This window comes from Argiope bruennichi, chromosome 3, assembly GCF_947563725.1.
Source record: "Argiope bruennichi chromosome 3, qqArgBrue1.1, whole genome shotgun sequence".
Lineage (NCBI taxonomy): Eukaryota > Metazoa > Arthropoda > Arachnida > Araneae > Araneidae > Argiope > Argiope bruennichi.
In genome coordinates, this window is record NC_079153.1 from 82,769,019 (window position 1) to 82,913,197 (window position 144,179).

Below are 144,179 nucleotides of genomic sequence, written 5' to 3' on the forward strand. Positions count from 1 at the left end.
TGTTATATGAATAGACTTTCAATTATTTGGTGGTTGATAATAAAAAGTTAAAAAAAATAATTTATACAGTGCCCCACAAAGTGAAATTTTTTACTGATAAATATTTTTCTTACACTTATACCGTGTTTACACTCGGACAGTTATAAGACGGCCAGTAGGCAGCGCATGCGTAGAAAGGCCGAACAATGCTGTTCGATCGATGGCAAGTAATTGTCCCGACGGGACAACTACATGCCGCTGTATTGTATTTATTTCTTATTACGCATACGTTTTAGAATTTGGCGGTGTTTTTCTGGCATGAAAAAATTTATCATTTATCACAGATTAAATACGACATTTTTTGCTCTTTTTTTCTTTCTGATGCGAGGTTTTTTTGATTTTTTTTCATTTTATTTGCCATTTCTTTTCTCTAATTTTCCAAATTTTGGTATTTTGACCTTTTTTTTCTTTTACCATACTTCTTTGAGTAAATATCCATCATTTTAATACGATACGCAGTGGAAAAGAAAAATTCAGAGACGCCAAAGCGGCAATTTATAACCAAGCATGGAATGCCTGAATCTATCTTATGAAATTGCGGCAAACATAAATCAGTCCCTTTCTGCACATGCACTGTCTACTGGCCGTCTTATAACTGGCTGAGTGTAAACCCGGCATCAGTTACGCACAAAATCTTACTTTTATATCAATAAAATTTGCAGTGATATGAAAAGGAAAATTTATTTAATTAGACTATATTTTCGAATTTCTAATTGTACTTGAATACACATATACAGGAATACAAATCTCAAGATAGATAATTAAAAGAGCAAAGTCAGAAAATGAAAATAATTCGCAGTAAAATTCAAAAACTGGTCAGTAATTTATACACTAAGCAAAATATTTATAAAACTTGCCCTTACAACTTCGGGACTTTTACTCAGTAGCAATATTCTAATAATTCTTGCCTTGATACTACCCATTACATCGTTGGTGACATCAAGGCAGGCTTCTTGAATTCGTCGACAAAGATCTGCTACGCCTTTAGGAAATGTGCTACATAAAAAAGAATATAAACGTGAAGAAATTTCCCATGAATAAGCGTGAAGAAGTTTCAAGTTGGATGATCTAGGAGAAATTCAACAAGTCTTTGTAAGTCAATGTAGTTGACCTATGGATTTTTGATTCGACCATCATTTTTCAGAGGGCATGTTGTGAGGAAGAGCAGTATCTAATTTCAAGCACACGGGTAGAAGAAAACCCACTAGAAAGTAATCTGTAATCAGACAATAGTTGCTTTAAATCACTTAGTATATTAGTCACCATTCAGCTTACTACTGTACAAAACGGGACCAACAAACGAGTTTTTGAAAATGTTACAGCACATTTACTGAAAACTGTCCCCGATGAAGAGCTTACACTGAATAGAGCTTATATAGAGCTTATAATTTTTGATATCGAATATTATCTCATTAAAATTGTTCATGAAATCTAGGAATGATGTATAGATACCAATTAATATGTTGAAGATTTTCCTGCAGTAATATTTATTGGAATATTGAATACTAAACTGACTATTCGTATACTTAAGATTGTGAGGATACAGCTGATTTATTTCAGCGCAATTGCGGGAAACTTTCTTGTATTTGGTACTTCTTCCAGGCATTCGGTTTAAATTTAGATTTAATGAATGAGACGAAGTTAATTCCGATTTAACCTAATATACAAAAAAAAAGTTATCAGCTGTTTTAATAATGGTAAAAGCAAATGACCAGATTACTAAAATGATGTTCATCATTTGCTTTTTATCATACTTACGGAGAATTGAATAATAATTTCTTGTTACCATACCCTATAATAGATTACCTCGCTAAATGAAGACAGCTTAGAATGCATTATTTGAATTATTTGATTGATATGATAATTCTGTTTAACCGATTTTTGAAGCACACATAAATATATCTTAATTAATATTTTCCTGATTATTAGTGACTATTCATTCTCAGATTCTAAAACCCTCTGAGCTTTTGCGCATGCGTCAGAATGTATTTATTTAGTCGAAAAACGGGGTGAGAGGAAAGATGAAAGGGTGAGATATTTGCATGTAACAATAAGAGGAACAATTATATGCTGACTTAGGAGGATTAAAAACTGCAGGTAACTAGCAATATTGTTGGAAAAAGATATCAATTCACGATATAGAACAATTTTGATTTATTGGGAGATGTTTAAATGCTAAATTATGATAAACAATTGGAAGAAACAATTGTTCTTCAATAAACAATTGTTCTTAAAATTTGGTAATACTTTTTTTTTTTTTTTTTTTGCAAAATAATATTTTTTTTAGGTTGAACACCTCTTTTTTTTGTTTGTTACTGAATTTTTAATAACATTTTAATATTAACAAGACACATATTCTCTTTTACATTTAATGATATTATACAAAATATTTTTTGTGCCAGATTGACATTTTCTTTTTTTGTACTTGAACTAGCCACATAAGCAATTAATGTACAATTTTGAGTTATAATGGAAACATAATGATCAGAAACGACACGATACTCACATACAAGTGAAAAAATAAATAGAACAAAAAAGTACCTAATAAGGAAGAAATCAAGGTCAAAGAATGAAGAATTCCGGAAATGAGCTCATCTTTCCCATGTCACCCTTGGTCAAAGAATGAAGAATTCCGGAAATGAGCTCAGCCTTCCCATGTCACCCTTGGTCAAAGAATGAAGAATTCCGGAAATGGGCTCATCCTTCCCATGCCACCCTTGGTCAAAGAATGAAGAATTCCGGAAATGAGCTCATCCTTCCCATGTCACCCTTGGTCAAAGAATGAAGAATTCCGGAAATGAGCTCATCCTTCCCATGTCACCCTTGATCAAAGAATGAAGGATTCCGGAAATGAGCTCATCCTTCCCATGTCACCCTTGGTCAAAGAATGAAGAATTCCGGAAATGAGCTCATCCTTCCCATGTCACCCTTTAGTGAAGCAGTATCGTCGAAAATTTGTAGTTTCTGGATATTTAACAGTAACTGATTTTTTTTGGGGGCATTTAAAGATTAAAAAGTGTAATTCTTGGAGTCAAGCCGAGAATAAAACTAGATTTTTTTAGAATGGAACCAGATATTCTTCTTCTCATTTTCATCACTTATTTATAAGAATTGGAGCTAAGAAAGTGAAGAGGATTGAAAGGAATATAAAAGCTGAGAAGTATAGAACAAGGCATCTTAAACTAACTTAAAAATTAAATGCAATTAATGGTTGAAAATATACAACCCTACTTTATAAGAAAAGGGGTTTTATAAGAACTCTCTAATTATTTAATACCGCATTTTTTTAAGAAAAATTACCGAATTTATTTTCATAAACAAAAAGTTTTCAGTACTAAAGTTGTTTGTATTCATGAGGCGGAAATTATCTAATTTAGATTATCCATCTATTTCAAAAAGTAAGGGACAATATAGGTGTATTGAAAATTTCTAATATTATCATTTCTACCATTCTCTCACAATTGAGCTGTGCTGTCTATCTAAGAATACAAAATTGACTTTAATTCTCCTTACAATAACAGTCCCTCCTGTTCAAAGCCTTTTAAAACGACTTGTCATCCTGTTCAAGACAAGATAACAAGGAGAAGGAAACACGCACGCACACACACATTTACATAAGATTTCTATAAGAAATCTAAAAATACTAAGGGTTTAATAAAAACCAATCAACAAAATACAGAGTTTAAGACTCACAAAGGGAATTTTTGTTTTCTAAATTTAAGTTTAAAATTCTTCTTTCTATATGCTTGGTATTATAGATGATACGACTATTCATTTTATTATAATGCATTAGCACTTAAATAAATAAACTAAAAAAATTATTAGTCTATATAATATTTCAAACAAAGACTGCGAACATTTTAAAGGTGAAAATATGGTGATGTCTTAATTTTATAATAAATGAGTTTGCACTTTCTCGTATACAGAATATAGAGATACTCGTATAAGGAGTATAAAGATACTCGTATAAGGAGTATAGAGATACTCGTATAAGAAGTATAGAGATACTTGTATAAGGATTGTACAGAAAGTATTGTAATCGTCAAAAAGTTCAAATTTGAGATTTTGTGAAATCTTTACATTTTTTCACCTCCATGAGTTCGAAAAACACATTTTTGGAAAATGCCCGTCTGTCTGTCTGTGACAAAGATAACTCCAATATACTTTGAGTTAGAGGGTTGAAACTTAATATACGTTCTATAAAATTTTGATTTAAATCTATTCAGTTGAAGTCCGTTAGTCTGGCTGTTCGAATATAAGTTAACACCATAATTGCAAAACGAGGTGAGCTAGATAGAGAAAATTTGGTACACAGATTTAGCATCTATAATTTGAACATCTATCAAACTTTCAGACAAATCCAACTAAGGGCTTATTGTCTATCAGTTTGTACTTTCGGAAACATGCTCAAAATTCAGTAACTCAAAAACACAGTGGCTTAACCCTTTCTAAGGTCGTGGGAAGTATGCTTCCCACCAAATTTATCAATCTTTGTATGAAATTATGTAGGTTGGCATAAGTTCTGACAAATATTTTTAGAAAGACAGAAACTTAAATGCTTCAGTTCTTTATCCACACAAAATGATGTGACTTGATTTGTTACTTAATTATTAATTAACCAAATTAATTAATTAATCAAATTAAATTTATCTAATAAGCTAAATGAATCCCTTTTCTTATTCTAATTCCAAATTAATTAATTAATCAAATTAAATTTATCTAATAAGCTAAATGAATCCCTTTTCTTATTCTAATTCCAAACTTAAAATATTTAAACATAATATGACTAGAAAAAATTGGCCCTTTAAAAGGTTAAACATATTAATTATGGTATGCTATTTCGTGACTTTAATTGTAGTTTTATGTGAAATTTTTGTTTCAGTTGATCGGGAAGAACGCGTTTATAACACAAATTTGATTTTCTAATACTTGTTACTGCCAGGAATTAATCATCAAAAAACTCGCCAAGTATCACATAATAAATGCTAAATTCATGCCAAAACTTAATATTTCGTAAATATTGTACGCCAATGCCTAGGGGTTCTCTAGCATGACAAGTTATTAGAGAGTATGTGAGAAAGATTTGGAGAGACCATTTCCACTGGCTTAAATTCAAATATTCATAGAAATAACAAATACATTAGAAAAATATTTACCTTGATCCGAAAGAATGGGTTATTACCAATTTCGAATATTTACTTTTCTTAATGCCACTGAAACATTTAATTGGAACGAATGTTTCAGTTTGAGAATAATTGATGTGTTTGAAAATGCTGGAGAATAAAGAGGCGATAATTATTCCCTAAAAAAAACGAAGAAATGTTTGTTGAATTTTTCTTCGAAATACAAGGGAAATATTAAATACAATTACAAATGGTAAACTTTTCTTCCTTTTTCGACTTTTAGTAAAAGTAAATATAGCAATTAAAGAAAGTTTTAGAATATACAAATGTATTGATCAATTAACATAAATTCTTAAAATATTTTCAGAATTATTCTAATGGTTTCCTAGAAAGAAACTAATTTTCTTTCTTTCAGGATGTGCATAGATTATTAATTTTTGTCTTATATTATTTTTGTTCATTTAAAAATGTGAAAGAATACGAATGGAAGCTTAAAAATGCCAATACTTATAAATACTTATTTCGGGATGATTTAATTTCTTTTATTCCAAAAATGTTAATAAAACAGGAAAAATAAACTGATTTGAAACATTTCTGAATTCTAATTGCAGCAATTAAAATTATATTAATTAAAACAAATTTTTAATGTTTAGTATCTTGAAGGCGAAGCGTTATTAGTTTCGATATTTGCGGAAAATAATAAAATTTTATATAAGTTCTGTATTCTTTTAAAATTTCTGATATCAACCATCCATTATCCTCTTAACGAAGGAAAGAAACGTATTGAAGCAATCATTATTTCATTGTTTCCATTTTCTTTTGTAAAAACCTAAGATGACAAACTAAAAGAGTTTATAATAAACATTATTGGGAGAAAAATGAGAAAATGCTTTCTCTTCTGTTATATTTTTCTATACAGACGGTATAGATGTTCTCGATAACTGACTACTACAACTTGCCCGTTGGCATTCGGATAAAATTTAATTACTGGACTGTCGCGACACAACACTGGCGGGAATTGCGGTATAGTTCTAAGTGTCTTCACCGGCCACTTCCCTAGGGAAGCACGTCTCGTCATCGATGGGAGGTAGCCAACTTCCCTCTTTATGTACCCACGAAGGAGGCGAGAACCAAACACCATACCAGAAGCTTCTCATTCCCATTTTTGAGGTGCCCCCAATGTGAGCGGTATAGATATTATACATGAAGAATTTTCTCTGCGGCACAAACTGTTGTAAATAATACCATAGACTATTAGAATTTTACATTATCTTTTAAAAAGAAATGAGTGTAAATCCATATTAGAGCTTCACTCATTAATTATTAATTATCCTAGAATCATTAATTATCCTAGAAATAGTATTGATCTGCTACCTTATTGTATAGTTTCATGTGTTATGGAAATATATATTATAAGTTGTTTCCTCTAAGAGACTCAAATGTACTCAATTCTCATAATTTAATGCTTGATATGAGGAGGAAAAAGTACTTTCAGAAAACATTTTTTTAAAAAATACCAATTGTTCATCAATTTTTCTTGGCCTTCGATTGGGTTGATGTATATAAAATAAAGATAAGACTTTGGAGCCGTGACTTTTACGTCGCATAAAAAACACAAGGAATTTAATGAACCAAAATAAAGAAAATAAATTTCGAGTTAATGCTGCATTTGTAAAATGAAGCTATGTTTTGAAACTTTTTGAACGACAAACAAAAGTGTTCCTGAAAACTTGCTCGGACATTTTATATCCGATCTCTTGTTTTTGACTGCGGTATTTGGAAGGATTTCTGTTCAGTAGAACTTGAAAATAATTTGACATTTTGACAAAAACAGATGCCAGAAAGTATTGCAATTCTAAAGTGTTTCCTTTTTTTTCTTTTTTTCGTAAATATTCCTCTTTTGTTGCCAACAAAACTATTTTCCGTGAGAATAACAATTCGGAAAGAAGGGACGAATTGTTTTGAAAAGAAGCAATTTCTTTTTTTCCAAGATATTTCGTTGTTACATTCTACGTGCAAATATAGCACATGTTTTGCATTCTGGATAAGTTACACAATTGTTTTCACCTTAAAAGAGTTTTCTCAGAATATTCAAAGCACAATTTTTTGGTTATTTTATCTTTAAGAAACTAATGTTAATTTGTAATTAAAATGCATAGCTCGTGATTTCGTTCAATTTCGTTCCAATATGTTCATATTTTAATTAAAATTTCACATAAATTAAATCTAAATGAAGTTAGATATAAAATAAATGAATATATTAAAAATATTTAAAATTATACTTCATTTTTTTTCATTTTCTAGTTTATTCATGCTTTATAAATAACGATTAAATTCCTGTTGTAGCAAAATTATTGCAAATATTATCTGTGTAATTTATTATCGAATTTTGCATTTAAGAATATTTATTGTGATGGTGATTCCAATCTTTTATAAATTCTATTGACAAAACCAGCCAATCCTATGAATAAAAAATTCCTATTAAAGAGGAAGTGGGGCATTTTCTACTTATAAGTACTCTTGCGCCACTAAGATAGTAAATCCAGTAGAAATTTATTTTAGATAAAATTTCTGATATGCATCTGCTTTCGGTTGCCTTCTGAAGAGAAGTATACTCTTTCCTAGATCGATTTAGAAGTTGCACTCCAAGATATGCAATGCCATGACTAAATGGAATATCTTTTATAATAGACTATCTTGATTATGTTTTTCAAGAGAATCATCTCTGAATTGTCCCATTTATCAATCTTTTATTCGTCTTATGTTGAATATACCAGTATATTCAACGTATATTGGTATATTTGAGTATATTAGGTAGATTTCTATTGTCTGCCACCATGTTTTAAAAACTCCAATACAACTTTATCACACATTTTCTTTTTTCAAACCTTAATATGCCCTGATATATTATTTCTCAACATTCATATCTACAATAAAAATCGATTCGGCATTTCACTAAGTGATAAAATATTTTTTTCTCGGAAATCCCAATAATTTATAACGTGTGTCATAAGGAAAATTATCCTCATGAAAATTCGTATTGTTATCAGCTTATTATTTAAATTCGATTTAAGAAATTGTACCAGCCAATATAAAGTAATCACAGAGAAAAATACATTCCATCAAGTCAAAAATATATTCCAAAATATACATTGCATGTATTAATATATTTACACTTTCCTGATACTTCGAATTCCATAGCCCTTATTTGATTGAAATAATGCTGTTGTGAAGCCCTTATTAGGAAGTAGTGAAAATGAAGAGTAATTATCAAACCGACATGTTGTGCAGAATGCCGAATAAACTACTTTCAATCCAAAATGCTGTTGTGAAGCCCTTATTAGGAAGTAGTGAAAATGAAGAGTAATTATCAAACTGACATGTTGTGCAGAATGCCGAATAAACTACTTTCAATCCAAAATGCTGTTGTGAAGCCCTTATTAGGAAGTAGTGAAAATGAAGAGTAATTATCAAACTGACATGTTGTGCAGAATGCCGAATAAACTACTTTCAATCCAATTCTTTATTTTCCCAGAAAGGTGTCATTGCAAGTGCAAGCCTCAACAGCGACACCTATATCACCATCTCGGTTCTCGCTTCTCTGATGAGTAAAAGGATAGTAGTGAAATTCATCCCTAAGATAAGGTTTATTTCCTTAAGGAAAAGTTGGTCATTTGTTAATTACAATCGTTGTCTTGCTTATTATAGAAGCCATGTGCTATCTTTATGTTCGATGCACCTATTCATTCAGATTCACTAAGCAACTCCTACAATACAGACCAATAAATCTGATTTTGCATTAGGATTTATATAATATTATAAACGTGGTCCTTTCATTTCTATGAAATTATTTTGAATTACTGAACTTTCTTTTGCATTTGCAACATCGAAAGAAAATGCATTCACAATGATGTAATATCGCAAGATTATATAACCTTGAATTTGATTAAAAATAATTTAAATGTCACATCTTTTCAATGCGCATCTTAATATTTTAAGTTCGGTACTTATTTTTTAAAGTTTTAAGAAATACTTCTGTTTCTACTAAACTTAAAGATTATTAAAGTGAATGTTATTCTTTAGCGAAAGAGTGAGTTCTGGCGATTTTCTTCTTCACATAGCTGTCAAAACTGTCAGTCATTGGTCTTCAGATATATCTTATTGTTCTGAAAATTTGTCGGGTTTTGATGCTTCTCTGGAAATGCCAATGGCTTTAAGAAATGCATAAGATAATTTAATAACGATTAAGTCAAAACTCTCTAGATAGCATAAAGTAAATAAATAGATTTTTGAAGCAATCGGGAAACAAGACTGTAATTCAGATTTATGATAAGCAGCTCTGAATCATTTTTTTACCAAAGGTAATATATTTAATAGCGTTTATTAATTGTTAGTTTTTAATAATAGTTATATTTAATAATATATTAATTATTAATTGTTAGTTTTTTTTTATGGAATCTGATTTGAAAAGTTAATTAAAAATTAGAAATATCAGTAAATGATTACACTTTTTTGTTTGCATAACTGAAATATAAGAAATCTTAATTAAAAGGGTTGAAACGATTTGGTAGGTTATCTAGTATTACGAATATTACAATACATGATAGAAGAAAATAAACTAAAAAAATATTTAAGAAACATAAGAAAATTAATTATTATTTTACGATGCTAAAACGCTAAAATATATGAAGAGCATTTCCAACAATTTCTTATAGAAATAAATAACAAACACAAGATTGATAATAGTGGATTATGAAAAAAAAAAAAAAAAAAAAAAAAAATTCGAATCAGGAAAGAAAAAAAAAAGAACTTTGAAACATCGACTGAATGTTTAAATTGTAATGCGAAAATTTTAAACTGTGACATAAGAATAGAAATATTTTAGGAACAAAATTATTATTTTTTTAACATTGAATTGTTTGTACTGTATTATTTCATATCAATCATTTCAAATTAAAAATTATAATTGGAGGACAGGGGGATAGGACAAAACTCAAAAAGAATTAAAGATGTGGAAAGTTGATAAATACAGATTTGGAAAGTTCTGTCCAGAAAAGAGAAAACACTTATGCGTATTGCGAACATGCAGAGCTAGCTCAGTGGTAGCGCTCTTGTTATCATATCTTCTTCATTTTTTCTTTTTATTAAAACCAGATAGAGAAATGTTTATTTTTGTTGTAGGAGTTTGTATTTCTAAAAGCTTACGCTCACCTCATCATTTAATCTGTCAATTCTGCTTTCACATTCAAGAAGAAAAAATATTCTTAATAAATGCATTTTGAAACTAACAGCTTCATTTTTCATTAAAAGCATCCCGGAGATATAAAATAGTCTTATATACATATATATACATAAATGATTATACCGACGTACGTGATTTCATATAATATTTATAATGAATATATGCAGAAGGCAATGTATTCTTAAAGGAAATCATTGTTTCCAGTCAAATTGTTATGATTAATTTTCAGAGAGGAATTCCCCTATGAAAATGTTGATTCGTTATTTCCATCTCAACTTTTTTCTATAATAAAAAAAAAAGATATTTTCTTTTATAATTAACAGTTTAAATTTTAGTTCTTATTAAGAAAACAACAAATAAGACTTTTTAAATAAATTATTTATCCATCACTTACTGAAATAATGTATAAAATCTTATCGTTATGTTTCATTTTCAGTGATTTTTAAGAGTACTATCTAATATATGTATCACTACAAACTACGTTTTCGATATAGCTTGCCGATATTCCAAATTCATGATTATTTTAGATACATGGCTTTCTGAAATAATAACTGTTTGCTTCTGCCCCCCCCCCAAAAAAAATCTTGCGATGCTTTTATGCATTTCTCAAGGTAAAATAGTAAAACATTATTTTATCAACAATTACAATAGTTTATTGTAGAATACTGTCATAGCTATATGCATTTAAAATCTTTAACATCTTGGATGGCTTCATTCTCCAAATACATTAATTTTTCTTTGTTTGAATCATAACATAAAAAACTACATCTTCAGAATATTTTTACCCAAAATATTTTTTAAATTCACCTTAAAATTTGTGTAATTACTTTCGGTTTTGAATATTCAGGTAAAAGATATCGGTAAATATTCATATAAAAACCATAATTCTCAAAGAAAAAAAAAATACAAATTTTGCAAGACTAAAATAATATTTTATCACAATGAGAACCATTCGGGTATTGACACCTAAACTTTTAACATTTTATCAATGAAATACTTTCTTTTTTATATCTAGTACCTGTTGCGAAATTGTAACACTTGCATTTAGTTTCACGTAAGAAAATGTAAGGACAGTGGGTTCGCTCATTATGCAAGCACTCTGCCATTTCTTATATCTAGTACCTGTTGCGAAACTATAACGCATTGCAATTATTTTCATTTAAGTAATTGTAAGGACTGTGGCTTCGCTGATTATGTAAGCATTCTGCCAATAGAATACAAGAACGGAATTACCTCCGCATAACAAAACAAAAAAAGGAGAAATTTGCATTTCCTGCTATGCCTTTGACTGATTACTCATCACCAAGGACTGCATCGTATTTTTCCATGGAAATTTCGTTATCAGAGCATCATTACTGTTAAATATATATGCAAGATATTATTAATTATGCTACTGTTGAGAAACTGAAAAACTAATACAAGGAAAAATAACATTGTGGGACATCTCTCCCAGTACTGCTCTCCAAAGGATGGCCCAGGGAGCTCGCCTTCCTTCGGCGAAGGCACGCTTTCTCCTGTCGCGTCCTCCGTGACAGACAGCATCCCGTCAGGTTGTAGGCAGGTAGGTAAGGGTCAGAGCGAGCGCCCACCCACCAACCACACTCTATAAGACACCAAGGAGCGAGATGGCCTCGGGGCCCGCACGGGGTTGGCCGGTTTTTAGGGTGTAACCATCTTAAGAGTGCTCGCTCTGGAACTCACTCGACGCTCATTCGGAGTAGTGGAATGCCTCTGCTCGACAACAAGTGGTCACCGGCTCGCAAGTTGCTCGGAAGGATCTTCTTGGATTACATCACGTGAATCGTTGCTAGGGATAAGTTACCCCTCGCCGACCGGAATCTGCCTTTGGGAAGAGTGGGTGAGTGGATGTCTTTGAGTGGAGAAAATTATTTTGTGTCGAAAGATCACCTTTCTTATTAGAGTGGATATCTTAGAATTATATTTTTCTTTTTGTAAACTTGTGTATCAGATTATCTTTAGATCTTTATTTGATGAGTATCTGTAATATCAATGATGCAATTGTATATGGCATAGATTTAAATTTATAATGTTACGAATCCTTATTATGTTAATCATTTTCTGTTTTTCCCCCTTGGGGTTGATTGGTGTTTAATGTGTTATTTCTAATCTTCATTTAAGTTGTTAGCTGTTTTATGGCGAAAAATTAGGTTGAAATATTTCGAATGAAAAATTTCAATCCTTAAAAAGTTTTTTGCTTAGAGAAGTCCTTAAGGTCTTTTGCTTTTTTTTGGTGCAGTTAACATCGGTATTTGAAATTCAGAACGATGTATGCCAACATTATCTCTTTCAATAAATAAATAGTGTATAGTTATATATTAGTAATAAATTCAATAACAAATAATATATGATATAGTATTAATAAATTCAACTGAGAATAAGCATTTTAACCAACATTTTTCTGCAAAAGATTAAAAGGTTTATTACAAATACAGATTTGCATTTATTGTATTTAAAACACAAATAGGATTAATTTCCTTCGCATCTTTATATTTTTATAGATTGTTCGTTCATTTCATTAATTTAATGATAATTTTTATAAAATAAGTCATAAAATTGTTTAATTCTTTTTCCGTCATCATCGAGATTATTAGTTCTAATTGCTTACTTAGATCTAATTATTTGTGCTAAAAATCGACAGAACTGATTATTGTTATATTGAATAAAAATTAAATGCAAAACGACATTAAAATTTCCTTCATTTCTAAATATTTAAAATTATACATTTAATATATTTTAAAATATCCATTGATTAAATTAGAAATATTCCCAACAAGATGATCAAAATCAAATTGAAATTTTGAAACATTAAAAATTCATTTCACTCAAATTTCAAAAGCTTTCAGAAAGATAAGAAATAAACGTTTGATCCTTTTTTGTATAATTTTAGAGAGATCCATTCTTTATACTATGAATTAAAGTGTAATATATATATGAAATATAAAATTTTATATTAATTGAACTAAAGGTATTTAATGAAATGAAATTTTATTGCACAATATATGCTTATTAATTCAATTGAAGTAAAAATTTTGTTTTATTTAAAATAAGTAATTACTTGATTAAGGTTTCATCGTTTTATAGGCTTTATTATGCATTTGGAAGATAATACTTTATGTGTCATTTAGCTTTTGAATCTCTTAATTTTATTCAAAACAATTAGAGAAACATTTATTAAAAAGTAGATTTTAATTTGGATTGAAAACTATACGATGAGCTCATTCCTAGTTTTATTTACTCCAGTATAGAAATGGCAAATGCATTTAACAACAAAATCGTGTGTATAAAATCTAATTCTAGATTATATATATATATATATTTTTTCATATTTTTATCTTCTATTCCTGATTCTATTCCTTCTGGACTAAAAATTCTCTGGAATTTTCCGCCGAATATTTTATTCTTATTATTTAGGAAATCATAAAATAAAAATAATTATTCGCTGTTATTAAAGATTAAATACCCATCTCATTTGTATTAGCTTCATCGCTTTTGCTGTAATTGTATCGTTGTAATTAATGTATTTTATTTGCTCCAGAGATTTCAGCAACTCATCTAATATAAGTTTAATCAACGTAAATGTATTAAAAAAGTAAATATCTCGCTTTTGATATTGCTTATTTAGAGTTTTATTAACTCATATTAATAAATCTTTATCGGAACAGAATCATTATCAGTCGATGTATAATCAGAAGAGTTTGTTTCTAGGAATAAGGAATTACTTTGTTTTCGTGAATATTAATTTTTCTCACATAGAAAGAGTTTAGCTTGAAATAAACTATTTTCAGTTTAGTATTCCTTTCTCTAATGTAGCTCATACATTGTAGAGAAAAGAAATTATTTTGGTATTTTTGTAAGGTGATGTAGATGAAGTATTATCCAAACGCTCGTTGCAGTTTTGTCGTGGTGACTTTAATTTGGAATAGTGGATAAGGAAGCAATGATTGTTCCACCTTAATGTCAATTCTGCTGAAAATGTTTTAATGGAATAATCACGCAATTTCTATATAACTGTTACACAAATTCTACATAGTTTTCAAAAAGAGAAAAAGAAGTATTATGACATTTTTTTTTTTTTTTTTGAATACATGATTTTTCCGCATATCCCATTTTAATCAACTCGCTCATTTCTCACATAGCTCTACCATTATAATTGCACTTTTTGCTTAGAAAAGTGGATTTTCCCTCTTTTTGTATAACTTGGCAGGAATTATTTGTGTTTTGAGAGGATTAGATGCATATTTGATAAAAAAAAAAATAACCAAAGTTTCAGTTTTACTATGACAGAATGCATGCTTGGGAAACATTTGAAAGCCAATATTATTGTAAAAAAATATTTGATTTCCTAATTAATCACATTACAAAGTTTTAGAAAGATAAATTGTAAGAAATAAGCGTAATTATCAGATCCAATATAATGAATATTTTATTAATAAGAACAAAATATTTCGCGTAGCATTAATATTACGTACTTTTTTCCTGTTACAGTCTTAAAACAAAATCTGGAATAGAAAACCATAATATCTAACTCTTAATTTCCCTTTTATAACCAACCAGACTATTTTCTAAAATAACTTTTCATTCTCAAATGTTATATCTCACATAAGAAGCAAATCTACTGAAATATTTTTAAAATTCAAAATATGCTTAGGTTCTATTTATTAAAAGAAAAAGAATACAGGGCTTTTTCGCTACATTTAAAGCTATCGACCATCAAAAATTAGTTCAAAATAATTTTTTTTCTCTGCTTACCTTTTTGCTTTTAAAGCATATTTATTTTAATGTCAATTGCTGAGTTTCAAATTCTATACTGAGCAGAATGATTGGGAAATTACAAATAATGCTATAACAGAAGCTAAAATTTCAATGTTTGTATATAAATCTAAGTATCGAATCCCAACACGATGATAATCAATTCTTGTTATTATAATAATATTTAACACTACTTTCGTTACATCAAATAGGTCAATTATACTAGCCAAGTTAAAAAGATTACCTTGTTTTGACGCTGTCCCATCCATTTTGTAATGTTAAACCTTGGACAAATAACGACGATGACTCCTGAGATGACAACCTTTTATAAATTTTCTTACCACACTATGATCTAAAAATGAGAAATGTGAAAAACATTTAATTTTTAGGACACTAATTATGTGTAGTAATTTAGAGCAAAAGTATTATCAGCGTTAATTTTTAAATAAATTCCAAAAACATTATGAAAAAAATCAATTAATCTATCTCCAATAAATAAATGTTGTCAATGAATTAAAGGAATCATTTCTGGCTTTTGGAATGGTCTGGTTATTTGTACTTTTTAGTTCAATTACTTTGATTTTAAAAGCTTATTATTGTTTGTTAATGAAAGAAAATTGAAAATGAAATATATGAAATGCGTAAGAATCTTTTCTCAGACGTTAACATGGGACGCAAACCACGTGTAATGAATTCGGGAAAAAGCAATTAGTTCGTAAGCCAAGGTAAAATCAAAAGTGTTAAATTTCAGAGGAACTTAGTTCAGGATTTTGCCTCTGTTTCTTAATACGAAGAAAATTAATATGCGTCTCTTTCAGAAAACTGGGAGTTATATTCTTAACCCTCACCGGAACATAAATAGTACATGTTCATTCGGAGGCAATTTATTTGCTGGAATCTATCAAGAGATTCATTATAAAATGACGAAAGAACTAAATTAGAAGCATTAGGAAGTAAACCAGTTGCTAGTTCTCAAAACTGTGAATTCAGATTGTCTAGATGAAAGTAGATGTATAGTTCGTCTAAAAGCTGGTGATTTGTAGTTTAGAAATTCTTTGGTTAATTACGAGTTGAAAGTTTATAAACTTGTCTTTGCCACGCTTGCTTTATTCAATTCCGTAGCTTTGTATGTTTTTGTATAGAAATTACGTGAACGTCATAATATATTTTATAACAAGTGAAGAATAATATATTTTATAACAAGTGAAGAATAATATATTTTATAACACGTGAAGAATAATATATTTTATAACAAGTGAAGAATAATATATTTTATAACAAGTGTGATTTGCTACATATATTATTATCCTGTTCGTCGAGGTACCTTAGGGAGTTATGGTTGGCGCACAGCTAGTTATAACAAAATTTCTTTATTTTTTTATTTACATTGTTAATTTGTATTCTTTTGTCGTTACATTAAACATAATTAGAATGAATTAATAAGCCATTTGCAGGAGCTTCGTTAGATATTTCATATCTGGCTTTCGTGTATAAGTAAGCATAATTTTTAAATTATTTCAGGAATTTTTATGTAATGTCTTTAAGTTCCTTTATGGCAGCTAAATTAATAAATTTTACTTCAGTTTTATCTGTCACATCAGTGTTAAATTTCACATCCCTAGTTTGCCAATTTTTCCGTAAAGCAACCTCTTTTGTCACACAAAAATCAGAAAAAAAAGTGATTAATTGCAATTAGATTAATTTTATGATATCAGAAAATGTGCAATTAATAAGAGCTTCAATAATAATTATTTAAAATCTATGTTTTAACTTTTCATAATTTGTTCACCATTTTACCAGAAATATTACGAATTTCACACAAGGCACCTTGGAAATTCTCGATTCGATAAGAAGCCAAAAATTTGAAAAAAAAATTTGAAATGATTGCTGTAATAGAAAAATGCAGCTTATTGCAAACAGCATCATTTCTGAAAATTTACTGAGTAATTTTAATCAGCCTAGTGATTGTTAGGCGTATTGCAAAGAAACGTTGTAAAATGATGAATGTAATAAACTGATTTTCAACAAATGAGATAAATCTATATCAATGATCTGACTGCAAAAAATGGCAAGCAAACATTTATTTTATTCAAAAATCTAATAAAAATTTCATTTTTTATTAATCTGATTTGAAACTTAGCTTTCTGGAGCTAAGATATATATGACTCTAAAAATTGATATTTTTATTTGCTGTCCCTCTGAACTAGTCCCCATACGATATACTCATACCATCGTTAACTCTGCTTCTTTTTCTGAAAATGTTGAATATGAATCCACCCTGCATTGTTTCTTATTCGGCACGAAGGGTTTACATGTTTAAAAAAAAATTATAAGTATCTTCCACTTTCAGAAGATTTATTTTATTAGAATTTATAATGATTGATTTCTTAATTTCGTTGTTGTGCAACAAAATTGGTTTTTGATAGAAATGACATGATGAATATAATCTTTGAATGTATGAGATTTTTTATGGTTCAATTTTGTTAATATGTTCTCTCAAAAATCTGATGCTTTATATATAATGTGACTGAACTACATATATTCTCAAAAATAATATATCTTGAAACAATATTAAGATTGTGCTCAAATGGTACTAGATTTTGTTTATGCTGTGCATAAGATAAATTAATAAAATTAATCTTTGGTCATTTTATTGTGTTTATATATTCAGTCATTTTACTAACATAGAAAAGCAAATAAGCTTAAAATTTAGAAGGAATTAAGGATGACCTTTATTGAAGGAAAAAAAAGTTGCATTAAAAGTTTAAAATCCCATAAAAGATCCTGCACATTAGATATTCCGTTTATTACATCTATTAAAACACTCTCTGAAATATTTATGATATAAAGCATAATATGAAGAAAGAAGAGCTTTTAAATCACGGAGCCTTCATTTTCAATTCATGAATTTCAAGAAACTAGACTAGCAAGTTCAAAGAGATTTCGCAGTACATCAGAGCTCGTTGCCGCTGATAGCTAATCAGCGTAAAAAAGAAAATAGTTGCCGTGGCAGTGCTTCCTCTCGTCGGCAAGAAATATATACCTGTTTTCGGGAAGAGCTCTTTTCAAGATTGGCTAAACTTAAAGAATGAAGCTTAAAAGCCTAATTGTGGATGAAAATATTATTTATTTTTCTGAAAATTATGGAAAGATTCTCTTTATTTATTACGGAAAAAGAGAAAAATTCAGAATTTCTCTTAAGCCTTAATTATGAATGAAATTGCTGGAAGTATATAGGTCAGATAGTAATTTCTTAGTTGACTGCCCAGAAGCGAAATCTTTTATATGCATGAACTGGCATATATTATCATATTTTATAATACTATAGATAATTGTAAATGCATTGTTTAAAGTAGCACTTGAAATTTCAAAACTAAAACTAATGTCGTAGGATTTTTCAATTTAGAAACATATTCCTAAAGTTTGTATAAAGTTTGAGTTCCGGCAAACAAAGATATGAATACAAAAGAGAGTACAAAATTAGCGGAATTTTGTTAGCGGAGTTTTGTATTACACAAAATTTTTATATATATATATGAATATAAAATTATCGGTGTATTTCTTGGGTATATCATTTTCTTGCAACTTTATACATATACTGAGCTTTCGATTTCATCATCTATAGCGATTTTCGTTATGATGAAAATTTGTTAAACAACCACAAAATCTTAAGATTTGAATTTATTTCAAAACTTTTCATTGTATGAACAGAAATGAAAATTAATGAGTATGTAAATAGGAATTTTAATATGATGTGATAAAAACTCTCATTATTTCATTTCTAAGGAAACTAAGAAAAAAAAGCTCGAATTTAAACATTATATGTTATTTTCTAAAAAAAAAGCCAATCAACATAATACTTCTGGTATTCATATATAGTGATGGAGATAAACAAAATTCAGATTTCCAGATAAAATTATTTTTTAAATGATCATTGCTTTTTACAGATGTTATGTATTTAATTTATGTATTTAATTTATTGAAAATCTGATTCGTTAACTATCATAGAAATCTTGCTCTTTTCAATAAGATGTTTGCATTGAAATTAAATCATTGTCAAAATTTAAAAAAAATAATAATGGCTACCTAACATTATAAATATTCCAAATTCTGATTTAATTTAAAATACGAATCAAGAAAATTACGAAAAGAACATTATAATAATCATAATTAATTATTTCCGGCATTTTTATTTTTGCGATATTTAATTTTTATATTTCTTTTAGCATTAAATCTACACTGAACTAAACAGAGATGCAGCAGTGTATAGAAGTATTTAAATGTTTCAATGGATAATATATTAAAAAAGTAGAGACAGTTAACGATTAACATCAAAAACAGTAATTAAAAATTAAGACACACAATTAATTTTGTATAACATCTAATGGCATTCTAATCAAAGTGCATTCATCAAATTTGATAGTAAAATTTTGAAATAGTTAAACTATGATTTACAAAATTTTAATTTCTTTCTTTTATTTGCTGATGTGTTTTAAAATAAGAAAAGTATCCATTGAAAAGATCGTTCAATATTTATATGAAACTAATTTAAACAGGGAAATGAAATTCTTCTCCAAATATAGAAGTCATTAATCTTTTACAGATAGTTATGAAACTTTTATGCTTATTTTTCCAATGAATTGTTTATTTGTCGATAAAACATATTTGTTTTCATATTCAGATAGATAGCAATATTATGCCTAAATCAGTAGGACAAAAAATTTAAACCCTGAGTTACTATTTTTCTGAAACTTGCTGAGGCTTTTGACATATAATGTCACCGAGAGCGAAATATTTAGGAATTCACATACGGAATGTATTTCAAAGATTCGGTATATCAACTGCCTTGTCAAATTCCTCTGTTTTTGGACAATATATCAAAATTTTTCAATTTTGCTTGACGCGTAGCCTCATAACAGTCCAAATATTTCCGATTCCATTCTGTATGGTGGTATAATAGAAGTGGACATTTTATGAATGATTTTGTTCGAACAGAGTGGCGAGAAATGGAATTTTCCCCTTCTTCAATTCGGTACATTTTCTATTTTAATACAAACATTTCAGCAGATGTTTATTCACTTATTTTTCTTATATTACCTTAATATATATAATTTTAAAATTGGAGTAAGGAAATACACATTTGAAAAGTTGTTTATGAAATATGCAAAATATGTCACTGCTAAAATGTTTTCACTATGCTTTCAGACTAGTTTTTTTTTTGCAAGTAAACAAAATGTGTTACTTTTTCACGACACTGCTCTTGTAAACATATGTTTCAACATTTTACATCAAAAATATATTTATTTACTTGTTTTGAAAGATTTTCTCGAGTAAGGGAAAATTTTACATGTGTTTGTAGACACTGTTTACGAATATAACTTATATTCGAATAGTTCTTCGAATTCTTAGCGAATATTAACTTCGTTTGATTTAGATTTCAATAAAACGGAAGCAGTATGATAATTCTGTCTATTTTCTAGAATACTAACAGAGAGAGTGTTTTGAAATACGAGTTTACATTAATGGAATAGTAGTTTAATATGATTCTATTTATCTGAAGTCCAATTATATAAAGCTACTTAGGGAAAAAAGTGAAAAATGCTGAATTCGGGAAAATAAGAGGGCATTTGCTTACTGAACAAGTTTATTTGAAATAAAATGCACAGTGTCTACTTTTTTTTATACTTGATAATAATAATTCTGTCAATTAAGTATTTTTAAGCCTCAATTTTTGATAACGATACGTTAGCCTATAGAACAGCCTTACACCTATTTTGTTGCACATGAACTCTCCTAATGTAGTCTTATAATATTTTCTTTATATTATATTATATATATATATATATATATATATATATATATATATATATATATATATATATATATATATATATATATCTTATTATATTTTCCATTTAAAAATGAAACGACTGTTTAATTTATTTAATTCACGTTATTTTTTTGCAGAAATGCAATTTCAGTATCTGATTCCTCATAAAAAAATGTGCAGATAATAAACAATATTTTTCTTGTTAAGCTTTTAACAAAGGTAGAATATCCCATGATTAAATTATGTTATAACGTTGGAAGCTGTTGAATTTCTTCTCGAAATTATATTCTATATGGGGGGAAATGAAAATTTCAAAACTTTAGTAAAAATTCGCCAAATTAAATTGGTAGCATTAAAAGATATTTTTCTAAATTTTAAAATTAATCTGTTCTAATATTTCGAGAAATTTTTTTAGAAAACCACGAAAAACTCTTTTTAAATTTAAACACTTAAAATTTTTTTTTTTAAATAAGATAGAAAAATATGCTGAAGCCTAATTTATCCCAAATTCGGCAGCACAGGGTCCGGAAACTAAGTTGATGAAATAGAGCATGTGGATTCGTCTCATTTTCAAAATAGTTTGGTGAGCATTCACGATATTTTTTCCAATAATTTTGGCAATTTCGAATTTTTAGCTAAACTTTAATTGTAGCACCTCTTTTTTCCCCTTGAACCGATAGCGCCTCCTTGTGGCGTTTTACAGAAGCCCCTTGTGGCGTTTACAGACAAGCAGTTGAACGGGAGACGTGCATCCTGAGGTCGGGTATTTTCTATGCGCAATCCATGCGCTAACACCTAATGCTTTCGGTTGGAAACGGTGGAATCCCTCCACCATACTAATTACTTTAACTTACTTTTTTTTTTTTTTTTGTAAATTTTGTAGTGTAGCTGTGTTTGTGCAGATTAAGAATATTGTATTTAAAAACCGGGCTGTTCAGTTGTAAATCCCAACACACTCATTATCTAATTAAATTTAATATCAAAGTGAGTATAAATACACAAAGAACATTTTCAAATCAAATTTTATTTTTAAAAGTTATTATTTTTAATTTTCGAAATTATAATTTAATTTTAATTTTTTAAATTTCATTTTTAATTAAATTCGCATTGAATTTTTGTTCATTTTATTCTCCACACGTAGAGTCTTATTTTCTTAGCATTTATTTTCTCTGGTTTTTCAAATCTAAAATATCGAAAATGCATTATTTACTTTAGTTTCAATGAAAAAGAATCACGCATCCTATTTAATATATGTAATATTTGGATACAAACGCAGATTTCTTCATCAATGATTTAACACACAAAGAAAGAGCATAATTACTGCATTAAAACAGTTTTCTACCTCAAAATTGAATGCAAGGTAAACATTTACAGTATATTCTTTTTTTTAATTTTATTTTTACGCTTTTGGTGCATTCTTTGAATTATTCCCGAATATTTATGATAAATTTCTATTTTTATCATGTAAGAGGCGAAAGGAAAACAACATTTCATAACGTGGTAGGTAATTTCGGCGGCGTAGAACGGAAATTAAAAAGAACATTCATCATTTTTTTTAATCTAAAAAAGATTGTTTGTTCACTAGTTCATTTTGCTAAACATCCAACATACGTAAAGATTATTTAATTTTCTTTTTTTTTAGCTTAATAAAAAGTGCATGCTTCTATTTTAGTGTGCAGACATTTTATTTCAATGCTTGATTTGGTGTTAAAGAGTTTTTATCAGAATCAAGGCTTTAAGAACAAAATTGCGGCTTCCATTCCAACAGAATGTTCACCAAAAATTGCTGTTCAGTTTGACCTGAGGAGCATTTAAGTCATTGAAATTATGTGATCTGATGAGTGATCTGCAAAAGTGGTTGCTTTCCAATTATACCTCTCGATATGTGACATTAACATAATTAAATTATACTGAATGAATACATTAATTTAATGCATTTTTTTCGAATCAGCATGAAATATATTAATTCTTAAAGCCAATATGATATATTATTAATTAATAAAATTTTCTAAAACATATCATAACTGAAACTGAATTGAGATCTATAAAATACATGTTGATGAATTGGACATTCAAATCTATATAGACGCTAAAAATTAAAGCGAGAAACATTGCAGTTTTTATTAATTTCTAAAATCAACCTAGAAAATACAAAAAAATTACATTAAAAATGAGCTTCTACTTTCCGCAGATTAGGAGAGGAAATTCAAAGTATGAAGACAAATAGTGTTTTTATAGCAGAAGGCTTGCAAGAGATTTCCCCATTTTTCAGGAAACACATTTCTTATCTCGAATCGGAAATTCGACGCAGCCAATTTATGTATGTACACGTATTGTGGGCATAATGTTTCATCAGTTTAATTTTTATTTAAATTAATTTTTTTGTTATTAAATTTGTTATAATACATAATAAATACAATATCAAATTATTTTAATTATTAATCTTTTCATAATCTAATATCCGGTTATGCCTGAATCTAATTTTTTTCTATTTACACAAGCCAGTTACTTTATTCACTCTATTAAATATATATAATATTAGCTGACAATTACCTCTTTATAAATAAAATAATTCAAACGATGTAATTTTCTAATGCGTTACCATTAGTTAGTTATATGGAGTATGGTAAAGAGTCAATAGTTTGGCGTTTTCATTATTTTGTATGCCACATTTCCTGAATAGGTTTCGATCTTTAAAGCAAGGAGGCCATATTTATAAATGAGTGAAGTCATGTTATCGGAAATTAACTATGATTATTATAGACAAGAGATTTACTTTAAAAAATATAGTGCCCATAAAACTATAGTATATGTCACAAAGCAAATCAATCGCAATCCATCGCATAGCAGACTTCTTATAATTTATCCAAGATTACGTTGAATGGAATTCTATGAAACCATTCACTTTCGTACTCGAATAAGTATTTATATCAAAAGGTCAATGACTGCAAACTCGTGAACAAAAGATGCATCAGCTTTCAAGGATGTCCGATAAGGAAAATTTTTGAGCATCTATTTCAAAAAATACGAACGAAAAAGTCTGTTTTTGAAGTCAAAGTATATGATAAGTGATTTAACTTTATGCACGTTTTCGTTTCCATAGCGCAGGAAAATCAGAATGCACTTCAGATTTCGGTTACGAAGCATTGACTTCAATCGAATTCCAATACATTTCACAATCCATTTACTCCGTCTTCTGTGCCCAAATGGACACTGAATCCCAAATAGCTATGCATTAATTTAATGGTGTCTTCAAACAGTAATGCAAAAAGGGCATTGCTTAGTTGTTTAGTATTTTTTTTTCCTTAGTTCGAGGCAATGTTTACTAAGATACAATTTTGGTATTACCACAATATTATTTTGTGGTTTTACCAGATTTAGATGATGGAACATAAATGATCTAAGTTCTCCCTTTTGTGGTATTAACAACAACAAAAAAAAAGACACAAAAAGAGGAATTTTATTTTTGTTTTATATTTGGAAAAATAAAAGTACTTCTTTTCTTTTGAGACTTCATTAGAAATACTGAGCTATTTCCTTCCATGTTCAAAATTAATGCAAGAAAATATAAAGGATAGACTTGAAGTTGTGCTTTAACCTGTTAACTGGATATGACGAAATATTCCAATGCCAAACGAATTGAATATTACGTCAATTCGTTACTGTTTACCCGGCTATCAGGTTAATATATGGAGGATATCTTTACTTTCCCTTTAGCAGTTGACACTTTTTTTTAAGAGAACAATAGATACAAGTTATACTACCAATAAGACAGGCAACAACATTTTTTTTTCTCTTTTTACGTTAAGACTAGTGACGTAAAATTAGGGCGGTATTTAGCAGTTTCAGGTTTCATCTATTTTTCTGTACATTTTGTGGGCACAAGTTTCTTGTTTAAGTTTTCGAGGCACATTTCCTTTCCTCGAGTTTAGTTTAGTTGAGTTGCATTAACACCCCGTTTTAAAGCAACACTAGGACTATTATGGGACGGACCTCATAATTCTGAACCACGGTCAGATGACAAGGACTACACCTGATCTGGCATCTCTCTCTCAAAACTTCCACACCACACTAGCGGAATGACATTTGACCCTGACTGATTTAATGTTCATCATACTGGCTTACACGACGGTTCCTCGGTGGAATCGGCTCTCGAATTTGGAACCCTTGGGTCCCGAAGACGAGACCTCACCATCAGTTTATCGCTGCCTTTCCATTCTTCGAAAACAACTTCTCGATTTCGAGGGGTATTTTAAGAGGCAGGACTCTTTAGCTGTTAATTTTGACACAATCAAATTAAATATCTCAACTCGGAGCTGCATTATAATATAGCCTATTTTGCAGATGACGTAAACTACTATTTTTGATATCAGTTATTGCAGTATTTTCCATATGTTCCCGAGCTAGTTTCGTTTCTCCGCATTTGAATTATATTCTAGATTGGCAATAAAAACGAATTATTATTAAAATGTTACTTATTAATTTGATTATGAAAGAGAATATTCAACTCAGATTGAAGAAATAACCATTTTATGAAAAGCATTCAGAAATTATGCGCCAACAGTTGAATTCAGCAAGTTATTGCAGCAAAAGAATTGATAAATTGTGCTGCAAAAAAGAAATATATATATATATATAATGCCAGAAGTGAAACATTTTGAACGGAAAAATAAATGCTTTATGAAGACGTTTAACAACAAACAAATAAAAGTCACTACTTACAAATTCAGTATTTATCTGTCTATATATAACACAAATTTATACAATTTGAATTTAAAAAAGTTACTAGAAATTCATTAAACCATATTCTTCTGAAACAAATTTCACAACATTCTCGGAAGATAAAAGTCCCATATTTTTCGATAAAATGTCAAGGAACTTGCATTCATAATTCGCTTCTACATAATATGCTAATTTTCTCACCCAAATCGTAAATATCCCCTTGTAAACAACAAGTAAATTTCTTCATTTGCAAGATTTAGTTCAAGGAAAAGTTTCAGTTAAATAAAGAGAAAGAAGTGACATAATCGTGAATTTCTAAGTAACTTGAAAAAGTCGACTCCATGATGGATGGTGTACAATCATCATTTCTTGAAAAGCGTGCCGAATTCAAATGATAATGACAAAATTTCGCAGAAATTCAGTCCATTCTTTGAATCGTTTCTGTTTGTACCGCAATTTAACTCTCTCATTACCATAAGCTATTCAAAATGTGTTTTACAGAACATTATGTTATCTTAATCATCAAATATTATACAGAAAGAATGGAATTTTCTAGAAAATGGCTGTGGAGATTTTGAAATGAATAAAATAGTGTTGTTTACTATTTTTGATTAGTGTCTTCCTGTATTTGTAGATGCTTGCATCACCAAAAGAAAATTCAGAGAAATCTAATTCTTTGATTGTTAAGAACTGTTTGTTTTAAGCACTTAATTACATACTTGTATATTTTTCATTTTATGATTAGAGAAACTATGTGATTTGTAAAAGTTCTCAAAAATGTAAATGAGTCATTTTTCCATTATTCAGTTAATTCTATAAAATAATTTTTCTCCCATTTTTCAAGATACTCACTTTCTAAAACTAACTTAATATCTTTTTTATTGCAAAATAAAGCCAAAGAAAAAAAACACTGATGAAGTGATTCCAACCGCTGCCATAAATTTCCTAGCTCATTTAAGAATCCTGTCCCGCTTTATCAATATTGACTTTTACCTTCTAGTTAAATATTGAAGATTCACTAAAAGAATTATTTAACATGTAAAATTCCATTACGCTTAGTTCAATTATATTTAAAGGGAACTTTAATCACATATTCTTCTTCGTAACCCTTTCTAAGCGGGAGAACACTTTACTTTCCAACCATTTGATTATTTTCATCCAAGAACATTATTCTGTCATTCGTAATTTTCTTTGGAAGGACTATCGACTGCATTCTTTCCGGCAAACATTTTCCAGCTGATATCCTACGAATAAAGGATTTCAGCCATTTCTGGATATTTGTCTTGTCCTCCAAATAAGTTGTAATCACGGATAAAGTTTAATATTGCGGATTTCGTTGTCTTCGCTTTCATCAAATTTATTTGAGAATGTACTTGGTGAAGATGGCGATGTTTTTCCGATATTTAATAAGTGGAACTTTTAAAGTACATGAGAATGAAAAATCGTTTGTTGGTATATTTCCAACCTAAATTTCAATCTGATTGCATCTTTATTTGATTTTACTGCTAGAGGTTTAAAAATTATTCTTTTATTTTGTTTATTTGTGTTTGCTTTCTTTTCCATTCTGATTGTGGAATTATTTAATAATCGTTGCTACTTGAAATTTCCAAAAGTATCAAGATATATCACATTTAACAATTTAATTCCTATATTTAGCTTCTTGCATACGACAGTTTCCTTAAAAGTGAGATGATGTCTCCAAAGGAATATTGAAGTGTTTAATGAATTCGTGTGTAATTTGATCTCTTCTCTCTAAACTAACTTAGCCTACATATTCCTCGATGACAAGGTGGGGAGGATGCAGCAATCGAAAATTCCTTTCGTTAACATATCTCCTTTCATATGGCCAACAGATGCCAAGTCACCAATATCAGAAAACAAGATGATATTAATGATTTGATTTTATTTGGCGATAGGAAGAGATATTTTTAAGTGGATTTCAATCAAAGGAAATTTTAATATACCTGTCTTGGTGTGCCATTTGGCAAACTTTAGAGTGAATTAGCGCAAATTATATTATGTTGGTCAAAACATTCTTCAAACACCAAGGTTGGATTTCACTATTTATAGATTTACATTCCCTTAATTACTGAAAAAATTACTGAAAAAATTAGAATAACAAATAAATATTTTAAATCACGGATCGACCTACTAATTTTAGAATAATGATGATTATTAATAATTTTCCTCTGATAAGTACACTATCACAAGACAAAATCTGTAACTTATTTTCTTCAATTGATTATTCCAACATGTCATGGTTTAGCTCACAAAGCCCATTGGTGAACAGAATTCTAAAATGTAAATTCCCGATGATTAGAACTGGAGACCTTATTTTCATCGAATCGCTTTATCAGATGCTTAGTGCTACTGAAGATACAGGAGGAAGTAAAAATTGGTTGCTCATGCTATTTAATTTCTAATATCATACTGAATTATTGAACTTTTCTTTAATCATTTATGAGTTTTCCCTGTATGACTACTTAATATTGATTTTCTTCATGCATGACGGGGATATAATTCTAATTTAAACTTCCGTTCTCTACAGGATCTCTGCAACATGAACATCAATCTACATAACATTGTTCTAAAACTTTTGCACATTCATGACAAATATAGCTTTGATTCGAGTCATGAAACAATCGATGTTTTGAAAATAGCAATTTTAAAACTATTGGTCAAATAAGCAAATAAAAGTGCTTTTTTTTCAGTAAATAATGTTTTATTGCTTTAAATGAAAAAAAAATCAACGTTACTTTAATATATGGAATGATCTTCCTTTGATTTATGTTTCAGAAATTCTCTCAAGCTTCAACAACATTATAAATACCACTGGTAAAATAGAAATTCAAATCAAAGAAAAATACATTTTTTGACAAATAAAATTTTATTTGCAAAATTATTGACTGAGAAGCCATTTTTTTTTCTTTTTAATAATCCTAATAGGTTGTTAATAGTTTTGAGACATATTCATTGTAGAGGGACATGACGAAATCTCGCAAGTGAGAATTTAAGTAAAAAAAGGATGGGAAAAGAAAAGAAAAATACAGAACAATTTTAATCACTCTATACGAAAAGTCCCGAGTTTTGAAGTGAAATTAAAATTAAATCTAAAAAAAAAATTGCTTTCAAAATAACTTAGGCAATTAAAGTTACATATATTATTTTTCGAGCACAGCAGGAAATCTTCACAAGACATATTGTAAAACTTCTTAAAACTGTCTTTTTTTAAAAATTTTTTATTTTCAGTGGTTAGAAAGAATTATTTAAAAAATAATAATAATTTGAATTTTCCAACAACATACACACACATTCTGCATAGATATTATCTAATATTAGGCTTCATCGTTAATTCTGTAACTAAAAATTCTTTGAATTTTAAATATTCCATTGAATATCCTTTTCAATTAAAATAATTAAGTATAAAAAACAATATCTCAAAATATTATAGTTATAGTTTTTACTACAAACATATCAAACATTTTTTTCTATGAAGCTGATAAATCATATTTATTACGTTTCACCTTTTCCTGCTGGGTAGAGGGCTATCAAAATGATCAATATTTTTGCTTCGGATTCCGACCATTTTATGGGAAAAACAGTTCTTCAGATAAGTGGTTAAGAAACCATAAAAAGACTTTATTTTTGTTCAGAAAAAGACAGCCAAGTTTGAACTATACTGATGCAAGATGTTTTATGGAGAACTCTTGCAATGTTTGTTTTTGTTCTCGTTTCAGTCGTCGCTTTGAGATTTGAGTCTTGTCTATTCCTTAGAGGATTATAGGACTTGGAAAGGTGAGAGGACCAAAGCATAACATCTTTTATTTACTAACACTGCACTTGAAGGATGATTTATTTTATGGAGAACACATTTCACGCGACAAATAATATTGCGTCAATTGTTATTTGAGTAAGATTGCTTTTCTTCTTCCCTATGGATGAAAAAACGATAGAGGTAAATATTATACCAAGAGTTTGTCGAGACACGATGTTTTTTTTTTTTTTGAGCAAAGTAACTGTAAGAATGTTCTCGAATTCAAATATACAAGGAATATTAAATATACAAACATCTACCGGTATAATAAAGATATTCCATGGTATGAAATTAAGCCTATTATGTTACTTAAAATATAAGGAATTTTATTTGAAGTTAAATGGATAAAATCATAGAAACATCATTTCACAAAAATGATGAAAATTCATCACGCTGACTAATGGATTAAATGTATGTAATTAGAAAAAAAAAGTTCGTATTCTTATACGTAAAATTTCGTGTATTTTACGAATTTTTTCAACTTAAAGTTCTACAATCAAATTATTTTTATTACATATCCGATATCTTTAATGTTTTTTCAGAGGAAAAAAATTGATGTGAAAATTTAAATGTGATGATTGAGTGAATGAGTTTCATCCTCGAAACAGTAGTTAGATATTTAGGACAGCATTTTTAATCAATCTCTTGATGTGAATCCATTTTTTTGGAAGATTTACCTTATATAAGTACTTTGAAATCCACGTTCAGCTAGGATTCAGAATTATGGAATTTGACCTAAAATGGTTCTCATAGTTTTAACTAAGGCTATTTTTAAATAGTGGAATTGTAATCCTCTAATTATGAGTTTACAACTTGAAACGTTCATTTCTGATCAATTAAAACCATTATGCTTAATCTATGCTTCAAGATGTTTAATCCATCTGTTTAACTAACTCTTTTTCCTGAGTTATCGCAATGATCAAAACATGTAAAGATAGAACTAGGAATTGGGAACCCATATCTTCCATGGATTTGGTTTACAGTCTAAAGCAGATTTACTGCTCTGGTTATAATACTGTTGCCAAATTTCATTTTCTGTCCATTTCTTTGGGTTTTTGAGAATACACTCTTAAAAACGGTTAGTTAGAAAGAATTTATGTAAATAGGTATTCAAAGTTTGGTGTTTATATATATATATATATATATATATATATATACAGAGAGAGAGAGACAGAGTTTTTAGATTTTTAGATTAAAAAATGTTTCATATAAACCTTTTGTCTCTAACTTGCCGCTTTTGGAGATGGTGGTGTTTTCATAGAAAAGTAGAATTTTTTTTAAAATGTTGCTTTTTTTGCTCAAGAAAGCCTAAAATGGGAAAATTAAGTCGAATTCCTTTATAAATACTACAACTTTGTTCATTTCACTTACAAGGAAGTAAAAATGGTTAGTCGCTGAACTAAGAAAATAAAACTCCGATGCTTTTTAATGGTATCATACAAAAAGATTCTAACTCAAACTTATTCCCTTTTTGAAATTCATATTGCTGTCACCAGCACCTTCAAGTATTACAAGAGGTTAAATATTGTTTGTGTTTTCTCTTTGGCCCCACACAGAAATGTATACAATTTTCATAAAACTGGGTTTTTAAATTACTAGTATTATTTCAATAAAAAACCCGCATAAAGGATGCTTGAGTCAAACGACTGCAGAAATGAAAATTTCCAAATGCTAATTCATCGATTTTTTCTGATATTTTAATGTCCATCAAGAAATTCATATGAAAGGTAAATGAAAAATTAACTTAAAATGAAAGTCCGAGTGTACCTTTATGCAGTTAATTTCATACCCAGATGTAATAATTATAGATAATAATATTAATAGATTTTAAAAATATAATTGATTTATAAGCAAGAATTTATTAAAAGATCAAATATTTATATAGTGTAAAACAATTAAAGTAGATTATACTAGAGGATGAATAAAGGCAGACCAAAGTTTATGAATAGAGTATTTCAAAGCAAGCATACATTTAGAGCTTAAATGTTAAATTTCCAACTGCATATCCTATCATTAACGAATTTTGAAAATTAATCTGTTTTAAGTATCTTTATATCTGCCGATTTCCAGAAGGTCTCTTTCTATTATTCTATTTAGTTTATAAAAAAAAAATCTTTTTTTCATTGTAAAGACTTAGCCTAATTTGCAAATAATACATCTAAGAAACGACTTTAAAAAATTACGTTTGGAAGGTTAAAGACATTAAGCATTATTTAAAGTATAATTTACTAGACGAAAAAGAACAGTGGTTTTCCAAACAAATAAAATTAATACTTTAGTTATGTATTACCATATTCAAATAACCTACGCAGACCTTGGACAGATCTCATTTACTTCAGGTCCGTGATTAAGACAAGCAACTAGTTTACAAAATTTTTCTAAAAATTAGCATTTTCCACAAACGAGGCAATTGAAATTCACTTCCCAGACACCTCCATCTACGTTAAGACACAACGCCTGAAGGCCTTCATGTGACAGAGAAATCCAACTCGAGCCCAATCTTTTACCCAAACCCAACGTGACTTTGAGACAAATTGGGCTAAAATGTTGTATTTTCTTCGTTTGAATGAGATTTTATTATAATCACGTCGGTATAAATGAAAAATGCACCGGAAATCAAGACCTAGTTCATCGCCTACTCAAATTGGGGAGGAAAATGTAAAAATAAATATAAAAATCGTGGCGGCGAAATGTCGTCCATGCCAGGCTACTTACCTCTTCTGAGATGTTTTTTTTTTTTTTTTTTTTTTTTTTTTGCTTCACAACTCGCTTAGAGTTATGAATGAGTCCTCGTAGTGAAGATTGCATGAATGAAGAAACAATGCGTGGGTTGTTTACGATAAGCCTGCATTGTTGAACCAAATGAGAGCTAAGAAATGTAACCTACTAAACTGTGCCCATACATGGGCAATAGAGTAACCGAAAAGTGTTACTGGATCGGAAATATAATTTTAGACTCTTACAGGAAAGTAACAAAGTTTAGAATGCAAAACGGTTTGCATCGTATTCGCGCACGAATTAAAATTACATTCTAGGAGATTCAAGTAAAGATAGTTTAAATGTATAAAAACGTAATTCGTTACAACGTTGAAAGAAATTATTTATGGAAACACAGGGAACTTATTAAAAGCCTGAGAATATTTGGTTAGAAATTAAATATACTTTCAAAATTTATCATTTTAGTTTCATTAATTCACATTTCTGTTTCTTTTTTATTAGAAATTTTATTTTTTCGTAGATCTAAAAGAATAATTACATATCTGTTTCATCAGACGAGTCATTTGAAAAATTTAAATGCTATGAAAGAAGTAAAATTTTATATTCCTAAATTAAAAAGAAAGAAAACAACAGTTTTATTCAAAAATTTAGTGGGTACCTAGTTTTGAAAAATTAATTTTGTAATGAACAAATTATAATTTTGCATTCATAAACTAAAAATAATTTTATTAAAAAGAAGCTTATTTCCAGATAACATGTTTCTTGATGAAAAAAAAAATTGAAGCAATTTTTATTTTTATGGAAAATAATGATTCTATAAAGAAATTATTATGAAGAATCCGATGGAACGATTTTTTTAACTGGACGAATTTTGATAAAGTCATGAAAAATATGAAAATGAAATATTTCCTTAGTTAGAGTAATAGTTAATTATAAAGAAGAAAGACTAAAAAGTTATTTGGTCCATAAAAAAATTCACTCGTATATCTTTAAGGGAAATTTGAGAGTATTTATGTTGAGAGTAGTGATTGCAATTCGGTAATTAGTTAAAATAATCCTTATAATTGATGAAGAATTAATAGAATCAATAAACTGAGCTCATTTTATACACAGTTCTAAAAATTTATAGGTAACAATTGTTCAGTATTTACAAGCAGAAACTCTTAGCTGCTAAATCATTCAATATTCATAAATAAAAACTTTTAATGTGCTAGATTGCTTATATTTGAAAGCAAAATGTTAGTGTGCTGGATTGCTTAACACTTGCAATCAAAAAATATTAAGAAAATTGTATAGAAAAAATGATTGAAATTCTATTAATAAATAATAAAAATTGAATATTTTTTACTTAAATTGGCTAAAATTAAATGTTTTTACCTTATTGGTATTTATATATATGAATTTTTGAGAGGCAATGAAATGTTTTGGGAATAAGTGTTTGGGACAGCAAAAACAATTTTAATAATAAAAATGTCTCGAAAAAGGAAAAGAAAAATGAAAGAAATTTAGTTTAAATTTACAATAGTTGTACCTGTTCGGTGTTTGAGCAGAAAAATTCTGAGGGCCCGGATTGCTTCATTAACCTGAATTCAATATTTAATGTCACAAAAATGTTTAAAGCAGTTATTAATTTGTAAAATTTTATATTATTATTCTCGCTCAGATTCACGATAAAATATTTAGCAAAAAAATGTAATAGGAAAACATTTTTCAGATGTACAAATATGGAAAAAAAAATCATGATTCACTGGTACAGTAGTTGTACCAGAGAAACTGTTTTGGTACAGCCTACATGTGGTATGTTCGAAAAAGTACTTAACAACAAGGAAATGTAAAATCTAAAGCCCCATTTCGTAGCCCGTGAATAATGATAATAGCTGTTGAATTATGGAAATCACATACTTTCCATTCATTTCCGCACTATCAATTATAAATTTTTACTCGAACAATATTTATCAGACTTGATTACATGATTATATAGTGACAAAAACAGTCGTCATGTTTACTTTAGTTAAGGTCATCAGCGACATGTGAAGAAATATAGTTAAAATAATTTTGAATTTCTTTTATTTCTTCTAATGCAAATAAGATTTACTAAGCACCGAGCGTAACCTCAATCGATGCAAAATGCTTTGAGGCATTAGCTGAAATACAAGCCTACGCAAATATAAAAAAGTGGAACTTCTTAACCTGATTCAACCACACCTCTGAGTTTCATTCATGAAACGAGAGTTTTTCATTGAGAAAGGGGATTGGGCAATAGATGAGTGTACTGGCCAACCTAGAAACATTTCTAGAATCATAAAAAAAAGAGAAAAAAAGAAAAAAGAAAAGAAGTTAAGAACTCTTCGAAGATAAAACTGCAGTTAGATTAAGCACGCATCACATATATTTCTGATAAATATATGTTTTATTTGTTCATTGTCATCACGTTTCGCGTATAAACATAAAAACACATTTGAAATAGCCATAGATGTTTTATATTTGTATTTCTTTCTGCACAAAAAGAAGAGAGAAAGCGGTTTTTTTTCACGTTACAAATGATATGAACGTGTCTAAAATGTGCGAAAAAGAATAATATTCATAATTTTGTTGGAAATGTGAATTATGCAAGCTATTAAGAAATTTAAATACTGCAAATTCAAACATTTTTTACGGGCAAAAAAGAAATATCATTATAATTTTAAAACTTGGATGGAAGTTAGAATGAGAATTTAACGCATAATGATATAAAATAAAAGAAATCACCAATGGCTTCTATGTCCAATTAGCATAACTGCTTTCTCTAATGTTTTTTTAGAATAAAAATGTTTATTTGAAAGAATAATTTTCGTTTCTTTTTCAAGCTTTATTTTGTTTGTTCTTGCAATAATTTATTGTTTACTGAATTTTACTTTAATTATATGGTTATACATTATTTCATTATATGGTCGTACTAAGCCAATTTCATAAGAAAAGCGAGAAGAAAATAAGAAGTGAGTCACGTGAATTCTAAAATGACATTTAAAATTCAAATGGACAAAAATATTTAAAAAAATGTCTTAAAACATATTTCTAAAATTAATTGTGTTCTTTAAATTATTTGAATCAATTTAAAATTGAGATTGTTGATTGAGAAGTATAAAACCGAGTCCACAGACAACTAAAAACATTTTTTTTTTAAATAAACGTTGTAGAAATAATTGCCATGTAGGCTTGCAAATAGAAATATTACTCATACTTCAAGCCTATTAACAAACTTACTTACATAACTCCATCCTCCACTATATCTGCAACTCGTTTTGAAATAGAAGAATATTAAATACAAGAGAAAAAAATGCTTGAACCAATGAACAGTAGCAAAGTTTGAATGAACTTTTATCAGTTGCACAGTTTGCACTCAAAAATAATTCATGTAAGTAATCGTAAAGAAAATCTGAAAATACGTGACACATCGACTTTGAATTATTACTGCGTAGTATTGACAGATCATCCAAGGAATAAGTTTCCCATTCTACCAACGATAAGAGACTATTCATTGCGAATGCCTCAGAACTTAAGAATGCGATTATGACTTGCGATATTTGAAATGTCCTGATGAATGAATTTATAATAATTGTGATGGATTTAAAATATTTCTTTTCTTTGCTTTGCTTTAACAGCTATTAGATATTTAATGAAGTCTATGAAAGCACTGAATATAACTCCACTGAATATTCTTATCAGTTAGGTCAAGTATTTTAATTATTCTTTAGTGGGTCAAGTATTTTGGTTTTTTTTATCAAGCACTTAATACAACTAATAATTAAAACTATTCTTGGTATTCAGCGTGTTAAGCAGCTGTTCCCTATTAACAGTCTAAATCCGAACGTGGTACATATACTGTGGGGTTATATTCAAATTCCCAGGTTCAGATTGTCTATGGTCAGGAGTTTAGTTTAGTTATATTAACGTCCCGTTGTAAAGCAACACTAGGGCTATTTTGGGACGGACCTCGTAATTTTGAACCGCGGTGAGATGACGAGGACGACACCTGAGCGACTCCACACTACACCACACCAGCGGGAGGACTTTTGGCATGACGGATTTAACGTGCAACAGACCCCCTTACACGACGGTTCTTCGGTGGAATCGGGTCTCGAACCTGAAACCCTACGGTTCACAAGCCGAAACCTTACCACCAGGCCACCGCGGCCTCTATATGGTCAGGAAGAGAGCATTGCAGGCAACCATCATTTGATGGTCACTAAATTTAACTGCCATTTAGCAAAGATAACACATTGGCCGAAACTGTCCTGACATTCATATCGTTTGCAAAAATGTTGTATCTGGGAGAGATCAAAGAATCCAACACTTGGAATTAGAGAAATTCTACATCAGCTTGTCATTTAAACCTGCTATATAATATACTTCTCAACTTCAGTCTTAAAGAAACTGGGAAATCGCCCAGTTTAATTTTTTCATAAAACTACATTTTATTTCCTTTTACGGTCCTGTAAATTTTTATTCTTTCTGAATAACCATCGCAATAAATATTAAGAATAGAAATTTAGTAATTAAACCAACGGGAGTGGTCTGCTTATAACTTTCCCGTTTATTCGTTAACAAAATTACAACCCCCCCCCCTTTCCATTTCCGTAAAAAAATTTAAAACATATTTACTGCCGTGAAAGCCGAGAATAATCAGATAATTATTTTTAGAGTTTTGTTGATGAAAATTATGCATTTCCCAGAATAATAACGAAATATTGGCACTAATGTATTATTAACTAGCATGTAACTAGTATTATTAACAATAATTAGCATGCGATCTTTGGTGATTTCCTTTAACGAGTTATCACTTAACTTAATACACAAATATCAGAAAATGGAATACATATTATGGACAACTTGTTTTTTCCCTAACATATTGAAATGAAAATTTGACAATTGTAGTCGCAAGTTAATATATTTTCGTTTATTTAAATCATTTTGTTTTTCAGCTGACACGTGTATGAAAATTCAAATGATGAATACATTGACTAATCTGATTCAAAATTTGATATGATTCTACACTTTATATGCTAAAACTGTGAATCGTATTTATTTGAACAACAGATAGTTAATCACTTAACGGATTTGGTTTCAAATTTGATACAACTCTGCATTTTAGATTCTAAATCAGTGTACCAATTTCTTGTATCTAACTCTTTCCGTTTTAGAATTTCCGTAAAAACTTATATTCGGACAAACGGGCGGAGAGATATTCCTAGAATGATATATATCAAAAGATTTAGTGTACAGACAATGTATCAAGTTTCTTCTGTCAAATTCAAAATGCTTTTAAGTTATTGTCTTCAAAGAACGACAGAGAGACAATTCTAAAATTGTATTTTTTTTTAACTCAAAGAAGTTTGAAGGTATAGATTCTTCAGATCCCGATTTTTTTTCGATGATTACAATAATTTCTCTTTATATACGAAAAAGTGAGAAAGAGAATATTGCATCACATATTTCGCTTAAATTGAACTTTAGTAATGAGCTTATATAAATATAGCTTAAATTAATGAAGACACTCATTAAAAAGATAGATTCCCCGAGAGAAAACTTAAATCAGCAAGTTTAATTAATGATTATTTAATACACGATTCAAAATACATTTCTATTGCATATTATATTTGCATGAACATAGGAAAGATATAATGTTCTGTGAGTAGTGCTAGAAAAAAGAGATATGTAGAAAATATTTATGAAATGGTTTTTAGTTTCAATAATTATCCGTATTAAATAAGAAAAAAAAATTAAAAAAGGAATGAAGTTTTTATTAAATCAAAGGCATATAAAGTTAAAAGTTAATAATTCTGTTAATCATTTTAGTCACTTTTCAGCCGATTGAGAAGTGTGGGAGTTATAATTACATGAAATATGAATATATTCAATGAAATATTTTTATCATACAAAATTATACAACAAACAGCCTGTTTATTAGCCTATTTAAGACTTAATTTAATCAAATGCATTTAAACATATTTATTAAGAATGTTTCTAATGCAAGAGGAATGTGCGAGAAAAAATTTCATTTTTTTGATTTTGTAGGTAAAAAGGTAAAGCCTTTTAAATTTTATTCGCTATCCTGATGCGTTAAATATGGAAGATAAGGTTAGTGTTTAGTTATTAAAGAAAGTACAAAAGTGTCTGCAAATATAATGTAATTTTCCTTTCGTTGCAATTATAAACGAAAATATGTTAAATTGTATTAAACCTATCTTGCTCTCATAATTAAAAGCGCTTTCCTAGCTCTTTTTGGAAAATGCTCAAAATTGGAGTAATCTCATTTAACTTAAGAACATAAATATTTGGAAAAAAATTTCAACAAAGATTAAACAGCAAAGTTCAGTTTTATTTCATTAGCGTTTTCTTTTATAAACAAAGAACTTTTCGCATTTTTGTGACAATGTACCTTTGTAATTAAATTACATGGGGCACTTTTTTTAATGTTCTAAAACAGCGAATTGTTTTGAAAACACGAAATTCTATCATTAAATAGCCAGAAGTCTTTCTTTAAAAACTTCCTAAATGGAAATGATATCTGGTCTGTACCATTCTGAAAGTAATTTAAAAAAACTGCTAAAAAATATCATAGAAAAAGAAATAAAAATTACTTGATTTTTCCAGATGAATTTAGAATTAAAGTACAACTTTCTTGAGTTGTTTTCTGAAAAATGATTGAGAGTTTTCATTTATTATAATATATTCTTTTATATATGATCAAAATGTTGTCTGCCACCTATTTGATCAAAAGTTTGAATGTTTAATTACCTCATAGAGAAAAAAAAAGCTAATAGTTTTTATCTGGAAAAATTTGAATTTCAAATATTCTTTAAAGCAAAAAGTAAAAAATTAAAAGTAAATTCAATGAATGAACTATGTATTCTGAAATTTGTAGAAGAGGGAATCAAAGTTCTTTAAATCCAAATGTATTTAATAAAATAAATATGGTTTGTTTTTTCTGGTTGCGATGAATTTATTGCAAATGAAAGGAATGTATGTTTAATATGTATCAAAAAGTTCTTTCATCAAAACACTCAGCAGCAAATGATTGATTATTAGGATTTTGAATGATGATGTTTAAAGGAAAAATACTTAACAATATTTTTCACATGCGGTTCTTACTTTATTTGGATTGCACGATAAAACATAGCTGATAATTAATGATAATTAAATGATTAATTTTAATTGTAATAGATTTGAATAAAATCATTCAGGCAATAGGAATACTTAAAATAATTGATTCATTATATTGAATTGATTAAAATATTTCTGTCTCTTTCATGCATAAGACAATAGAGTATTTTATTGAAATTCTTAATAACAAATTATATGTTGAATCATAATGATTTACTTCGAAATAAATTGGATCTGGTTTTAATTATGTCCAGCCACATATTTACTCAGCAATATTGTTGTTTTTCTTATGCACAGGATATAACGGCAAAGAGTCAAACTCGAATATTTGCCTATTTAAACTCAATCTTTTTAAATTTAGATGATCATCATAAAATGAAACTGGTGTGATTTCACTCTTGAGTGAGACCAATTTCACCCTTGAACAAATTTTTCAGTGATAAATAACTATTAAAGCCATCTTCTGTTAACAAGGTTTGAAGTAAATGAATTGCACACTTTCGGTTTTAATATATGTTGCGTCAGGAGAAGCTATAATGTCTTTTCAAAGAGTTCTTCAAGCGAAGAATCGTGCTTTTGAGAATTAGAAAGTTTAACTAAAGAAGTTTTACCTTTAAAAGGAATATTTAATTTTCATACTGGGAAGTCAGTTCGTAGAAAATTCCTTCTGATGAATTATTCATTCAAGCTGAAAACAACCATTGGCTAATATGACTGTTTGACGTTAAAAGGAGATTAAATTAATTGCTTTCTTTAGTGGTGTGGTAGTGGAATCGTTTCATTGTTCCTTGGCAACTTTTGGTTTATAATTAGATACTAATAATATAATCTTTAACCCCTAGATTTTTATAAAAATACAATGCATCATTCCAATTAATACAATTCGAATTTAAATCTCATCGTATACATTCATGCGTATGGCTTGCAAATCAAATTGCATAAACGTTAATGTAGGGAAATCAAAGTAGCAATTATTTTAAAAGACAAGCACCAGTTGAATACTGAATTTTAATTATTTCAGGTGCTTTACATTACTGCTTATGTAGGAGTTTTGAAGTTGCCACTGGGTTCTTTTGAGGAGAACCTTATAATTTTCCTCTTTAGCTACCTAATTTAAAATGTTAATAATATAATAATAAATGAATATTATTCTACAACAACAGAATAATATAATTATGCCGATTAAATATGAAACAAAATATTTACTGAACAAAAGATTTAATTGTAATAATTCCTTTGTTATAAAAACAAATTAATTAGACAATTCTTATGTTTACTCATTAATATAAAACTAGCTTATTTGACCGTTATTTGGATAATAAGGAATGGCGGATTATAAGGTGAAAATTTATGTGTCTTAAATTGCTATTGTATAGAGACCCTGATTTTATGTACAATAAGCAACGCAGCTAATATTTAATTAAAGCGTGTCCAGTCTCTCTGTCGCCTATAGCACGAAGGTAAAGAAATACAAGTAAATGTTATTAAAATGTATTTTGTTAATAACATTTGCGCACTTATGTCTCTCCCTTCTAAAACTTATTTCTCTCAATTATCCACAAAGAAAAGTGTTTGGCCAAATTAAATATCGAAATTTAGGTCACGGTCGAATCTTAGGATAGAAAAAGAAAATAAATAAAAGGTAAGGGAAAAAAAATCTCCCCGAGAGGTGTACAAGTGTTTAATTAATTGGTTGCAATGTTTGCTTTTTCCATGTTCTGGCTGCCATAGTAAATTACCTCATGAATAATAATGAAATCAATGCATTAGGGCCTAGATGCCATGTAAGAATATCAATCAATTCTTGAGCAATAATCAATTCAGCTCATCAATTATAAAATCAGTACTGAACTGAATTACACATAGCTGATATTGATTTTTTTTTCGTTTTAACTGTTCTCATTAGAGAGTAATTAATGCGTTTTTTTAATGTGTGTCATTCCGAATTGAATATGATTGCGGAACAGAATGATAATTAATCATAAGTAAGACATCTTTAAATTTATCTGCAAGATTTGTTTCCCAAGAAGAATTTGATTGAATATTTGAAAAAATAAAATAGAACTATCTATTGCCTTTTTTTAATACAAATAGAGATAGAAATATTACTTTTATAAATGAGTTGCTGGAAGTTGTTTTCATAGGTATTTACCGAAATTAGATAAGTTTACATTCTGCAAAGAAATTAAGACTTATCAAATTTCAAGGCAAATCACATAAAGACAAACCAAGTTTAAGAACAAGCAGAACAAAAGATAACACAATTTAAGCTAAAAATAGCAATGATATATTTTTGAATTAATCTATTTAATAATTAAGTTAGAAATAATTTTAATAAAGAGAAACAGAAATTTAAAATTCTTAATTTTTTTTAAATTAGTAACTTCAATAAATTAGACAGAAGCATTAATAAACAAGTAATATGCAATATTTTGAAAATATCAATCTTGAAATAAATCTTTTAAATAAATAGCACAATTAACATTTAATTCGTTCCGAAATTCATTTCTTTAAGCGAGAAATTGTTTTACTTTTTTTGGTACAAAATTAAAGTTTTCGAGTGATCGATAGGTCTTAAAGCCCTTTAATTTACATTTATGATGGTTATAGTATAGAGTTACATTTAAATGATAAAATTAATTCTGAACTGAGAATAATTTTTAATTTTTTTTTCTTTTAAATCCGAAAGAATAAAAATAAATCCATAATAAAAATTGTATTTCACATTGTATTAATAGAAAATTCAAAGATTTCTCAAAACAATTTTAATCTGAATTAAAATCTTACCAAATTTTCTTTTGCAGTAAATAATTAAGTTTCCAAAACTGTACTTCTAAAAAGTTAATACTTAGCAAACGCGAGAGCTTTATAATAAAAGGCTCAAGTAATATTTTTTTTTTTTTGTGAGATCAAACAATTCTATATTAAATATCCTAACGCTTATACAACTATGATTTATATGTGTTAATGATTTTATGATTGCATTTAAAGTTTTTGGGGCAATAAATCTTATCTTTATCTCTATGCCACGATTTTATTTATTTCCTGAAATGTGCTACAACAACATAAAGTCTTTTGATTTGAAAAAAAGGCACTTTACTTTTGTTGGAATATACGTAAAAGAAAATAAAACGTTATCAAGTTTTATTGAATTGTTTTATTTTTTATCATAGGTTGTTGAAACTGCATATGAAGTTTTTAGTTATATAAACCAAAAAAACCCCAAAACAACGATGGTGTTAAATAATTTTCTTTTACAGTTCAAAATTTAATTTCAGCCATTTTACAATATTTAATATTTAAGGCTTTAAATGAAAAATAATATGTAATATTTTATATTTAATGCACAGATATGAAAAATGTGTCCGATACTAAAAAAAGAGGCCATGTCATAATATCCACAATTTCATTTAATTAAGTAATATTTCTGAGTACCATTTATTTTAATTAATTAGTAATAAAATTCGCGAAAATAATTAATTGTTTCTTATAATTAATTTTTTCTGTTAATGACTGAGTATTATACTGTATAGCTGATATTATACTGTATCTAACAAATGTTTTATCTTCATTTGTTGATAATTGTATTATCTTTGAATTCATTTATAAGAGTACAAATTATTTAGTTAAGAGATTTTTATCAAGAAGTATTATTTCTTGACGGCTAATTTAATGCTAATTCTATCTTTCTGTTGTTATTTCATTGTTCTCATTAAATATAAAACTATTATATCTTTAGTTATTACTACTGACTGAATAAATTGTGATTAAAGGATAAAAAAAAATAGTAATAAATAATGATATTAAAAGCATGCATTATTACAAAAAAGTGGATTATTTATTTGTCCCGACTATCTTAGTTTTCGATTATTTTTTAGAATTTCAGTATTAATGATTAGTTAATTTATTGAACACTTTAATAGATAAGTTTTTCGATAGTTTCTCTTTTTTACTTGTCTGGAGATTTTTTGACATTTAAAATTGAATAATTTGTCCAATCACTGAATGAATTTTCGTATTTTTTTCAAAAATATTTGGAATAAATAGTTAAATTCAAATTAATTTTCTAATTTGAAATCTATGTACTTTTGATCTTTAAATCGACGAATTAAATTAGGTATTATTTTACTTCTCTGTTTTTGAAACGGATCCTAGTAAATTAAAAACCATATATTTACAGAAATCAAATAGGATTTCTTAATGTGAATTAATATTTTTTTTTCAAAAGAATTATTTGCAATAAGTAGTTCAATTCACACTTAATTTATAATTTCAAATGAAAGTGCTTTTGATCTTTGAATTAAAGAATTGAAATAGGTATTTTTTACTTCAGTATTTTTGAAACGTATCTTTTTTAATTTTAAAAAAGATTATTTATAAAAAACAGTTGATATTTTCTAACGTGAATTAATTTAATGAGTATTTTATTTTGAGTTTTGAAGAAAAATAATTTTAGTGAACGGAAATTTAAATTTAAAAAGTATAGACAGAAAAAAAAGAATATTTCGAATGCGATATTGATGCTTTTATTTGCAAAAACAATATCATACAAAAAATATAAAATATCTCAGTACATTTTCTAGATATAAGTATTGATAAATGAATCATTCTTTTTATATTGCAATTTTTGTAATTTATATTATTTTCATTATATGAATGTTTCATTTTGTGAAATATATAAAGCAATATAGGATAATAAGCAATAAGGAATGATATAAAGCAAAAAAATTATATAAAGAGAAAAATTATGTAAAGCAATATAGGATATAAAGCAATATTATGAATTCTATACTGATCCATCAAAATTATGAAATCTATATTCATCTGTTGATATTCAGGTTTACAGACTTTAATGAAAAGCTTTTTTTTTTCTTTGACGGAAGATAAATTTTTTATTTACTTCATTGTACAATAATTTCGCAGATAGCTTGGAATGAGAAATGGGATTTATTATTTCTCGTATCATTTCATTCGATAAAAATTGCATGTTTTATTGTTTTCGAAACAAAAAAAAAAGCAAAATTTTATTTTTCAGTAAAAACAAAAGACATATATGTAAAATAATTGCCTAAGAGATTTCAAAAGGCTCTCAATCTTTGAAACAAATGCTCATGAATTTCAAGAGTATGTTCAATACGCATTGTAGTTATAATTGTGTAAATATGCCTTCTAAATACTTGACACCAAAGTTTCAGGATTACATTAATAAAGTCCTTTCATTAACATATCTTTTAATCGTATCCTTAGCTACAAAGTTAAAAATGGGAAAATAAAAGAGGAAAACATGCATAGCATATCTTAGAGTATTAATTCTAATGAACTTTGTCAAACACTTTTCATATACTCTCTTTTTATCAGAGTGAAGTGAATCATTTTCAAAGCACTCGTCCGTTGACGATTACCATAAAGTTCAAAACGAGCATTCCTTTTACTTATCTATAACTGCTAAGTAAGGCCATTTAGGGATCCCATCACGATCAGAAACATGGAAAATGTTGCAATTTACGTTCTCATTACACGCTCTCCCAGCAGCGCCCTCCATGGCTAATTGGAGAACTCCGCCCATCCTTTACGGTAAACGGGAGTCGACATCTAATAGACCGATTCCTGCAGAGTCGACACTTTCGGAAAAAAAAGAGAACTGTTTGGGTGTCGGAACATCCCATTTTAGGTGGAGAAAGAGAGGCAGAACTAGAGAAAGTTCGAAATCTAAGGGAAGGAAAGCATAGAGTTAAAAATTAAAAAAAAAGGCCGGAAATGCTTTGTGAGTCGTCCTTGCACGCCCTCTGTTCGAACTGCATGAACTCCCAATTTGGGCTGGTGTCACCTCCAAGGGAAACCAAAGAGCGACAGAAGGAGGAGTCGGGCGTTATTCCCTTTTGTTGATGAGGGATTGTTGGAAACTAGCTGCCCTCCTTTGGGTCAAGTAATTCTCTCTGGAGGAAGAGGCCATTGGGTTCGAAGGTGTTTTGTTGAAATACTTTAGACCTCTCTTAACCTTTGATTAAAGGGGGAATAAAAATATTGTACCATAGAAATTTTCTCTTTGAGAGGGAACAGATACATATGCGGCCCTACTGAGTCACCAGGATTTCCTCTTCCCACAGAACAAATCTAACTTCTCGGAAATCAACCTATAAATAATTTGTTATATTGTGCGTTATTTGTGTTATTTGTTATAAATATTGTTATATTTGAATTGGGTTTCTCATTAATGAAATAAAAGAAGAATTTCTTAATTAATGTGGTGGAAATTATAGCAAATACAATAATTAGATAAGCACGGGGAGTATTTTCATCCCCCCTCCCTTTTTGTCCAAATTGGTATTTAGTCGGCGTTTCGATTTTTCTCTCGAATTCAAAGGGATAAACTGCATAAGAATTTAATGCAGTGTCCATTATATTTTGTTGTAAAGAACAATAATTTAATGACGGAAATTCAACATAATACTTTAAAAAAAACTTTTTTTTTTTTTTGGTTCCCTGAAAATGGATAGCTAGTAACTATAGTCTCTGTACTCACTCAGTAAGCCCTATTTAATCACTCGAATAAGGTTTCAGCAGTTAATTTCTAGTTGATGTATTGATTTTTATGGGCTGTTCATCTAAAACTGTTGTCGAAAACACAAAATGCAGCATACAGTTTATGATTAAACGGGACATAATTTAACTCAGAATTTCATTTGTAATATTATTGTTTTTAAAATCCCCAAACATTACTGACAGCTTCTTTTACATTAATTTCATAATTCGTTGTCTATTTTCCATTACTTAACATTTTTAAATCTAAAGACTGCAGAGTTTTTTTAATCATCTTGTAGACATTTTAATTATTTTGTAATAAATTGGTGTTTCAAACACTGACTTCTGATTTCGATCACTAAAATTTCCTTCACTATGACCTAAAGTATTTTGAAAAATAACAATCTATAAGGATTCATTTTTGTACTTCACGAATCACAAGAGCTTAATCTCCTACATGTATTTAAGAAATTAAAATTCCATTTATCTTATAACTTTAAATGAACAATCCTTTTATACAAATATGAATTTATTTCGTGTGCCTGGGAAACGGTTCTAACGGTTTGGATCAAATTTTATATTTATATAAAGTTTTGCTTTTTAAGTTTGTCTATATAGGCCTCTCTCTTGAAAAAAATGCGATTTTATGCATATAATTTTTTTGAATAACTAACTATTTGAACCTTTTTTCTATCTGTTCTCATGCTGTCAATGTTATATACCGTCATCTTATAAATTTTTCTGGTACTTCCATTGTTGCCATAATAGGATAACATACTGGCATCTCAAACTTTTGTGAGATGGCGCTACATGACATTATCGGAATACAAATGCATCCGGCTCACATCCAATAGCAACAATACAATTATTGCCTTAGAATTATTTATCGAAAAAATTTCCTCCGAAAAAATACGATTCTACAAAAAATTGCCGAGCGAAGTTTGATTTCCCAGGTACTTAAAATAATCATGACAATAAATTAAAATCCTTTGATTTTATATCCACTGATTGATTTTTTAAGAGATTTGTTTTAATTCTTTCCAGGGTAGCACATTAAGTTTACAATCAATCTTCCAATTGCATTATGTTAGTTTATAACTGATATATAAGAGAATAAATTTATATCTATTCTGAGCACTCTAAAGAAGAAAGCAATTATCGCAATTTCGACGGTTTCGGCAAAAGAAATTTCAGAACATGGTGAAATGAATGACGCTAATATAAACATCAATAAAAAATTCCGATAAAAATTGCCGTTTTCTGTGAAAGAGAGTTTTGTGTCATCTATCTTAATGTAATTGCCCTTCAAGCGTTTTTGTCAGTAATTGATATCTGTTGCATCATTTGCTATTCGGAAATAATATGCATTTCGAAAATAATGTATCGACAAATAAATTTTGTTTATATTCTATTAGAGATTTTTGATATGTCTACTTCGTTTATTTTTGGAATTTTCTCATTTTTTCCCTCTGTTGAAACATACGTCTATCATTCTTATGACAAACATTTTTAAAAACCTTGAATACGTAATTAATCATCAGCTGTTATTCTTTTCATAGCTATAAATTCATTTACCACAAGAACGTACAACTGTACATACAATTTTTACGTACCAGTACATACGTTTATTTTTGGAATTTTCTCATTTTTTTCCTTTTGTTGAAATTATTGTTATGACAAACATTTTTAAAAGCCTTGAATACGTAATTAATCACCAGCTGTTATTCTTTTCCCTGCATACCGTACAAAAATACATACAATTTTTAAAATATTTTTATTGCGCTTTCGATATTGCACGGCTCATAACTGCAATATCGCATAGAAACTTAATGCATTGTAGAAGTCCAAATAATAATATGGAGAATTAAGAATTAACAACGAATTAATACTAAGTCATTTTTTTGCTGAAATAATTGAAACAAACAATTATTCAGTAACATAAATTCTAATAATTATTATTGTAACACAAAAGGTACTTTTTGATTACTTAAATCATGCATAGTTTTTTAAAATATGAATACAGAAGAGATAATTCTTTAGCACTGAAATCTTATTCTTACAGCATAATAATTTTTCATAACTTATTCTACATTTCTGAGAATTATTTAATAAAAAAATTTCTGATTCTGCATAAAATTCAGTTTAATATATTTAAAAAGAATTTATTATTGGTAACTTCTAATAAGGGTGCCTTTATATAAAAAATTAAAAATCATTAGAATGTTTATTAACATTATTTTTATTATTATTTTCTAATATAACGGAATAAACATTATATTACAGGCATACACTTGCATTCTTTTTAAAATTCCTTATGTATTCTTTCATATTTAATACATAGGAGAAATTTGTAAAAACACGCAATGTTATACCACAAAATTTTGTACTGTTTGTTCATTATTTTAAATTGTTTTTATAATTATTTTTATTTGAGGAGCTGGACATTTGAAACTGAAGAATATTGCACCACACAAACATATAATTGTATTTTCTATTAAATTTAAATCAATATTTAAAAAATTGCGATCCTTTGAAGTTTCTGAATTTCTTATTTACAAAATTGCAAATTGCGAACAGCGTTGACGGAAGGTTGCTTGTCCCAGCTAATAGATTTAAGAACCTGATTTTATAATCATTATAGATGACAGCCATCAGTATATTAAAATCTCTGTTTGACAAGGTTTAATCGCGCAAAGCGTTTATACTGAACCCTTGACAACAAGAATGATTGATTGCATCTTAAAATAAATGATGGTTTGTGACCTTTTATCCAATAGCAAAAAAAACCATCAAACCAATTTCATCGATAAAAATCTAGGTTGATTTTCGTCATTGATCAATAAACTTTTATTTTAATTTAATCGATTTGTTCCGCTGCTGATAACTTGAATCTTAATTTTAATTGTGACCACTTGTGTTTTCGACAGTTGGTAGTAACATATTTTTAACTGGTAATATTTTGGGTGTGTTAGTACTTACTCGTCTTATTTATATGTCTTCTCTTCTTTGATAGATGTATAATTTATCCCGAACTAATTTTGCATCTGACCGTATAAATAAAATGTGAAAAAACGAATTATATACGATGCCACTTTCTCAAAGGAAAAATGTTAATTAGATTCAACAGACAGCTAGAGGCTAAACATGTAACAAATCAAATAAAATTCAGTCCTTAGTTTTATTATAATTTTAAAGCTATAGGTTGAGATAATGAATTCAATGAATTGATTCATTCACTTTTTATTTTTATTTTTTCGGTAAAGCAATTTGATTATTCAACAGGTATAAGATATGAACCAATTAAATTATTTTTTACAATTTATCATTTTATTTTAATATTCAAAATATTACATTTAAAAAATTCTTTATTTCTAGACCTCCATTTAATTATGTAATATTATTAAATTAATCCAACGAAGAATGACTATAGGCATTTGTTTATAAGAAGATATATAATAAAAAAAATATATAATAAAAAATATAATAAATGAGAATAAAATTTCATATTTTAATTTTTTTTTTTGAAAATATTTTTTTTGAAAATTTAAGAATTCTGAACTAAGTTCAAAAAATATACTGCTCAGTAATATTTATTTCTACAATTTATATTTTTTACTTATTGTCAATGCCAATTTTATATTTTAATTATCGATAAATGAAATGTTTATTGAACATTTGATTTTTTTAAAAAAAGTAACAACTAAACAATTAGTAATTTCAGCTAAAATATTATCTTTGAAATTAATTTTACAAAGTGTCTATCACTCAGTTTTTGATTTTCTTAGAAAAAATATGTCATGCAGTTTGATTTAAACTAACTGAAAATCAAGTTTTTTTAATATAATTAAAAAACATATTGGAATTAATTCACAATTTTTAATATATATTTACCATACAATTACATAATATGGCATAATTATATTTGCCATATAATTATATGACATAATTATATTTACTATATAATATATGCCATTTTAAAATATTTAATTCAAGTAAGTGGTTCTAAATCTAGCAAAGAAATATTTATTCTAAAAGTAATTACTTCTCAGAAATCACTGACTCTGTTGCAAAAATTTACTTTACTGGATAAACTTTTGAAAAATAAAATATACAATCTCACGTGTACAAATAGTAGATTATTTAGAAAACAAATTTTATAGCTAAAATAAATATTTTCTTTATACGACGTTCAATTCTTACAGTATGTCCTAAAATATCGTATGAACATGCTTCTTTGTAAATAACTATGTAGTAAAATTTTAAAAAATCTTCAAATGATATTTTACTCTAAATAATTTTTATATATAGTAAGCATAAAATCCTTTGTGGGGCTTAAAACATAAACTTTCTTTTCCAATAAAGGCAGAAAAATTGTCATTTCCCAGAAATAAGATTTTTAAATGAATGCTTAATAATAAATAAATAGTTTTGAAATACCATTTAGAAAAAAATATATATTTTCTTATTATGTCTATACTTATATTTAAATTTTAATGTTTTTCATAAATTTATTTAAATTGTCCATTTTAGTATTGCTTAAAAAATAGTGAAAAAAATTGCTATGTAAAATAGAGCTGTATTTATTGATATAGATTGTAAATAATTGGTTTCTATCAATCATAGTTTTAATATATTTTAATGAATAAGAAGGTCAGTATATTTATTCAATAATTATATTTATAACACTTTTTAGATTTAAAAAAAAAGCTATATTGATATGCGTTATACCGGTCTTCAATTTAAATTACTTAATTTTGAGGTAGACTAAAACCATGAATTCAAATCCTTGTTGCATATATCACATTTAATTAATTTTCATTTTTATTTACCTGTAATTACTTTCAAGGAATTCTCTAATATATCATTTCGCATTCCTTCATTCTATATCATAAATTAATCAGAAATAGTTTATGACCTTAATTCAAATTCATATCATCCCCCCTGAAACTCAATCAATTACTGTTTCACCACCACATCAGCAATCAGCCTTAAATTTTCCAACACATTAACGCTCGCCATGATAACCAATCATAATTCCACGGAACCGTTAACATAGCCCTAACCAAACCATCCATCTTTAAAATTTATCTAGCTCATTTTTTTCCTCAACAACTCACATACTAATTACTAAACTGCTGAAGTACATCCATTCCAGCCCATTGTTATTTTTTTATTTGTATTAGTGGATGGTGCGGCTATCGCCAATTAATCCAAATGATTCGCTCATTTATAGCAGGAATGATCTTTCGCTTATTTGATTAATTAATGTGGCTTGGCTCCTAGGAAATGATGCCAGCATACAATAGGGAAGGTCCAGTCTATATGTCTAAGTGGATGGCCTAATCAGACAGCCCTAGAGGGTGTGTTTCTCTTTTATGTATTAATTAATTCTTGGAGTAGACAGTAGACGCATGACGCAAAGTTATCATGACCTTGAGCACTTTGAAGGATTTTATAGGCATTGTTAAGTTTCAAATATGCATATCAGTTTCTTCGCATTGCACCTTTGACAACATTATATTTAAATTTACATTTTTATAAAATAACTCAGATTGTTATTTTGTATTGAGCATTATTAATATTTAGGATTAATTTTATTCATTTCGGTTTGTTATTTTTCACATACAGTTGTTGTAGGACTTATTCAATGAATGCAGAATTATTTTATTTATTTCTGATTAAAAAATAATTTACTTAGTTTAATGATTTTACAAAATTTCATATCTTTTACGTTAAAAATTTTTAAGTAAATAATTTTATAACTAATAATTTAGCGTTTAGAAAAAAATATTCAAGAAAAGCTAAAAAAAAAAAAAAAAAAAAATTTGGTTCAAATGCAAACTTCTGATTTTTAAAGAAATCTACTTTGTTTCTTTTTTTAAAACCGTAATACAAAGAAACCATCTGTTTGTTGTTCAAACACTGCAAGAAGTATGATGCAGTTCACGTTCAATTATATTTCTAAATGGTTTCGTTTGAATTAGTTCAAAGTTTATTATCCAGTATTGTTAATATTAATTTAAAATTTTCTAGAATTCATATTAAATATTATTTCATTTTGGTTCCGTCTTAAAATAAATATATATGTTCATTAAATTTTTAAAAACCTATGATTGCATAATCAATGCAGGAAAAATTTATTTAATATTTGAGAACATCAAAAGTGACAAAATTTAGTATATTCCTCAGAAAACCCAAATAATAAATTAAATTTATTGGTCCCCTCTAAATCACTATATAGAATAATTAACGTATAAATTTTAATTACTTATTTTTATTTTGAGGACTTTTTATTAGGATGAAGCATATTATTTGAAATACATAGACAAAGTTCAAAAAACAAAAAGAATCTTTATATTTTAAATTATTTTTTTATTTAACAAATTATTTATTTTCTAAAACCAATTTTAAAATTTTAAGGACCTAAGCAATACATATGCATTGTGACAGTATAAGAGAAATTTCAAGAAATAATGAGGTTCTAACGTTAATATTTTTCATTGTATTCTTTTTACACAAGCAGAAAACATATTTGTCCAACAAACTTTGTTAACTAAATGAATTCTTTCTAATCGAAATGCATGCAATCAACACACCTTCATAAATACATATATTAAGTTTGTTGAATAAAGTTACCAAAAAAAAAAGAAAAGAAATACCCAAGAAGTAATTTTCAGCTTATATTGCAAAATACTCCTCTTCTTCGGAAACTGACGTAATCGCACTTAAAATGAAATTTCAAAACTATTACCGAATAAATATTACAAATTTGTTTTACTCTTTTATGTTAAGTAATGATTTCATGGTATATGTGTGAATAAATATTGAGTCCTGATAATATTTTTAATATTTTGTAATTTTGTAAAGTGATATTTTTTTAAATTTCGGCCAGAAAATAATGTATTAAATTTAATATATTAAATTTTATCCCATTCATACTTCTAAATGTGTATATCCAATTTTTAACTTCATTGTTTGATGTTTGTAAAGTTCTACAAAATATGGCGAATACTGTGAACTACAGATATTTCTGCAGCCGTTTAATTAATATAACTGCTCTTATTTAATTGCTATTTATTTTGTCATTTGTTAATACTGTTAGGTCAGATTTCATCTAATTTACCATTTTTGGGATTTAATATTATTTTTTTATAATATTTGAAATTCATTTTAATTGCATTGTGAAAATCAAACCTTCTAATCCATAAGGAATTTTCATCGTTTAAACACTTTATTAATTAATTTTAATTCTATTTTATTCCTTTTTATTGCTTTTTTTATTCTATTTTATTCCTTTTTGATTCTATTTTATTCTTTCCATTTCTTTTTTTAAAATTCTATTTTATTCCTTTTTTATCCTATCTTTTATTTCAAGATTGCGCTTGACAACCACTAATAAATAATATTAACACGTGAAATTTCATAACTATATTCAAAGTTTCTAAACATCGTCTATTGTTATTTCCACCTTCGTCTTTAATAAATTTGAAAAAAGTATACTTAAATGATGGCAATACTTTTTGATACTTCAAATTGAGCGATTTAATTACAATCATTGTGAAGAAAGAAATTATTTTTCTTACGGTGTTTAGTGGTAATTTCTAGCAAAGAACAAAGAGAATTTTCTTGTCAAGAGAATGCACCAAACTATATTTTTCTCTCTTAGAGATATCTTTTACCTGTTCTTTTGAGGAATTAATTAACCTATTACTCTAAACACACCCTGTTTAGTCTGTCTAAATATCATCTAATAACCATCCGTCAGTAGCAGATGGGTTATGCCTATGTCTTTTATACTCCGGAGTTAAATATTACATCAAACTACCAACCTTGGTGGTCGTTAAAAATTATAGCCATACATCTTGTACGGGAACGGATAATGTTTCAAGAAATCTTGCTGGGAATGCCTAATGAATCCTCTGTTAAGATTAATTTTCTCGTAAATTGACGATGTGCACTTAAATTAGGGTTTATATCAATTGCTTGAGCTTTAATAAGATGTCAAGGAATTTTGTTGTGTTGGTTTCTTTTCAGTCTAAGTATATATAAGGTCTTTTTTTTTCTCTGCATGATAAAAAGGTTTTATTATTGTTTTTCTTATTTAAGCTGTTATGATGAAACGCAAATTGTAAAGAAAAAATATAAAGTTTTGAAAAAAAGGAGTGCTTTTTTCTTGAATTATGGCGTCTAGCCGATTTAAAATCTGTATTCTAAAAGCGTTTAAAGTAACCACAAGTTATTAAGCTCACAGAAGTTTATATTTTTTACTCGTCGACTCTGGCGACTACTTGGTTTGCCGAGATACGTTATATTTAATTTCATTTAAATCGTGTAAATTCTTCACGTCAATGATTCCACCAAATCGCGAGATATCAAAGTCGCTTTATGTTAATTGTCTTATGTATAATTTAATAATTGCATATTAAAACTTTTTTAATGGAAGCTATTCCTATGACATCATAACGCGACTAAAAATGTAAATACCCGATTCATCGCCCTTTGGAAGTATAGTAACTTTAATATTTTCTTTGTCTTGTAAACTACACAGGCTTTTAATATAATTTTTTTCTTTAGCTTTAAACAATAAAAGAAAAACAATGTGATTAAATATATGATGAAACAACGAAAACTGTTTGATTTCAAGGAAACATTATAATTTGCCTTTGAAAAATAGGCAATTTTTTTAAAAAGGGATTGCTAAAATTTTTAAAAAAATGCGTAACTATTAAATTAGTACTATTGAAATGATCACTTTTAAAATTTTGCAACGGTAAAAAGAAAATTCATATTTGTGTAATAGTGTTATCGCAAGAAAATGCTAAAATTCAACTTAATTTTTAATTAACTAGGATTCTAATTAAAATTTATAAGCAATCGCGAGTACGCTCTTTCGTCGTTTCAAGTATATGAGTGCGGAATTTGATAGATGTAGATGAAACAGTATGGTTTGTAAAGCGTCATCATGCAAATGCACAGGCAAACACACATTGATCTTTATTATTAATAGAAACCATCAGAAGAAATTTATTCTTTTTTAACAGTATTGATAAGAAAGAATATTCTTGAATGCCCTCAATTTTAATTATCTTTTTAGGAAAAATTCTATATATATGTATATATTTTTATTTTCATGACGTATTCAATTCTTGTCTGAACAGAAGCTTTCATTTTGTGTTGCGTTCATAGCATTGAAAAGCTACTTAAAGTGCCTTACATGCACCTACACGTAAGCATGCACACACACACATATGCATGCATGTACGTATATATGCATGTATTAACACATTAACTTTTTAGTAAATTGCTCAATAAGCTTATATATTTACTTTACTATCGCATTTATTTAATATATATTTATTTAACATTTTCTTTGGAGCATTGAAGGAAAGTCTAATATCCAATCTGCTTAATATGTAAAGCATGAAAATGTTTTTAAAAATGTTGATATATCAGATATTTAAATTATTCACATTTGTCGAATACTCCCAAAAATAAAATTAAATATAAGAATGCATTAAAATATTTTATTATTAATTGAGAAATATATCTAATTTCATCTGCTGAGAAATCGTAATAATTTTTTCAAGATGATGAAAGAGGAATTCCCATAAGGAGATTCTCAGAATTCTCATTAAGGCAAAATCAGTTTTTTAATACTTAAATTAATCCTTACTTAAATATTTATATATATATAGTTTAATTTTTTGAAATTACAACAGATATATTAGTTGAATCTCGAAATTATTTTTGATACTTTTCTAAAATCATTAAAATTTATTGTTTCGCTTTTAAAAATTACTATTTTTTAAGAATAAAAAAAAAACAATTCTTCTTTAAAGAATTAAAACTCAATCTCTTGATTTATCTCAAGATTAATTAGTGATTATTTTAGAGCGCTGATTCCCAAGATGGAAGGGATATCATACAAAAATTATTAAGTGATATTTGAAATATGAATTTTTAGAAAATGAAGAAAAAAAAATAATGGAAATAAAAATGAGAAAGATATATTTTGAAAATTCAAAAATAAATCTTCATTCTTAAAAGTAATAATAAAGTGCAAGTAAGTAAAAGATTAAATATTTTCTTGATGATGATTATTTAAAATTTCAAAAACGTTAGTGAAAATGATTGTTATAAAAATATGACCCGAGATTTAAAGTAAAATTGATTAAAAAAATCAGCTCTTTTAGAAAGCAAAAATTACTTATTTTTACACAAAATTTGCCAGAAATAAAAGTAATTTCATTTTACAACAGATTTTAATTTAACTGTCTTTTCAATTCCATCACATGTTATTTTTTAAAGTACAACAAATAATAAAGGGAAGTTACAAATTGCTCTCCATTTCCAACAATTAATGGATATTAAAATAACCCCGAATAATTTAATTTATTCTATCACAACCATACCAATTATCGCTTGAAAAATTGTTTGACCTTATAATGTTATAATATTGAACTATATTATATTAATTCAGTGTAGTTTATAAAATGGAATTTGATATTTTGAAAAAGTATTTATATAAAGGGTTATTTCCAAAATTAAATGTAAAAGCAGCTAAAAAAAATTCCGTTATTCATTTGAAACCTTTTTTCTTGTTTCTGTAAGTAGGAAGGAGAGTTGAGGGGGGGGGGGTTGATGAGCTGGCAAGATGAAGAAAGACTTTGCTTGTATTCCTATTACCCTAACTTCTTTACCAATGGATATTTATAACTCTGTACTCTAGATATTAAGAATTCGCTCAGTGAATGCAGCGTCGTGGACTCAACAATCATCCTTACCACTTCAATTGACGCCCCAAGAGAGCACTTCGAAATGAGAGCGAGAGGCTTCCGATATGGTGGTTGGATCTCGACACCCTGGAGGGTACACGAAAAGGCGGAGGTCTGGCTCCTCCCATCGATGACGGGACGTATTTCCTTAGGGAAGGGTTGTATTGTGACCGGTGATGGCTCTTAGGACTCAACCATAATTCGCACCAGTGCTTCTGTAGCGGCGACCCGGTCATTCAGTTATATTATACGTGTGCCTTCGGGCGGGTCGGAGAGTCAGCAATATGCCTTACCACTTCAGTTGAAGTATATGTGAACTTGAAGAATTTGGCTTAAAATCACATTTATGTATGCAGTTAGGTCTGGAACTTGCTAACCTTTAAAAAATGAGTATCTGTGGTATTATAATATAAACCATGCTTTCCAGAAAGATATTGTTAAAAAATTATGTTTGATAGGCAAACATGAATACTTAAAATTCCATTATCTTTAAAGAATGATACATAAAATACGGGTATGAATCTGACACTTAATTATTTTGGTGAAATAATCAAAATATTTTTAGTTCTGTTTTAAGCCATATAAATGATACAAATTGATAGTTTCCTTTGAAACAATGTTTTTCATGATTGCGCTTCAAAATCACCTGGAAAAAAATCACTTAAGAATGCTATAAAATTCCAATCACGTTGCCAGAATAAAAATCACAAAAGAAGGCAATAAAAATTCTCCCTGCAATCGGTAAATAATGTGTAGGTAATTCTTCAAACAACAAAATGAAGAGAAGGCGTTTACGCTTCGTATATTTTTAATTAATTTCTATCTAATGAAAAACGTTTTCCTTCAGTTTCAATTCTTTAAAGAAAACGTCCTATCTAGATAGCCGCGTATTTAGGGGGATTTAATTAGATTGTGAGGGCGGAGATTTGAGAGCGAAGTAATATATATATTTTTTAATTGGGAGCGTTTCAGACACAAAAGCAAATATTTTATTCTTGAATTGCTATTAAAGTTATTTTGAGTAGAGTGTTATTAATTGAAGTGAAAGCACCCAAAGATTTCAGAACTTTCATTATTAATAAGTTATTAAGAGCTCATTTTTTTAAAAAAAGAATAGTACGGTTTTCAGATAATTCATTAAATATTTATTGTGGTTTTTTTTATTTCTATTTTTTGATGAGGAAGACGAATTGTGAAAGTTTTTGTTTGCTTAGCTTTCAAATATTTACATTTTTTTTTCGCTTTGTAATTGTTAAATCACATCTCTATCTTGGAATTTTAGAAATGCTGCGTTATTTTATGCCTCATATAAAATTAATATGCGATCGAAATAGGCGATCAAAAAAATCACTTTGCTCATGGGATTTAGATGCTGTAAGATATTAGAAAATAATGATTCAGGCGATCATATTACAGCACGAGCATAAGTCTTAAATGGATTATTTTAGATTTATATGCAATGTTGCCTGCGAGTATTTGGTTTTTGTCTGCATTTTTTTAACTTCCATATTAATGCTATTAGTAGACTTGCTTTTGGGTTGCCAGGTATAAATATGAGATGCTTGATATTTATTTACTTTTGGTTTGAGGAGTATATTAAAAAAATAGATTCTATACAACTTTTCTCATTTTTATCTGGTGAACAATTTAATTAGGTATAATTGAAAAATGTTTTATATATTTTTGAGAGTTGAAAGATAATTAGACAAATAATTTAAGCTTTAAAATCTTATCTATTAAGTAATGATTATTTACGTATTTAAATCAATACTGATTTAGATGAACACATTTAAATGTTGTGCTTTTTATTTTGAATTACTATGTTATTTATACAATTCTTATGGATTCTAATGGGACATTATATGCAGCAATGATCAGATACACAATGTCTTAAAGACAACATGCACCAAAACATTTAAATTACAAATATCGAGCATTCATCTTTGGCAATTTGATAATTTGAATAATTTTCTTAATATTTATAATTTAATAATAAATATGTAAATATTGTTCGTTTCGGTATCCTGAGACAAGCACTTTTTGACGCTTCTATCTCACCAAGGGGTGAGACGCGAAAGGATGAGCGCATTTCCGGATTTCTTCGTCATTCTTTGACCTTGATTCCCACCCTATTAGATACTCTTCCGTTCAATTTTTTTTTCACGTGTATGCGAGTATCTGACATTATTATTTAATTTCGTCTATGAGTAATCCGAATTTATTGTTAAATGTAAACATGTCCTTCTATCTTTTTTGTCACACCTATTTTGAAGAACTAAACCCGTCATGACGCATGAATCAAAGCTTGGAGGGTTTCTGAATCCGTTAGGAAACAATAATGTTTAACAATAATCTTTAGATTAAAGAACGGGAGGTGCACTTATTTTCTACTAATTATGATTTTGCCAAAGTAATAGAAAATTTTTTCCACCCGATATGAGTTAATCCATTGTTCTTTAGCCGTTAAAAGTCAATGATTCTTACACCACCTTATTAAAAAAAGAACTCATTTATCACACGTGGAAAATTGAGATAGGATACGAAAGTAAAATTAACAGAGCAATAGAAAGAGCATCAAATCATTTCCACGAAGGAAATGTAACCCTAAATATTTAGTGGCATGACAAATACCGAGGTCATTTCAGAGAAAAATGCCACCATACATTGCACCTCTGTCATTTATAAGGAAAATTCTATTTTTACTTTCTCGATTACGAAGCTACATGAAGAGAACTAAACTAACGATGGTTATAACAAACGATTTAACCTCAGTAGTTTTAACAAATATTTATATTTCAGATCTCCTCAATACTAAAAATAGCATTTTCGTGGCGTTGCTATTGTTATTTCTGATGGCACTTGTCATACACAAGCCCGCTTTTACTAAGTTAGCGAATTAAGCCGAAATTTTTACGTCTCTTGTTTTTCAGTAACGCCATCTAAGGCCAACTGTACGATTTAACTACTCATGCGTCACAACCCTTTTTACGGGACGTACTTCATTCATGCGATTCATTCATTCAACCACAGATCGTAATTTATATCTGAACCAGAGAACAATCACCTCTGATCCAGTACTCCCAGTGGTATTACTCCCGACATGGAGAACTTTGTGACCACGATAGATTTATACGTGCGCCAGCAACCACCACACATGGAGAGTCTTCGGCTGGTGGGTTCGAACTCACAGGGATGCGAATCCAACGCCCTACCAACCATGCTATCCCAGCCCAAAAGATGCCAACAGCACGCGGTGTTCCCAGGTGGTCACTCTCCCAAGTGCTGCCCGCACCCGATGTTGCTTAACAGCGGTGATCAGACGAGAACCGGTGCTTTCAGCATGGTATGGCCGTTGGCAAATGGTCGTGGGGTTATATCTCTAATGTATATATTTTTTCGAGCAAGATGACTCAGAAATGTAAAGAACTGGATAGAGGAAAATAGATAGGCTTAACAAAATAGTTATTGGTATTTTAAAACTTTGGACAAAATTCATCAAGTAGAATCTATCATCAATGTCTATTGGTGAACATATTAACATGAAAAGTTAAAATTATAACATGACTGACAAACTGCTGTATGGTCGAAATTAAGTGTATCATAACATCTTCAGCATTATATATCTACACTAAATGTGATCCAAATCCGTAAATTTTATTGTCTGTTAAACATTTTATTCATGTGAATATGAATGTTATAATTCAAAAGCTTTACAATGAATTAGGTATATGAAATTTAGACAATCATTTTGGTGACATAATGACAGATTTGTTCCAAATACTGAATTGAATCTACCATAGGATTGATAGTATATAAATATGACTACAGCCAATAAATATGCGTATATCTCCACGAAAGAGGACAATATGGCACGTAAGGAACTTGACACTTAGCACATTATCTATCCCTGAATCACGCCTTTTCATCAAATTGACCAATAAAATTAAAGGCAATAGGCATAATTTTTATACCGGATATTTTTCTAGCTTATGACAAAGTTGTAAGCAAAACATGATGTCTGATATGTCATTATATATACGAGAAAATATAAAGGGTTTATTTCTTTTAATTTGTTCTAGTTACTATAGCAATCAAGATTTTTAACTAACACTATTAAATTTAGTATCATATCGCGTATCTTTACAAAAAAAAATCGTTTTTAAATAATAATAATAATCAGAATTTTTTTTAGTCTTGTCAATAACTAAATTTTATTTTTCCTTTGACGCACAATAAAAATATTGCATATGTAAAGCAAAATAAATCGAAAAAATTCAATTTTTACTATTCGTTTTATTTAGCTATGATATTTTTATTTTCTCGTATACGAAAGAAAAGTATTGTCATCATCAAAAATAATTGGAGCGCGAGATTTTACGAATAATCACGTTTTGGATCTCCCTCAGTTCAAAAACCACATTTTGGGAATTATATTTTTCTCTCTGTCTATCTGTTTAAGAACGCGATAATTCAGATGCTTTGAGCTAGGTGGATGAAATCTGGTATATTATCATTACATCAAATTTGTAGATTGTCAAAACATTCTGAACGAAACGTATTTGGAGAAAGTCTGTTTGCCCAGCTATTTAAGGACAAGAGAACATGAGAAATATAAAATGGAAACAGATAAATAAAATTGGATGCATATGTTTAGCAACTATAATATATATTTCTAGCAAATCTTGAACCAAATCAATCAGTTGGTTGACCACCTGCATGTCTTCACTTTCTCATGCTTGTAAACGTGATAAATGAATAACTTAACAACTTAAGTAAATAAAATTTTGCATGTTATATTTTGACTGAAATTATAATTATGTGTCAGATTTTGGATTCAATCAGTTGAGAAAAGATCGGCCAAAATGCGTATTTGGTTCCCTTGTATTTATGTAGTAACCGGTACTTGTGCATTTGGTGATCAATGGCTAGATATGAATGTAGCCCAACCAATGATTGCAAAAGATCGTCAACTAATAAATTATATACTATTACCCAATGGTATACGGTTAATGCACAATGACACAGTTTTTTTCTACTGTATTACGAAGCATACGAATACAATGTTCGGATTTCTGAAAATAAAAATCTGAGCACTTAAGGAGTTCATAGCCTTATTCAAAGTTGGGAAAAAATGTTTAACAATTTTATTACAATAAATGCAAGAATGTGTCAAGGAGACCACATTCTTTCTTCTTGAAAAGCAATTATTTTCTCATAATGTGAAACTTTAATAACGTGGCTTTTAAGCTATTCCTCGATTTATAAGTTTCCTAAATAATTGACGATAGATGAATGTCACAGAAAAAAATACATAAAAATCCTCGAATTTCGAAATATGATCCATCGTTCTTAGATTATGGCATTATTATAATATTATACTTAAATCTGTCATAACTAATTCAATATAGAAACCATGCTGACTGAACCTGGGTATCATTTTATAGACACTCTTTAATGTTTTCGTTACAGCTGCCCTTTCCTTATTTGTTCTTTTTTGGTCAACATTCCTTTGTTCTTTTGCCATTGCTCGATAATACCCATTACCCTAATGGAAATCGCTAGTAGAGATATAATTGGCCTGCTACAAGTAGAGCTATTAGGAATCTTTTCGTGAAGAATTGCGAACATGGTTTGATCTCTTCTACAAAGGAACTCGGAATAATATTCCACTTATTAAATTTCTGAAAGCCTTCTTGTAATACTTTTATGGGAATAAAACATGGCTTAGAAAAACTCAGATATTTAAATAAATCATAAAAATTCTATTTCAAAAGGAATTAAATTCAATTGGTACAAATCTTTATCCAATTTAAAATATTTATTCCATTTATTCGACTAAAACAAGTTTAGTATTATTATATGGACCGTTTATTTTGAAAGTGGTATAAGTTCATTTGAAAAAGTGAGATATCACATAATTTGCGATTAATTTAAAATAAAATTTTTATTTATAACTATTTTATATTTAATAGCTTAAAAAATGGAAATGATTTGTTTAAATTGATCAATAAATTTGAAAAACTGATAAATAAAAGAAATTGCATACTTAGAGTTTAAGGAAGTAGTATGAATCCAATTTCTATAGACATAGGTAGCAGAGTCATGTGAATGCGGTTGTTTTATTTTACTTATCAGAAGAAAAAAAAACTCATACTGTTTTAATTTTCTACCAAAAATGGACAATTTTATATTAAGATCGGATAGTAACTCAGGTAAAAATAAATATTAAATCAAAATTATTTTAACCCAATTGAAACACAAAATGGTAGCAATATCATTTGGTAAATTTAACAATATGTAAATATAATCAACATTCAAAATAAAAAAGTAATGCTGTTATCTTTTGTTATTACTTATAAACAAATTTGCGTCAAGACAAATTATATTTAAAGTGATATTTAATTTTTCAGAATTGGAATTTAATGTCTTACAATTGACGAATTATGAACCTGATTAAGTCCCTTCAGAGCCCTGAAATATAAGTTATTTTAATTAAATTCACCTAAAACAAATTTATATAATTAAATTACATATTGATCAATTAGTAGACTTGCAGTACTTATATTTTAAATTGACTAATATGCCAACTATTAATTTTCACAAACATTACAATTACGGACTTGAATCATTCTTATAAAAACCGGCCTATATATTGTAGAAAACCTTTCTAAAAAGAAGTTACCTCAAAGCTAAATGATTGGACTGACATAGGTAATATTACGGGAACACCTATATTATATCTATGTAATGATATTTTAATTTAATCCAAATTAATTTGTAAAACTTTATCTTAATTTAGCCCAACGTAACTTCATTCTAAAATATTCTCTTATTTCGAGATCCAATTCCACTTCCGATTTAATTAATTCCTCTTTAAAATTAATGCGCTATCAGTACTACGTATCGAATGAAAGTGATATCTTCTGTACCCTTGAAAAGGTGTCAAAGGTCACCCACGTGTATTGAATCGGCGCCTGGCCAGAAATCCTATGTTATATAAGACTAGTGATCATTTGTTCGGACCTTTTTTTGCCTTCTTTCATACTTCTGCTTTTGTCTTGCATTGCGCCTTCTTGTTAAAATCATGCCTGCCACTCGGAATAGAATAAAAAGAAATCAAAAATACAATGTCTCGTTACATATTAATTAGTCGACAGGATTCGAAAAGCATCATTATATATATATATATATATATATATATATATATATATATATATATATATATATAGAGAGAGAGAGAGAGAGAGAGAATATCTTGAATACCTATATATATTATAGGTATATTGGTAATATTATGAAACATGCACAATAGATTCCATAATGAATGTTGAATATGTGTCACCTCATAAGACAGTACAGCTCTTCATTGCTGACAACACCAATAAGTAAATACAGGTAATACTGACAAAATAGACGAATCGAGTCTAAACGTATCTTCTCATCCTCGTGTTCGGTGGAGTCCAATATCGTATTTGACAGCAATGACAGAGGTGATGAAATATGAAAGTAATTACAGTGCTTTTAGTGACTTTATTATTTCCATCTAGCTCTCATATCACAATTAGAATATTAACTTTATAGATATGTGGTTCAAAATGGCTGCGATCTTATAACTTGAAATGCAGATTTTCCTGAAGAAAGATTTTATATTAGATTTCTAAATTAATCTATAAAATTGTAAATAACAGATTCTTTCCATTTCAATAAGAGAATTTCGGAAAAAAATGCAGCAGTATACATTGCTCATGTTATAAAGATTTCTCAACATATACTTCATACACTAGAAGTAATCAGGAAATAATAGAGATGCGCCGTTTGATAGCCACATTAAAAGATATTTATTCTTTTTTTAAATTCCTGGAAATGCAATGCCTAGTTGTGGAAAATATATTTTGATTTGCTCGAGGGTCATTAACAAAATTAATCCTTCTATTTATATGTCAATTATATGCCTTTAAGGCACCATTTAGATGATTACTTCTTAAAAAATTATATCCGAAAAAGCATTAAAGGGAATTTGATTCTGCGAATTCTGTAGGAAAAGCATTAAAGATATGAAACTTTTTAATATCTGGTTGATGTCTCATAAATGAAAAGAAAATATTTAAAGACTTTCAAAATGATGTTCTTGCTTCGATTGCCATATTATATTTTTAAAAGATTGGACAAAATTATTACTGTATAAAATAGTCCGTCTTCAGGGAATCCATGTCATAGCATTTAAATTAATTCCTGAAGCAATTATTCGGGCAGGTTTTCGAAATATATACAGTGTGCTTACTCTAAACATGGCTTAATAGCTATTTTCCAAACCATTTAAAGAATAGTAAATACCACGAATACGATAAAAATTTCATCATGGTGTAAAAAATTAGATTTTATTGCTTGAGACAAAAAATATATTAATGAAAAAATTACAAAATATGCTATTTATATATATATTGAGATATCCTTGATAAACTAATATTTCAAACTAAAAATTTCCAAATTTATCTGAAGTAATCATTTGGCATCTTATCAAAAGTAATTAACTAAATATAAAGAGTGTATAAAACATTAGTTTTACAGCAATACATTTATTGACTGACATAATATGGAATTCGTCTTGTAAAGCCTTCATTCACTTGAATATTTAGCTGAGGAAATTGAATCCAGTTGAAATGAAGATATGACACAAATTCTTCAATGAAGAAAATATGACATTTTTGTAATGGGACAATTGAGGAACAAATTTCCGATAGAATTTTTTAATGGACAATCTGTGATAATTTTTATAATTTGTGACATGCCATTTATTACTTAAATAGATCAAAAATAAATAACTGCTTCTTAAAAATGTCGATTCTTATTATAACTTGCATTTGTTCGAGGCGAATTAAAAAAATTCGTCTTCTAGGATGAAATGGAATGGAAAGTACATTATAAATAATCCATTTTAAGTAAATTTTCGTGATAAATTAAACATTTCAAATTCACAACTATATTTCCGAATGTTTCTTTAAAAACTCTTCTATTTTCTGTAGACTTTATTTCCTGACTTGATTAAATTTTGATGAAAAATAAATAAACGAAGAAACTCAAAAAACGGAAAGGATAATCTAATTCAATGAAAGCTTTGAGTTTCTTTTTTCAAAAAATATATTTAATAAACTACTTAAGAATTCTTACTGATTAAAATGTTTGGCATTTTTAGTAAAAATAATTCAAATTTAGATGAAAAAACAACAACAGAAAACAGTGTTCAATAAATATAAAAAAAGAACTTATTTCAAAACGAGAATTACTTTGTGTTTTTATCATAATGGTTGTTAAGCTTGGTAAAGAGACATGCCACACAAAAAGGCACTTCAACAGAAATAGTCCAAATCAAACAAGAGGCAGAAAACAATCTTCATTGCTTATCACCTACAAAAAAACTGGTTTCAATTGGGTACTGCTTCGTGTTTTCTTTAGATCTTCGCTTAAACCTGACGACAAGCAAGGAGACTCCATTCACTAAAGTGTATTTTATTTTCTTCATTTTATTTACTAGAAGTTTTTACAACCTCTCTTTTTCTTTCTGAACATAACTTTTATAAATTTGCTTTTTTATTTCATTTTATTTTTACATGCTCCAGAGAAACTTCAAGACTGTAAGAGTATTCTGGTGCCTGTAAGCCTGGTAGATGGAAAAGATGTTGCGAATATTACGTGGTCGGAATTTTTAAAAACGCTCAAAATTCAAAAGACGTTGACGTGTCGTCACCCTTTGCGTATTATAAATGCAATATTCCATATATTTTGACGTTGAAGCGTCTAAATAATTTTGGAAAATTTCTTGTATCCCTGGAAACGTGCTTGATATTCTATACTCGAAGTATTGGAAACAAAATATTACTTATTGCACTCCCAACTACAAATAAATCGGTTATTCTTTTGAATTTATATATAATGGCATTGATAACTTGGCTATAATCTCTTTCGCCTTTATTAAATTAATTCTCTTTTCTCCTTATTTAAAATTATTTAGACGTTGAAGCATCTAAATAATTTTGGAAATTTTATTGCACTCCCAACTACAAATAAATCCGTCATTCCTTCGATCTTATATATAATGGCATTGATAACTTGGTTATAATTTCTTTCCTTTTAATCTAATGATTTACCAGATGCATTTTTTTAAAACTATGTCTAATTGCTATATTTTTAAGTAATAATTTTTTAATATAAGTTGAATTACCAATTTTTGTTTACTATTCCATTTAAAAAAATGCATTAAAAATGTTTTTGTAGAATACAAAATATATGGTGTAAAATAAATGTTTCTCAGATGCTTTTGATAAAATTATAGACTGTACAGTTATTTTGAGAAACAAATGCTATGCTGTACAAATACATGAAATATAAATATCTAAAAATGTATCAGCATTTTGGGCAAATAACATCATTTAAAAAATTAATGTTTTATCCTCAAGGCATGATATGCTTCCAGCATCGTTAGATATTTAAATAATCTACATACCATGGTATAAAGACAACGTTTAGGAAACTTATTTAGTATACACAGGAAAATCTTGCTCAAGGACATTGAAATGAACTCAACTCTTCGATTCCTTCAGGCATGCCTGGAATTCAATTAAAATTCCTTTTTCCCTTAATAAACTTAACTGCGCATAGAAAAGTTCCAGAACGCCACCAACTTCGTATTATGTTGTCTAGTTTTACACATAAAGGATAAAACAATTCTAATTTTCACTTTGCTTACACACTTCGTTATGTCAAGTCGAACAGAAGCCAGAGAGTAAATAATTGTGAGAAGTTTTGGCAACTAAATTCCTGCTTTCTTGTATGGAGCGTATTTAATCAATAATCGATATTGATTCCATGGAACTGCGCTATATTTCAGAATAATGTTTACTATACGTAAAGGACACCACAGATGAGTTAATACTTAATGTAGCTCTGATGTACTTAAACTATAAGCAATGTTTTAACACTACCAGTCAAATAAGCTATTAAATCTAGTCTTTATCATGATATATCCTCGACGTTTTTTTTTTAAGTATTACTAAGATACTTTCGAAAAGACAAGGTTTATTGCTTTTCTAAGTTCCAATTTATTCGAATTTTTAATTGAATTTTAATCTCTTTAGAATGAAGGAGAAGTTCTGTGAATCTATGATGATATTTTGCTGGACAGATTATTTGACTTAAAGCTACCAGATTTGATACAAATATGATTTGGAAGTAGGAATGGGCATCTTTGAATATTTTCTTTTGAAATTAATGAATTCAATTAAAAAATTACTTCAGAGTTTGATGCTTTCCAGTATAATTCTCAAAAATATTACAGAAAAAAAAAACGATTTTTTGCACCATTTTAAAACCTGACAGATGGTCTCTTTAAATAATACTAATTTATTTATCGCGTAATTTTTTTTATCGAATTTAAAAAATTTCTTATATGTTCATATTTTCTAAAAATTTGTTACAAAATTTTAATTTCACTGCCGCAATAAAATTCAACCCATTTCCATTGTTTCATCGCATATTTAGCCACTTTATTTTCTTCTGCATTTGATAACTAAAAAAATTGTTTATTTTCTGTGTTATTTATACGAGGAATAAGAAAATGAAACTAAAGACAAACCACAAAATAAACTTGCAATTTAAAGATAGATTTACTCAGGAAGTTAAGACTTCAATAATATTTTGTCATTGGACTTCACTTCATTAAGAAGGTCCAATTTCACCTTGATAGAACAAATGCAAGTTTTTAAAATATCGCTATTTAAAATATCGCTGTCACAATTTGATGCTTAAAAAAACTTTTTTTGAAGGAATCATGTTCGCAAAGTTATGTATAAAAGATTTGATGGAAATTAAATATACCTAATATTCATGACAAATCAGCTACAATAAAAGATGGAGTATATGGATGGGATAAAAATTTACACATTTCTTTTTACAGTGACACATCTCATGCGTCTCTAGCTATGGCCATTAATTAGAAATACATATTTTAAATCTGTTCTTTCTTTTTGAATATTTCTCTGATTAATAAAAATGTTTTAGAATTGCATTGGTGAGTGATACTGATCATAATTCTCTTTGCGATTCTGGTTCGTTTCATTTTTATTGATTTTTTCTCAATAAATATCGTAAATTTTGTGTCCGTTTGCCAATTATATAAATGGGGAGTTCGAATAAAATTTTTTAATATAAAAGGAAATAAAAACAATGTAAAAGTCAAGACGAAAGTATAAAGTGCTTCAAGTGCCCCATCAATTCTCTCTGAGAATAAGCAATAGTCAAGTGGATATGGTGCCGATTTGGGTAGCGTGGATTACATATTGAAGACTTAATTTTGAAATATATGAAATCCTAATAAAATTTATTTCAAAATGGGTTGAGAGGTCTTCTGGTTAGCATGATATTTAAGTTGTAAGAGGGAGAGACTGATTTAATCGTCGTTATCGTCATCAAAATTTATCTCTCATTCCCCACCTTTATTGGTGCTTAATACCTAAAAAATTAATTCGAAAAGATTGAAATAAAAATAATAGTTGTTATATCAATGCGTTTATCCTATCCTTATATTATTTTTAGTACTAAAAGTATATTAATTTAGAAAATCTATAATACTTTGTGTTGTTGCAAATGAAACTTTCTAATGCAACTTTCTTATTTATAGGTCTATGCAATATTTACAGTTATACATGTGGAAAACTGAAAGACAGATCAAAGTATAAAGCATATGAATATTGAAGTAAGTTTCCATCAAAAAATTTTATGCATCTCTTATGAAAATTATAAGACTTTTAATTACATTTAAAAATTCTTACTAAAAGGTTTAAATTATTAAATTTTTTAAAATTATTTAAAAATTTGGTGTAAAATTATTTATAATCAAATTAAAGATGTTTTTTTTAAATTTCCTGACATAATTAATATATTTATTGAACATTCAATTTCAAAATATATAAATTTAAAATTTATCTCATATCTAGACAAAAGACTTTTTTTTGTTTATGTCTTTAAAACACTTTTGAACTTCCACAAGCTTTCTCAATAAATAATATATAAATATAGCTGGAAGTAAAAATACTACTGTATACAAAAATACATTCTGCCATTCCATTCCATTTCCTACATCCAAATGAAAAATGGTTTTTATGGGAGGGATGCCATTCTAAATATATATCACCATAATTTCATTTGTATTCATGCGTGCGTGAACTTAAGAGGAACAGAATTGTTTACCTACAGTAATAATAAAATATAAGATCATACAGAAGAATTCGGTATATGCCAAGTTTTCCTTACTGCCTCAGAAACCAAATGATTATTCTTAAAAAAAAACAGAAATATTTAAACCATGATATTTTGAATAAAATGCGCATCAGCAAAAAAATGGGATATGTATTTCATCTCTGAAGAATAGTAGTTTTTGATGTTTAAAGAAAGTTTGTCATGGTTTTTAGTCAGGTGTTTTAGCATTTTGCATTTAATTATTGACATATGCATTTTAATTATTAAACTTTTAATTAATTTTATTTTACTGTTTTGTAATAAAAATAATTTGAAATGACAATATTTAAATTTCTTATGTCAAGGAATGTTTCAAAAATTGTTTAAAATAAATTTTTTAAATTGAATTCAAAGGGAAATTTTGAATAAATGTATAAATTTCAGTAAATAATTCATCGAAATGAATGATTTTTTTTTAATGAATTTTCATTAGGTGTAACGATAAAAAACGCTCGTGCGCACGAAAAATATTTTAAAATTGCCACAAAACAAACAACAATCATTACAAAATATTGTGAATATTAGAATTGCATATTTCTAAACAAAGCTGCTTTAAGCCAAAATTTATAAATAATGTCTACAAATATCTTCTCTTCGAAATTATGGAAATATTTAATATTATTTTAGTAAGTGGCAACATGATTACTAATATGATGTAAAATATGTTGAAATATTATTTACATATTGAAATATTTATTTATATTTACATTACTGTTATTTAAATTATTGTTATTATTATTTATTCCGTGCTAATTTATTAAAACTAGAAAAAAGATCTTCTATAATAAAATTCATAATATTAAAGAAACTATTTTTATAATACTTAAAGTGTTGTAAAAAAATCTCATGCTGTAATATAATCTGAGATTATGGCAAAGGAAATTAAAAGCATTATTGGTTGAACGATTATTCTTGAAATTTTAACTAGGTGTTGAAATAAACTAATTTTCCTTGCTTTTATCTATGATAGTTTCCGTTTGCTACATATACGCGTCATTGTATTTTTTATTAAGATTTTATTTAAAAAGTTTTATATAAAATTACACAAAAAGCCAGTTAGCCAGTCTAAAAAAATACCCAAATCATATATTTCAAAAATGTTTTCTTGGCAACAGATATTTGAAAGCGTGAAATCGATTCTTTTTGAAAAGTGCTTCATATACAGTCAAATTTAGAACACGTTAAAAATTTATTCATAATTCTGATATTTTTACATTGGCATACTGTGAATATTAGAATATGCAAATTTCAAGTCTAGACAGCGTCATCTGCTTTCAGCCAATAATCATAAAATTTTTTTACACATATCTACGTGTGCTATATGTTTCGTGTGTTATTTAACCAATAACAATAAATTCAACTTTCAACAATAAATTCAAACATTTCTCAGCTTTTTAGTTTTATAACCTTGTGTCTGATATCTTTTCATTGTATACTACGAATGTTTGAATATGCAGACTTCCAGTCGAGTCAGCGTCAATCAAATCATAAAATATATCTATAAATATTTTTGCTTTCAGTAAAAAGAAGATTTAATAAATTAACCAATACAAAATCATTTTGTAGTGGATACATTTATTTATTTTTTAACTTTATAACAATACATCTGGTATTTTCACGTTTCTATACTGTGAATATCAGAATATGCAGATTTCTAGTTCGAGTCAGCGTTATCTGCTTTTAACCATAAATCAAAATGCGTACACAAATATGATCGTTTATTGTGACAAAAGAAAATATTTAAAAAAATGAACAACCACTATCTATTCAGCAGAGAATTAATCTTCTATTTTTTAATTTTTTTTTTCTCTTCGTCTGAAATTTAAATTTTGTGCTTATGGTTTGATTTTAAAAATAGTATTCAGAAAGTATTATTTGCCAACGGATTATAAACCTTCCATGCTTTTGCGCATGCTCTAGGATGGGTTCAATTCGAAAAAAAGGTTTGAGAGGAGGAGATGTTTAAATTTAACAATAAATACACTTAATACCAGAAATGCGCACATCTTTTCGCGTCTCACCCCTTAGTGAGAAAGAATCGTCGAAACCACATATAGTAAAATAAATGGTGTATATGAATTAAAACTAATCATAATAATTCGCATTTTAGTTCAACTTTTCATTGAATATATACAGAAAATTTAATAAAAATAAATCTATTAAAAATTCAGGTTTTATCAAAGGATGAGAAAAAAGGTATCTAAATTTTAACTGAGAAAATTTTACGAATAACAAAAATATGTGATAAAAGCATTTTATTTTCCATTGAAACTGAAATTATTTGCTTCCAAATTTTCGCATTTCACTTAGGGAACAAAACGTTGGTGCTATTTATTTCCAAAAGGGAATGGAATTTAAATTTGAACCAGTGAATGCGTCAAAATGCTTTCAAGCATACATCATGCAGGTTGTGAAAGCATGCGTTTGAAAGCCATTTCTATAAAGCATCCAAGGCATTCTGCATAAATTTAGCTTGCATGCATTTTCCATTCAAGTGTCATAGCACAAAATCGTGACCTTTCATTTATTTTCTTTGAAAATACGCAGAGGACTGAATGGTAAAATAGGATTTTTGAACTTTTGCTTATATAAACTAGTAATTAATCATATAAAATTAAAAAAAATCTTTAGAAAAAAAATCATAAATATATTATCTAATTAATGTATTACTCTAAAATATTTCTTAGAGATAAAATCAATATTTATTTAAATAAGATGTTTAGTTATATTTTAGTGAAGCCAACAAATAATTAAAAATTGGGCATTTAGAAAATATTTATATGTAAATATTTAAAATTTAATCACAGAATTTGAAAATCTAAAAATTTAAAATCTGTGGTTATAATGGTCCAAAAAGTTTTTATTTCTGTAATAAAAATACAATTTGGTAAAAACTATTGCTCTCCAATGTATATTCAAGAAATGAGTACTTGAAAAACGTTTTATTATATTTTTCATATGGCAATCTGTATTTATCTTTAGTTAACATTTGACTTTTTTTCAAAATAATTTACTGCTTGATATTTTTTTAAAAAAGTGGCTCCATACATTTGCTTACATACATTTGAATGTATATTGTAATTTAGATTTCTTGTTCTGGACATTTTTCGATGTTTAATAATTATATTATAATTACTTAATTTCTTTTACATTAATTTATATTATGTGATTATTAAATTATATTATTTATATTATATGACATTATTATATATATAATTATATTATATTTAATTATAAAAATTAAAATTACAATTTTTTTTAAATTTCAAGAAAAAAAAAAGAACGAACGTTTACTTGCATGAAATAAAAAGGTGTTTTTAAAGCAGAAGATTGCAAAAAGAAAAAAGAATTAAAAAAAATAAAGGTAATAATGGAGCAGCTGTTAAAGAAATTATAAATTTAAAGCAATCAACTTAATTGTATCCTTACTTTCTTCTAAACAAATTTATCAGAACAATCAATATCCTAATTAATGTTAAAAGAATTTATAAGTTTCATTCCAATAAAAGAATATTTACTTGAAATAGTTTCACAAAGCAAAACAACTCAATCCCTCCTAATGTAGATATATTTGTGTTAATCAAATGCGATTTTGAATTAATTTTACATTTTAAAAGAAATTAAATTCTACTTTCTTTATGAATTCCACATTAATTAGAGAAATTTATTAGTTGTTATTGTTTTAGCTGTAAAATTAGGTAACATTCATCAGCTTATTACATTGTGGACTTCACATAAAAGTTTCATTATGTAAAACCATAATTAAACAATGAAAATATAATTGGATTTCTTTGAACAATTACTTTCATGTATTGCGTAAATTTATTTAATTTATTGCATATTGCGGGGAATAAGAGATGAACTCAATATGAACATAACATGAGCAAATATTCTTATTAACGGAATAGGTTTAGATCTTTCAATATAATTAATTTCACACTTCTTCTGGAGGAATTTATCCCAAATTCATCCCAAAAGATGAGACGAAAATTATCTTTCTGCCTTTATCACTCAACTTTCAATAATACTTCTTTCATGCTTAAGAAAACGTTGTTGCTGAAAGAAAATAAATCAATTTAACGAAGCTTTTAAAACTAATATGATCTTAAGAAGATATATGATTTTCATCTGAAAGTGCTTTTAAAAGTTTTCTTTACATTTTTAAAGAGGCACTTGTCTCTGTGGAAATTATCTTTGCCCTAGTAAATTGAGAAGCGTTATTGCTTTCACGATGTATTTGAAAACAGATAGTTGAAGAATTTTATCCATAATTAAAATATTGGAACATTTCTCAAGGGATTTGCGGAAACCAAAATATTTTATCAAATATTTGAAAGTTGAAGAAATATTTCAATCCCTTTAAATAATCTAAAATTTCAGTAGTAATATTTTGTGAGATCTTTCAGCTTTCATAAAATTTGATATGTTATATAGAATAAGACTTTTAGATTTTTTAAGCAGCTATATTTATAATTACGAGGAGTGTTTTTTGACTTTCTCGTAAACGACGTTACATCATCCGTTTTTCAATTCTTAATTGCGTAAAGAGAATCAAGAATGTTATTCGGAATTCTTTCCTCTGACATAATCACTAAACATCTGACATATTTCTGCAATTTTAATATTAAAATCCATATAAATTTTATTTATCTTGCTCTTTTTGTATTGTATTCAAATAAACAATCATAAAAAGAACGACGCATGTTTATTTTCGCAGCCATGATGATAAATCATCGACCCAAGTTCCCAGCTATCTTAGCATCTTATATAAAATATAACATAATTTGGAAATCGCAGAGTAATCTGAAAATAGCAAAGTAATCCAAGGTCTTAAAGATAAACAAGCACCAAAAAAGTAACAGTCTCTGCATGCTTTGATGGATTTGGAGTAAAATAAGACATACATTGTCAATCCTAGATATAAAATTACATGCATATTTTTAGCTATGTCTAGCTGTCTCTTAGAAGTTTTGAGTTATCTTTTCAACACATTTACGGGTTTACAATCGATTCAATCAGATAGATTATTAAATTTTATCTATTTAGTTTCATATATTTTTGAGTTGTTTCGATATAATTTGACTTGAATGATATTTAAAATGCGAAGATTTATTTAAATATGATAACAAATTTTTTGATAATTACTATACTTTCTCCGTTTATGGTGTATACATTAAAAAAATATTTTTTTTTAAAAAAAAGGTATTTGTTTTTGAATCCAATTTATTTGTTCCGTTTACAAACACTAGCACTAGTAGAAGCACTTCTTAACCCAATGTTTTTGAACATATTTTAATACGCGTTATCTCTATGAAATAAACGAAATTTTGTAGATTAAAATATCAAATTTGTTATTTTTTAGCCACTATACATCCATAAAATCCATGAATGGAAATGTCCAATGTACTTTTTTTCATTTGTTTTTAATAAAAACACTATACGTAAGTTTCCGATTACAATAATCTAAATAAGTTTTTCGAAATAATGATTTTTTTAGGTAGAATTATATAATGTATATTTTTGTTGATTAATTACACATGTTTGAATATTTTTTTTGTCACAAAATTAAATTACGTTTCTTATATTGATCCTGCCTCTAATAGAACGCACATTTTTTATTCGGCTTTAAGATTTTGATACCTTTAGTAATCTCTCGTATCTTATATCTACGAACATGAAAAATCAAATTTTCATCAAAAGTTTGGATTGAAATTTTTTTGATGAATATTGCATTGAAAAGATTCAATGCAAACACACAAATAAAAAAATTAACCATCACACAATTTCAACCTATATAACATTTAAATACCTTATATGCTTATACATTCCGCTTTTTTTAAAACGTGTTTTGATTCTTCTATAGAAATGATCTGACCGTAATAAATTTGATTTGAATAATTTAATTTCAAACGAATGAGCTGTATAGAAATGGGACTCTCTTAATTGATTGATTTCAAAGGATAATTTAGTGGTGTTTTTATACACACGCAGCAAGTTGTATAAGCTCGTAGAGAAAAACAAAGATTTGCAGTAATTGGATTGGCATTTACGACATGTGTTAATAAAATGACTGCGCAAAGATACATTCAAACGCAACGAATAAATTAACTGCTCTTTTTACATAACCGTTCTGGGCCAATCATTAAGCAGTGGAACATAATTGGTTTAATTTTTCTCATAAAACTGCTGTGACATCTATAAATAATCAGAAACGTCAGGATAAATTTAAGCAAATGAAAAGCAACCTATTTATTTTACTTAAAGATTGCCAGTTGGCCATAAAAAAGTCGAATATAATTAGTTTGATATGTTTGTCAAAGATATTGTGACACGGGCCATCAAAATAATCAGCCAAAGAATAAATTAATGCATTTACTGATTACCTATGCTTTAAAAAGACTAAAGCATTTCTAGACCTTCCAATGATATTACTTTTATCTACAGCATTAATTCAAAGGTATTAAGAAGATTTAATTCATCCGTCCACTTTAAAAGCAATATCATACATTACAGATAAATTCTAATTTCCCTCTTTGTAGTAAGCATTTCGAAATTTCCACTTCTCCATATTCTTTCCCTCATTCTTACATCTCAAAGATAACTCTATACATTTCTATAGATAAACCATTGCACTTCGTGCTACGATCTTCCTCAATATCTAAACATTCATTGTCAAATCGTGAGCAATTTAGTTGAATAATCTGCCAAATCTCATATATGTATTCCACACAACGCGGTAGGTGAAACGTAGGGAAACCGGTAGCCATTCATTGCTGGCACGGAAACCAGCGAATTGAACACGCTCGTGTTTAAAACATGCCTAAATTACGATCTCAGCTATATTAAATTGTCTTTAAAATATCTGGTCGCCGGTAAGGACTGGTGTTATCTTATCGCCAACTGGCGACTGTCTGGGCGACGGAAAGGTACCTTTTCTTTTTCGGTAAAGTGTCTACTATTCGAAATGCATGTGGTGTCACTTAGGGCATGAAAGGAACCTCTTTGTAAGCCTTTCGTCAGACACCGTAAATGGTGTATTTTGTGGAAGCAGCACTCAAGAAGGTAATCGGGTGGATGATCTTGTGTTTCCGGTCAGCGAAATTGCCCGAAAAGGCATTGGAGTTTTAATGCGTTGGGACAGTTGCTGGTAAGGATGACTAACTTGGAACGCATGTGAATAAATTTATTAATTTATTTTACTGAATTATATATACATTAAGAGTTTGTTTGAGCTCAAGGTTACACTGGGGAACATAAATTATGCGAAGCCTTTCTGCTTAATCGCAGTGTAGAACTTGCAGAATGTTTTAACAAATGGTTAAATAGGTTATATACATTAATATACAATTAAAGTGTCATGAGTTTAGTTCAAACAAAATGAAATGAGTTTAGTTTTAGACAAATGACTCTTTTGAAGATGAGTGAGTATTATTTTGAAAAGGATTTCATAATTTGTACTATGATAAGACGAGGGAAGACATTTAGAAGAATATTTACAAAGAAAATAACCATTCTAACATAGCAAGGAAAAAAAATTATTTGATTTAGATTCGACGTTATGAAAGAGGTGGAATGAAAAAAAAATAGATTTGTTATGAGTATATATATTAATCCTTTTGATGAGAGAGGAAAAATATTATTTCTAAGTAACTGAAATTACGAAGAAATTACGAAGAAACTGAAATTACGAAGAAAAAAAATAGATTTGTTATGAGTATATATATTAATCCTTTTGATGAGAGAGGAAAAATATTATTTCTAAGTAACTGAAATTACGAAGAAGATGGAATTAAAAAATAATTTGATTTTTTTATGACTGTATATATAATACAATATAAAACGCATAAAACTGAAATAAGAAATGGTTTAATGGATTTTACAAAATATTTTCCAGCTAAGTGCATTTAAACAATAATGTTTCATAAAGTATGTGTTTCAGATTTCGATTAATTGGTCTAATGATAGGTTTTCAAATACACGTCAATACCTATTGCTTTCGCTATTTTCTTGGTAAAATTATTAGAAATAGAAAATAGATTATTAATATCTTTGAATTTACAAGGAAATTAAAAACCTAGAAACACAGATAATTAAAGATGACAATGAAATGCATGATTTATAAATTTTTAGAAGAGAAATTGTGTGTAAGAAAAATTGTGTGGCAAGCATAAAAAATTTACTTTCTTTCATAAAAAAGAAAGAATATATTTCTTTATATCATAAATGAAAAAAAATAATCTGCAAATATCATTACTTCACGAGTAATTGTTCAGCGAACATTATCATATGAATTCAGCGAACATTTATACCAATTTTCGCAAATCAAATTATTCGCTAACAAGATTGTTCGGAAATAGATTATTGATTCATCATAAATCACAGGAAAATTATCAACTTCTTTTTCTGAAAAGTTAAGAATAAAGCCCATTTTTGGTAATTTCTAATTTTATTTCTAAAAATTAATTTCTGATTATCTTTATTTAATTAACAAAATTTCCTAATCTTTTCAATGGCTTCGATATTTTATTGACTCATCATTAGATATTATACAATAGATAGCCTAAAAAAGCACATAAATAGTTTCTGAAACTAAAATTCAATTATGGAATGCCCAATATATATATATATATATATATATATATATATATATACTTTACAATTATTGCCAATGCCCAATACATATATATATATATATATATATATATATATATATATATATATATATATATATATATATATATATATATATATATATATATATATATATACTTTACAATTATTTATATCATTTCAAAATAAATAATCATATAAAAATATTTATACATTATGTATTGCAATATAAAATTAACGAAATCTCCTTTCAGGAACCATTTAAACGCTTAAAAAAGTATAAATGTATAATTTTTTTAATTTTTTATATCTATTCTCATCTGTTTGAAAAGTTGAGAACGTTGATCTGAGAAAATTTCTGGTATTCTATTGTAGCGCATTGGGATATGTGAGGGTAGAACCTGGGACCTTGTAGTTCGCAGCCCAGTAACATGACCACAATACAAAAGCAATTGCTCGGGTAGGTGTTAACTGGCGTATAAGCTTTCACCACAATATTATCGTCTATACATCCCTCTAGGGGAATGAATGTATTGAATATGAAATGTAATTCGACTATGCAACTTTATGCGTATTTGTTCTATGATATAATCGTTATAGGCACTGTAATTACGATACAAACATACAAATATTCCTAAAGTGTTCGTTTGTCTTTTTTATTCTCAAAATAAACTATACATTTACTAAATACCAAAGCTCCATTTAAATTTTATAAATAAATTGTTTTAAACTGCTTACGTAGCTTGCAAATATTGAAAATTAATGAAAATGGCATCTTAGTTGTCATTTTTTTATTTAAAAATATTTCACCAGTATAAACAGAAACGGGTGATGCCTGTTATTACGATATTCAAATAAACAGATAATAAAACGATTATGTTTCACTTATGTGCTGAAATATACGGAGTGCATTAACGAAATATTTAAAACTTTATTTTGATCAAAGTTAAGTAATATAAAATAAGTTTATTTGAAGGAATAATAATAATTCATCAGACATATTTAAACGCATTTGACTTATAAAATAGTTCTACAAAATATAATGGTTCATTTGATTGAAATAGAAATTACTCGAAAAAGGACAGGAATTCCATTATGTCCGAGCAGTTTCTCGGACGGATTACCAGATGCGGAGAGCTCCGAACAGGTCATTAATTATAGTGTGGAGCAGATAGATTAAAAGCTTGAGTCGCATTCATCAGCTCAAGGTTACCTCACAGGACTTTAATGAATCAGAGGACGATTTTCGAATTAACAACATTTGTTTCCGAAGTTGTAGATAATGACTCGTCACACTCACTAGAATAGAAACTAATGCATGTTTTATTGAAAATATGCGTAACAATCGTCAAAGAATTATTCACGTCAATCTCAAAATTTAAATTTGTGAGCATTTCGTCAAAATTTAAATATAAAAAAATGCAAAGATTAAATAAATATGGTTAGTTTTCATCATTATACAATCATTAAAAATCATTTATACAATCAAAGTATATTAAAAGTTTTCTGAAATATCTTGTAAAAGTATAATAAACGTTTAAATATTGCAAAGTAAAAAATCTTTTTTTTTTAATTTTAATTATTTTCAGATAGGAAAAATTATTTTGAATTTTTCTAAATATTTTTCCTCTTTATTTCATAATCTGTACTAAATATAAGAAATATGAATATAAAATAAAATTCAGTAAATTTGGAAATAAATAATAGTAATCAAAAGAGAATATCAAAATTTTAAAATTCCTTGTCTTATATTAAAAAAAAAAACGCAGTAGAAAGAATGAGAAATAAAGAACATTTAAAACAAAATCTTCAGTCCTCTTTGGTGAACATTAAAAATTGAGACTTAAATGAGTAAAATTAAATATTTTAAATCCAAATATCTTAAATCAAGTAACAATAAAATAAAATTTTGAAGTAATGGGGTGAATATTTTTTTTGCTGTTTCACTTTTTCTCATAATTGCTATAACAGTACGATTTTAAGATGGAAAATTTTAGAAAATAATTTTAAATCCGTCTGAAAGTGGGTTAAATTCGTCTGGAAGTAAAAAATCTAGGTTATAAACATAACAATTATTTTCAGGGACATTGAGGTATTTCTTCATCACTGTTGAATGATTTACCAATGAATGAATCAGAAGGAGAAAATTATTCTAGATGTAGGAGAAGAAGTGTCTATGCCTTTCATCAGCATACAAGTTATACTTTAAAAGTTGGAGGAAAACAACGTGTTTTATTATATAATTAGCATTCTAATTAATATTTGGAATTAATGAATTAATTATTGAAAGTACTGCGTGAAGAAACATTATATTAAAAGAAAAACATGTATTATTTAAGGTTTTTTTTTTTATCACAACGAAACTGAAGTATTTATATACTGGCCGAAGAAAGAAGATTCAATTATACGCACTTCCATAACACAGCATTACTATTATTATTAATGAAGTCTTTATGCATTTTTCAAATGAGTTAGGTGTATCTTATTGTGTCTTTAGGAAATTCAGTTGCACGTTGATATTAGAAAGCTTGTACGACTTAAATTTAACATAATTTTGTAAATAAATGAAGCGCAATTTTTTTTTTTATGATCAATTTTTTCTAACTTTATTTATTTTATTGCAAACATATGCATCACATGTTTCAAATATTTGAAAGTGAAAACAGAGGCTCAAACGGGAAGTTTCTTTTAAAAACGGCTGAAAATACTATTAGTAAAAGAAAAAAAAAAGTAGAATAACGTTCTTCTACTTTCACTTCATTTTCTTTTGTTTCTTTTAAATTAACAGGTAAATCCAATCAGTTTCGAAAAAAATAGTGTTTTGTGTAATCGATGAATCGACACTCCCGCAAAAGTAAAAAATGTATAAAACTCAAATGTTTTCTATTAGAACCCTTTGAGAATAAGATTTCCGGTGAGTGTTCAAGAGGGAGCTATCAAAGCACTATTTTCAAAGTAATCGGCATCTTTTTCTCTTTTTCTGCTCGCCGAATGCCTCACCAATGAATTACTCCAAAGGAGAAAAGAGGCTTCAAATGCAAGAAGATGAAGGAGAGCAATGCCGAGGCAGCATATTATTATTTTCTTTCTGGCTTTCAACTAATAAATAAATCTCGTTTATTTCTTGCAGGGATTTTTTTTTGTTTGGTTCGCGAAAGTAGAATATCTCTTTTGGAAATATTTTAACTAAATGAGATCGTAAAAGATTAATTTGAAATAGTTTCATTCGGAATTTATAGGAAATGCAATTCCTATGCTGAAATTTTTGTAAAGAAAAATTGCTGGTTGACTCTTTGTGTGTTTGAATGCTTGGTTTTAGCTATAGTAGGAAAATTAAACAGACATATTTTAATATCTTTTGTATCTATGGATTACTTGAGAAGATATTTTTTTCTTTCTTTATAAAAAAGAAAAATTCTGAATTGAATGAAATAAAATCTACTTTGTGTATTCTATAAATAAACCTTATCTCATGAGGTATTATTGCAAATTCCTCATTTTGAGAGCGGTGAATGTCGGTATATATCGGTATGACTCTGATGTATAATTACTATCTATAATCAAATTTTCTCGTTTGAATGATATGTTAAAATGCGCTGTATGTAATGCTTATTTAATTACTGACCAAGTTACCTGACCATAGCTAAAAATTACTAGGCTCGTGCTTATTAAGCTTTATGTACATTTAGCATCTGACATTAAAATATGAATGTTCCTCCATATCATATTTGGATTATTTCAAAGATTTTTTTTATCAAATTTATCTTATTCGACTAAAACAATTCAGAAATTTAGAAAGGAATGAGTGACTAATTAATGAAAAGAGTGTTTATTTATGAACAAAAGCCTATAAACACTTGGATTAATTTTGATTGAACAACAACTGATTAAATAAGCTCAAAAAATTACTTTTTTTGCTTAAATGGAAATCCAGCAGCATTCAATCTGAAAATTAATTGGAATTAAATTTTGTAGGTTATTCCTTAAACAGACTAGTTCAACCTAATTTATAATTGATGTTATTTTACATAATCTTAGCTGAGCATAAGCTATGCGTCCAATGTTCAAACATTAACGTTCATCTATAAGACAAATTATTGGTTAGAGTGGATAAATAATTCGATAAAGTTAGTCACAATAGAAAGTTTTCTAATACTGAAAGAAGAAGCTATTTGACAGATAACTTTTTTAATCATCTGATTTTTAAAAATAAATAAATTGTATCTCAAGTTTTTAACTGCATAGTTAATTTATCTTAGGACACCGTTATGATATGATATAGATTATGATATAGAATAAATGTACTTTTCATTGCATTGAGTAGAGTGGGTCACTCGAGAAAAGTAAGATGGATAGTTAATTCTAGACATTTTACTAATGAAACAAAAAGGAAAGGGAGGTAGAGAAAAAATAATATGAATATTTTATTTAAAATAGCTGGATATTAGTTAAGTTTTGTATTTTTGCTTACGGAATATATATAACATTACAATCGTCAAAACATTCGAATTCCTGAATTTGATGAATCTCCAGATTTTAGGACTTCCTGAGCTCAAAAACTCGTTTTTGTAATTATGTCTATCTGTAAGAACGGTAATTAAAATAAAAATGTTTTTAGCTACGTGGACGATATTTGGATTATGGTCTTCATACCAGTTTGGTAAATTTTTACCCAATTTTTAGTGGAATCAATTCAGAAGAAGTCTATTCGACTGTCTCAGTACTAGTGAGAAAACTAAAAAAAATCTACATAAATAAAATTTGGAACTCAGGATAAGCATCTATATTGTAAATACATGTCATATCTGGAATCAAATTATTTGTAAAGTCTGTACTTTCACTCACATGTAACAGCTAAAAAATGTTATGGCATAAAATAAATGAAATTTGGTATGTAATCCTGTGATTGCAGTTGTAGTTTCATGTCAAATTTTGGTTTCAATAGATCATAGAAAAAATACTCAAAATGCTTATACATTCTTCTGATATTTGTGTGCGAATCAAAAAAAAAAAAAAAAAGAATCGTATTCTAAATTCAGTAAAAAAAAAAAGCTTGATTCACTTCAAAGATTGTTATAGCGTTTTTATTGCTCGCTAGCATCATGCATTTAAATCCATTCACTGGAAATTAAAAATTAGAACTCTTTTGGCATTTTATTTATAAAAATTTTAGCGAAATTTTTGAAATGTATCTCTTGAAAGTATCAATATACTGTTAATCGCAACAAAAACTAATTATATATTCAATATCTTGCAATAATCAAATAAAAATAAAACATAATTGATTTAAAAACTATCAATTTTGTATTTACATTTACTGAACCAATTTTTCCATTTGTTTAAAAGAAATACTGTTTTTTGTTATAATTTATGTTTAGAATAATTCGGAGTGCTAAATAAAATAGGCAAATAAATAATAACAGAAAAATTTAGAAAAATTCTTCTAAGATTAAATTACATTTTTATATTATTTCACTAAACAGCAATCTTTAAATAATAAATTTGAAAAGAAAAAAGGACAGAAATTGCAAATAAAGACTCTATTCCCTCTTTCGAATTTCTCTTATTTTATTATAAATATATTTTGTGACAATTTTAAACTTGCCTGTTTAGTAAAATAAAAAAATACTGAATTTTATTTTTTAAAAATCTCTATATAGGAGGAAACATGCTCATGAAACACGTTAAGGCACTCTGAATTTTTATTCGAAATGCATTTAAATTTTAAGGAAGCAAGACAGCAATCTATACATTTATCAGCGTAAAAAATTCATTTCAGTATATATTTCGGAAAGATGTACAAAGAATTCCATACCAGCTCAAGTGAATATTTGAAGATACAAGTTTGAAAAAAAAACTAATATTGCTTTCTGTTCAGTGTTTCTTCATTCGTTTTGTATTTAAGAAAATGCTACATGCAGAAAAATTTATATTTGAATCACAAAAATGCAGCACAAATTCTAAAGAACTTATTGAATTTCAAAGTACTTCATTAAAAGCAAAGAAGAAGCTACTTTCGTTGCTCTCTTTCTTCAGCAACTATGTTTTAAATTTAAAGAAAAATATTTAAACAAAAAGAATCGAATTCTAAGAAGACTGTAGAAGCTTAAATCACAGTCTTCAATAAAAAAAGATTCTGTACATAGACTTCTTTATTTGTTTATACCATGCAGCAAATAATATAAAAAATAATGAATTCACTGCTCAAATGTCCCTGGATTAATGATTGTTTTTAAAAGTAGCATGTTTAGCAGAAAAGTTCTGCTATAACTTTGGCTAAATTGGGTACTGGCTAAAGGAAAGCAACTTCCTCCATAATAAAAGTTTTTGACGATAACAAAGATGATTTAAAATCAATAATAAAGTTTTAACGAGTTTTTGAAGTTAAATAAAACTTGAGAGATAAAATACTTATCAATATAAATAATAAATCTTTCTAAAATTCTTTTTACTATAGGATTTTTAAATTCAATGATAAGTTAATAAATAATTTTTATTTTATAAGACAAGAGTACTATAAATAATATATTGTATTGCAACAACAATGCTAAAAAGATTTTTTTTAAATTTTTACTTTAATCAAGTAAAATTTTAAAAATGTTCGCATTTTTCGAATTAATATGTTTTTAAATAGTAGGCATAATTCATTATGCTGTAGAAATATTTATTTCATGAGATAATTATGATTCCGTGTAGATATATTTTCCGGAAAATATACCATTATTAATTTTTCTTACCAATATAAGAAGTATTGAACACATAATAATTGAAAAAGAACAATACATATTAGCATTTAAAATATTTTGGACTTAATCTAATAAAGTAAATTATTGAAATTTATTGCATTATTTAAATTATAGAATTTAACGAAGTAAATTATTTTACCAAGAAAAGGTATAAAATTCTTTTTTAAATAATAAATAATCTGAACTTTACAGAAAAGAAACTGTTCTATCTCAAATAACATATTTTTCCTATCTTGTTAGTAAGCCAACATAAATAAGGCTGATGAATCACGGAAAAAGTAATTTATTTCTGTAAGAATTGCCTTAAGTTATCAAATTACGAATATTTCTTTCTTCCAGAATTTATCGAACAAGTTTTAGGTTACATCTCAGCAATTATTGTTGAAATTCTCAGTCGCCAGAGCGTTCCTTTTCAAAGAAAACACATGTCGGGTTACAAAAACAGGCCCATCAAAATATTTAAATATTGATTCAGGCTGGCAGGTTGACCTCTCTGGGGTATCCATGTTTACTTATAAAGAACGTGTTTTCTAAAAAATAAAAAGAGAGAATGGAATGAAAATAGACGCGAGGGAAAAAACGATTTTCTTAAAAGGTGGAGAATAAGTGAATTAACTTGTCAAGAAGTTCTGGAATTCTGAATTTATGTTTAGAAAAGTATGTGTGGTTATTATAGAATATTGGAACTTTCTTATTTTAATTATAATTAGTATATTTTTTGATATGTGTAGATTGAAACTTACAGAACTGTCGTCTTAGTTAAATGACCTCGATTGTTAAATTCATTGTTTTGGTAAAAAGTTTTTGTAGTAGTTTTCATCTTTTTATTAATTATTTATAAGGAATCCAAATTTGTTAAATTTCTCAGCTTTCTGTGAATTAAAGTGAAGATAAACATAAAAATATAAATTTCTTTTAAAATATAAGTATTTGAAAAGCGTTTAAAGTAATTTGATCATTGTTATCCAAAAAATTATTCTTATCGGAGCCTTGAAATAAGATAATATTCTATAAATGTTTGATAGTCAATTTCTTACCTAAACTGCAATGGAATTTTTTAAATCCTTGAAATTTCCTGACTTTATATATAACTCATTGCATTAATTTTCCAAAAATTGTAGAATTTTAATTTTTCGAAATTGGAAAATATTAATATTAGGCTTAATTTTGGAAATTGTAAAACTCTAAAGTAATTTGCCATCTTCAGTTTTGCCAATTCGATAATAATTTAAAATTTATAATATTAAATTATTTAATTTTTATATTTCATACATATATTGTTTCATTTGAATATTTTTCATATGACTTATTTTCAAATATCACTTAAAAATATCATTTACATGCCGAGGTTTTTTTTTTTTTTTAAATTTCCACAATTAAACTTCTACATTTAAATTTCAAGTTGGGTTTCGTAAGATCTTTTAATTCGAATCTTATATAAATCATAGTTTATTTTAGAAGCAATTTAATATAACTTGAAGCAATTTTCAGTATATATCTGTGTTCATTGCCCACATTCCCACTGTAAATTGAATAATATTAATATTTCTTTTTCCTATTATTGAACAATTTAAATATTTTCAAATGCGAATTAATTATGTCATTCATCAGAAAATTACTTATTTGGAATTAATTTCCAAATAAATTATGTCATTCCTCATAAAAAGCAAATAATATTATTTGGCTAACGAGTGGAAATTGGTTTCTTCCATTTCAAATATTTATAAAGTATGCACTTGATTCTTACTTGTAGGCATTCTCAATTTTCTGTCTCGTAGAAGAATTGACAAATTTCGAAGTACGATCAAGTGTTAAATTTTGCGTGTTGCGACAAAAATCTACTGCCGAGACTTTTAAAATAAATGAGTTTAGGATGAAGCAATAATGAGTTCGAATTAGATTTTTGAAATTCACTGCACAGTTCAATAAGCTCCTACAGATTATCAAAGATGATGAGATATCATAATGACTGAATCTGAATGACTGGTTTTTTACAATAGATGAAAAAATTTGCTATTGAAACTTTGAAAATATCCCATTGAAAAACTATTGCCGATCCTATAAAATTTGTTTTGTTAAACCTTTGAATGATTCTGTAGTTCGATCAGATCTTTAGATGACCAAATTGTAAATACTCTATTATGAGATAGTTGAAAATTCAATAATTTTTGAATTTCACTTATGCAATTGTGCTTTTCTTCAACTTATTCTAAGACTGTGTTCTGTATTTTTAGAATGCAAGAAAACGCTTCAAAATCTGTTGTCATTAAAGACGGTGGGTATCTGAAATTGGCTGATGCTATGAGAATCGAGTTTGATTGAAATTTCGGTTGTGGTCTGAGAAGATGGCTCCAATAACGTCTTCTTGTGTCTAACGTGTTGAAGGGATTGGTGCTCGATCATTCAATAATACTTATGTAGGGCTTTATATTTGCAAATTATGATACTATTCAAACTCATCGATCTCCCCCTGAAGTCAAATTATGTGTGAAAATATTACATTTCTGTATTTCCATGATTATCTTAATTCTTTGATGTGAATTAAGATAATTCATATATATGTGAATTTCTACTTTTATCTTAGTTAAGGCATTTTCTTGAATAAAAACGATTCGAAAGCTCAAATAAGTGCAACAAATAGCGACGATACTACTGGAACATGTGGGAAAAGGGAAGTATAAATCCAAGTTTACAATTTGTCAAAAGACATCTCAAATACATCGTTTGAGTGGTAACACCAAATAAACAGTTTCTATTTCCTTGATAAATTAAGTGTTATACCGTTTTGAAGGCAGTTTGTTACTCATGTATTGCATTATTATATTTGCATTGCATAAATACTGTGATTTCGTTCGTATAGTTGCATTAAAATTTTTTTTATTTATTTTTTTGCTTTACCAAGTTAGTAAGCCTTCAATTTATTCGCATGAAAATTGTTCTACAAATATTCTCACATTTAATAAGAGTCTATATAACTTTTGGGGGCATTCATTTATGGCGAAATGACATGGAAAACAGGTAGTTTTTAAACTAATTTTCTTTTGTTGGAGTTTTAAGATAAAAAAGTTATTGAGCCTATTATAATGGACATGAGATTAACGAAAGAATTAGATATAAGTATGCTGGAGAAAAATATAAATATGATGAAGAATGCATTTGTACAAATCAATTATATAAAAGAAAAAAAATTAAAAATTGGTAAATGGAGCTCAAAATATGGATATCGTTCATCGGTTCAGTATAAAAGATTTACTTGCCTGAAGAAGAACCAATACACCGAAATATAGAGATCGAATTCTATGCTCTTATCTAAGCTAAAGCGTTACGAGAAAGGTTAATTAGGAAATCAAGTGAAGTTACAATTCTGAAACATATTTTACAATATTAAATATTTTTAACTTTGTGAAACTTGAAAGGAATGTGTAAATAAACATTTCAGACAAACGAATATGTTCCATGATAGGCAGATACTAATTGTTGAAACGATAATGACAGATACATTACCCTTCCACCAAACTGATAGAAATTGTAACATTGGTGGCAGATGGTGATAACGATTCACTGCTTTCTTAAAATTTAATCAAGAAATAAACTGCACAATGTTGACATAAATTATGTCAATTGAAAATTTATTATAAATTTCAGTATCTGTCATTTTGAGTACAGTATTGAAAGGCAACATAGAAATATGCATAGGTATAGGTAAAAGTAGTGAATATTTTAACAGTATTAAATTTCTTAAAATCCAATCTTGGGATGGATCCCAGCGTCCTATAGAATTGAATCCGCGGAAATGGGTTCGCGGAAATGGGTTTGTCACGTGAATCGTGAACAATTAAAAGAAATGTGTAAAAATATATATGAATAAAGTAATGTTAGTTAATATTAAAATACAGACATCGACAGGGAATAGCTTGTTCAGAAATGAAATGAGTCAGATTTGCTTGAGATATTTTCAAGCCTTGAATCTGAGATGGAAATATCGTATTCGTGAAATATCAAACATTATATAAGAATACCAGATTAGGAATTTAAAATTCAATTTGATATCTGCGGCTAAATTACAAAACAGCAGCATATCTTATCAATGTGACGATCTTTGCAGAGGCACCAGCATGTCTGTTTCGATTTCGTTTGATTTCTCTTTTACAGTGGCGTGTGCACTGCGTAGGGTGCACGTGCGTGGGGTTCATCACCAGACAGTCCTACGGAGGAGTTATTCGTGGGATGCAGTTATGCAGCTCGGAGGTGGTGTGAGTTTTGGGATGTCTAGAGCTTTCTCCTTTCAACAACAGATTGCATCCTTACAAGTTTCTTGGCACACTTTTTTGTGGTGTAGCCCATTTGTCTTCGGAGATTTTGGGTAATTTGCATGCTGGGAGACTGATTTCATGTCGACTTTGAAATGACCTGTCATTCCTGCATAGGCTAACAAATAATAAAAAATAAAGTAATAATCGGATGATGCTGGATGCATTGGCGATATTTTTCTTTAATGAAAGAGAAAAAGGTATTTTTATTTAATTTGAATATCACCTGATCTGTGGTACTTGTTGTTATGGCACGAGTTTATCGGCTATTAATCTAGTATAATTCTGTGGGTTTTAGATGATTGGTATATTATAGGCGTATGCAGGGTTAATGATTTATAAAATAAGGCATTTTGGATATCATTATCCAGCATATTTGAAAGTGAATTTTGAATATTTTAACTGACGCTCTTTTGAAGGACTTGGAAAAAGTGGAAAAAGGTAATTTCATCATTTTATTTAAAAGATTGCAATGCATTTTGAAGATGTTATTTGACAAATTTATTACTTTTATATTTCATTTATAAGGATATTTTAACAGAATTCCAGGAAACTTTCATAATCCCCTTCCCACTAAAGTTTTTAATTATTATTCGAAATTTTCTAAAAGAAAATTTTTTCAGAAGTTTAAAAATTTTTAAAAGCTAATTCTGCCAATATGTAAATCAAAGAGATTGCGTCTTAGTAAAATTTTCATAATCATACAAGTGAAATTTTAACTAATAACTTAATTGAAATTTTACAAAGTATATTTTTCAGATATAACGTTTTTTTTTTTTTTTTTTTTTTTTTGTTGTCAAAATAACCTTTTAATAAATGTAGCAAATTATTAACTAATTGCATCTTTTGCAACTAATCTAACTTTTGAATCATTAAATATTATCATTACGCTCCGCAATTCAATTAAGAATACTTTGCTATTTAAGAAAATTGGTAATTGTATATTTTAATTACCAGTATAGATAGTTTTAGCTATTAAAATTTAACTGCACTTCTAGATTATTCAAGAGATTTTAGCAAAAAATAATGAAACAAACTGCTAATAATCGTTTCCATTAAAAGCTTAAAATTATTCTAGGAAACTTAACATTTTGAAAGGAATGTAAAACATGTTTTGTATAAATATGCAACATTTTCTTGAAAAAAAAAATACTAAAGTACATACTGAAATTTTAATGCGAGGACGTTATAAAAATTGTAACGAGGATCAAGTGATAACTTTCTTTCATGAAAGATAGACAATTTCCATAACTTCCCCATAACTGAATGAATATTCTTACTTTTTAAAATGCATCGAAATACTCATAATCCAATTAATCGTTTTCAACGCTCGTCTTTTATATAAATAAACGCAAGTAATAACATGAATAAAAATGCATCCACTTTCTAAAGAAAGGAGAAAATATTATTCTAAGTAATTCTATAAGCACTTTTTATAAAATTGTAGCATATCCGTAATTGAATTTTGAAATGAGTTTAAGTAAATGTACATTTATTCACGAAGCATTTGCAATTTCTAATATTTTTTCATTTACAAACTTTGGAGTTCATAATACACGAAGTAGAGATCTATTCAATAATCTGAGATTTGCAAACAGGATAACAGAATTTTCAACGAATTTCTAAGCTTTTTTAAAAATTTAATTGTATAATTAAATTTTTATTTAGATCCGAAAAATTTCTTGGAATAATTTGTTGCATGCTATATTTTATTTTTTCAAAGCAGTTATTTTTGTTTCTAATTTTACCTTTTCGCAAATGCTGCGAGGATATTGTACATGCGCTAAAAAAATCAGAAAAATTTGTCGCAATATTGATCCTCTTTGAACTACAAAAATGCATAAAAATAGTTTAAATAAAATTGATTTTTGGCTTATTAAAATTTAATTAAATTTCACATAAAATTTAAATTTAAATTTGTTTATTATTTTCATTTCCTAATTTATTATTTCAGACTAGTTTGAAACAGCGATTCTGAGTGAATTTGAACATTTTATTTATTTCGAAATTTATTTTAAATGTATTTGAAGACTTTTCTTCATAGGCCAATTCATTTACGCAAAAAAATCAGATGGTTTTGAGCCTTTTCTATGCTTTTATCAATAATAAAAAGGCTTTAAAATACATTTAAAATAAACTTAAATTTATAATAATATTTTCAATGAGATTAAATTGACTTTAACTGCGTCAAAATAACTTCTAAGATGTTAATTTGTACGATGGAACGCCAATCAGAAGCTCTTATATGAAGACTTATAAGAATTACTTTAATTATAATGAAGCCAGGTAGGATGACTGGGTGTACCACTAAGCGATTTTAAACCTCCAAATAGCCAGACATTTCATAGTTTCAACGACAAATTTTTTTGAGGCCTCGAATGGAAACCTGAATCCGAGATCATGCGAACATTAGCTAAAATTTGGTTCATAGATTATCATGCCTTCAATGGTAATAGTTTCTACGAAATGTTAGATATTTCAATAGACAACATTATAAATTTTCGAATTGAATTAAAGGGAAAATGTAAAAAGGTTCTTCATATCGTAACCAACAGCAGCACACTATGACTCTGAGAATTTTCTCATATATAGTCCCAACGATGTCTGACAGTTTCCAAAAATAGAATTTTCTCATATAATCATTAGAGAGTCGATATTCGATTCAAAATTTAAAATTTGTATTCCTTTAAAGATCACATATTGAAATTTATATTACTGACGAACTGAGCTTTTTAATTTTAGTTTACCGTACACCTGATTATACATCAGCATGGCATATAATTGACAGAAATCAGAATAAATTGTCAGAATCAGAAAGGATGGCATACAACTGACATGGAAATGAATTTGGTATAAAATTTGACACATATTTATGTTTCTGAAGATAAGTTAATTTTTTAAATTCAATGAATATATTTTGTACAATTCAAGAAGTTTGAATTTTGAAGCTCAAATGCGCACTAACATAATTCGTTCTGTGCTTCATATTATAAACTAACGAGAGTGGTCTCCCTAAAACTTTCTCGCACAGTCTCTAATAATCTAGTTTTGCCAGAGAATGCCTTACTTGCCATTGGCACATAATAGTTACGAAATATTTTTTGGCGTGAATTTAGCATTTTTAGTGAATCCATCGTACCATCCTTGGAGAATTATTCGGTGATTCATCCCTGGCATGCGTTAACAGTTTCCAAAAATAGAATGTATGTTTTAAACGCATATTTCTCAAACGATTGAACAAAAATTTGACGCAGAAAAAGCACTTGTAATCATAAAATCCCAAACCATATTTTAAATATTTAAGTCATTTTATTTTTGAATTATCGCGTTTACTTACTTATAAAAATACATACCAACAGATAAATAACCTGTTGTTGGATTTGGCTCAAAATTTGGCAAGTTACTAAGATAATAAATCTGTGCGCCGAATTTTATCTATCTAGCTCTTTCGTTTTGTGATCATCGTGTTAACTTATATTCAAACAGACAGACTTTGATAGAAAATAAATTTTAATTTGATAGAAAACTGAAAATTGGAAGTAAAGACGGTATACCAAATTTCAATTATCTAGCTCAAGAAGTTTTAGAGTTATCTTTGCCACAGTTAGACAAACGGATATTTTCAAAAAAAAATCTGTTTTTCGAACTCATGGTGGTCTAAAATATGGGAATTTGTCAAAATCTGGAGTTTGAATTTCTTGACGATTACTAAACTTTCTCTACATTAAGTATATGATGAAGTAAAAAGAAAACAAAAGACAAAAAAAATTATGATGTATAATGCATGAATCGTCATTTCAATCATTCATGAATCTCCATCGTCAATCAAGTATTTGAAGAATCAGGCTATAAACAAATTAAACTTTCTCATATTCAAAGATGCACAAATATCAAATCCTTCTAAATTTAAAGAATTTCAACTCACATTTTCTCAAGCATCGTTTCAAATCCACCCACGCTTTCTAAAATGATTTCCCCGCCGTAATATTTTACTACTTCTGACAAATATATTTAAACATTCATTTAGCCGGAAATATAATAAAAGGCTTGGAGAAGAGAAGTGAAGTTCTGAATAGCGAGCCTAAGATTCTGACTTCCAAATATTCAGATATCCGCTTCATTGTCAATAATTCCAGTGAGCTTCTACTTTTCCATGAGAAAGCGATAAAACTGCTGTAAACTCAATTTCCTCCACGTTTGGGGATAAATTCCACCATCCGGCATGATAATAATTCGATATCGGAAGGATTTTGGATGTACTCGCTTTTAATCGTGAAGATCATAAATCCTTGGTTATAGCTTTAAGCGGATACTCTTTTAATTTGCTTCAACTTATGGATGATTCCAATTTATGGTCAAAATCGAGTGAATATATGTACTCGAAACTGAACTGTTTGATAACTTATTTTTAAAAACACAAACATAGTAGTTTCGTTTAATTTACAGCATGTTTCCTGTTATGTGTTTTTGTTCCTTTATTTTTCGAAATGTAGAATTTGAGCTTATCGCTGATGGTAGTAATGTTATTTTCGCAAATCTTGCATATAAAATTGATTATTAGTTTTAATATTTTATTACTTCCATTCTTATAATTTAAGTCCCGATAAGAAATTTTATTGTCAAATAACAGGCTTAAAGAGAGCATACCCATTTATATTTTTGAAAATTTACGTAACATAAATCAGTAATAAATGTAAAATACATAGAAGACTACTTTTAAAATTATATACTATTTAAAATTATATATATAAATTTCAAAAATATGTCAAAGAATTTATTTTTAAAACAATTTATTTTTGCAGTTGGAAAGTGTTGAATTAATATATGCATAATATTTATGGAGGGGACATAAATTCATTGAGTTATATCACAATGCTAATAATTCATTGGAATTTTGAAAAATAGAAATTATTAAATATATCTACTACATATCTGCATATTCACTTAAAATTCTCACCTCATACTAAAAAATGATTTATATAAAATGATATATATGATTAGTAAAATCGATAAATATCTGACAACATATGAATCATTAAAAATGTTCTATTATATCATTCATTCATTCACTGGACATTTTTTTGCTCACTTTAAAAGAACACAGAATTTTTCTGAAAAAATGGAAAAAAAAAAAAAAAAAACCCTCTTTCTGTCAACTACTATTTAAATCCTCTACTTCTCCTTCTTTCAGGTTTCGTCTTTTTGATTCCCATATGTAAAAGTCCTTTTATTTAGAAATATAATAACAGGCTTTGAGAAGTGGAAGAAAACTCGAAATGATACGCGGAAAATTTAAATTTGAAGTATTCAGATTTCAATGTTAGTCACTTTCAATTTTGAAACGCTTCATCTTTCGGATGGAAAAGGGATAAAACTACTTCAAACACAATTTCCTAGTATTTGAATGAAGATTCAGTTTTCTATTCGGCATATAGTCCTCCATTCCAGTCCTCCATTTGAATAATAATTCGATATACTGACAGGACTTTGTAAGTTCCGCTTCAGGAGCATATATTAAATCCTTGATTTCTTTTATTGTAAATATATTAATTTGCTTCATTTTGAGGTCATTTGAAATGTACGTTAGTTATTTTGATTAAATGAATATGCTTAAACTTCATGGTTTCATAGGAAGATTTTTAAAATTAAAAATGGCAGTTAATTTTTAAACAAATTATTTGCTTAATAAAGGTTTTTTTCTCCATAACGCAGAGAAATGTTTCACTATTCAAAATGAATTCTTAATTTTTTTTAAAGAATGGAAATTATTATTTTAACTTTTATAGATATTCTATGGAAGTTTAAAGCTTTGAAATGTTTATAACTCTCAGAATTTTCAAGCACACATTTCAAACCTTAAAAAGTGAATAATCTTAAATGTGTGCAATTAAATTCAATTTTTTTCAGTTACTTTCAGATATTAATGCTATAATAAATGACCCTTCACTTAAGAATAATGATAATTTTTCTTTCAAAAATAATTATTTTATCATCATTTTCCAACGGTACCTTTAATGGCAGTACCCTTAAATTGAAAATAATAATAAATATTAAATTTTATAAGAAGTTTCATAATATAATTTACCGAAGACTTATAAAATCATTTTTTTCAACTAAAATTGTGATGTTAAAAGCAAGCAATTATTAATGCCATCTGTTTTTTTTTCCAGTTAAAAAAATGAATTTTCCTTTTTGATTTCCATTTTAAAATTCCATGGAACACCTTTTTTTAAAAGATAATATTGCCACATAAGGTACTTCGGTTATTTTCCTATTTTACTCAATAAATCTATTTTTGCTGAATTTTATTTAAACTGAATAGAAAATCAACGATAAAAAAAAAAAAAAAAAAAAAAAAAAAAAAAACGTTGGGCAAAATTTTTTTTATGCTTCCGATATTTCAAGTTAAATATTTCCTTTCCATTAAACATTTAGATTTTAATTGATGTGAATTCATTAAATTTTAAATTTTAATAAATTTAAGATTTAAAACTAGGAAAAATTTAACTTAAAGAAATTATTTTTATATTTCGTCATATCACATTTGTATAAGCATTTTCTTTCACCAAACTCTTATAGCTTAGTATTTACATTCGTTCAATTAAAATCTGTTACATTCAAATATTAGTTTTTGATTAGGCAAAACCAAGCATAATGTGTATTTTTTAAAATTAAGCATTTTTGGATCTAGATCTAACCTCCTCATTCATTCTCTCTTATTTTTAATCTTATCATTCAAAAAAGGATATAATTCCAATTCTATTTACTTATATATTTTCATTAATTTCCAAACAAAGTGCTAATTGTAAGATTTTCCTTGATAATCTGAATAAATAGTTAATTTTTAGCACTAATATTTTCTTTAAGAGAGATATAGATTATGTACCTACAAAACTCATTTATTTCTATATGTAGTTTGCTACAGATGCAGAATTCTCTTCTGGGCATACGCATCTGGTACAGATTCTGCTTAAGTAGAATTTTTTCCTTTGCGTACAATCTGATACAGATGTTCTGCCACTAAGCTATCTGGCTTTTGCTTTCCCGGAGAAACCAATTTGCCTTTCATTTAATTCCCCTACTGACAATTCATTCCTTTTCTTATTCTATCACCCGAGCAGTGGTAATGATTATTTCTCTTAACAGTGGAAAGATAAGAATAAATATTCTTATGTAGGTCTGAAATAATGAGGAAACCCATTTTCTATTATAAAGAAAAATGGAAGATAAATTCTTGCTTATTCGTCAGAAACTTTTTTAGAAAGAATAGTTTAAAATTCTAATAAAGTAGTTAATTAATGCACTGTATTATTTCCCAATAACTTGTAAAGAAAGCATAGAGAGGAATCCATGCTTATTTGTCACAAACTCTTTCAGAAAGATTAGGTTGAAAGTGTGGTTCACACTCTAATAGTCAATTAGAATATTGTATTATTTCCTATTGACTTGAAAAGATTGAACGGGAATTTTGTTTTATTTGCCAGAAATACCTTCGGAAAGAATAATCTGAAATCTTACAATCCCAACAAATTAATATGTTGTACCAAATCATAGATATAAATATATATACTTTTAAAATTCATCATCAAATAGCATATTGTATTATTTCCCATTGTCTTGAAAAGACTGAGGGGAATTCTTGTTTTATTTGCCAGAAATACATTTGGAAAGAATAATCTGAAATTTTACAATCCCCAACAAATTAATATGTTGTACCAATCATATATATATATATTAAATTCATCATCAATTAGCATATTGTTTTATTTCTCATTGACTTGAAAAGACTAAGGGGAATTCTTCTTTTATTTGCCAGAAATACCTTTAAGAAGAATAATCTGAAATTTTACAATGATAACAAATTATATGTTGTACCAAATCATAGATATAACTATGTATATATTTTTAAATTCATCATCAAGAAGCATATTGTATTATTTCCCATTGACTTGAAAAGACTAAGGGGAATTCTTGTTTTATTTGCCAGAAATACCTTTGGGAAGAATAATCTGAAATTTTACAATCCCCAACAAATTAACATGTTGTACCAAATCATAGATATAACTATATATATATTTTAAATTCATCATCAATTAGCATATTGTATTATTTTCCATTGACTTGAAAAGACTGAGAGGAATTCTTGTTTTATTTGCTAGAAATACCTTCGGAAAGAATAATCTGAAATTTTACAATCCCCATCAAATTAACATGTTGTACCAAATCATAGATATAAATATATATATATATTTTAAATTCATCATCAATTAGCATATTGTATTATTTCCCATTGACTTGAAGAGACTGAGGGGAATTCTTGTTTTATTTGCCAGAAATACCTTCGGAAAGAATAATCTGAAATTTTACAATCCCCATCAAATTAACATGTTGTACCAAATCATAGATATAAATATATATATATTTTAAATTCATCATCAATTAGCATATTGTATTATTTCCCATTGACTTGAAAAGACTGAGAGGAATTCTTGCTTTATTTGCCAGAAACTCCGGCGAAAAGATTAATCTAAAATTTTACAAATCCCCAACATACTAACGCTGTGTGGCAAATCGCAGATATAAAAATATATCTTAAATTTATCACGTAAAACCTGTTCACATATTTAATTGAATAGATTTCATCCGTTTATTTATTTCGATAACTGCCATCATCCACACTGTCTATCGTTGTTCAACATATCCCTAATTACAGCGAACTGCCTCATTATTATCTAATTTACATCTGATTTCCTAAGCAGTTCATTAATTCCTAAGCAGTTCCAAAAGCCTTATTAATCTAGAAATGAGGAAATATTTGTAACTCAGACTATGAAATTCGATCGACAATCTTATGTGCCTTCTTCGGTGATGTCCCACAGATTGTAATCCGATTACCATGATCATTTGTAAGGTAAGAAGTCAGTTCATGTAATTACCATTTAATTTTGTAAGCAAATTTTGAGATTAATTTTTGATGTCAATGGTGATGTACGCGGAAACGTCAGGGTTGAAAATTTGCTTAATAAGGTTTAGTTTTAATTAGTGTTCATTTTAACCAAGCGCTTCTCGTTGACCTAGCAATTTAATTAAAATGATATTGCTTGGAATATGACATCAATGCGTCTAAAGTGGATAGAATAATAAATTGAGAAAGTCAAATTATTTTCTGAGTAAGCATGCCTTATGCAGCTATGTACTAGAGATTCATGCAAGAAAAGGAAATAAAAATTAATCGTTTGATGCATGAGATAACATATGATGATTTTTTGTTTTGTATTTATTATGTGATTACATTTTTCTATAATGTAATTACATGATACTTATTTTTTTACACTTAATTGAACAAATTTTGCTCTTCGTGCTACAAAGATACTTAGTGTAGTCTTTAGATTACAAAACATAAAAAACGTCTATATATAATATGGATTGCTGAGTAAAAATTTTATCCAATTATATCTCTGTCAATTTTAGATCCATAAAATTTTATATTCAGTAAGTTATTCTTTTCATTGTTTTATATTCACTTTCAGATAAATAAAGTATAATTTTCACTGACATAATACTAAGGCCAATAAAATTCAATGAGAAGTAGTTTATCCTACTTTTGGAGTAAAAACCACCTTTGGTAACACCATACTCAAGACACTAAAAATATATGTATAAATTTATAGCAAAATAAAAGATATAAAATTTGAGATCAAAAAATTCTACGAATCATCGCGGTAATGGAAATGAAACAATTTTGATGCATTGTAAGGCATAAGTAAGGCTAAAATATTAAATATAAAATCATGTATTTTTATAAAACAAAAAAGGCTTAACACGAGCATTTTGGAAAATAAATTAAATTAGGATGGGACATCTGTAAAAAGAATATATTTTATATTGTGAAGCTCTGTGTGCTAAACAGGATAATGGATACAAATTGAACAAAGGGCAATCAACTGAAATAGATAATCCCAACCACGTAATTTTTTTAAAAAAAAGAAATAACACTTTTGACATTTGAAATACCAATCAAGTACTATTACCAAGACAATGAGATTAAAGCAAATGTATTTACTTCCCTTGACACTTTCATTACATGACTCACTGTATTTAAGATAGAATCTTAGCAAAGCTAATCCGGAATAGAATGATCAGATCCTAAAATAGGATTAAATAACACTATTTAACAAAGTCTGAAGAAAAGTCGTAATATCATTATAAAACGATGTTTATTTTAGGAATGTTGCTTCTGTATTCGTATAAAAACACTTAAATGTAAAAATATATTAATCTATTTGATGACAGAACAAAACAATGCAGATGCTTTAAAGCTAATTTAAAATTCCTTCCCAAATGCTTCCATCTTCTACCTGTTGCTTCAGTATTAGATTTCCAATCACAATTTGACTTCTGACATCTCCATAAGAATAATTCCCTTTCCTGCCTCTGCCGTTGAGTTTATCCCCTGCTTTCAAATATAATTTTCCAAAGGGAGGGTTTAAGATCATTCGTCCTTGTGTAACCATAAACCACGTGTTGCGTAGATCGACCTTGTGGCAGTTAACGAAGGGCGTTCACCGGACACTGAGAAAGACGGATCTGAAAAAATCGTGTTCGGATTCTAGGACACACACCCACATCACATGGTAACAATATTATTAGTATGCCCGACACTTTGTTCAACCGCCGCAATTTTTGGCCAACGAGACATTATCTTAATACCTTAAACGCTGAAAGAAAAATGTGTTTGTTCTAAGGTGTTTAGTCTTGGACTATGTTTTTTAGTTTTGGTATTTATATAACTTATTTTATACAGTCGTGGTCTGTAATAAATTGACGGGTGAAACTTCTTTTCTTGTTTTAAATATTGAAGCTTAAAACTGTTAAAAGTGAATTTCTAGTTTTAACGAACTTCAATATGAAAATGGTTGCAATTTACAAAGGAATAAAAAAAATCTGGAAAATATTTTTCAAAATTTAATCTTTGTTAAATTCTCAATATGTATATCAATTTCGGTAAATTTTAACTCAGGTTGATGTTCTTTCACCGAATGCTCTTATTTGCATAAATACTAGGAAAAGATTCATCCACTTACTTTTAGGATTTTTATTCATTTCTGCTTTTCAAAAAGGCAAAGGATTTCTATGCAATAATTTGTTCTTGTATGAATATCTATTATAGAGTACTAAATGGAAGTGTTATCCAAAGTAGAATTGCAATTAACATTAGCGTGAAAAACACTGTCTTCAAAGAATATCGTATCTTATTGTATCGCATTGGCGCGCTTCGTATTGACTGTATGCCATTGGCGAACATTAGTTACAAAAGAACTCATTAGCTGGCGATCTCTGGCGATTAATTGCTGATAAATGGTCAATACATAAGCATCCTTTAAATTATCTTGAAATACTGGGTAGGCAATATGAAGAATAAAAGTAACAATTGATTTGATAAAGATAGCATAAATTTTACTGCCGAAAACAGCATACTTGCAGATATATGTAATAATGCAAATATATTTTTGGACGAAAAAAATGAGGAGGAAAATGATGAGGTTTACACATCACATAACTAAACTAATGACTTATCTTTCATCAGGTTATGCCATTTTGAACGTTTTTCTCTGTTAAATAATTTATTTATAATTGAATAATTCAGAGATATGAAGATCAAATGATCATAAAATAATAATTTCTACAAAATGTTCATCTAATATAATGAAAAGTTTCTCATTCAAAAATTTTCAAGTAGTAGAAAGTTTCTTTGAACTTCAGGAAAATTATTTCGGAAAAATCTAATCCAGATGCAAAAGCCATGAAAAATCTCACAAAAGTTAAAGTCGATTTCAAGACCGAACGTAAGAGAAAAAGTTTGAAATATTCCCACATGATCTTCTTTTCAACACGCATTCTAATGTTTCTGAAGGAAAAAAAAATCTTAAGAGCTATTCCTTTTTGCCATTTGACAAAGACTCTTTGCAAATAAGGCGTACTTCAAAATTCCTCTGTAACGTGATTTGCCTATTTCTGAGATCAAACCACAAACAGAATAGTGAAATACGTTTTATGTTCTTCTTTCTATCAAACAGACTTAGGAAGACATAAAATATGCATCATGTTCAGAATGGGTAGTAGATGTACAGTTTAGAAATGCTTCTAAAAAGAAAGTTCTTTTTTTCTATTTTTTCTACGAAAAAGGCTTTTCATGCTTTCTTGAAATGTCCTTTTGGTTTAAAAGGCAATTTATATTACTAGGTACATTTTCTGATTGAATTTAAATTATACGTGGCGACTTAACTTTCTATATAAAAGGAGAAAGACTTTTTAGGTACATATAAAAAGGTATTGAGAATTGAAATGTATTTTATGTTTCATGAAAAAGAAATTTAATTTTTAATTCTAAAAAAGTTTATAATTCCGAAAAAAAATTAAGTACGACAAATTAGGCTTATTTTATTAGATAATATGAAAGTTGTTAGGTTGAAATCTGCTTTATATCTACATATGTTTGTCGCCACTATGATATAAAAAATAAGCACGCGGTGTAGATATTCCTGTAAACCCACTGATAATTTGCTTATTAATGTTGATCTGCATACCTTTTACTTTGGCGAAAAGGCATTGTTGGCATGCTTGGAAATTTGAATGAGTATATTAAAGTAGATTTCAACCCGTAATTTTCCCTTAGTTTCCTAATATGAGATTAGATTTCAGATGAACAAGATGAATCGATTGATTCAATGGATTATCATTGCAGATTCGACTGATATAAAAACCTTTTTTAGCTATATACCAAACATAAAATATTCACCAATGTTTCGAATAATAATATCCTGTAAAACTGTATAATTTTTCATTAAAATAGATTTATATCAAATTTGAAACAAGAGCATTAAAATTTTAATGACATATTATAAATGGCAATCTTTTTTTAGGCGATAAGTATTCAACTATTTCACAGTAATAACATATACAATACATTTATTAGAATTTAATAATCTTTCAAGTTTAGAACACTTAAGCGACAAAATAAATTTGAATATTTTTATATACTAATAGCTTTTTCTTTTCTTGTGTGTTAAGATATTAATGCTTATATATAAGAAATATATTTTCCTTTTCCTGATAGTTACTTTTATATTTATTCAATTTTTTTTAAACTAGGGAATGTATTAATATCAGATTATTCTGAACTTCAGGAAGTGAAATCTAAATTTAATTCGTTTATTGTTAAACATATAGTTATCGAAGATGCAAAGAATTATAAATTCATGGAATTATATCAGAGAATAATTTAACCATTTTAAATTTTTTATAACTATAATTATTTATATATTTATTAGATTACATTTCAACTAGTTTAAGTTCTTATTTGTTTCCATGATTTTAAACCAAGCAGAACTTCCCATGGACATTTTTAAATCATATCTAGACAAAGATATAATTACTTACATAAAACAGTTCAATATGTATACATTATGTAAATCTCACCAATTTTTCAAACAGAAAGACATGACGGGACTATAGTAATTGTCATATTATCGTATTTAAATTACAGCAAATTTAATTAACTATATTTAATTATAAACATGTTCCCTTGTATTATTATTTGTATAACAATACTACATATTATTGTTTGGCTAACGATATTACGTATATTTTTTATAAAATAATAATTCTTAATATTTGTACAACAAATTCACTATTAATTCTATTTTTATATGTATATTGCATAATTGTTTTGCTATTATTTATCTATTTCTAAAGAAATATTTTAAATATATTTATTGGCTTTACAATCATAATATTATGAGTATAGTAACATAAGATATAAAACTTATGTTCCGGTTAATGCTATTAATTAATTATTATTAATGACAAGAACGGTTAATAGTAATAACCGGTAAATGTAAAAAATGTATTATTTCTCCTCAAGTGACCAGCTGCTCCGTGTTGATGCTTCTGCAAAATTCTCTGACATTAAAGACGTGCTATTTTAATGATTTTACTTAAATTCTGTTTTTCTTGTATAAGAACATTTGAAATGGAAATAATCCAGTAACATCATAATAATTACATAATAATTTGTAATATGTTCCCTATAAATATTTCGCGATGTTGTAATTTCATTATTTTATTATTTGTCTTGTAGACTACATAGGTATTAAACAGAATTCTTTTTTCAAGCTTCTAACAATTGAAAAAAAAATCACGTAATCAGATAACTGATGAAAGAATGAAATTAGTATGAATTTCAAAGTAACAATTTACTCATAGTTGGAAATCAGACAAAAAGAAATATATTCCAAAATATCAGGAAAATTTTGCAAGACTATTAAATTTATATCATTAAAAAGACAAATGTTTAAATTTTGATATGGTTTATCCATTTTTGCACGATAATATTTCCAAGAAAAACGATCAAATTCATTTGAATTTTCAATTAATTAAAATTCCAAAAAAACCGCACCGACAATGCACTTTCTGACCTTCCAAATTTGTGCCAAATTTGGTAGCTGTAGGTCGAACATTCTGGGTTGTAGATAACCAACACAAACTCATTTTTATTGTTAGTATAAATGACAGAATAATTACATTATCTGTATGTTATATAAATTTAAATCAAATATTTCTTAAATATTTTAATTTCTAAATAAATATCATGTTTATTTTAATAACATAGTTAAATTCAAAGTGAATTTAGCTTTCTTAAGTAGTTTAACATAGTATTAGTTCACTTTACGCTGTGAAATTTCGCATTCTAAGTAGATCCCTTTTTATTACTTTTTTACATTTTTTTATTTCAAAAATATAAGATATGAATGTGCTGAAATCATATTTTATCTTGGTTATAAATCCACCTTAAGATCAGAGAAAATTTAGAAGTCAATTGATAAAAAAAGGTTTTGCTTGATATTGGATTTTACACTCAAAATTATTTAACTTCCTTTTTTGACGTCAAACCTTAAGGATGTGACGTATAATGTTGCTGTTTTCCAAACCGTTCAAAAGATGCGCGATGCCTAAAACAATTTTTTGTGTTCAAGTGACTTTTTTAACATTTTTAATGGACTCATTTCACGATTGCAAAGATTTAAGCATCTTTTCCAACATGATATTAAGCACTCTGCTATCATTTTTTTCATTTACTGCCTGACGTGCAAGAAATTTCTATTTTTTGAAAGATTTTTATCAACTATGACAGTACAGTAATATAATTCTTCAGACTTTAATTACCAGTAAATCTTAAAGTTAGCTTAAATTTGGATTTCATATGGGTGAAGCATCTCGTAATGAATTCTGGGAAAATAAATCTCAAAATTAAATCATAGAAAATCAATAAAAGATATTTCCACAGTTTATACACAGTTGAAAATCTGTTTAAAAAAATTCTTTTTAAGGGAATTTATTTGAAGTTATTACTAATTTATCTAAATTTCAGAGTTAAATATAAATCATTCTTGATTCGAGTCATAAATTTGATATATCATTGCATTCTTTGAGGCTAAAAAATATTCTGTTACATATTAAGAGCTTAATTTCTACTACAAACCTACTTGAAATTTTTTAATAACTGTGAAAAGAAGGAATTCAATATGTTTTGGCTTTTTTAAAAGATTTATTTAAGTATATCATATTTAGATGAACTACCGTTAGTGAGAAATTAAAGACTTTTTTTCAGAAAAAAGGAAATTTATTATTAATATTATTTTTAAAAATTAAACTACAAAAAGTGCTTCAAGTAATACAAAATTCATTTATAAGATCCTTGATGGTGCAAAATTTGCATTATTTAAATTAATTAAAAGCGGCTCTTAAATAGAACTAGTTAATGATAAATGATTTTCAGGGCTCTTTAACTATCTTACATAGAAGGATTTAATTTCTATTTCGCAGAACACTTTCTACACTCACAAATTACCACGTGATACCAATCTTTTCCAAGCCCTTTCATTCAATTACTCGATTTGCCCTTCATTTTCATTCACTCGGTCCCTTTACATTGCACCCAGGGGTCAGGATTTCGGAGCCTCACCCCTACGCCCCTAAAGGATGCACTACGCCCTTTAATTATGTGCCAAAGTTTTCTCTTGAACCGTTCCGTACATGAGGATGTTGAGCAGCTCTGTTGCGTCACTTTCTCAAGAAGTGCGAGCGGTTGTGTTGCGTTTAAAAGCGGAAATGTTGCAGTCAAGGGGTCAAATTATCATCAGTCCATCCTGTGTGATTTTCATTTGTGGCTACTTAGCTTCCTTTTAAAAGATTTGTATTCAGTCTGCAGAAAAAAAAATCATATTGTAATTATAGTTTATTATATCACTTAAACTGAGAACTTGAGCAATCTGTCTGATAATTGGTAAGATGCTGGATTTTTAAAGACAATGATTGGATTTCTGTAGCTGGTTGCACCCACAAAAAGAATGGGAGAGAACAATGGAGAATTGTTTTCTCCCATTCTATTACCTCAGAAATGTATGCCACCTTTCCGAAAGGATAGATTTTATTTTGTTGAATATTAGCATTACTATCAAAATATTACAATAAAATTGTAGATAAGAAAATGATTCGAGGATTCGTATTCCTAGTATTAATTTTTTTAAAAAGAATAGTTTGATATTACTTTTAGTTGAAAAGTAACTTTTTTTTACTTTATTATGTATACAAAATTTAGGAAGAAAAAAAAATACCACAATAAAAAAAAAAGAAAATCTGATCTCGAGTTTTGATAAATCTTTATATTTCAAACTTTCCCGTCTCTAAAATGCTAATTTTTTTTATTTTATATCTGTCTGTCACTCTGTCCATTTGTATGTCCGCCTGTGAGCATGATGATATAAAAACATTAAATCTATACATATGAAATTTGGTATGTGGTCTTTACTGTAGATTTTTAGATTTTTGTAAACTTCGGACGAAATAGAACTATTTATCTTTCTCTTCGAGTACATGGGAACACAATAATTATATAACTTAGAGTTTTACAGATGAAATTTAGAGTAGTATTTTATAATCTTATGGTTAGATCTCTACCAAGTTTTGGACCAAATTCGTCAAACTGCTTAAATTTAGTTGGACTTGAGCGCTTGCAAACGTAGTGATTCAGAAATGTCAATATTTTATGGAATGATGAATAAAATTAAATTTTTAATGCTGTCTTTAAAATTATAGATTTGTGTGAAATTTTTCTTTCAAAATTTTCCAATTCAAACAATGAAAATTCAAATTGTGTGTTTTTTTTCTTCTTCCTTTTAAAGAGAACTTTATATTATTGAAATGTACATATAAATTATTAACTTTATATTTCAGAAATGCTCAAGTGCAACTTTGCTATTCGACGCGAGGTTCTGTCTTTTTTCTGTCTTTCATTCTCAGAATAATAAAAGTTTACTGCTAAACTAAAGTCCACATTTTATTGCTGAGGTTCAGCAAATAATACCTTTTAGTAAGGAGTATACGAGAAAACCAACATCGCTGATTTTTTACATAATTAATGACACAAAAAAATTAAAATTTTACAGTGCTAAAAATGCAACGTAAAATATTTACTATGAAATTTCGTAATTGAAATTGCACCCAAAGATTCACATGACATAAAATACAAATATATTATCTAAATTACAAAGAATGTCAAAACAGGATCAATTTTGTAATATTTAGAAATCTCAGAAATTAACTTTTTGTGTGAATTTATAATTTTTTGACATATTAAATATTTTCTATTGTTAAGACATCCTATTATTCACTTGAAAATCTTTCGAGGAAATACTAAAATATTTTTCGGGAGTTTGGAGGGTTCATCGGAGACATGACTTTCGAATCTGCTCTGCGATCTCATTTTGATGTGTTATTTTTCCTAACTTCTGGCAAATAGAAAAGTCTCGTATCTTCTGAGCATAACAAATTATCTGAACTTTATGTATTTAGATTATTTAAAATGTTTCTTTGACAGTAATTTCAGCTAATAGTTATAAAGTGTTGACATCATTTGGTCACATCTCCTTGCAAATTAGTTATTTGCTAAACCTTTGTTTGTCACTTTTCAATAATCAGGATATTAGAAATATGCATTATTTAATTCTAGATAATGTTTCGGTTAAAATCCTTTCTCCTACATTGTATGAATAAGCTATACCTCTTGTTTGATATCGTTATATCATACAAAATGTGGTTAAGAAAACTGGTGCTTGTTTCCCCAAACAAAAAGGGATAGAAAAATTAATTTTAGACATGCACAGGTAAATCATTGCAATTAAAGAATTTAAATGAAAGAACTCAAAAACAATCCCAAAATTAAATTAGAAAAATTCAAAATATATAGTCATTTCTTGTTAACAATTAATCACAATGAAATAAGAACATTCAGCATACCTAATATTTTGGAAGAGGAGTTGTTAAAGCTCTTTCTAATTTTAATTAGTTTTAACTCCGCTGCTTTAACAGAAAAGTATTCATTTATGGTTATAATATACACATTCGTTTTTAAGTTAACATAAATTTTAAGAGATTGTATGCCCTTTAAACTGAATATTTTTGAAATTTTAGCAAATCCAAAAAATGCTATATCACAACCACATTTTTGTCGTGAATTTTGAAATGGTAAATATATATATATCGGTAAATACTTTTGATGTGATTGGCACATGAATTCATCTAAATGAATATGCAGAATTTTATTTGCTAATTTAAATATAAACACAATTCTAATGGTGATTGTTTTACGTTTAGAATCATGAAAATTCAGAAAAAATATGCCTTTTTTAAGGGGAAAATTTTATATAAAATCCCGTGATTATCATCATTTAAATCTAATACATAATGATTGTATACCTTCATATTGAGAATTCCCTCTTCTAAGATTAATTATTAATTTTTAATTCACTTATTATTTTTTTAAACTTTCATAAAATTAAACTTTTATAATTTATTAATTTTTTATATAATTAAATTAATTTTTACATATCGTTGACTAAATTTTGTTTTCTTTTTTTAGGAAAGTTGAGATTTCTCGATGCATTGCTGAATTCCAAAAGACTAATAAATTTCTATGGATTAATAGTGCTTAAAGATTGCTTTGTAAAAATCCTAAGGACATTGAAAGAGCTCAACGTGTCAAATTTTTGGAAGTTTTCATTAACAATCAAAATTAAAGTTTTCGTTTCCTGCAAGTAATATCAGAAATTCATTACTAAAAAATGGCGCTCAGCGCTTCTTTCGGAGTTGAAGACAATGTGTTGCATACACCGAAGTTTGTCGAGACAAGCTTCGATTTTAGTTCCATGTTCAGTACAAAGTACCTACATAGCAGCCTCGATGACGGATCAGACTCTCTGGACATTCCACAGTGTGTTATTGGTTCAACTACTACAACCACGGCTGCTTCTTCTACCTCACACCAAAAAGCTCCCGAAGTTGATCCAATCGAGTCATGTTCCTCCATGGATGAGTCTTCTGTGCTGGAGAATCCAGAAAACATCCCTGTCCGATTGCCCAACTATAATCTCAGGCAACGTTCCATCAAAAATAGAATTGAGACAGAAATCAGGAGAAAAGTAGCCAAAAAAACACCGAAGCCCAAACAAAGACCAGCACCACTCAGCAAGTACAGGAGAAGGACAGCAAACGCTAGAGAACGTTCCAGAATGCAAGAAATCAACGAAGCATTTGAAACTCTACGTAAAGTGGTGCCACAGTTCCCATCCAAGGCCGGCGCCGACAACGCCAAACTTACCAAGATCACCACCTTGAGGTTGGCTGTGAACTACATCGCGGCATTGTCGCAAATCTTAAAACAAGCCGATGCAGACGCAGCCACACCTAATGACAGGGTGCTGGACGGAATGATGACCCAGCACTCTGTCATCGATGCCATAGACTCTTCCGATCTCCTAGGGGCAGGGCTGGGCTCTGTGGAAGGACTTCTTGACGACTCATTCGATCTCATTCTTGAATCCGATGGTGACAGCCTTCCCCTGAGTGACGACATAAACGTGTAATCTGAGGACCTATTATTACACGTAGCTCAGTAGATCTTAGAATTAAGTGTGACTTACATCTGTTAAGTGTCCTTAAACTCTACACGCCATTTGTTATAATCCACCCCGAAAGCTGTTATTCTACGGACTCATCGAAACCTTTGTGATGAATTGTCTTCCAGTTTATCAACATTGCGTCCTATTAGAAGACTGATTTATGAGTCTGATTCGCCAAAAAACTTGTTGACATTCTGTTTGAAGAAGGGATTTCAAGAAATATTAAGTAGTGTGGGAAGTATAGTTAAATGACGATGCGCAGCAGAAAGAATATATTTCTTTTTAATTTGCCTTGATTGCTGTGAATCAAAACAGACTGTTTGTGGACTATTCGATAAGACCTAGTACAAATTGTTTATTTTTTGTTTCTGTAGTTGTTTCTATGGTAAAATTGATATTATGATCTTAAATGCATTTTTTGCGCGTGATTTAAAATCATATATTACCTTCCTATAGCAAATATAAACATATTTGTAAGATCAATAATTCAAATTTTAAAATTATCGGAGGTTTTCCTCCATCTCATGCAATTATTATTTTTATTATTATTCCTCGTACTTTAAAAAAAAGCAATTAGCTCTTCAGGAAGGGCTGAAAATGAAAATGTTTTGTCCGTGCTTTATTTTCCTATCCGGTGAATTTCAAAATGAATTTAAAATGGTGTTTCGTCTGGTCATTGTTTATGTTTTATTGATGTTTATATTAAAGAATGTACGTTGTGTTTATTGTTGCCTAATTCTATTGCATTTTTCTTACTCTATCAAAGTTCATAAAATCCACTCCCAATTCAAGTTTAAATTTGTATTAACTAGATGCTCTGTTTTAAAGCCGGAAATGCTTTATGCAAAATGCGTTAAATAATTAACTGTAAACTTGAAACAAAAGTAAATCATTCAATTTTTATTTTCTTACTAATAATGCTGGGCATTATTACTATATATATATATCGTGTAGTCCTGTTTTGTGCTTTTTTTGCTCATAAGAATATTTACATATCTGCTTTTTAGACCACTATTATTGTTAGTTATTTTTATATTTGTTGTTTTACTAACACATAAATGAAACGCATTTCATTTCCATATAAATAGATTAATCTAAATATGAAACTGTAAAGGTGAAAAAAATGTTAAATTTTACACTTGTTTTGCATTTAAATTCTTTAGTAAATCATATGTAAATGATTTGAAATTCATTCACATTTGAAAATAGAAGCCATTTTTTAAAGTGTATTATTAAACACTTTAATAATACACTGAAACGCGAACAAAGAGATTCAAAATGTTACTAAGAAAAATACCCTCTCTTATAGCTCATAAAAATCCCTCTGATAAGTAACGAAATCTTATGTTCTTTTATGCTCATAACGGTTGTACGCTCTCAATGTATCAATTGCTCATTTTGAAAGCAAGTTATAATAATAAATTCTAAAAAATATGAAAAGTATAATTCTAATACTCTCTAAAATGTAGCATTTTTGAAAACTGAGTTTTGATTAGAATGTCATATTGAATATATATATACTGAAATTTAAGAATAAACCAATTTAGATTTTCATTTATCTGCGCCGAAAACGAGCATGTGAAATGGTTACGTTATGTACTGAAATACTGTGTTGAATTTCATGTTTTTACTTTTTTTACTATTGTTTTAAAGAAATAAATATAATGAGTTATATTCAGTATCGCTGGCCGAAAACTGAAAAATATGCTCTTGCTTGTGATTTTCGTGGAATAAAGTTCTGATTGGAAAATAGGTCTCCCGTTTTATTTTTCATTTTATCACTGTATATTCTCATGATACAAAAATCACAATAAATATTATGCTAAATATATATGTTTTATTTGATAGAATAAGCTAACAGGAATTAGCTTATACCCTGAAATAATATTAAGGTAACGTAATTATTTACATGAAATGCAACTAGTAATTATTTCAATGAAATACATATAATTATTTTAATAAAAGGCAAATTGTAATTAATAACATGAAATGCTAAAAAAGATTAAGTTAGATTCATAACAGCCCCAAAAAAATTGTTACATGAGCAACATTTCTAGGAACTCATTTCATTATTAATCACTGCAGATTTGGAGCATATTCGGATGCTTGAATTAGTTCTATAAAATTAAATTGAAATGAAATATTCAGGATTTAGACTTGTATGGTAAAATATTTGTAAATTCTATCAAATATTTTTTATCATTTATCTCTTTTTTTATTTTATTGCAAAACTCATTCGTACTAAATTCATTGCATATAATCAAATCAAATATTTTCAAAAGTTGATGCATTAAGAACTAAATTTACAACAACAGGGCATACTCTCTTATAAAGATCTTATCCTCTTCCCTTCCCCACTTTAAAATTGGCGACCTTCGGTAAAGCAGCAAATTCCTTACATTGCAATGATAAAAGATAGTCACAAAATATTTTCTTTGGCGTGAAACTAGTATTTTTACAGAATTCATCGTGCAAATGTGTATTTTGAAAGCCTTTCTTTCATATCGATTGGAATAAAAATTTGAGATGATATCATATCTAGACCTAAAACATTGTTGTTGTTTATAATGGCACTTGCAATGGACAGCGATTTTAAGCCAAGGGAGCGTCTCTTGTTTTAGTAGCGCCATCTAGGGCCAAGAGTACGTCTTAGCTACTCACGCATCACATTCGCTTGCACAATCCCTTTTTACAGGGGGGCACATTCACACATCTCACAGATAGAACAGATGAAGAACAACCATGACCGAACCGGGACTCGAACCCAGGACGCCCAGATCATGGAGAAGATGAGCTACCCCTATGCCAGGACGCCGGCAGACTTAAGACATAGACCTAATTATTAATAAAATTAAATCACTGCGTTTATGAGTTTGCATTTGCATGCATGGGAATGTACATACCGGCAGACGGTCAACCCTTCGAGAGACTTGGTTCAAAATTTGATAAATTCTGTATTTTTGATGAGGAACCGTACCAAATTCTATTTAACTAGATCTTTGATTTTTATTGTTATCGAGTTCACCTTGTATTTAGACCGCCAAACGTAATTCCTTTGAATGGATTACATTCAAAATGTGATAGAAATCTACAAGTTTCTTCGTAAGTCCATGTACCAAATTTCATCCGTCTTGCTCAATTTTTATCGAGATTTTGTATTTGAGAAAGAATATTGATTAACATACAGGCATAATTCTAAAAATGTGTTTTCTAAACTCAGGGAAACTGAAATATGGAAATTAGTAAAATTCTCGAGTTCGATTTTTTATATGTGAACTCTCTATACTACGCTATGTGAAACTAAAGAGTAATAATCAAATTACCTGCAGCAAAAGAAAACTGAAAATTACTTAGTGAATAGTTATTATAAGAATAGAGAAAATATTACTTAAAAGGAAAAAAATAATTAAATAAAATAATGTTTTTTAATGAAGATGGCTCTATTGTGATAAAGAAAACTCAAAGATTCTATAGAATGACCACTCAATGTGCAAAAAATATAACAAATATAAAAAAATGTATTAGAAAAAATGGAATTAAATATTCAAGAAATAATTATTCCTTATTAATCATTTGCGTTTTCGGCAAAATGAGGGCAAACATTTAAAGCAACGGAAAGTTTTATTCACTTAATAGCTAAATACAACATAGAAAATTTGAATATCATTAGTGCATTTGTGACCGGGCATTAACTTTTTGCGAATTTATATCGAATTAGAACTCAAATATATTATTTGGGTTTTTTCCCAAAAAAAGTTTTCTAAGCTTATGAAGAAAGCAACAAGTAATCCACTGTTATTTCAGTAATAATGAGCAAAATAAAATGAAATTATTTTTTGAAGAAGCATTCATTTATTTTGGATGTTTGAAAGCGTTATTGAATACATTTTTTCCCAAGACTAGAATGTTCTTGAGATAGATTAATGCATAACTTTTTTATACACGCTACCAGTTCGTTATCATTTTATAACTATTTCTCACGCATTTAAATCGTCAGTTGCCCAAACTAATAGTAATCCGCTGACGCCAGATCAGTATTTATGGCAATTGGGGCACTAATGTCCATCCCAGCTGGTAATTTTTGAAACTGACTGGAAATCAGCAGGGAATCATGGGCAATTATGATGTAAGGTACTGTCAATTGTGTCTAAATGTTAGTCATTTTAGAAGAATCACTACAGTTCATGCAAGGACGAATATTGCTGTTTATTAATAGTGTCTTTTAAATCCCAAAAATCTATGAAAAGAGAGAAACTCTCATTCGTAATTCCAAATGAATAAAATTATCAAATTATTTCCTAATTCTGTCAAATCTAGGCTCCTTCGAAGAGAAGGTACAGAATATGTATATGTTCAGGAATTCTAAATGAGATTCGTCCAGTTTGAGATTTCCATATTGGCATAAATGAATGTCACACTAATCATTCATGATAGCTTTTCGATAACTAAACAGGAAATAAAATTTAAGTATAGAATCAATAAAAGGTTGATTTTTTACCTATAAAATTTCATTTCTGTAGTGCAAACTTCATTAAACTCAAGTGGATTGCAAACTACTTTTTTTATCGAACTGCATTTATATTATTAAAAACTCTTTATAAGTGAAATGAATGAACTATTGTTCTGACCTCATCGCAAGGAATTTAAAACATCATCAGAAATCCAAAAAGTCCAACAATATTTGCAACCAAAATTATATTCTAAATATTAGAGAAACAAAAAGTGTACACTCAATATCGATTTCTAATCAAAAGAGTTTTAGTATTTAGCTCTTGTTTGGAAAAGATATTTGTTTTATATGAAATAATAAATTCCTAAATTATACCTTTAAAAAATAGCAAAGTCTTATATCACCCAAATCTCAATAATTTATCATCATCGTTTAAAATATGAATAGATGCGTAATGACTGACGGAATTGACTTATTAATATTCATCCAATCAATAAATAAATATGTTGGTAAAAACATTTTCACTAAAAATGTTGTTGAAAAATACAATGTAATGCATTCGATAATTTCGATTTTTCATGTGAATATTTTCTCATTTGAAACATACTCTGGTATGAAACATTTGATATTTATTTGAATGAGAATACAAAATCAAACATTAGTTGGTGATGTGGATTAGTTTTAGTTATCAGGTAAAAATCTGGGGAGACTTATTTTCACTATTGGAAATATATATATGTTGAAACCTACAAGTCTACAATTTTCCATTTTCCAACTATTTTCAATAAGAAACAATTTTTCATTTTTGATTCAATTAAAAATATTCAAAGTTAAAAGATAATTATTCAAAGAAAATTATTATGTAGGTCCACTTTTATTTTTAATGAGTGCTTAATTTATTTGCTAATTTATCAATAATGTAGATAATGCATTATACATCCATGTGTCCATTTTTTTCATAACTGGACCATAGTTTCATGACCAAGCATTCAAAATTCCTATAAATCCGTACAGGTATATTGATAAATATTATTAATTTTCTTAAATACAATATTTATTTAAACGAATTAGAAAGCTGTGATTTTGAAATCAAGATAATTTCAATTTGATTTAAATAAATACTTTATTATTTTAATATATGTCAAACTTTAGGTTTATGAATAACATAAAGTAGATGAATATTCCTTCAGAAAATATATTATATATATATTTATATATATTTACCTCCAAAACGTGATATCCTTAAAAATGATTGAAATCTTTAAATAAAGGTAAGCTTCCGTCTCTCTAGTGACTTCTCATAGGTTTTTTTCCACAACTTTTAACCCAATTGGTGATGTCAGATAAACTGTCTAGACAATTTTTTTAGTTCTATTTACTTAGAATGTTTTACTTAAAAGTTTGTTGAAAAAAATTAAGTCAGTTTTTTCCCTTTTCGATGTTGCTACGATTCGTAAATTGGGAGACCTATTTCTTGTCTTATCCTGTTGCTTCTTTTTCCCATGTGATTTTTGTGGTAAAATGCGAATACCGTGATTGGAATTTTATTTCCGAGTCTTTCACTGTTAAGCCTATTTAGGTGATAAAATAAAAGAACAATGGCTCTGATTTCACTTCTTTATCGTTAAAAGAATAAAAAAAAAGGAGTTTGGTGCTGTTTTAAAATAATAATTCCTTGTACAAAAGAAAGGTTATTATAAGGGAACGGCGGATTTTATTAGACACTTTTGCGAATTATTCACTTAGGGTTATGAAAATTTTTATTCGTTTGTATTAAAATATAAATACGTCAAATTTCTTAAACATTTTAAAAGAAAATATGTAATTTGTTTTTAAATTAAAAGATATATAATTTTTAAACATTTTAAAATATTCCAAGCGATTTAATTTTTAATTGTTTTCTTATTACCCAACGTGAGTTCATTTGGAACAAAACTGCATGATTTTGTAAATGCTAATTTTTTAATAAATATTTTTATACACACTTGCTGAATTTTCATAGGAATTTTATGTTTTCTGAATGACAATTGACGTATCTAAAAAAACTCGAAATATAAAATACATACCCTATTTTCTTTTAATTTTTGACCGAAATCTTTATTATCAATGCTAATCAATTTTGTCAAAACTGGTCTGTGTCAAAACTGGTCAAAAATGTCTGGGACATTTCAAATATATTTAAATCTTAGTACAATATCATTTTGAGAAAAGTCATTAAGATGTATTTTAACCCTTTAAACATTTATTTTATTAAACAACACATTTTTATAACACTACTTTAATTCAATATAAACATATATTTTGGTGATGAAATGATAAGAATAAAATTGCCTGTTTTCCTCCATTTTTCTTATTTCAAAGTCCACTGTCCCCTTAATAACTATACATGATGGAAGAGGTGGGTATATTTACGTGGAACAATGTTTATACATCAAGGTTTCGAAAGGTTTTTTTTAAATATGTTTAGTTTAATATATACATTTTGCTTATCTACCTTAAGTCCTGGTTATGTGAAAGTTAATGAACTATCTTCTGCGTATTAAAAACAGGTAAAGTTTACGAGTTAGATAGATAAAAATTAAAAAAATTTAGAAATAGTAATAAGGATCCAAAAATGATTTTTTTTAAAGTTCTGGTAGGATCAGATATAAAATAATATGAATAGAAGGAATTAATCAGTTTTAAATCCACTTACACGAGGCCAGCTTGCTCGAATCTGATATTTCCTATTTGAATATTCATAAAGCAAGTAAATAAAGAGAATTCATAAAATTAAAAATTTTCCTCGCATTATTTGATGCATGGGAGATAAATTTATATACTATAAAGCATTTGCTACTAGTATGTGCATGCTGCCAACGATGTGCTTCGTGCACGGTGTTGGGGTGGAGTGCCGTATTAAAAAGTATGTGCATGCTGCCAACGATGTGCTTCGTGCACAGTGTTGGGGTGGAGTGCCGTATTAAAAAGTATGTGCATGCTAGTAGTACAGTAAACGTACAGATGGGGCATTCAAATGGATGATGATGATGTGTCTGCGCTACCACGGAAGAAAGGTGCAGTAGCTTCTGAAGGTAAAGACCCCTGAGCACCCGAGGCCAGAAGTCTGACTTTTAGTTCTAATGAAGATGAGACACAGAATCGATTGCACAACCCCATTTTACAGGGAGGGATTGGGGGCTCTTTCACACACCTCACAGACAGAATACAAGGGAAGAATAACTATGCCCGAACCAGGACTCAAACCCAGGACGCCCAGGAGACGAGGAAGACGTGCTCCCCTAAGCCAGGACGCAGGCCATTCAAATGGATATTTTTTATATTTGAAGTTAATTGTCATTGATAAAACAAGATATTTAAGACTACTGGATCAAAAAGAATTCGATTCTTATTTACGCATTATTATGCTGTTTGCTTTTTTCCACGTTTTCAAAGATGGAATTCTGTGGTCGATATTTCAAACACTTTCACTATGGTTTTTGAAATTGTGATTTTGTGCTTTCTAAAGGGCAATGCATTATTTTAATAATTTCAGATTCACTAGTTTAATCATAAGTTAATTGATTAATTAAATTTAATTTGATTCTGCGTAAGTAGCTCCACCTGTCGGATAATTTGAAAGGAAAAATGCAAAATTCAGTAAGATTTATGATAATTTATAGATTAAAAATTTTAAAACTATTAAAATAAAAAAAGGCTTTATTTTGTAATTGAAAGAAAAAAATTACGTTTTTATATATTATAAAGTAATGGAAGATAATATTTTGTAGAAAGAAGATAATCAAAGCTTAAAGTAACTTCTTTTTTAATCAATTAAGAAGTAAAGCACATTTCAATTAAAATATTTTTTCTTGTTTTAGATTAAATTTAGTTGAATGTTTTATTGTTAAAATATTACGCCATTTAGTTTATTCTACATAAGTAAATGATTATTGTTTTTCAAGAAAATATTTTGAAAAAAAGACGATGAATCTTGAATTTGTTTTTAAATATTCATCCCAGGAATGTTAATAAAAACCTTGTTATCTAAACATTAAGAGCCAACTTTAAGGGAGAAAACTAAGCCAGAACTTTCAGGGAAAAAAACTTTTTCTATCTTTATTTGCAATTATTTTTATATTACTAACTAAGCAAAAGCTTTGAAATTTTTTTCTTAAAAAAATGAGTGAGGTAAAAAAGCATTTCATTTTTCTACAAAAATGAGACAGCAAATTCTAATTATGAGAATTTTTTTATTATAAACATGAAGCACTGATCTTCTGAAATAATCGATTAAGTAATTTTTTTTAATGATTTATTGCGATTTCATTTATGCTTATATACGTCTTGGTATTTTTTTTAAAGACTGCAGCCTTTTTCAGTAAGTCGTGTTTCAAAATACTCTAACTATGCGTTTTCTTTATTTTTTGCTTTTGACATTTATCACTAATAAAAAAAAAACGATTGAAAATCTCATTTTTTGTGATATGCTCTTATTAGCTAATTCTAATAAGCTAGCTAGTTCTTATTACAATCCAAAGGGAATTATTAACAAATCTTATAAGAAATAGCGACACGTCTATTATTCCTTTTTTGACAAAAAGAGAAATTGCCTGATTTTTACTTAACATTGATTTACATGTTCAGATTTAAAGATAAAAATAGAAATTAAGAAGAAACAAAAACATTCAACACTGTAAAATGCAAGCTAATTTATTATTATGTATAAACAATTCTTTTAACAGATATTCTAGTTGCCATCTTTTATCTGTCATAGACATCTAATATGTCTAATATCTTTCTGAACTCACCTATATCCTTCCTCTATTACACTATACTTAACCCTACGCCTTCCTATGTCTCCTCTCTTTCTTATTTAAGACAGTGCATCATTCTGGCACTGCATCATATTTTTAAAAATATTTTGAATGTGAAAAATACCTACAGGGTTTTAGAAGATACAAAATTTTTCTGAAAAAATCAACTTAAATTTTTTTAAAGCATTAAATAGGTTACTGTATTTAATGAATAATTATGCATCGAATTTTTTTCGGAAGGCAAAAGAGTTAAACAACCTCTTTAAGAAGTCTCAAAGTCCAAGCAATGATTCAGCGATTGAAATCTCTCCGCGAACATTAAAGGATCATTTTCCGTTGACTCGGACTCGCTGAAAGAGACGACTATCCTTCTAGTAGTGAAGGTGCTTCCACCCTTTGTGCAATTTCTCACCCTTTCTTATCGTTTAAAAGTCATTATACTAGGAGGTGAATAAATTTTCCAATGGATTTTAATAATGAGAAAATAAAAGACGATTGCAGCTTCATCAAATGACAAGAAATGGCTTTTATATAAAGTTTTTCTGTGAAATTTAGGCTCATGAACTTATTGAGATTTTTAACTGGGAAATTTCATTGACATCATGAATATCGCGTTCTTTATAATTGTAATAAAAAGAATTTCTTAACCATCACAGATAGGCATGTACTAAAACTATTTAAAATGGGGGGAAAAATGAATTGTTGAATGTTGATTAAAATGTGTAACTATATACTCGATGAACTTTGTTGGTACGAGGGTGTAATTTATTTTTCTTTAAAATTTTGCAGTGCTACAATTATTTAACCAGATATCACTAATTCGATGGGGCATTATCAATCTTTTCAATTTTTCCTTTATAGGCCTTTATAGGCTAAACTAGCATAATATTTTTTTAAAGTGTTCTTCCAACACTGAAGTACAATCCTGTCCCCAGGGGTTGTGAAACTAGCTATTGTATCCCAATTAGAATAGACATTTGGTAAAAATATTCAGTTATTTTTAGTAACCAAACAGAGTATCTCAAAAATTATAAACATTATATTTGTGTTACTCTTCTGCGCTGGGGATAGTGAATACTAAAAATTCAAAATAAATAATTTGATTGGTATTAATGTTTTTTAAAGCAAAAAGTGTTAAATTTAAATTTAAAAAAATTATACTGCAAAAAAATTGGTTTCGTTTAAAATGAAACATTTTGTATTTTAAGAGATGCATAATTATTTAGTAAGTTATTAAAGGTAAGGTTATCACAAATTAACTACTCCGACCGACCCTGAGGCCCGCGAAAAAATCCGGATGACCGGACCGCCGCGTCAACTAAGATTGAGTCCTAAGAGCCATCACCGGCCCTCCCTTTGCGAAACACGTCTCGTCATCGGTAGGAGGTAGTCGACCCTCACCACTTTACACATCAGTATGGGGAGAACCAATCCCCATACCAGAAGCTTCTCATCCTCCTGTGGTGACCCCCGATAGGACTTAAGGGTAAAGTAAGCACGATGAGACACCAAACAGGTTTTCATCTATTTTATTAATGCCGCACTTATCTGGCTGTTGCCAGATATATATGCTTAGATACGCTTTGCTGCTAAATGCGTGGCTAGGCTCGTAACTCATTACTATTACTATATCTATCCTTTTTTAAATTTAATGAATAAAATATTTTTATAAATAATAAAATATTTGAATTTATGAATGAATAACTATAAGAGTAATATCTTAGTCTTTCTGGTGCGTGAACCACATGTTCAGAATGGACTTTACAGTATTAGTACCAAAACACTTTGGCTGGAATTCACTACGGAATCTTTGGAAGGAAAAAGATCACTAGGAAACTTAGAATGTTGTGAAGGAGTCTTAGCAAGTTTCTTAGTGAAATAAGCTGGGGAATGAGAAGAAAAATCACTCTTTTCAATCGTTCTTCTTCGGTTTCCCCAATAAAACATAATTGAATTGTTAGGATCTACATGGAATGATATGACACAGTTGCCTGAATAAAGTAAAACATGTATCTTCAAAAATAATGTTAGAAGTATCATGATTATAATTTTTATAGTTCGGGCTTGTTTTGTTTTTTTTCACAAAAAAATTATAAAATAATGTAGTGTTTACAAAATAAAATATCTCCTGTTTCATGCATTTTATTGAGTTTTCGTTTGTACTTTAGGTGTCAACTTTTGAGTAGAATAATTAAAATTCAGTTTCATTATTAAACTCAGATAAATAAAAAGTATAATTCTTTAAAGGTCAAATTATTGCTTACAAAATCTGAATGGAAAATCAAACGTAACTATAAGTATAATCTGATTTTACTTTTTCTTAGTCAAATGTTGTTTCAAGCATTCCTTTTTTCAAAACGCTGAATAGAATTTGAGAAAAAAAAATATTTTCCATATGCCATGAAAAGAATATTTACTTAATAGTCCTTTTCCATATGCATTTACTCTTAAATATAAGAACTGTATGTTGAACATATTATCGTTCTAATGTAAATTTCTTATAAATCAAAAACTGCACATAGCGAAACATACGGGCTTCTTTTGCAATAGCTCGAACCACTGATGCCGGACGCCCATTTTGTGATAAAATACTATTATTGCAAGTCATGTACAACGATTAAAGAGTAAACATATGCAAAGATTTTTCATAAATAAAATATTTTGGAAAATTTAGTGCAGGCTTTAAGTTATAAAAGTTACGCCATTCCAAGAAATCATAAATTCCATTTTCCGTTATAAGGCTACTTAAATACAGCTTGTATTACATTTTTAATAAATTTAACCCAGTTTAGAAATTTCCCATATTCTAAATTATCTCACATTGAACAAAAATCAGAATTATTAATACATTATCTGTTTTAAAATACTTTCTTACTAAAAGTTCTTATCTCGAAAAGCTTGAAGAAGATTTATTAATTAAATACCACTCCTAGGAAAGTTTGATTAACAGGAATTCTAATGTTTTAATGGAAATTTCGTAATTATTATATTGAGTTGCATCACTAACATTAATTTCTCAAAATAATCAACCGAAAAGTTTTTAAGGATTATTTCATTTTGTATAATTCGAAGATAAAATTACTTTATAAGAAGTAAAATTATGCACTTAAACTTTTGTAACACAATTTCTTAAGAATAATTATTATAACAAGCATATCTATACTTATAATAAAGCTCAATGTGTGTGTGTGTGTGTGTGTTGGCGCTCTACAGGCCAGACCATTGAAACTACAGCTACCAAATTTGACACGTGTATACTTTGGAGGCCGGGAATGTGCACCTGGGGGTTATTTTTTCGAATTTTTAATTAGAATTTTATTGATTTAAAAATTAAGCGAAATTTTGGCGTGTTTCTGCTATAACTTCCGAAAATATTACCGCACAAAAAAGATTTTTTCATGAAGTTAAAAGATCAAAAATTTATCTTTTAAATGATACCAATGTTTTAACCTAAAAATTAAATTTCTATTTTTAATGAATTTTTAAATAAATATTTTAACTATATTTTTCAACAATTTTTTTCATACAAAATAAAAATAAAAATTAAGCCGCTCGAGCACGTTTCGCATTCATGGGAAAAAATTAGCTTTTTTCTAAATGTTGCCATCACATTGATTAAAGCTCCCATTAAAAATAAATTAAATCTTTTTGGAAATGAAATTTGCAAAAAATATAATTTTCGGCACGTGTCTGTAGAAAATGAAACAAATACGAAATATTATTTTTTCTAAAAAATAAATTCAAGAAAAATTATTTTATGATCTTTTACACTCTCTATATTATTAACCCAATAAATCAGTTTTAATAAATCAGTAATTTTTGAAATATATTTATAGGCCGGAACAAAATATTTTTATTGATTTCCTTTCAATCCTTTTGAAAGCAAAACTAAAAACTGAATTTTATGCTGAATCTGAGAAATTTTTGTTGAATTATTGTTTGAGATATTACATAAATTATTAAAAATATTTTGTTTGCAAAACTCATATTCGATAATAATAATAAATAACAATAAAGATGATAAATAAAATAAAACGCTTGGTTTTATTAAAAAATCTTTATATTAATTGCAATTTCATCATTTCCACTTTAAATTAAAGTTGAAGTTTTACCGGAAATGACAACAAATTAGCAAAATATATATAGTAAATTGAACGAAACGATCTAAACAACAGTATAAGTTTAGTATGACTATCAAAATTTGAAGATTAAAACTGTTTTGTTTGAGAATCTATTAAGAGACCAGTTACTCAAAATATTTAATTGAAAATTGTAGCGAGCGGTAATACTGGCGAACCGGCTGGTCGCCAAAGGCGGCTAGTTTCTAAATAAATCTACACTTTGTAGATTAGCTAATTTAACAGAAGCATATTTTCATCCCGAATGAAAATAGAAATAGAAAGTCTGTCTGAAATAAAAATTTTGTCTTAGCAATATTACAAAAATATAAAAATGTTCAAGTTGCAAAATAAATAAATGAATTCTAAATAATATTCAAGAAAAAATATTTTTTGTTCATTTTCTGATATTTTAATAATATGGTCAAGTATTTAATTTTTGTTAGTGGTCTCATAATTAAAAACATTTATGAAAAGATATAAACACTGATGATAATGATAATAGTAATAAAAATTGCTTATACCGCTAAAATATTAAATCTTAATATAATATAAAAATAACATGGTTGGTCAAAAATATAAAGTGAGATATTGCTGTATAAAATAGAGCTAAATTCTGAGCAATTCCATATAAATTTTCGTTTATAAAATTAGAGGGATTTTCAATTTTTATTTAGTATGTGTTTAACAAAAGTGTTTATAAACAAGTTTCAAAGAATCAATTAAGAAAATAAAAACTTACTTATATTATAAAAATGTTAGTTTAAAATGGCAATCCTGTTGGAGAAATTGGAAATTGTAAAATATTTACAAAATGCTAAGTAAAAATTTAAAACGAAAAAAAAAATATTTAAAATGTGTTAATTTAGTATTAACATTAAATATGTTTTACAAGTGGAAAAATATTTACTCAGATTTTATTCATAAAAAAAGCATTTGTGTCAAGGAAATAATTGTTTCCATGATATGGTCTGAATATCAGAATTCTCATATTTGTGAAGTACTTACTTTGTGAAATTCAAAATCCAAGCTTTGCCAATAAATGTTTAAATTTATATAAATTTATTGGTATATATATCTGTAATGATATCTCTTAATCTAATTTAAATCCTAATTAATTTTTTAATTTTTAACTTAATTTAGCCCATATTAACTTCATTCTAAAATGTTCTGTGTTGGTTTCTTGATCCAATTTCCCCTTTTTATTTTATAAACTTTTCACGTGCTATATTAACCTGCTGATCTGGGCATTTCTCATGCTCCGAGTGAAGAACTTATAACGACCTACATAATTTCATACAAAGATTGATAAATTTGGTGGGATACCTAAAATTATTTTGCCTAAATCGACAAGTGTCAAAGAAATCTTATTAAAATCTCTTTTTACTTGTATCGCTATGTAAACGGACGTCAGTTTTATCATGCTTCTTGTATATAAAATGTCTCAAGTAGTGAAATAAACCGAAGTTAAAATTTCAAATTTTTCTTCTATTCGGCCACGAAGCTGCTAATAATATTATATTATATATATATATATATATATATTACATACACGGTGGTTATAATTAAAGTTACCCTGTTTTGACCTACGTAGTGTCCACTCGAGTGGAAGGATGTCGAAAAAACTAGATATTTAGGTTGTATGGATCATGGGGAAAAGAAATCTTCAATAAAAAATTAGTTCAAATTTCGGCCGATAGATAGCAGTTTTCATGTACAATAAAGGCCGTTATGCAAATTTAGAATAACTTAAAAAGCCAGTACTCACTGCCGCAAAATCATTCTTCACCATGTCGTTAGAGAAGAAGGGAAGAGCTTTACTGATAAAGTTGTTTTATCAGAACAGCATAATTTGTTAGCTGCACTGCGAGAATATCGGCGCTTGAAAGACTTACAGAAAGGGCCTATGTGCAGGCAGGCTTTGAAAAAGATGATTATTAAATCTGAAAATACTGGAGAGTTGGCTGTGGTACGAGGAAAAGAACGGAAACGTATTTCAAATGAAACTGCGGAAGATGTCGCTCTTGCCGTGTCGAAAGAGCGTCCGATTCGTAATATTCTTCATCAAGTGCTCAAGCGGTGACACGTGAATTGTCCCTCCCTCGATCTACAGTACGAAAAGTTCTTCGACCCATTGTAAAGTGATATCCATACACATCCATCAAGTCCAAGCGTTGAATCCTGCAGACCCGGAGAAACGAAATCAATTTACTAGAACTTTTTAGCCAGAATAGCCGTTGACAATTCATTGCCTTGAAACATTTTGTGGTTGGGCGAGGCTCATTTTATCCTAGGCGGAGCAGTTAATACTCAGAACTGTCGCATATGGGGTACTGCGAGTCCTAATTATGTGCACGAGCAGTCTCTACATCCTGATTACATTACTGCATGGTGTGGTTTTACTGCTGATTTCATTCGTGGTCCCTTTTTTTTTTTTAGGAGAACACGCCTCATGGCCCTCAAAGGTGTTCCGTTACGGGTGCCCGTTACCACGACCTTCTTCAGCAGCAAATCATTCTTGCGTTACAAGAACGAGAATGTTTAGGGATTACTGTCTTCATGCAAGATGGTGCACCACCTCACATTGCTCGATCAGTGACGGTATTGCTTCGTGCCCATTTTGAAGATCAATGGGTAATTTCAAGAAGTTTTCCAACTGCCTGGCTTCCACGTTTTCCGGACTTGAATCAATGTGATTTCTGGTTATGGGGATTCCTGAAAGATCGTGTCTATGGAGGAAGCATACGGACTCTGCATGAATTGAAAGCAAGTATAACACGTCATGTTGCTGAAATTGATCGAGAAACCCTTCGTGCCACTATTGAACATGCCATAACACGCTTTGAACATATTCTTGACGAAAATGGAATGCACATTGAACATATATTGCAATTAAATAAAGTTTTTAACTTCTAAATTGTGTTTTTTGTTTTTCATAAGCCGCCTTCTTACCTGGCGGTTGAAATTTGAACTATTTTTTTTTATTGCAGATTTCTGTTCCCCATGATCCATACAACCTAAGTATCAATTTTCTTCGACATCCTTCCACTAAAGCGGACACTACGTAGGTCTAAACAGAGTAATTTTAATTATAACCACCCTGTATATAATTTGCTCACTCATTGGATAAAACACAATTATAATGGCCACGAAACAAAGTAGTAAAAACCGTCGATTTTTATTGAAATCCCTTTTTTTCATGCAGTTTAGATTTTATTTTGAAATACTTTAAATTGCTATACTCGCCATTCGCAAATAATAACCAAATTTTACCCACAAGTATCTCAAAACGAATTTTATGAAATTAGATGGACTCAGAACTTTTTCTTTATTTTCACGTAATTAAAATTATATTTCAAGGAATTCTGAGGCATTAAAATCTTCATGTTTAGCGCACATAACAGTAAAGGATGCTCATAAAAATCGTGTTCATCGAATTCATTTTTATTAAATTTATGCTGCTTACACAATTAAGTTTTATATGGAAGACGTAGACACATTCAAATAAATATCACTTTAAGTCATAAATTTAACACCTGATGCAGAAATGAAAAGGATTTGAAAACTTAATAAATATTAAGTATTAGAAATAACTTTTGTTTATACTACAACAATATTGCGAATGAAAAAATTCTAGCACACCATTCATACTAGTTTAAAAATTATAATGTTTTATTCACGGATTTTATGACATGAAAACAACTTTTATAGCGTCTCTCAAACTGTGAAAATTATTTATACTAAATGAAAATGAAAACCAAAATCGGAGAATCCACATACAAGGTATAAATATTTACAATCCTGTGAAAACAACTTCCAAAGTTGTAATGTCTCCAAATTTCACATCTGTTCCTTACTCTAAAGCAGCTTTATCAAATGAATTTTCTTGAATTGTAACATATGTACCAAACATCACACTATCCCGAGGTCTGTGTAATTCAAAAGGCAAGTCTTGTGTCCATAAAAAAAGCGTTTTATGGTCGTAATACTTCATGCAATGACGGTAATAAAATTCTCCGTTGTAGGAAACCAGAGCAATTTCATTGGCCATCCAAATACCTTTGGGGAGAATATCTGGAGTGGAATATCGATTAGATCCCCGCAAAGCTCTTACCAATTCCTGTATACTATCGATTTTCTTTTCGGATCATTTATCGATTTCATCAAATATTTCTGAATGTAGTTCTGCTTCTGCTGCTGCAGCTTTGGAAGAGCTTTCGGAAATATTGAATTGCTCTGGTTTGTTTATTTATGTTACATTTTGTCTGAGGGTAGATTTGAATGCATAGGATATTTTTAAAGTAATTTTTTTTAGAAACAAATTTTTACATGTTTTTAAAATGAAAGACTTAAAACGAAGAAATGATCATTGTTTTGAGGATCAGTTATGCTTACAGTTATATAATTCTAGTTTAGTAAAATCTTACAAAATTGGAAGCCATTAACATTAAACTTTTTACAATTCATTTTCCTCTTTGAAACTGTCGTAAATATATGTTGTTTTCTTTGAATTCAAATAATTTCGATATTTTAAATAATGAATATGAAGAATTTTTAATTTATCTTGCGCAGTACTTTTTTTAAATTATGAGCGGTATTTTGTTTTTGCCCTGCAAGAGCATAATATTATAATACTTCAAGTAATTATAAGTTTTTGGATTGTTAGCAAATGTCAGCAAACTACAAACAATTGGATATGTCAACAAACTACAGAATATAAGAATCACTTACATAAATTACATTTCTTCCAAAAATAGACGAATATTTTAATCGACGCTGATAATACTTTATGAGGCATGAAAAATTTTACTTTCGTAATTTTTTCACAAAACTTTATGAATGGTTTCCAATATTCATTCTCTTCCACTAATTTATTAAATGTTGATTGAAAATTCATAAATAAATGTTTCCACAATTTTAGATTCAAGATAAATGTTCTATATTTAAACTGTCTGTGGTATATCTTTAGGCAGATGGCTAGGTTTAAAATGTATTTTTTGAACTAACGATGTAACATTGTAATATTTTTGAATTGTTGCCTAAAATAGATTGAAAAACATCACTGAAAGCAAATCATATCAGTTGAAAAGTTTTTATTTTATTTTTTTATTTTGGCTAAAATGTGTATTTTTTTGGCTAAAAAAAGATAGAAAGGAGGTTTTTCAATTTAAGAGTTAACAAATTATTTGCTCAAAATCTTGCTTAGTAAATATATTTCCTAGTTCCTGAACTAAAACATTTCTTGTTCTATCAAATATTCAAATATTTAGATTCATTTGATAAATGGCACAAATTGCTTAATGTCTCTTTTGCGTTGTAAAGCATTAAACAATTATAGAAGGTTTTAAATGAATATATTGTTTTTCCTTTGTATCAAGAATTATAGAAAATATTGAGACATTATTATACCAAATATGAACAAAAATATGCACTAGAATTTGGTTTACTGTGCTTCTCGTAAGGGAATTCTGTCAATATTTAGAATTTAAGAACACGAATTGAAACGAATTTAAATATGTAAAATGGCACAAAACGTGTATTATGCAAATATAAAAACTATAATTTCCCATAGAGTAAACTGAGAAAAAAAAATTCAGCTGGTTTTGAAAAAAAGACTGCCAAGAAATTAAAGAATATTGAAAAGATTATTTAATAATTTGATTAAAAAAATCTATGTTTTTTTAATGTTTTCACCTAGTTCAAATAAATATAAAACATACTTCTGAAACTTTAATATATTCCTGAACAAAGATAATTGTTAGTTCCAAATTTGTGGCAAAATGCTTAGATTAATCTTAAATGAAACCTAAGGGAATCAATAGAACGATTTGTCGGGTGAGTTAAAAATTTTAAAGAAAGAATCTAATAACAGGATAACACTGCGATTTGAAATTCTGTACCCTTAGAGATAATTAAGATAACTGCAGCTTCAATTAACTAATAACACTGATTGACCAATGAATTTATTTCAGGTACTCACCTTTCTGCTCTATACCATTATTTTTTAAAGTTATTATTTTAACGCAGAAGATGGTATTGTATTTTTTTTCTTATATGTTAAGTATATTTTATTTTTTAACTGTAATTTCAGAAATGTTTGGAGAAAACTGCTTTTATTAATCATTAATAAAAATATCAGCGTAACAAAAAAAAACTTGTAGAATTTAAATTATATTTTCAAGATCAGGTGCTCAAACAGATGCAACGCAGCATGATAAAGCAAAATAATATGCTTCTGAATTTTTCATGAATTATTTTATTATTATATAATTTGGAAAATTGATTACATATGTTAAAATTAGAAATATTTTCTGAAAAATTTTGACCATCCTATTTTCTCACAAAGATTTCCGGAAGAAGTATTTCTTACATTTTTTGCTCCGCATTTTCGACGTATAAAAATGATTCCTTGTAATAGAGTAGGAAGAAAAAGCTTAAGATAGAACAAACAGATAAGGAGGAAAGGAATTATTCGGAGAAGAAACATCTGCGCCCCGGAGAGAACTTTTATGAAAAGCGATTAGTTCTGATAACATGCTTATTGAAGAAATTCATTCCTAAAGAAATAAAGAGACTTTATTTCAGAATAATAACAGGCAATATCGATGTAAATGAAAAATCTTGGATTGTCATCTAATTTAGATTAGCGTCAAAGTTTATAGATTCAAAACGATTGTTTTGCAAATAATGATTTTTTTTTCTTGCTTATTTTTTAAGGGAATGCGATAATTGTAGCAACTTCATCTTTAAAATCAGTCTTTATGTTAGAGTAACATAATCGAACATTAGTTTTTTTGTATCGAAATTTCTTTTTATATAAAGCCGATTGGTTCTCTTTTTAGTACTTTCAATTGGCATTTTTCAATTGTGTAGAAATCTATATATGTTCTTGAAATGAGATATATGAAATGAGATTCTATCGATGAAATGAGTTATCTTCATTTCATACTTACTATGTCTCTACTTTTAATGTGTGCTATATTTGATATAAATAAAATCAACTGAATTAATCCGTTTGTAATTAATAAACCGCTATTTTTCACCACAACGCTGTAATGAAATAATGTTCCTTAGAATTAATCTCTACAATTTGAGCATTTTAATCAGCAGGCTTAAAATACAAAAAAATGAGCTCGACAGCAATTGAAATTTTTTCCAATACCATACATGCTTTTAAAATTGCAGCTTTTTTAGAACTCATAAATTTCCAGTACTTCCAATTACTATATACAGGACGTTGCCGAATTCGACCGACAAATTCAGAGGGTTGATAGTAAACTTCAAGAGGATAAAGAATCACCATACAACATAGCATCCCAAATGACGTTTAGTAGATGAAACTCGCAGAAATATAGGGTGACCGAAGACTGTTGAAAACTGTAAACAATTAATAAAAAAAATTTAAAAAATGATGTTTTAATCACGAATTTTTTTAAGTGAAAGCACATTCGTAAAAGTTTATTTTCATGTAGGTAACAAGCGGATTTGATGATCTAGGGGATCGTAAATTACTGAAAACTAAAAAGTAGTTTAGAATCCATATTGACAAAAATAATAAAACTTGAAGCTCGATAAAAGATTGAAAATGCAAGGAATTTTATATTCTATAAAATGATATAAGAGTGCAGTGTGAAAATTGGGGAGTTGTAAAGATATTCAAGAAAAACTAAAGTGGGAACCAGAAAATATCGCTGCAACATCAGTATCGATGTTCCCTGAGAGCGTTCAAATTCGAAAGATAAATTCAGACCGGGGATAGTAGGCATTAAGGAGATGAAAAATTACCATAAAACATAGAGTTGCAAGTAACGTTTTTCAGTGAAAAGGATGGAGTTCTCACACTGGATGCTTGATGCCCCACAAGAAAATGCACACTTTTATGCTGGAGTTTTATTCTGAGATGAATAATAGTTTAGGGAGAGAAGGTGTCTTCAACACGCACAATGCGGATATTTGATCATTCGAAAATCTGCCCATCACTATCCCGTCGAACGTACCACACAGGTTTGATATTAATATCTGGGTAGGATCATCTTTTGGGACCGTATCTTCTGCCAGAATGCCTCAACGGTACAAAGTACCTTGTTTTCTTCCAGCACGTTCCTCCGGATTTACTGCAGAGAACACCGACAATTGTACGCCATTTTGTTAATGCATGGTAGAGTACCAGTACACTTTAGCTGCATTCATGGAATCAGATTTGTTGTTTGCGAATGAAGTTTAACGACAATCAATTCTGCAATGTTCAGTAATGAATACTTGCTCGCTACTTTTGTTTTTCTCGAACGCATGAAAAATTTACATATGAGAAGGCTTCTTCTCAATTACCTTGTACCTAATCCTCGCATTCATAGGGCCATTCTCCTCGCCAAACTCATTGTCTTTTCGACAACTGTTTTTGAGATTTTCACTAAATAAACGTTACCTGCGACCCTATGCTTTCTGGTAATTTTTCATCTCCTTAATGCCTACTACCTCCGGTCTGAATTTATCTTTCGAATTTGACAGCACTCTCTGCGAACATCGGTACTGATGTTGCAGCAATGTTTTCTGGTTCCCGTTTTAGTTTTTCTTGAAAATCTTTACAACTCCTCAGTTCTCACACTGCGCTCATATTAAATTATAGAATATAAAATGCTTTACATTTTCAAGCTTTTATCGAGCTTCAAGTTTTAATATTTTTGCAAATATGGGCTCTAAACTACTTTTTCGTTTTCAATCATTTACGATCCCCTAGATCATCAAATTTACCTTCACTTATCAATTCACCTTCTAAACGTCATTTGGGACCCTATGTTGTATGCTGATTCTTTATCTTTCTGAAGCCTACTATCACCATTCTCAATTTGTCGGTTGAATTCAGCAACACCCTGTATATTATCAAGTGTGTTATAACAACTTAAATTATCTTTGATAATCAACACTAGAATAGAGGAATAGGAGTATTGTTTGGCTTCTAATTTCGTTGTAGTTTCCTAGTCTTCGAGAATGCTTCTTTATCTGCCTTTTTGTCTACAGACTTGAACTTTGATTTGATGATCATAAGGTCGCAATATCAAAATTTTCTTGCTACATTTATTTATATTCAATAATTTAAATTTTTAAAAGTTATTTAAATATATTTTAAAAATGTTAATTGCTTAAATTCTATTTTTACTTTTTATATTACAATTAACTCCATGTTTTCTGTGCCGTTGTCTATTAATCATTATTACCTGTGTTGTAAAATATATTCATGAAATTGATATACCTTTTTTGTCTAGTAAGAATTGCCATATTTCCCCAGAAGATTTAACTTATATACCATATACAAATGTATGTAATGGCATAATTCTTCACTAGATACGCTGCTATTTAGGAATTATTGCTGGTGAACAATTTAATCACGATAAATTTCATAATGCATGTAAAATGAAGTTTGTGTCAGGTTTGAATCTAAGATCTGAAACGTATCAATTAATACAGCATGAAATTGTTTCTCTTAAAAGTTTAGAAAAAGGATTCAATTAATCTCTTACCAATTTTTCAGATACCAATTATATACAATTAGAGTTTACAAGATTTACAATCTTCTCATAAGTTTTTTCTGTTGCACATCTTGGTAAATTATGTAGTCTCGCACTTAAATACATCTGTAATTCATTACTTAAATTGCCTGATTCGATAAACTTCTTATAATAATAAAGACTTTCTATCATCAATTACTCAACAGGTGTATTTTATACGTACTGATACGTGGAAACCGTAATTAGTGAAATGAGCATTTCAGAAGTAGCGTGACATTTCCGAATATTGATGTTTCCAAATGCGTACGCATATGCTATGTAAGTGAGATCAGACAGATGTCCGTTCTTGCTTGCCTAATGCTTTCCTCATCCATTATGCAACTATAAATTCATTAATCCAAGAAATCGATTACAATATTTTACATTTGGCAATTCCTTTCATGGCTTGTTTGCTGAATTAATAGGAAGACTGTGCAAATCTGGGCACAAAGTTGGCGCTTGAATTTTAATCGGTATTGCTAATGTGAATTCAAAAACAGTGGAAGTAGGCTCTCCAAAACGTTCTCGTATACTCTCTAATAAAGGTGTTATACCAATGAAGGCCTTGCGTGGCACTGACATACAATAGTTACGAAATATTAGTCTTTGGCGTGAATTTAGCATTTGTACTGAAATGATCGTGTCATCCTTGGCGAGTTATTTGGCGATTAAACCCTGGGATGCAGTTAACAGTATCCAAAACTTAAATCTGTCTTTCAGGCACATTTCTCTCAACCGATTGAAACAAGATTTTGACAAAAAATTGCACTTGTAGTTAAAAAAATCCCAAACCAAATTTGATATATTTATGTCATTACTTTTTTGTAATGACATAACTTGTTTCTGAAAGTACAGATCACCAGACAATCATTTTTTGGATTTGATTCAAAATTTGAAGCTGTCTAAACTATAGACGTTAAATATGTTTACCGAATTTTATCGATCTAGCTCTCTTTGTTTTGTTGTTATTGTCTTAACTTATATTCGAACAGCTAGACAAAAGGTCTTCTGCTGAACCGATTTTATCCATATTTTGAAAAAAATCTGCGAACATGATGTGATGACCGTATACCAAATTTCAGCCGTCTAGCTCAAAGTGTTTTTGAGTTATCTTTGTCACAGAAAGACAGGAGATTCGTTTAAATCTGGAGTTCGAATTTATTGACTATTACTAGACTTTCTCTATACTATGTATACGAAAAAGTAATAATTATATGATATGCCAGTTTAATGCTATAAGAACAAAAACATCTGGTAACAATTATATTAGGATTAATTTAAGGTTTCTCAGCAAGTAGACAAAAATCAGGCCAGTCAACCAAAAAAAAAATGCGAACAGTCCAACTTGAGTAGTTAATTCAAAGGATGACAAACAACTTTTAGAGTTGCTATGAAAATTTATGATTACTTTGGCGAGAAATCGCTCCAAAATAATTCAACTTTGGTGATTGTGTATTAATCTTAAGTCTAGATAAGCAGCTTTATTAAGGCAAAATTTAGGAATTTGATATGATGTTATGCTGAATTTCGCATTACGTGAAAGTAATCAGTTTTCAAATTCATACGAAAAGTTATCGAAGTTGTTGCTGTTGCAAATTACTCAATGAATTTAATCCGAGTTTATGAAATTTAACACTAAATTATTTAAGTTTGCATCAGTTTAATCTATAATAATACCAGCAACAATAAAGACGATATTGCTTTAAATCCTCGTTTCCTCTCAAAGGAAAGAAAAAAGGAAAAATATTCCAAACATTAAGAATAATTTTTTTCGCGATTCGAAACAAGCCTGTATTCAAGATACCTATATTAATTTATTCTGTGTAAACATTTGATATTTGATTTATCGATAATTATTATTAAAGTTATTTTATTTTTCTAAATATTTTAAATAACTGCACAAACAGGTTAATTACTCTGTTAATTAGCTAAACTAATATTGAAAATATTCCCGCCTGTGTTTTTCTGACGGGAAATATTCACTCTAAAAACACTGATCATAAAACTATTTAAGTTTACTGTCTGAAGCAATATCAACAGCAATAAAATAGTATTAATAATATTCTGAAGCCCCAATAATAAATTTCTTTTAAAAGCCGTGCTCAATATTTTAGGTTATGTGTCGTAACTATGCAATGATTAATATTATAAATAATTAGTTTTTTTAATCAATTTTAAATAGTTTAGTAAGTTCATATAAAGTAATTAATCAGTTTTTTTACTTCATTCAATTAATATTTTAAAGAAATTCAGCTATTACTTGTTTTTATTCTGAATTAATTTCTGTTAAAAATTATACTTTAACATTACTAATTAGGTCCTCATAATGGTCGCATTCACTGGTTAAATTCCTTAAAAGTATTCACACTTATTTTGATGAGCAAACAAAATCAGTAGTTGAGATCTCGATGAAGGGTGGTGTAAATTGTTTGAATAAAACTATGTATTTAAACCAAAAGTAAGCATTCAAACCAATGTTTCAGAAGTTGCGCCATACCAAAGTTTAAAATTAACAAAAATTATAATTTTTTTTTTGTGCTGCCTCTACTCTCATTTATCAATGGATGCATAAGATTAAAACATATACACAGATAGAAAAATGAGTTTCAAATTTCGGTAAAAGAAATATTTTAAATTATTATTTTTATTTATATTTTTATCATCATTTTTTCTGATTTATTATTATTGGCTTCTCCATTTTCAAAAGTATTGGAACTGCACTTCTTTAATTACTCTCTTCTTTTTTAACCAAACGATAGAAAAAAAGAGAACTGTTACTATAAATCTATACTTATAATAAAGCTCAATGTGTGTGTGTGTGTGTGTGTTGGCGCTCTACAGGTCAGGTCATTTGACATACAGCTATCAAATTTGGTACATGTATACCTTAGGGGTCGGGAATGTGCACCTGGGGTCCCTTTTTTTGAAATTTTAATTAGAATTTTAATTATTAGTTAAAAACTAACTTTCCCGCCAAAAAAATCTTCCATTTTCCCCACCGCCAACTTTTCCGCCAAAAAAATCTTCCATTTTCTCCACCGCCAACTTTCAGTTATTTTTTTCTCCCAACAGAATTGAGGCTAGGGTTAACATTTTTCGGCGGATTATTTCAAACGATTCTGTTTATGTTCTTAATGTTTTATGCATTTAAAATTAAACATTGTTAATTAATCCATGTTTCAGATTCATTCTGAAGTACTTTTGAATTAAAATAACACAGAATAAAGGAAATTAAAAATGTATAATCTGCATAGCGTTACCCCAACTGGCGTAGAAAAATTCACGCTCTTGCGTTAACGTAACTGGCGAGGAAAATTCACGCATGCGCATTGTTTTCTGACTGTTGACATGGCAACCAACGGATGATTTAAATTATTTTTAGGTTAGTTGCATGCTTTTTTAAGTAAATTGTATTTATGTTAGTTATATATTTTTTGTATATGCTTATAGTTTTAAGTACATCGTTTTTTAAGTATTTTTTTAAACCTGTTTTCGACCGATTATTTTAAACGATTCATTTTATTTCTTTAGTGTTTGATGCATTTAAAATTAAACATTGTTAATGAATCGATCTGTTCATGATGAATCTGAGAAATTTTTGTTGACAAATTCTTGAGATATTACATAAATTAAGAAAGATATTCTTTAGTGCCCATAAAGTCTAAACGCTTAGTGACTCTATTATCAGTAATCATAATATTAAAAAAATGCTTTGTTTCAGTAAAAAATATTATTATATTAATTGCAGATTAATCATTTACACTTTAATTTAAAGCATAATTTCTACGAGGGGTAACAGAAAATTAGAGAGATACATATCAGGCTATGACTGAAGACCCTTATAATATTATGAGTGAATTATATGACTATCAAAATTTGAAGTTTTAAAATATTTTGCCGAAGAATCTATTAAAGTTGGAATTGCGTAAAATATTTAATGGTACGACCGGAGTTTAACCTCCTGCTTGGAGTAATTTTTAAAAATCGCCAACAACGACCTTGCGAAATGTTCAAAAGCAAAGGAGCAGATGTTCAATTATAGTGCATAATACAGATTGCCAGCTTTGGAGCGTTATCGCAACTTGGCGAAGAAGGGGGTTAAACTCCGGTTCAACCTATTTAATTATTAAAATTTAAACGAACATTAAGATTGGCGAACCGACTGGTCGCCAAAGGCGGCTAGTACTTAATAAAAAGAACTTACCACTAAGTAAAAATGCAAATCCTTCAATTTGTTTATTACTCTTTAAAGTTAGGCCTAATGTTTTTCTTCGTATTTCTTGAGAAAAAAGAAAATTCTCAGAAAACATGCTTTAAATTTATAGGACATTTAAATATTCGAAGGAAAATGAAATAGAGATTAAATTCATACACCGAAAAAAATGGTGGAGGAAGAATGTTGCAATTCAGTAATGTCTGAACAGAAAGAACAACTTTCGAATAAATTAAGAATATTTGCAATCATTCTCACTTTATGAGCAAGAAATTCTCGAAATCTTACTGGTAATCTTATGGCATAGTTATATTTTTATTCAAAATAATATCAATCGTTATGTGGATATACTATAATCAAGCACATTCATAGAATTCGGATACTGATTTTTACTATTAAAACTTCTAGTTCGTTTTTAATAAAATCGCATATGTATGTCGATTGATATATTATTGATATTGTTTTAAATTTTATTTCCTTTGTTATAAAAAGTCAATTATAGTAATGCTCTCATAATGCTTACATCTTTTACAGAAATTTTTTTTAATGTTTCAAATATGGCATCTTCAATGTGGTTTTTACTAAAGCATAGTATTACTGTTTAAAAATATTTTTTTTATCTTTAAAGCAATAGAATATTCCTTTCACTATTGTCCTTGTATTCCTATTCTTCAGAAAATGTAATTTTCAAAAGAATAGTCTATAGTGAATATCCATGAAGGAAAATTTTTCTTATAATAACAATCTAAACCAAAACATAAAAAGCCATTTTTTTTGAAAATTTCATATAGTAGTTTCTGCATAGGGATACTATAAATAATTCATCTTGGTCTTTGTATGTTTTCATTTTATGCTTTCTTTATGTTTTTTTTTTCAGCTTCAATCCCTGGTAATAAGAAGAGAGAAAGACTTTGTAAAAGAATTTAAAGACAGCTTTTTATCAAGATATATTGATTTTTACAAGATTTCTATATCTATGGTCAAAATAAAAGAATCTTCTTATTTTTATATTTTCAATGAAACCACCCACTTCAGAATTTTTACCATAACAATATGTATTGTTAGATCTATACGCTATATGCAAATTTTCTCTTTTCAGCTTCTAGTTTCAGTATATTTTATTGCACGCAAGAGACAATTTCTGTCAGGAGTTTCAAAAACATTAATCTTATTGCGGTGTATCCTTACATATTACAAAAAAAAAAAAAAAAAATACAAATTTTGTTAGAAACTTTTATCACCATTTTTCTATTAGATTTTTACCTATTCACATAAGCCGAGAAACATTTTTAAAAGAAAGACAGAATAAAGAAAAAAATGAAGCGGTATTTGAAAGATGGTAAATAAATGGTTTTAAATTATTCGATATTGAATCAACCCTAAAGCAATGCCGCCATTATCAGAAAAGATGACAGTGAATGTTCTAAGCCTTCAATTTTTCAAAATTAATAAATACATTCTATGATAACCATTATGGAACATAAATCTATTTTAAACCATAAATTATGGACTTTCAAGAACAATTTTCGATAGTAAATTTCAAATGCTTACAATTTTAGTTGGATTCTAATTCTACCATTTTATCAAAAGAAGGCTTCATTACATCCAAAATTCAGGGATATTGAACAAAAGATCTATTTAATACTTTTTTTCATAATATACTAATTGAAAACATGTAAAAATTATCTTTCAAAATGAAATATATGTTTTTTAAAATACATGAAAAAGAACTTATTATACTTTTATTTCAGTTTATATTTCAACGATACAATACATGCTTCAGTCTTTTGTAAACAATTATTTACTCTTTCATATTTTGCTTCCAACGAATTCGTCACAAAATTTTTCATCTGGTTGCTCTCAATTTCACTCTAATCCTGGGGGAACAATGAAATTCATACAAGGAAATAATTTATATTATACTCCCTAAATGGTAATTTATTCATCTGGGAATTGTAATTCCGTAATCTATGTTTATTTAATCGAGCAAACATCTTTACTATAACATTTAAAATATTTAGTCTTCAATATACTTCTTTTGATTACTAACTAATGTCACTAATTAAAAGTGGTCAAATATTTCTTGCTGTATTTCGGAGTCTGTAAAGAATTTATTTCGAGAGACGTTAATTATTTATCGTGTTCGTTTCCCTTTCTTATCAGCATGATTATAAGTTTTATCTTCATATGCAGGATGATTCAAAATAAGTCGATAAAATAAAATGGCAAATAAGATGTACAGAAACAAATAGAAGCATAACTGTAGAAATTACATAAGTTCTTTTAATGAAATATCTTATACGGAATAATTAATCAATTCAATTTTTAAAACTTTGTTTCTGTTTAAATTATCCTTGGTAGTCTCTAACATCTGAAGGATTCTTAAGTTAATATTGATTTTATTAATTTATATTTCATAGTAAGATATGAAACAGAAAATTCGCTAAGAATAGAATTAATGTTCAAAAGATTTCCAGTCAAATTGACATAACTCTGTCTATTGATATTTCCTATTAAATCGCGTACTGCTCGCGGTAACTGGTTGTAAAATTTCGGTTTCAAGGTTTAGGAATTCCATGTTGGAAACCCGATTTCACCTAAAAGCTGCATTGTAAACGATCATACTATTAAATGTCTCCCCGCCGGTATTGCGCTGTTGAAGTCTATAGATTGGAGTTTCAAGTGTTGTTCTCATCATCCGAGCATGGCTCAAAATTACAAGATCCTTGAAAATAATCACCCTCATATTTTTTTTCAAAACAAAACTTTAATGCTACTAAACTAATTTTTATTAAGTTGCCAGATGTAAATATAAACATAACTATTCCACGATATGTAAAACAGTTATTCAAGAAAACATTGGATTCAAATGACCCAGGTGTGATCAGTTCTCAAAACAATGATTCTAATGCCTTATAAGATATTTCGAACACCTTATTTTACTTTTCATTTTGTCAATGTTATTTACAATCACCTTGTTGATAAAAAAAATTATAAAAATTATATATCCATACGTTAAAAGAAATAGAGTTTCATTAGCTCATTTTATTTATTTCCATAATATATTACTTATATAGGAATCAATACTATTTCTGAACAAAACTAAAAATAGTCATACAAAAATATTTTACTAAATTTTTCTTTAAAAATAAAGGAAAATTAGAAATACATTTAAGCAACTATAATAAACAATATGAAACTACTAGAAATAAACAATATGAAACTACTAGAAATAAACAATATGAAAATTATCCATATAAAATTTCCTGAATCTACATAATAAAATATACATTGTATTTAGAGAGCGCTAATGGTGCTACAACTAAAACACAAATGAGCTTAATAAATGAGCCAACAAGTGGCTTTGAGTGATGACTCAACAGATGGCTTTTCAACTGTGATGGCGTTTCATTGTGACAAAACGTGGTAAGCATATATAGCTATAAACGTGGAAAATTTAATTTTAGTTCAATTTAACGAAGTGTATTTGCACTAACAAGTTTATACCTCACATTGTTTTTTGGAATTATACTTTTTAGTAAGTACATTGCTTTCTTGTTTAAATGATTTTGGTTCCATTTTCATGATATTTTGTGGTTTGATGTGTTTTTATCTGGATTGTTTTTTGGAAAGGATTTTATTCTTGTGATACTAATTTTTATCTCCAAAAACCTCAATTTTCTAGGATTTTCAAGGTCACGAGGGGTCAGTTTGTTGGACGAGAGTCAGACCCTTCACAGAAAAAATTCCTGGTTTGAATCTTTGCCTGAGGGTGACCCTTGAAAAAGTCTTCGGGCCGGATTCATTTTATCTTTCTTTTTGAATTATGACTATAAACTTATTTATTTTAATTCTATTTTGATTAAATACATCTAAATCACCTTCCATTAAGCTATTGACAAAACAGGAAAAAGCTATTTCTGAAGTTTTTAACCCCATTTTGAATACATTCTCTTTCTTAGAAGTCACTGTTTCTTAATGTCAGAATTTTGATTTTGCAGTTGGTGGATCAATGATTTGAAGTCCGATTTCATCAAAATTTTTGTCTTATATTTTATCTGGTACATAATAATTCCATTTAGACCGAACTTTCTCTCACGATTATGATGTGAAATCACTGGTAGTGTTTTTTTTTTTCATGTCAAAGAAATTCAAAATTATAGGATTCGTTAAAAAAAAATCAATCAGTAAATTTTATTATTGTTGGGGAAATTCACCTAGTGGCTGTACACCCAAAAAAGTTTAATAACGGTTAACAAGGTTTTATTATATGAGAAGACGAAAAGGTAACCACTATCGACTACTCCGATTCACAGTAAGGCTCACAGAAAAATCTGCAAGACCTGAACGCTTATGAGGGACAGTATGAGGTCTATGCGGGCTGATTTAATGGTCTATCACGGTAAAATTCCTCCCGCAAGAGGCATATCCTGATAAAGGACCCATCATCATTTCTGTGCATGAATCAATTAAAATACCAGAAACTTCTAATTCCTTTATCTGAGGTGCTGTCCGGGGGGGGGGTAAATAAAACACATCCGAATACCGCCTTTTCCGAATATAAACAGAATATAATTAGAAAACCGCCATCACACAATAGTGCTTGATACATCCGCTCATAGTGCGGAATTACTCCTTATGTGAGTACTTCGCCTTTTGCAGTTTCTGTACAATGGATGGAATTTTCCAGACATATCTCTGGATCTCAGATCTTAATAAATGGAGTCCTTAGTTCATGAATTTAAAAGAAATGTATCTAATTTTTAGTAAAGTGATCTAATGAGGTATTCATGACTTCAGCAGTCAGTGAAGTTAATCGCCCTTTCTAACAATGATATTTATTTGCCCGGAAAACTGCGCTGCAAATTCAAAAAAACACAGAATCTTGTCTAAATTATAATTTTAGAAACGAAACTATCATTTTTGAAAATTTGAACTCTCTATTTTTGGTCAATATTACTGAATTCTGTATTTCTACCAATTCGCAATCATTCGGATGAATTCATAAATATTAAAATTGCCAAATGTAAGAGTTCAATTATTCATGTCATAATAGATTTTTAGTTGATTTCTAATTGAAAAATCTAATAATTGGTTTTCGAAAAAAATATTCATGAGAAATTGAACCGATAATAATATGAAAATGTACTGAATTTCACTGCCGTAGATTTAATAACTCAAATATAAAATTATTTTGTATTGTTTAAAAAACATTTTTTATAGTGATGCTTTGAAAATAATTCAAAATTGTTGAAGTAATTACATTCAACTATTCAAATCATATGTAACAAAAAATCCTTTTTCAGAATTAACTAACAAAGAGCCAAAAACTATCAGTACTTGTAATGCAACACAAAATCATTGTTTCCTAGGAATACTTGCGACTGGCAATGAAATAAAATGTAATTTAAAACCAAAAAAAGTGAACACTGACTGAATTCAATTATTTAAAGGAAAAAGGAACAACCAAATACTAGAAATATGAATAACGAACAATAAAACTAGGACTTAAGCAATAATGCTACTATTCTCAATTCTTCAAAGAATTTATTTTGAAACATTTTTATCTCTTAACAGGATTTGAAATTTTATTTAATACATCATGTTAAATAGCATTATTTGGAGTCTTTATATTTCATGGAACAAATGTTACTTTATTTAGAAGTTTATTTTTGCGTAGGACTAGAAAATAATCAGATCTTTGACTTGACATCGAATTTGTAAGAAATAGGGATAATTGAATTTTCTTGCATATTCTAAGGAGTAATAGCACCTTCTGGGAGTAATAGCTTGTTTTATTTTTTTATTCATAGGATAAAATTTATTATGCATTAATTATTTACTGAGCAATAAGATGTAGTATTTATTTTCCTTTCGGTTAGCTCATATAAGTTACGAAAAAATAAATTGCTAAATAAGGTAATATTTGTTTTATGAAATATAAATACTCCATATCATATTATTTAGCATATTGCATTAAATAAAGTAATAACTCTACTAAGGGATAAAAATAATATTTCGTAATACATTTATTAAGAATTGAGAAAAAGAAAATTATTACTAGAGGGTACCCCGGCAGTCATGATTGATATTAATTTTGGTTTTATGGAGTAAGATCCAAATTTAGCGGTGCTGCTCCATAAAATCAAAATAATTATTAAAGTTTTTTAAAAATAAGATTGAAGGAGTGAAGTTAGAGTAAAAATAATAAGAAAAATATGTGGTGACATTACTATAAATTGACATCTCTGATCAAAACTGTTTTATTTAATAAATAGCCATAATGCATAAACCTAGTCATGTCACGAAAACATCTGGCACAACTTGATTATCGAATCGTAGCAGAGAGTGATAGCGACATTGTAAACCATTTCGAATACCTCTTATTATGAACGTTTCCTAAATGGAGCTCTAATTGAGATATGTTCCATGATTGCTAACTGGGCTATTAACCATTCTCAGTAACACTTGGGAGAACCCAGAATAGCTTTGCTTGTATTGTAAATTCTTATTTAATACTTAAAGGAAGGATTGCTAATCAGAGTAATGGAAAAGAAAATGAATCCCATGATGTCTTAAGAACAAAAGTTTTGTAACCCTTCAATAAAACATTGTTCCTAAGATTTTGTGAGAATATAAAATTTGCTATATACACAGATACAATATTATCACGATTATATTTTAATTAACGTGCAAGGATTACATACTACAATTATTTACTTGTAAAGTAAAATATAGTAATTATTCGAAATAATAATTATTAATAAGTTCTGAAATAGCCAGAAAAGAATTATGGAGCTTTTTGTACTAATAATATTTTAAACAATTATATGATATAAAAAATACTCATCTCTTGTTAAACAGCTTCAAACTGTCCTTATTACATGATTAATAGTTAACTTAGTATAGCTATTGATTATTTAGATGCATCATATTATCTTTAAATATGAATTTAACATTTGTAAATGTATTAAATATAATAAACAACGTAATTTATCTAGAAATCTAAACAATCTTAATTATTTAAAATTATCTAAAAATCTCAAACTTTTTTTCCATATATTATTGTAGCTATTAAAAACTTGGAAGGGATTAAATGAAATATAAGTCCACAACTTTCTTTCATCATAATATAATCAATGTGCCAATAAAACATTTTTGTAGAAAAATTAAAACCTATGTATTCTAATTTGTGATAAGCTCTGACAAAACATGATACTTATAAAAATAATAGAGGAAATTCATTCCTTAATATATCTGAAGGCATTACTTAATATCGAAATAATTTTGAAATTTCTTTCACCTTGGATATTCAAGCCAGTCTACACTTTCTGCCTTAACCCTTTAAAATGCCATTTTTTTTCTAGTCATAATGTTAAAATATT

At 28.1% G+C, this 144,179-nt stretch overlaps 1 protein-coding gene and 1 pseudogene across 2 annotated transcripts; one reads left to right on the forward strand and one right to left on the reverse strand.

Annotated features, from left to right (window-relative positions):
- Positions 1-12,078: 12,078 nt before the first annotated feature.
- On the forward strand, positions 12,079-111,396 carry LOC129962506 (twist-related protein-like). Of its 2 annotated transcripts, XM_056076249.1 has the most exons (3): positions 12,079-12,262; positions 69,372-69,446; positions 108,634-111,396. In XM_056076249.1, exon 3 carries the CDS (start codon positions 108,836-108,838, stop codon positions 109,634-109,636), a length of 801 nt encoding a protein of 266 aa, XP_055932224.1. In that variant the 5' UTR covers positions 12,079-12,262; positions 69,372-69,446; positions 108,634-108,835; the 3' UTR covers positions 109,637-111,396. The 2 variants fall into 2 exon arrangements, with proteins under 2 accessions (XP_055932224.1, XP_055932225.1); XM_056076250.1 differs by lacking the exons at positions 12,079-12,262; positions 69,372-69,446 and adding an exon at positions 89,982-90,095.
- On the reverse strand, positions 59,937-60,055 carry LOC129964306 (5S ribosomal RNA; annotated as a pseudogene).
- Positions 111,397-144,179: the final 32,783 nt, after the last annotated feature.

Excerpts from the sequence above, each read along its gene's own strand:
- LOC129962506 (XM_056076249.1), top strand. The coding sequence starts at position 108,836 with ATGGCGCTCAGCGCTTCTTTCGGAGTTGAAGACAATGTGTTGCATACA.